General features: G+C 42.6%; 1 protein-coding gene across 7 annotated transcripts; it reads left to right on the top strand.

Annotated features, from left to right (window-relative positions):
• Nucleotides 1-46981: 46981 nt before the first annotated feature.
• Nucleotides 46982-112397, top strand: N4bp2 (NEDD4 binding protein 2). 7 transcript variants are annotated; one of them, XM_085836730.1, is made up of 21 exons: nucleotides 46982-47075; nucleotides 55230-55284; nucleotides 59392-59470; nucleotides 61748-62115; nucleotides 67895-67961; nucleotides 69586-69937; nucleotides 73563-74715; nucleotides 77025-77149; nucleotides 78337-78425; nucleotides 81951-82027; nucleotides 87328-87483; nucleotides 89830-92183; nucleotides 92813-92898; nucleotides 93428-93473; nucleotides 95671-95858; nucleotides 98618-98736; nucleotides 101041-101176; nucleotides 104129-104317; nucleotides 105678-105846; nucleotides 109111-109234; nucleotides 110214-112397. In XM_085836730.1, exons 6-21 carry the CDS (start codon nucleotides 69709-69711, stop codon nucleotides 110257-110259), a joined length of 5286 nt encoding a protein of 1761 aa, XP_085692856.1. In that variant the 5' UTR covers nucleotides 46982-47075; nucleotides 55230-55284; nucleotides 59392-59470; nucleotides 61748-62115; nucleotides 67895-67961; nucleotides 69586-69708; the 3' UTR covers nucleotides 110260-112397. The 7 variants fall into 7 exon arrangements, with proteins under 7 accessions (XP_085692856.1, XP_085692852.1, XP_085692854.1 ...); XM_085836726.1 differs by lacking the exon at nucleotides 46982-47075 and adding an exon at nucleotides 47611-47707; XM_085836728.1 differs by lacking the exon at nucleotides 46982-47075 and adding an exon at nucleotides 47611-47707 and having other exon boundaries at nucleotides 69682-69937.
• The last annotated feature ends 7303 nt before the right edge of the window (nucleotides 112398-119700 follow it).

The raw sequence follows: 119700 nt of genomic DNA on the forward strand, positions 1-119700 counted from the left end.
TCCCCCCACCCCCAACACACATCCGCACAGCCACCCTCGTGCTGTTAAGCCTGAATAGCCGGAGGAAATTGTTCTCTCTTTCCAATGCAGTAGGCAGGCAAGATCTCAAGACCGACCTCTACCAGTAACCGGTAGCCGCCCTTTGCTTCTAGATCTGTAACCAGATTCAAGTCCCAGCAGGCCTCTAAAAGTGAGGTACCAACTGAAACCTGTGAAGAGGTATACTGGGTTAGAAAGAATTGTTTGAATAGACACGTTTATACCATCAGAGATCCAGGGAACGTGTGTGAGAAAGGCTATTAGAGATGTTGGGTAACGGTGAAAAAACAAAACAAAACATAAACCCGAATCTGGCTAGTTTAAATACTAACCTACTAAGAGATTCTAAGGTTAATATTGTCACCATGGGAGTTCCAAAAGTCATTACTGGTGGGCCCAGAAGCTCATGCCTTTGATTCCTGTTCTCAGGAGAGAGTTTGAGGCCAGCCTGGGTATTGGGAGTCCGCTATGTTCCAACCATAGACTGCCATGTTTGTGTCTTTCCACAATGTCAGAATTTATTGACTAACAATACATTTACAAGCTACAGCGATTTTGTTGCCCGAAATTTTCCACGTTGTTCCTATTCCCCTTGATAAATGATTAACAAGCACAAGGGTTTTTTTTTTTTCCCCTAATCTATTTGTAGTTTTAATTTTGTGTGTGGTATTACATATGTATGTGTGTGGAGGCCTGAAGTTAGTTAATTACTTTCTACCTTTAAAATTTTGGGGGTGGGAGGATGGGGCTGGATGGATGGCCCAGTGATTAAGAGAACTTGTTACTCCTGCAGAGGATCTGTGTTCAATTAGAGCACCTACGTGTTGACTCACAACCATCTGTAACTTCAAATTCAGGACATCTAATGGGCCCGAGGAGCACCAGACACACACTTAGTATGTGTACATATGTGCAGGCAAAACACACATAAAATAAATCTTAAAGAATTAAAATATTTATTATTTTTAATTAGGTATATGTATATGTATCTATGCATAAGTATGTGCGTGAGTATGGGGTTCCACTGGGTATTAGATTTCATACAGATAGAATTACAGGTGATTGTGAGCTGTCTAATGGGGAGGCTGAGAAATGAGCAATATTCACTCTTATCTACTGAGCCATCTATTCAAACCCTCCTTATTAATTTATTTACTTATTTTTCAGATAGGATCTCAATACATACACATACACATATACATACACATATACATACACATATACATACATATATACATACACATATACATATACATCCCTGGCTGGTCTAGAACTTGCTATGTAGACCAAGCTGGCCTTGGACTTGCAGAGATCTGACTGCCTCTGTTTGTTCAGCGTTAGCATTAAAGGCATATTCTCTCCTGCTTGGGCAGTCACCTTTATTTTTTAAGATAAGGTCTTAGTTAGAGTTTCTATGTTGTGATAGAACACTATAGCCAAAATCAATGTGAGGAAATGATTTATACGGCTTATACTTCTATCACAGTCCATTGTCTAAGAAGGTCAGGACAGGATTAAATAGGGTGGGAACCTGGAGGCAGGAGCTGATGCAAAGGCTATGGAGGAGCGCTGCTTAATGACTTATTCTTTTTCTTTCTTTTTTTTTTTTGAGACAGGGTTTCTCTGTGTAGCCCTGGCTGTCCTGGAACTCACTTTGTAGACCAGGCTGGCCTTGAACTCAGAAATCCACCTGCCTCTGCCTCCCAAGTGCTGGGATTAAAGGTGTGTGCCACCACCACCACCACCCAGCTTAATGACTTACTCTTGTGGCTCATTTTGCCTGCTTTTTTTGTAGCACTGAAAACCACCAGCCCAGGGGTGGCACTATTTATGGTGAGCTAGGTCCTCCCACATCAATAATCAATTAAGAAAATGTACCACAAGCCCACATGCCAATCTGGTGGGTGGACTTTTTTTTTTTTCCTTTTCTTTCTTCCTTTCTGTTTTGAGGGTTTGAGGGAGTTGAGACAGGGTTTCTCTGTGTAGCCTTGGCTGTCCTGGAATTCACTCTGTAGACCAGGCTGGCCTCGAACTCAGAAATCTGCCTGCCTCTGCCTCCCAAGTGCTGGGACTAAAGGCGTGCGCCACCACACCCAACTGTATGTGTATTCTGGAGACCCACACTTAGGTTCTTTTGCTTATGAGGTAGGTACTTCTCCCACTGAGCCATCTCCCAATCCCTTTTCTTTCTCCCAATCCCTTTTCTTTCTCCCAATCTTTTCTTCTTCTTCTTCTTCTTCTTCTTCTTCTTCTTCTTCTTCTTCTTCTTCTTCTTCTTCTTCTTCTTCTTCTTCTTCTTCTTCTTCTGTTTCTTTTTCTTTTCTTCTTTTAAAGATTTATTTATTCATTATATATAAGTATACTGCAGCTGTCTTCCAACACACCAGAAGAGGGCATCAAATTTCTTTACAGATGGTTGTGAGCCACCATGTGCTTTCTGGGATTTGAACTCAGGACCCCTGGAAGAGCAGTCAACGCTCTCAACCGCTGAGCCATCTCTCCAGCCCCTTTTCTCCCAATCTTAGCCGCTAATATTAACTCTCATCCCACACATTACATACCACATGGTAACTATATTTGTATATATGTATGTCAGTTACAAGGGTTAAAGAGGCCACAGTAAAGTTCAAGGAGTTCAAAGAGGCTTTATTGTAGGCAAAAGCTGATAGAAATGAGAGGCATCTCAGGCATGGGAGGCTATCAGATAATAAAGACTATTGGGAAGCTGCTGGAGGTCTTGCCACAGAGTACAGGCAGTTATAGGCTGAAGCCAAGACTCAATTTTGAGCTGGGCAGGGTGATGCACACCTTTAATCCCAGCACTTAGGAGACAGAAGCAGGCACATCTCTAAGTTCCAGACCAACTACATAGTAAGTTCCAGGACAGCCAAGACAGCATCATGAGACCTTGTCTCAAAAAATAAACAAGATTCATGAGTGGGTGGAGCTGCTCAAGTGACATGCAGGACTGAGTTCAGGGCGACAAACAAGCAGATATGTGTATGGCTGTCTGAATAGGCCATGTTAGCAGTGGAGACCAAGCTGAGCTGACGATATTGGACAGTCAGATCTTGTTCATCAGTCTTCTGCCTATGGGTCCCTTGACAAGACACATACAGCTAAGTAGGAGCTGTTACCGTCACAGTGCTGGGTTTCCTCCCGTGTGTGTGTGTGTGTGTGTGTGTGTGTGTGTGTGTGTGTGTGTGTGTGTTCAGGCATGTGTGAGTGTGTAGGCTAGAAGTTGATGTCAGGCGCTTACCTCAGTTGTTTTCCTCCTCCTCTTTCTCCTCCTCTTCATCTTCCTCTTCTTTCTCTTCCTCCTCATCACTAGTTTTAGTATTAGTATTAGTATTAGTATTAGTATTAGTATTAGTATTAGTATTAGTATTAGTACTAGCATTATCTTGAAGCAGGGGCTCTCACTGAACCTGGAGCTGACCAGTTCAGCTAGCTGGCCAGCAAACTCCTGTCTTTGCTTCTCCAGCACTGGAACTGCAGCTGTGAAGCACTAGGTCTGGATTTTTGACGTGGGTGCTAGAAATTGAGTTCATGCTTGCACGGCAAACACTTTACCTACTAACCCATCTCCACAGCTCCCTGGCGCTTACTCTATGTGGAGTTTAGGTGTTTCTGTGTCTTCAGTCTGGTGTAGTGGGTCCAATAAGTTCCCTGGCCTTGTCTTCCTGATATTCTAATATGCCCATGTGATCACACAGGCTCAATGCATTCTGTTTGTTTGTTTGAGACAAGGTTTCACTATGTAGCTCTAACTATCCTGGATCTCACTATGTAGACCACTACTAGGATATTCTTTTCACCACTACTAGGATATTCTTTTCTCTCTCTCTCTCTCTCTCTCTCTCTCTCTCTCTCTCTCTCTCTCTCTCTAATTTGTTTTTTGTTTTTCAAGACTGGGTTTCTCTGTATAGTCCTGGCTGTCCTGGAACTCACTCTGTAGACCAGGCTGGCCTCGAACTCAGAAATCTGCCTGCCTCTGCCTCCCAAGTGCTGGGATTAAAGGTGTGTGCCATCACTGCCTGGCTCTTTTCTTTTCTCTTTTAGACTTACTTAATTTTATGTGGATCGGTGTTTTGCTTGTATGTATGTATGTGCATCACATGTGTACCTGGTGTCCAGAGAGTCCGGAAGAGAATCAGATCCCTTGGAACTGGAGTTACAGACAGTTGTGGGTGCCAGGAAACAAACTTGGGTCCTCTACAAGAGCGGCAAGACTTCTTAAACTCAGAGCCACCTCTAGAGAGGTCTAGAGTCCAAGGAATGAAGATATTCTAAAGAGACACTGTACCTTTCCTTTTGGCTAATAGACTGTTAAAAGAACACTCCCAATATAATTGGAATGTCTCCGGGAATCTCACGCTGGGAGAAGGGAAAGTCCCTGAAGCCTGGTGATAGCCATGGAGACACTTGTCGCCAGGAAGATCTCATTCAGCCTGATACCTTGTCAGGTCACTTTGCCGAAGAGACTGGAGCTGGCAGGCGATGATGATGATCAAGGCCACACCTTGAGGCCACTGCTAAATTATACTTCTTGCCCTCCATTTAAACCTAATCCTGGGCTAGAGAGAGAGCTCAGTGGGTAAGGCTACATGCCAAACCTGGCAACCTGGGTCAGTCACCAGGATGTAAATGGTAGAAGGGATGAACCAGCCCCTAACCAACCTTCAGGTGCACATGTGCTCCCTCCCTCTCACAGGTAACAAATGTAACAGCAGCGGTGGCCACAGCTGAGCCAGGCTGACTCCATGACAGGCTACAAATGAGCAGTTCAGGCCTGAGTTTCTGCTTCCCAGAACTGGGCAAGTCAGTTATGGAACAACTGAAGGCTTATGTAAAAGGGACCCCTCCTCTGCTTGTAAGAGGACAGTTAGCCAAGCTTGCTGCCAAGAGGTCATGTCTCATTGGCATAAAGCAAGAATAGTTAGTCTGAACCATAGTATCACCCAGACCCCCGGAGATAGAACTCACCAATCAAGATATAGATCATCGCCGGGCGTGGTGGCACACGCCTTTAATCCCAGGCCTTTAATCCCAGCACTCCGGAAGCAGAGGCAGGTGGATTTCTGAGTTCGAGGCCAGCCTGGTCTACAAAGTGAGTTCCAGGACAGCCAGGGCTACACAGAGAAACCCTGTCTCGACTCCCCACCCCCCAAAAAAAACCCAATATACATCATCTACCCCTCCCTAATGTTCCTCTCTTTGACTTTACAACTGAAACTGCAAATTCAATGGAGGTCCTTCACCCGACAGAATCGGGACCCTGCATGCAGGAATAAGTGCTCTTTGCTTTTGGATACTACCTGAATCTGGGGTATCATTCTTCATCGATTCATGGACCCTAACACAGCAACAACAAGAAGAAGCCTGTCACGGTTAGACAGCAACAATAACAACAAGAAGAAGCCTGTCATGATTGGACTAGGTACATGTACCTCAGTGGGTAGAGCATTTGCCTTGTAAGTGCACATCCCTGGGTTCTAGTCCTAGCACTACATAAGTAGGTGTGGTCGTGCATGTTTCTAATACCAACACCGGGAAAGTGGAGAATCAGGAGTTGAAGGTCATTTATGGCTACATATCCACTTGAGGCCAGCCCGTGCTTCATGAGACCATGCCTCCAAAATTATTTTATTTATTTAAAAAATATTTTTGTTTCTTTTGGATTGAGTATATTTCTTTTTTTTTTAACGATTTATTTATTTATTTTATGTATGTGAGTACACTGTAGCTGTACAGATGGTTGTAAGCCTTCATGTGGTTGTTGGGAATTGAATTTTTAGGACCTCTGCTTGCTCTGGCCAGCCCCACTTGCTCAGTTCAATTCTGCTCGCTCAGTCCCTGCTTGCTCAGGCCCCCAAATTTATTTATTTTTAAATTTTTTTTTTTTTTTTTTTTTTTTTTTGGTTTTTCGAGACAGGGTTTCTCTGTGTAGTCGTGGCTGTCCTGGAACTCACTCTGTAGACCAGGCTGGCCTCGAACTCAGAAATCCGCCTGCCTCTGCCTCCCGAGTGCTGGGATTAAAGGCGTGCGCCACCACGCCCGGCTCTAAATTTTTTTATTAGGTATTTTCCTCATTTACATTTCCAATGCTATCCCAAAAGTCCCCCATACCCTCCCCCCCCACTCCCCTACCCACCCACTCCCACTTTTTGGCCCTGGAGTTCCCTTGTACTGGAGCATATAAAGTTTGCAAGTCCAATGGGCCTCTCTTTCCAGTGATGGCCAACTAGGCCATCTTTTGATACATATGCAGCTAGAGTCAAGAGCTCCAGGGTACTGGTTAGTTCATAATGTTGTTCCAACCCCAAATTTATTATAATATGTAAGTACACTGCAGCTGACTTCAGGCGCACCAGAAAAGGTGGTTGTGAGCCACCATGTGGTTTCTGGGATTTGAACTCAGGACCGTTGTAAGAGCAGTTAGCTCTTACCCGCTGAGCCTTCTCACCAGCCCATTCAAAATTACTAATTAAATGCGGCAAACCCTCTGGGCCCCTTTGTCTATGTGGAATGGGTCTCTAGTCGGATGAATGACAAACAGATGCACACAGGAGAGGTCGTGTGGAATCTGAATGTAATGTCAAATCGAGCATCAGACTTTTTATGCAGAAGATAATAAGGAAGTTGGGTGACATACACGCAAGGTACAAATGAGGTAACCGGATGCTTAATGACTCTTACACAGAACAGAGGAATGCAAACACAAAGACTGGCAGGAACTGGGCAGTAAAATAACTGAGACAAAGTCAGCCCTATCCAAGGTCAGCTATAGTCTTAGAAGCCAGGTGTGAGATATTTTCACTCCTATGGCAAGGGCTTTCACACCCAAGTCATGGTTCTAACTAGGGAGTTCTGTTCTAGCTAACCATCTCATGAATAATGCAATACTCTAAAACCACAGCTCGATCTACTTCCTAAACCATTGTAAATTCCTGTATATGGGTGCGACTTGGCTTTTTTTTTATTTTTAATATTTTTATTACATATTTTCCTCAATTACATTTCCAATGCTATCCCAAAAGTCCCCCATAGCGCCCCCCACTTCCCTACCCACCCATTGCCATTCTTTTGGCCCTGGCATTCCCCTATATTGGGGCATATAAAGTTTGCAAGTCCAATGGGCCTCTCTTTCCAGTGATGGCCGACTAGGCCATCTTTCGATACATATGCAGCTAGAGACAAGAGCTCCGGGGTACTGGTTAGTTCATCATGTTGTTCCAACTATAGGGTTGCAGATCCCTTTAGCTCCTTGGGTACTTTCTCTAGCTTCTCCATTGGGAGCCCTGTGATACATCCAATAGCTGACTGTGAGCATCCACTCCTGTGTTTGCTAGGCCCCGGCATTGTCTCACAAGAGACAGCTATATTTGGGTCCTTTCAGCAAAATCTTGCTAGTGTATGCAATGGTGTCAGCGTTTAGAAGCTGATTATGGGATGGATCCCTGGATATGGCAGTCTCTAGATGGTCCATCCTTTCATCACAGCTCCAAACTTTGTCTCTGTAACTCCTTCCATGGGTGTTTTGTTCCCAATTCTAAGAAGGGGCACAGTGTCCACACTTTGGTCTTCATTCTTCTTGAGTTTCATGCGTTTAGCAAATTGTATCTTATATCTTGGGTATCCTAAGTTTTGGGCTAATATCCACTTATCAGTGAATACATATTGTGTGAGTTCCTTTGTGATTGTGTTACCTCACTCAAGATGATGCCCTCCAGGTCCATCCATTTGGCTAGGAATTTCATAAATTCATTCTTTTTAATAGCTGAGTAGTACTCCATTGTGTAAATGTACCATAATTTTTGTATCCATTCCTCTGTTGAGGGACATCTGGGTTCTTTCCAGCTTCTGGCTATTATAAATAGGGCTGCTATGAACATAGTGGAGCATGTGTCCTTCTTAATGGTTGGGACATCTTCTGGATATATGCCCAGGAGAGGTATTGCTGGATCCTCCGGTAGTACTATGTCCAATTTTCTGAGGAACCGCCAGACTGATTTCCAGAGTAGTTGTACAAGCTTTCAATCCCACCAACAATGGAGGAGTGTTCCTCTTTCTCCACATCCTCGCCAGCATCTGCTGTCACCTGAATTTTTGATCTTGGCCATTCTGACTGGTGTGAGGTGGAATCTCAGGGTTGTTTTGATTTGCATTTCCCTGATGATTAAGGATGTTGAACATTTTTTCAGGTGCTTCTCTGCCATTCGGTATTCCTCAGGTGAGAATTCTTTGTTCAGTTCTGAGCCCCATTTTTTAATGGGGTTATTTGACTTTCTGGAGTCCACCTTCTTGAGTTCTTTATATATATTGGATATTAGTCCCTTATCTGATTTAGGATAGGTAAAGATCCTTTCCCAATCTGTTGGTGGTTTTTTTGTCTTATTGATGGTGTATTTTGCCTTGCAGAAGCTTTGCAGTTTCATGAGGTCCCACTTGTCAATTCTCGATCTTACAGCACAAGCCATTGCTGTTCTATTCAAGAATTTTTCCCCTGTGCCTATATCTTCAAGGTTTTCCCCCACTTTCTCCTCTATAAGTTTCAGTGTCTCTGGTTTTATGTGAAGTTCCTTGATCCACTTAGACTTGACCTTAGTACAAGGAGATAGGAATGGATCGATTCGCATTCTTCTACATGTTAACAGCCAGTTGTGCCAGCACCATTTGTTGAAAATGCTGTCTTTCTTCCACTGGATGTTTTTAGCTCCCTTGTCGAGGATCAAGTGACCGTAGGTGTGTGGGTTCATTTCTGGGTCTTCAATTCTATTCCATTGGTCTATTTGTCTGTCACTATACCAGTACCACGCAGTTTTTAATCACAATTGCTCTGTAGTAAAGCTTTAGGTCCGGCATGGTGATTCCACCAGAGGTTCTTTTATCCTTGAGAAGAGTTTTTGCTATCCTAGGTTTTTTGTTATTCCAGATGAATTTGCAGATTGCACTTTCTAATTCATTGAAGAATTGAGTTGGAATTTTGATGGGGATTGCATTGAATCTGTAGATTGCTTTTGGCAAGATAGCCATTTTTACAATGTTGATCCTGCCAATCCATGAGCATGGGAGATCTTTCCATCTTCTGAGATCTTCTATAATTTCTTTCTTCAGATACTTGAAGTTTTTATTATACAAATCTTTCACTTCCTTAGTTAGAGTCACGCCAAGATATTTTATATTATTTTTGACTATTGAGAAGGGTGTTGTTTCCCTAATTTCTTTCTCAGCCTGTTTATTCTTTGTGTAGAGAAAGGCCATTGATTTGTTTGAGTTAATTTTATATCCAGCTACTTCACCGAAGCTGTTTATCAGGTTTAGGAGTTCTCTGGTGGAATTTTTAGGGTCACTTATATATACTATCATATCATCTGCAAAAAGTGATATTTTGACTTCATCTTTTCCAATTTGTATCCCTTTGATCTCCTTTTGTTGTCGAATTGCTCTGGCTAGGACTTCAAGTACAATGTTGAATAGATATGGAGAAAGTGGACAGCCTTGTCTAGTCCCTGATTTTAGAGGGATTGCTTCAAGCTTCTCACCATTTACTTTGATGTTGGCTACTGGTTTGCTGTAGATTGCTTTTATCATGTTTAGGTATGGGCCTTGAATTCCTGATCTTTCCAAGACTTTTATCATGAATGGGTGTTGGATCTTGTCAAATGCTTTTTCCCCATCTAACGAGATGACCATGTGGTTTTTGTCTTTGAGTTTGTTTATATACTCGATTACGTTGATGGATTTCCGTATATTGAACCATCCCTGCATCCCTGGGATGAAACCTACTTGGTCAGGATGGATGATTGTTTTGATGTGTTCTTGGATTCGATTAGCAAGAACTTTATTGAGGATTTTTGCATCAATATTCATAAGGGATATTGGAGCCGGGCGTGGTGGCGCACGCCTTTAATCCCAGCACTCGGGAGGCAGAGGCAGGCGGATTTCTGAGTTCGAGGCCAGCCTGGTCTACAAAGTGTGCCAGGACAGCCAGGGCTACACAGAGAAACCCTGTCTCGAAAAACCAAAAAAAAAAAAAAAAAAAAAAGAAACATAAGGGATATTGGTCTGAAGTTTTCTATCTTTGTTGGGTCTTTTTGTGGTTTAGGTATCAGAGTAATTGTGGCTTCATAGAATGAGTTGGGTAGAGTACCTTCTGTTTCTATTTTGTGGAATAGTTTGTGAAGAACTGGGATTAGATCTTCTTTGAAGGTCTGATAGAACTCTGCACTAAACCCATCTGGTCCTGGGCTTTTTTTGGTTGGGAGACTTTTAATGACTGCTTCTATTACTTTGGGGGATATAGGGCTGTTTAGATCATTAACCTGATCTTGATTCAACTTTGGTACCTGGTATCTGTCTAGGAACTTCTCCATTTCATCCAGGTTCTCCAGTTTTGTTGAGTATAGCCTTTGTAGAAGGATCTGATGGTGTTTTGGATGTCTTCAGGATCTGTTGTTATGTCTCCTTTTTCATTTCTTTTCATTTTGTTAATTAGGATGCTTTCCCTGTGCCCTCTAGTGAGTCTGGCTAAGGGTTTATCTATCTTGTTGATTTTCTCAAAGAACCAGCTCCTTGATTGGTTGATTCTTTGAATAGTTCTTCTTGTTTCCACTTGGTTGATTTCGCCCCTGAGTTTGATTATTTCCTGCCGTCTACTCCTCTTGAGTGAATTTGCTTCCTTTTGTTCTAGTGCTTTTAGGTATGTTGTCAAGCTGCTAATGTGTGCTCTCTCTAGTTTCTTTTTGGAGGCACTCAGAGCTATGAGTTTTCCTCTTAGAAATGCTTTCATTGTGTCCCATAAGTTTGGGTATGTTGTGACTTCATTTTCATTGAACTCTAAAAAGTCCTTAATTTCTTTCTTTATTCCTTCCTTGACCAAGGTATCATTGAGAAGAGTGTTGTTCAGTTTCCACGTGAATGTTGGCTTTCTATTATTTATTTTGTTATTGAAGATCAGCCTTAGTCCATGGTGATCTGATAGGATGCATGGGACAATTTCAATATTTTTGTATCTGTTGAGGCCTGTTTTGTGACCAATTATGTGGTCAATTTTGGAGAAGGTACCATGAGGTGCTGAGAAGAAGGTATATCCTTTTGTTTTAGGATAGAATGTTCTGTAGATATCTGCCAGATCCATTTGATTCATAACTTCTGTTAGTTTCACTGAGTCCCTGTTTAGTTTCTGTTTCCATGATCTGTCCATTGGTGAAAGTGGTGTGTTGAAGTCTCCCACTATTATTGTATGAGGTGCAATGTTTGCTTTGAGATTTCCTAAAGTTTCTTTAATGAATGTGGCTGCCTTTGTATTTGGAGCATAGATATTCAGGATTGATAGTTCCTCTTGGAGGATTTTACCTTTGATGAGTATGAAGTGCCCCTCCCTGTCTTTTTTGATGACTTTGGGTTGAAAGTCAATCTTATCAGATATTAGAATGGCTACTCCAGCTTGTTTCTTCATACCATTTGCTTGGAAAATTGTTTTCCAGCCTTTCATTCTGAGGTAGTGTCTATCTTTTTCTCTGAGATGAGTTTCCTGTAAGCAGCAAAATGTTGGGTCTTGTTTGTGTAGCCAGTTTGTTAGTCTATGTCTTTTTATCAGGGAGTTGAGTCCATTGATATTAAGAGATATTAAGGAAAAGTAATTGTTGTTTCCTGTTATTTTTGTTGTTAAAGTTGGCATTCTGTTCTTGTGGCTGTCTTCTTTTAGGTTTGTTGAGGGATTACCTTCTTGTTGTTTCTAGGGCGTGGTTCCTGTCCTTGTATTGGTTTTTTCCTGTTATTATCCTTTGAAGGGCTGGATTCGTGGAGAGATAATGTGTGAATTTGGTTTTGTCGTGGAATACTTTGGTTTCTCCATCTATGTTAATTGAGAGTTTGGCTGGGTATAATAGCCTGGGCTGGAATTTGTGTTCTTTTAGTGTCTGTATAACATTTGTCCAGGATCTTCTGACTTTCATAGTCTCTGGTGAAAAATCTGGTGTAATTCTGATAGGCTTGCCTTTATATGTTACTTGGCCTTTTTCTCTTACTGCTTTTAGTATTTTATCTTTATTTAGTGCATTTGTTGTTCTGATTATTATGTGTCGGGAGGTATTTCTTTTCTGGTCCAGTCTATTTGGAGTTCTGTAGGCTTCTTGTATGTTCATGGGCATCTCTTTCTTTAGATTTGGGAAGTTTTCTTCTATAATTTTGTTGAAGATGTTTGCTGGTCCTTTGAGTTGAAAATCTTCATTCTCATCCACTCCTATTATCCGTAGGTTTGGTCTTCTCATTGTGTCCTGTATTTCTTGGATGTTTTGAGTTAGGATCTTTTTGCGTTTTACATTTTCCTTGATTGTTGTTCCGATGTTCTCTATGGAATCTTCTGCACCTGAGATTCTTTCTTCCATCTCTTGTATTCTGTTGCTGATGCTCGTATCTATGGTTCCAGATTTCTTTCCTAGGGTTTCTATCTCCAGTGTTGCCTCATTTTTGGGTTTTCTTTATTGTGTCTACTTCCCTTTTTAGGTCTAGTATGGTTTTGTTCATTTCCATCATCTGTTTGGATGTGTTTTCCTGTTTTTCTTTAAGGACTTCTACCTGTTTGATTGTGTTATCCTGTTTTTCTTTAAGGACTTCTACCTGTTTGATTGTGTTATCCTGTTTTTCTTTAAGGACTTGTAACACTTTAGCCATGTTCTCCTGTAATTCTTTAAGTGAGTTATTAAAGTCCTTCTTGATGTCCTCTACGATCATCATGAGATATGCTTTTAGATCTGTGTCTAGCTTTTCCGGTGTGTTGGGGTGCCTTGGACTGGGCGAAGTGGGAGTGCTGGGTTCTGATGATGGTGAGTGGTCTTGGTTTCTGTTAGTAAGATTATTACATTTACCTTTCGCCATCTGGTAATCCCTGGGGTTAGTTGTTATCGTTGTCACTGTTTAAAGATTGGAGTAGACTCTGTGTTCCACTCACCCGAAGTCTCAAAATCCTGTGGAGGGTGTCGTGGGTAGCTGGCGGGTGTCAGCCGACCCTGCGCTCTAGCTACCCCGGTGCTGGTCAGGCCGGAAGAGGCCTGTGGCCCTACTCAGGCCGGTTTTCTGCCTCCCCGACCAAAGCAGTCTCAGTTCCTGCGCGATTGGACTGGAGCAGAAGCTGTGTTCCACTCACCAGAAGTCTTAAGATCCTGTGGAGGGTGTTATGGGTAGCTGGCGGGTGTCAGCCGACCCTGCGCCCTAGCTACCCCGGTGCTGTTCTGACTGGAAGAGGCTTGTGGCCCTACTCAGGCCGGATTTCTGCCTCCCCAACGAAAGCAGTCTCAGGTCCCGCGTGATTGGACTGGAGCAGAAGCTGTGTTCCACTCACCAGAAGTCTCAAAATCCTGTGGCGGGTGTCGTGGGTAGCTGGCGGGTGTCAGCCGACCCTGCGCTCTAGCTACCCTGGTGCTGGTCAGGCCGGAAGAGCGCGAAGTGGCTTTTATTCTAAGTGATAGTGTAATACCAGAGGCTATTCTGATTAGCAACATTCTTACTGAATTTCAAGTCCATGGTCTTGCTCAAGGATGTTCTAGGACTGTTGGAACACTGGCGGAAGGCTTTAGCTATGTCAGAATTCAATCTTAAAAGGCACTTATAATAGGATAATACTGAAAGAGAGCACGTGGATCCATACACTAGACTAACTCGGGAATGGAGAATTAATGAATGGGTTAGAGAGAATGCCAGACTCCAGGAGGAGAGCTTCCTTGAAACTCTTTTTGCCTCATGAGCAGCTTTTAGGCATCCCTGCCTGATAAGCTGACTCGACCGGAGTGCTGTGGCAATTAAAATAAAACAAAATAAACCTAAATCTCATGTCAGGGACCCAAAGATGGACTTATAGTGTTTGTGCATGCTTGCTTGTGTGTGTGTCGTGTGTCGTGTGTGTGTGTGTGTGTGTGTGTGTGTGTGTGTGTGAGAGAGAGAGAGAGAGAGAGAGAGAGAGAGAACCTCTTTGTTGTTTTTTTACAGTGTGTTCATGAAGCCAGGCTGACTGGCTCCATGAACCAGTCTGAAAGGAGATCTGAAAAGATCTCCTTTCTCTGTTTTTCACTAATTTTTTTTTATCCATTTAATTGGCCTATTCAGGATGAAGAGCCATCTTAGAATTTCTACTGCTATGATAACGCAGCATGACTAAAGCCAGGTGTGATGGTGTATACCTTTAATCCCAGCACCTGGGACGCAGAGACAGCTGAATCTCTGGGATCTCTGGAAGTTTGGGGTCAGATATTCTGGGTCTCCATCAATAGTTCCAGTATAGTCAAAACTGCATAGGGAGACGCGGTCTCAAAAAACAAACAAACAAACACAAACCAAACCAAACCAGCACAGCATGGCCACAATCTACTTGTAAGGAAAGGATTTCTTTCATCTCATGTCTTGTAATCTGTCATCCAGGAAATTTAAGGCAAAAACTCAAACCAGGCACTGAAACAGAAGCCATGGAGGAAGTTAGTTTATAGGCCTGTTCTCCGGGGAGGCTTAGTCCGCTTTCTTATACATCTGGGGACAACCTGCCTACGGGTGGCAGCACCCAGCATGGGTTGGGTCTGTCCACATCAATCATTTATTAGGAAAATGAACAGCAGGATAATTTGATGGGGACGTTTCCTTAACTGAGCTTCCCTCTTCCCAAATGAGCCTAGCTTGTGTCAAGTTGACATAAAAGTATCCAACACAGTGGCTAAGCCTAGCTAGGCTAACATTAACTCCAGTAACCTTCCTTTTTACTGGGAAAGCCATGAAGACATGCTGAAAAGACCAAACCTAATACGGATGTAAGTTCCAAAATGCCCCCCACCCCCAGTCCCGGCCTTTAAGCTGCCTTTCTCTTAGTCTTAGCTGAATGGAAAAGTACTGAGTTCACCCTGAGACGTCTGTCTGCTGAGCCAGATAAGAGACAAAGGAGGGAAATCCTATCACCCTACAGGCAGCTTCTTGGAACCAGCCCAGCGACTGCACTGCAGATGACTTCTAGGAAGCAGCTACTCGATTCATTCAGCTTTACCCAATGCAAACTCTGGCCCTTAGCAATTGAGGGCCAATGATTCTCCTTAGTGTCTTGGCCCTCTCTGTCAAGGAGAGTGAACACATGTCTTTGCTTAGGATATCTTGGTGCAAATCTTTGTTCCATGTAGTCCCAGCCTAGGGTTCCCCATAACACATACTTTCTCAAGAAACGAAATTCTTTGGAAATTACATTTGTGTGGGAGGAGCCCCAACGTCTCTGACGGGCTTTGCGATCACTCTTCAAGCAGGCCAGACCTTAGTTCGGGAACGGTGGTCACACAATTAAATTAGAAAAGCCAAAAACAGTGAGAGTGAGTAGATACTAGGATGCAGGGGCCAAAGGTGAGGTAGGTTGAGCTACATACATAAATAGAAGAGTCTAATCAGCAGTCAGAACAGTCCATGTCTCCCCACACCCCTCAGCAAGATGGCTAGTATCAAAATAACAACAACAAAACAAAAAACAAAACAAACCAGAAGACACTAAATTCTGGTGAGGATAAGGATATGTAAGAGCATCATTGGTGGGGATGCAAATTAACTCAGGATAACCATAACAGGGAGTTGTTCAGAACATTGAAAATAGAACGACTACTAAATCCAACAATCCCACTACGCGATGTATATGAAATCACTATATTGAGGCATCTACAGCCCCGTGTTCAATACAGCCCTGTTCAGGATAGCAGAGAGCTGCAAACTACTGAGCAGCCCGCCAGCTAGCTGATGAACGGAGAGGGGGGGAAAGCAGTGCACAGAATAGAGTACACTGCAGCTGTAGGAAAGATGCTGTCCAGGTATTTGTAACAACTTAGCTAATACTGTGGGGGTTCTGTTTGTTTTGATTTGATTTGTTGAGACAGGATTTCTCTGTGTAACTGTAATCCTGGATGTCCTGGATCTCACTTGTAGACCAGGCTGGCCCAATTTAGAGATTAGCCTGCCTCTGCTTCCTGAGCACTGGAATTGAAGGTGTGCATCATCACAGCTTGCTTGCTGCTTCTTCCTCCTCCTCCTTCTCCTCCTCTTCCTTCTCCTCTTTTTCCTCTTTCTCCTCCTTTATATAACGATTTTTAAAGTTTTTATTTATTTATTTTCTTGAACCAGAGTCTCACTGTATAGCTCAGGCTACCCCCAAATTGTGACCATCCTGCCTTAGTCTCCCATGTACTAGGATTACAGTCATGTGCCACCACTACTGATAACTTCATGTTTTTACTATGAAGAGAGGACAACTGGGCCCACTTAGAACACCTCCCCACCCCCTGCAAAGACTCTGCAACAGGAGTCTGTCTAGCCTTGCCCTCACGACAGACAGCACAGCAAAGCCCTTAGACATTGAGGATCCAGCTGTACATAAGTGGAGTTTAGGGTTTATGTATCTGCGATTTAATGGAGTTTACATTTACCTTTCTGCTTCCTTATGACATCATAATTTACCCCAGCACAGAAATGGCTTCCAGAAACTATACTGCAGCAACTCACTAATGAACATTAAGAGAACAGCGCTGGCTTAGCATACACAGGATCTTGGGTTTGGTCACTCCAGCATCACAAATACAAAACAAAACAGTACTTAGTATTTAAGCTTTGTTGCTATCCAAGAGATTTTGATCATCATCATAGTCTTCATCATCATCATCATCATCATCATTGTTTTGAGACAGGGTCTCTTGTAGCCCTGGCTGCCTTGGAACTCTCTATGTAGACCCGACTGACCTCAGCTCTACCTGCCTCCTGAGTGCTAGGATTAATGGTATGTACCACTATGTCTGTTTGTCTGGTTGTTTTGTTGTTTTTAAAAGATCTCTCTCTCTCTCTCTCTCTCTCTCTCTCTCTCTCTCTCTCTCTCTGTGTGTGTGTGTGTGTGTGTGTGTGTGCGCGCACAGGACCCTTGGTGACCCACAGGCATCAGATCATATAGAGCTGGAATTATAGTCATTTATGAGCAGCGCAGTGTGGGTGCTTAGATTGAAACACTGGTTTTGACAAGGTGGTATATGCTCCTAACTCTAGCCCCTGTGTAGGGCTTGTTTTCCTCAGTGTAACAATTTCTTGTTCCACTCATGCTGCTGTCAAATGCTAATCACTGAAATGCATAGCTTCTATATGAGGGCAACTTGATGGGAGGTGGGGGTGGGGTTCCAACTTTGACAACTATGCTAAAAGTTTATTTGATGTTACTAAAACAAATTAAACTGTCATAACATTTGAAAAGCTAGCAATAACAAACCTCACCAAAAATATAAAGATCAGAGACTGAGTTATCTTAAGTATTTCCAAGAAAAATGATATTATGAAACCATTGTCATATAAAAGGGTAATTAAAAAGCCAGGTAGTGGTGGTGCACACCTTTAATTCCAGTACTCAGGAGGTAGAGGCAGGTATATTTCTATGAGTTTAAAGCCAGCCTGGTCTACAGAATGAATTCTAGGACAACCAGAGCTATACAGAGAAACCCAGTCTCAAAACGCAACACCAAACCAAACCAAACCAAACCAAACCAAACCAACCAACCAAACAAACAAACAAAAAAGTAGTAGAAATATACAGTGGTCCATTTCAGTTATTCATTGATTGCACAGGTGTGTATCATTAGCCAACTAGACTTTGAATTAAAGGCTGGTAGCAGGACAGTAAGCAGGTGTAAGTCACCTGTGACAGCATGGTATGTGTAGTATAACATGGAGCAGACAGACCCCGAACACAAATTCTCTGTGTTAACAGCTACTTTTCTTAATGCTTTTTACAAAATATCAGTCAAAAGCAATTGGAAGAAGGAAGGGTTTCTGTTTGTTTGTTTGTTTGTTTGTTATGAAACAGGGTTTCTCTGTGTAGCCCTGGCTGTCTTGGAACTCACTTTGTAGACCAGACTGGCCTTGACCTCAGAGATCCACCTGCCTCTGCCTCCCAAGTGCTGAGATTAAAGGCGTGTACCACCGCTGCCTGGTTGGAAGGGTTTCTTATGGCTCTTGGTTCGCAGGTACAATCTACCATGCTGTGGAAATGCCGTAAGAGAGGTGTGAGGCAGCTGGCCACAGCTCTTCTATAGTCAGGAGTCAGAGGTGAATATTGTTGCTTGCCAAGGGCCGGCCTCAGCTTGGAGAGGTGTTCTGAGGAAGGGGTGTTCGTGATTGGCAAGAAGAATAACTTGAAGTCAAATTGTGGGTACAAGCTGACAGTCCATGTTCTGCTTGAGACAGCTTCCTGAAGATTGACAGCTCATCCTGACAGCTCAGCTCTCACAGACCAAAGCCCAGTCTTTTATTTACCTCTTAATTCAGTCATCCACCCCAGGGTCCCTTTTGATTATCCCACCAATCAGAATTTTTTGCCCTTATCCCTTGACTCCTAGGAAAAGACAGCAGCATATTGCAAATGAATTCAGAGATCTGCCAGCCTGACTTTGTAAGCACATACAATAAGCTAGTTGGGTCGGATCCAGCTCTGAGATCACATCTTCCACAACACCTGGGCCTAAATTCTCTGAGTTCCGAGCTGATCTTGAACTCAGGAATCTGCCTGCCGTTGTATCTGTCTGCCTTTGTATCTTTCTGACAAGCTGGCTCATAGTGCAGCTGCCTCTGTTCCTTTAGATCTGTGAAGATCCTTATACAATTCATATTGCATCCTTTTATTTTTGTATAGTTGAGAAGTTATATATTTTTGAACTTATGTTTTCAGAATTCTTTCCTACAGCCCTAAGAGCTGTCCTGGAGATCTCAGTGTTTTCTGTTTTGCTGAGACATAGACAGGCTCTCACTTCCCTGCTGTCTCTGACTAACATGGAGTCATTAACCTTGGCAGAGAGGGCTTTCCTGGAAGGAGGAACATGAGAATATGTACACCATTACACAAACACGCTTAACTCCCACACCAACCATAAACACTTGTGGAGGCCCACGCCCTGCTGGCTCTGTTCCAGGGGCAGGAAGCCATGTTATACTGTTCCTTACATGGACATGCCAGACATGGCATTGACTCCTGTTTTTTGTTATTGTTTCTTTCTTTGTTTGTTTTGTTTTGAGACAAGGTCTTGCTATATAGCTTTGGCTGGCCTCTAACTCAGTGGCCTCTAACTCACTCTAACCATGTGCTTCTGCCTCCTGTGTACTGGGGATTAAGGGCTTTGTGTCACCATGCCTGACAGTTGAATTGTAAGATCTTAAAGTGAAGTGGTTATCAGTGGAAATGGTAAGTAGACAGATTACAGATTTATTCAGAAAGCAGGCTTTCAGGTAGGTGAGTTGTCTCAGCAGTTAGTCAAGGGCATTTGCTTCACAATCCTAGTGGCCTGAGTTTGATTCCCAGAACCCACATAAAGATGGAAGGAGAGAACTGACACCATAAAGTTGTCTAGTAGAACACACATACATATGTACACACCTTACACACACACATACAATGCTAGTAAATGAAAATGATAGAAGTTGCGATTTAAGGGCTGATAATGTTCCTTAGTTTGTAGAGTGTTTACTTAGCCCATATGAAAGCCTAGGTTGGATCCTAGCACCATATCAAACAAGTATAATGACATAAACCTGTAATTCCAGCATTCAAGAGGATCAGAAGTCTGAGGTCATTATTGTTTGCCACATAGCCACTCTAAGGCCAGCTTGGGCTACAGAAGACTGCCCCATCTCATAAAGAAGTAAATAACTGGGGGCTGGAGAGATGGCTCAGCAGTTAAGAGCACTGACTGTTCTTCCAGCGGTCCTGAGTTCAATTCCCAGCAACCACATGGTGGCTCACAACCATCTGTAATGGGATCTGATGCCCTCTTGTGGTGTGTCTGAAGAAATAATAGTGTACTCATATGCATACAATTAATAAATAGGGGTTGGGGAGATGGCTCAATGGTTAAGAGCACGGACTGCTCTTCCGAAGGTCCTGAGTTCAAATCCCAGCAACCACATGGTGGTTCACAGCCATCCGTAATGAGATCTGACGCCCTCTGCAGAGGTGTCTGAAGACAGCTACAGTGTACTTACGTATAATAATAAATAAATCGGGCTGGCGAGATGGCTCAGCTGTTAAGAGCACTGGCTGCTCTTCCAGAGGTCCTGAGTTCAATTCCCAGCAACCACATGGTGGCTCACAACCATCTGTAATGGGATCCAGTGCCCTCTTCTGGCATGTCTGAAGAGAACAACAGCGTGTGTATAAATAAAATAAAAATAAATAAATAAATCTTAAAAACAAAAAAAAGAAATTATAAAAATTTTTTTTTAATAAATAAATCTTCGGGCAGAGAGAGAGGGGCCGAAGAGAGAAGAAAAAGTGTCTTAAGACAGCTACATGGACTTAAATATAATAAATAAATAAATCTTTTTTAAAAATTAATAAATAAATCTTTAAAAAAGTAAATAACTAACTAAAACCTAGCAAAACTTTCAAGATGGACATACAAGAAGGCATTATGAAATAGAATTCCACATCCTAGCATGAACAGTGAATTTGTGAGGTTGTTGGCCAAAGAACAGGACACAGGGGGCAACATAGGTTTGCAAGGCTCATCAGTAGTACATTTGATAATACTAAGTTTCTTTGAGATGTTCAAATGTGTGGCATTGGAGTGGAGGTATTGAGATTAGAGTTAGAGAAAGATCTGGAAAGCTGAAGATAAATCTTGTGTGTAGAGATACATTTGACATCTTGAAGCTGGGCAAGTGAAGAATAGAAAGCTTGGCGTACCTGCAATCCAAGCCCAGCACTTGGATGCAAAACCAGGAGGATTAGGAGTTAAAGTCCATCATCAGCTCTATAGCAAGTTCAAGGCCAGCCTGGGATGTGTGGGACCCTGTCATAGAAACTTAAAATAAATAAATCAAACGTGAATGGAGCAGGCTAGCTGCTGGGACCGGAATGTGACGATATTGAAAGGTTGGATAGAGAAGTGCAGGAGAGGAGTTCAAAAGAGTGACCAGAAGCGTGTATTATAATGAAAGTCCAAGAGGAAAAAAATGTCCCCCTGGAAATCTGTCCCTGAGTGATTAAGTCCTGGAAAAATGAAAAGCAATGATTCCGGTTGATAAGAGTAGGTCAGGGGATGCCTTGAGGAGAATGGTGTGCACAAAATGGCATCTCACTAAGTGAAATGAGCAGAACGGGCTATTAAAGCACTGTTTCTGGAAGCCATACAGCCATTTCTCTGAGGCAGCAAAAGATAAACACACTATGGCCAATCATAGAAGAGGGTGCTAGCAAGTACCCAGATACCAAAATGGATACATATAAGGATTGATTCAAAGTAGATTCTCTGCACCCCATGCCGCTTTGGGGGAGGAAGGATGTGGGAGCAGACCTTGTTATGTTACTGAAGTCTTTGAGCCCTAAGATATTATATTTAAACTGAGCACAGTGGATTTTATTTTATCTCATGTTTGAGACTAAGTCTCTCCTTGAGGTCTAAGCTGACCCGGAACTCACGATGTAAGCTGGCTTTGAATTCATGTCAGCTCTCCTGCCTTGGAGTGCTTGGGATTACAGGTATGATAGCTTGACATTACAAGTTTGACAGTTTCTTTTTTAAATCTAATTATCTAGCCAGTTGTGGTAGTATATACCTTTAATCCTGCACTTGGCAGGCAGAGGCGGGCAGATCCCTGAGTTGAAGGCCAGCCTGGTCTACAGAGGGAGTCCAGGATAGCCAGAGTTATACAGAGAAAACCTGTCTCAAAATAAAAAGCAATCTAAAGCAAAACAAACAAACAAATCCAAGCGTTTAGAAGTAGAGGCAGGAGGATTAGTTCAAGTCATCCTTGACTCCATAGAGAATTTAGAGTCAGTATGGGCTACATAAGACTCTATCTGGAAAAAAAAAAAAAAAAGGGAGAATGAAAATTTATATTCACGTATTAGCTGCATAGAAATGTTTGTAATGATTGTATTTGAAGTAGCTGTAATCATGTAACCACCAAAAATGAGCCTAATGGGTGACGTAGAAATCCATGGAATGCTGTGAACTGAAAGTTTAGCCTAGGCTAGCCTCAAACTGACATCTATCTTTCTGATTCAGGAGAGTGAGCCACCTCTCCTGGATGGGACAATTATTACTATTTATTGTGATTAGGATATATGATTATATAACACTGTGTATTAGGGTATACATATGTGTGTACACATATGCCACAATGCATGTGGAAGACAACAATGCGTGGTGGTTTCCTTCCATCCACATTTATGTAACTTTCGGGGACAAACTCAAGTCACCAGACTTGCTCAGCAAGCACATTGAGCCTGCAGAACTGTTTTGCCGGCCCTGGAAGAATTATGGATACACGCAATGACTTGGAAGACTCTCAAGACATTGTGTAGAACGAAAGCCAATTTCAAAAAGATACACACTGGATTCTTTGATTTATAAAACGTTCTCAAAAATGGCAGGTTTTCAATTACATTTTATTTATCTTGTGTGCTGCTGAGGGGATGCGAGCGGGTCAGAGAAACAGCGTGCAGAGTTTGCTGCTTTCCTTTCATGGCGTGAGTCCTGGAGACTGAACTCTCCTACTCAGAACTAGTGGCAAGCGCCTTTATCTGCTGAGTCACCTCTATGCCCCCTCAAATGACAAATTTTAGAGATGGAAAATGGATCTATTACTTAATGGTTATGTATATTTATGTTAAGTTGTACTAAGTGGGCTTGTTTTTAGTTCCAGATGATTAAATATTAAAACACTGTATAGTTAAATCTATTGGTAAGGCTGAAATCCATTTGAGGATGGGGTAACGGTTGCTTTTCTCCTCACTGTGACCTGATACCTGACCAAAAGCCACTTTAGGGAGACACAGCTTATTGAAACTCAGACATTAGGGTGGAACACAGTCAGTCCACCATGACAGGAACACAGTCAGTCCACCATGACAGGAAGGCATGGCGGCAGGCAGACATGAGACAGCTGCTCACATCATGTCTACAAACAGAAAACAGATATGAATGCTGGTACTCCATTTGCTTGGTTTTCATAAACTCAGGGTAGGACCTCAGCCCATGAGATGGTGCCAGGCACATGGAAAAAGATATGCATCAATTTTAAAATAGTGACTACCCCAGAGGAGTAAGAGGAAAGTAATTAGATTTCTGGTACATCTACAACTGAAAACATGTATAGACAAATTAAGATTTATGAGAAAGGCTATATCCTTTCTGCACACTGAAGAAATAAATCTAATAAAGATGAGGCCAGGTATAGAACGTCTAATGAGGAGAAGGTAAGGCTGGAAATGGAGAATAGAAAAATCATTAAAAGAGGTAGGAAATAGTCTATGGTAAGGAATCACTCGGTGGGAATAATTATACAAGCAAAGTGAAAAAACTCACATTCATGGCCAATAAGGAGTAAACATTGAATATGCATTGGCCAAAGCAAACACAATGATAGAAAGCTGAGCCACCTCTGTAGCAACACAATGATAGAAAGCTGAACCATTGGCCAAAGCAAACACAACGATAGAAAGCTGAGCCACCTCTGTAGCAATTTGGTCCGAGTGGGCCAGGGTTTCTGCCAGTAATTTCTAGTTTTCCTCTCTATATTCAAATTCAAGACAAGACCAAACTAAATAACCTCTCTGTGGTGGTTTGATAGGAATGGCTCCCATAGACTCACGTGTTTGAATGCTTGGCCATAGGGAGTGGCATTATTAGAAGGTGTGGCCTTGTTGGAGGAAGTGTGTTACTATGGAGGTGGGCTTTGAGGTCCTCCTTCAGATCAAAATATGCTCAAACTACATCCAGTGTGTCACACAGTTTCCTGTTGCCTGCAGATTAAGATGTTGAACTTACAGCTCCCTCTCCAGCACCATGCCCACCTGCATGTCGCCATGTTTTCCACCATGACAATAATGGATGAAACCTCTGAGCTATAAGTCAGCCCCAATTCAATGTTTTCTTTTATGATGGTAGTCACGGTCATGAAGTCTCTTCTTCATGGCAATAAAACCCTAACTAAGACACTCTCTATGCCAACCATGTAAGATGTCGCCCCAGCTCCAGCTTCTTCATGTGCCTCTGAATCTGATTATTTTTTAGACAGGGTTTCTCTGTATAGTCTCGGCTGTCCTGGAACTCACTCTGTAGACCAGGCTTGTCTCTGAATCTGATTTTTAAAAAAGATTTATTTATAATAATAATAATAATAATGCTCTTCTGAAGGTCCCGAGTTCAAATCCCAGCCACCACATGGTGGCTCACAGCCACTTGTAATGAGATCCGACACCCTCTTCTGGTGTGTCTGAAGTCAGCTACAGTGTACTTATGTATAATAATAAATCTTTGGGCTGGAGCAAGTAAGGACTGAGTGAGCAGGGTAGACCAGAGGGAGTGGAATTGACCGGAGCAAGTACAGGTCCTAAAAATTCAATTCCCAACAACCACATGAAGGCTCACAACCATCTGTACAGCTACCGTGTACTCACATATATAAAATAAATAAAATAAATCTTAAAAAAAAAGATTCAACATGCATTTATAATAAAAGCCCTAGAACAAGTAGGACTGAGGAAACATATTCCAACATACTAAAGGTTATGTATGACAAACTCATGGCCAATATCATCCTAAATGAATAAAACCATTAATAAACCCCATTAAAATCAGGGATGGGAGAGGACAGCTCACTATCCCTATTGCTCAACCATAATGTGATTGAAGCATTAGCTGGAGCAATAAAGCAAGAGAAGGGATACAAATGGGAAAATATTAAGTCAGATTATTTTCAATTGAAGATAATATTACCTTATACCCAATGTTCCCAAAATTTGACTAGAAAAATTATAGAAATTATCAATAATTTCAGCAGAGAGTTATGATTCATAGTTGACTTACAAAATTTACCAGTCTTAATACACACAAGTAACACGCCTGCTGAGAGAGAGATCATGGACACACTCCTCTGCCCAGTTTCTCAAATCAAATCAAATACTTAGAATATACATAACAAAACAGGTAAAAAAAAAAAAACCCTCTACAATGAAAACTTTAAATGTGTGAAGACAGAGGTTAAGAAACATACTAGAATTTGAAGACCTCCCAAGCGTACAGTTTGGTAGAATTAACATTGTGACCAAAGACATCCCTACCAAAACATTTTACTGATTCAATGAAATCACAATCAACATCCTCATCTCATTCTTCACATAAATAGAAAGAAAATCCTCAATTTGATATGGAACAACAAAAGACCCAGAGTAGCCAATTAGTCCTAGATAAGTGCTTGTTTCTATGCAGCCTGCTCGTTTTAAGTGCTAAGTGCACCTGTCTATGACCCCGACTTTTATACATCTGTTTCTGTTGAGTTGATTTTGTTCGATATAAGAATGGCTACTCCAGCTTGTTTCTTGGGATCATTTGCTTGGAAAATTGTTTTCCAGCCTTTTACTCTGTCTTTGTCACTGAGGTTGAGCTGAGCTTCTGATCTTCCTACTTCTACCTCTTCTGAACAGACATCTGGTTTTACAGGGTGCTGGGGATTAAACCCAAGGCTGAACCAACTAACACCACCACCTGCTCTTATTGTTTTATTTGATGTTGTATGTCATACAGCTCACTCTAGCCTCAGATTTGCCATGTAGCTGAGGCTGACCTTAAACTTCTGACCCTTTCTTTTACCTCCTAAATGCTAGGGTTACAGGTATGCACCAACATGCCTGGTGTTATGTTGTATTGGAGATCAAACTCAGGGTTTTGCTCATGACAGGCAATCATTTTATTGATTTATATCATCAGCTCCCTTATAATTTACTTTACAGCATCTTGATATGCAGCCCTTTCTGGTCTATAATTTCCTAAATGCTATAAAGTGGTCTCAAATTTGTGGTGATCCTCTGGCCTCTGACTCCTAAACCTTGGAGGCAATAGGTAGGTACTGTTATGCATGATTTCCTACCCAGTTTACTTTTCAAACCTTTCCCTTGGTGGCTGAGAAGAGACACATTGAATAAAGGTAGTGGGTCCTGACTCTACTGACCTGAGTCTGGTCCTTAGGACTCACAAGGTTGAAGGAGAAAACTTACTTCCAAAGTTGTCCTCTGACCTCAACACAGGTACATGTTAAACAAACAACAAACAAAACAAATGTAAGCTGTATGTGGTGGCACCAGGCAGAAGCAGGTGGATCTCAGTGAGTTTGAGGCCAGTCTGGTTTACATAGTGAGTTCTAGGCCATCGAGGGCCACTTAGTGAAATCCTGTCTCAAAAAAAGCAAAGAAAAACAAAAATAAACGTAAAACTATAAAAATTATATATATATATAAGCTGTTCCTACCTCGATCATTTTGAATATGTCTACAGTTTATTGTGACAGGTATTGTCATAGACATTGCAATGCTTTACTGTTCCAAACTCAGTGTAATATCTCTGGACACGTTCTCTTGGTTGACAGTTATTTTTTACTTTACTGTATGAGTAGGGGCTGGAGAGATGGCTCTGTAGTTAAGAGCACTGGCTGCTCTTCCAGAGGTCCTGAGTTCAGCAACCACATGGTGGCTCACAACCATTTGTAATGGGATCTGATGCCCTCTTCTGGTGTGTAGGAAGACAGCTGATATATATATTTATCATCCCAAACCTGTATGAGTATCTTGCCTACGTGTATGTATGTGCAGGTGTTGGAACCCTGGTCCTCTGGGTGCTCTTAACCACTGAGCCATCACTCCAGCCTCTGGCTGACAGTGCTGTCCAGGGAAGACAGTAAGAGTGCATGGAAGCCCTGTAGGAAGAAACTGAGCAAGATCCTGAGGAACTGGCTGGTATTTTCCTTCGACAGTAATATTCACGCTGTGTCTTGTGTGATGAGTAGGGAAGGCAAGTAAAGAAAGTAAAGTTTCCAACTGCTTTAGGTTGACGTCTGCACCCAAGAGCATTACCGGGTTTCGTGTTTGTCTGAGAGAAAGGGGGTGGGGATGAGTTTATCTTGGCTCATGGTCTGGGAGCTGCAAGGTTGAGCGTGTGCATTTGGTGATAATCTATTTACTTGCTGGCAGTCTTAAGCAGAGGATGTTCCATGAGCAGAGACAGGAGGTGAGCATGTGTATGTGTGATGAGCATATTAGCTAGTGCTGGGTGTACCTCCATAGGAGAGTGTGTGCCTAGGACACAGGAGGCCTGGGTTTAATTCTCAACAACAAAAATTTTACTATGGTTTTATAATAGGTCTTTTGTTTATTTGTTTTTTTGTTTTGTTTTTCACCTACACAGGGTTTCTCTGTGTCAGCCTGGCTGACCTGGTACTTACTCTGTAGACCAGGTTGGCCTTGATCTCAGAGATCTGCCTGCCTGCCGCCGCCACTGCCGCCATCACCACCACCAAGCACTAGATTTTTTTGGTTGTTGTTGTTGTTGTATTAAAGGCATGCACCACCACCGCCCGGCTTTTTTTTTTTTTAAGATTTATTTTATGTATATGAGTACACTGTAGCTGTTTCCAGATACACCAGAAGAGGGCATCAGATCCCTTTACAGATGGTTGTGAGCCACCATGTGATTGCTGGGAATTGAACTCAGGACCTCTGGAATAGCAGCCAGTGCTCTTAACTGCTGAGCCATCTCTCCAGCCCCAGGGTTTTTGTTTGTTTGTTTTGTCCTTTTTTATTAAAGTTCTTTTCTCCTGTCTTTCTCTGAAAGACATGGTCTCACTAAGTAGCTCTAGCCAGCTTGGACCTCACAGAAATCCAATTGGCTTTGCTTCATGTGTGTCTTATCAGCACTTCCAAGGCTGAGGCAGGAGGCTGAGGCCAACCTGGGTGTGATGGCTATTCCCAGTTGCCAACTTGACTCTATCTGGAATGAACTACAATCCAGAAATGGAGCACTCACCTGTGATTCAGATCTAGAGGCTGAAAGACACGGGCTTTTTTGATCTAGATCTTGACATGGGATGACATAAGCTTTTGATCTCGATCTTTAGGCATAGTGGCCATAAAAACTCAGGCCCAGGAAAGGTGGTACACATGTTTAATACCAGAAGATACAGGCAAGCTGACCTTTGAGTTCAAGGCCAGCCTAGGACAGAGCTAGTTTCAGGTAAAGTCCTGGCTAAGTCCAGCTAAGGTCCTGGCATCATGGTACAGTACAGACCTTTTATCGGGGCCAGGCCTTTTGCGTAAGGCCTACATCAGGACGATGGAAGAAGGAAGGTTAACTCTTCTTTACTTGCATGCACCTACCTGCCAGCACATCTGTTGGAACCTGCTTCTTCAGGATTCCAGCTTATGCAGAAGATCGGCTGAAACACCCAGCCTTGTGGGACTGAGCAATTTACAGACTCTTGGAGTTCCCATTCACAACTGGCATTGCTGGGTTAGTTGGACTGCAGACTATAAGTCATCCCTATAATTTCCCTTAATATTTAGGGACATTCCATAAACTCTGTGACTCTGGAGAACTCTGACTAAGATCCCTGGGCAACACAGTAAATTCCAGGTCAGCCTGAGCTACACAGAGAGACCTTGTCTCGATGCACTGTTGGTCAAAGGGGGCTAGTAGGGAAAACGACACAATTTTACTCAGCGGAGTTGGAGAAGGGGTTTGCTTTTAAAGAAAGGCCAACTGAATAGCAGACATATATTCTTAGGGTTTACTAATAGCTAAGAGAAGAAAAATGATGTCAAAAAAGTAAGGGAGGGCTGGGGACATGGTAGAGGGTTACCTCTGAAGGCAGTCATGAAGATGCAGACCCAAGGACAGCATAGAAAGGGGAGTCTGGGGCTGGTGAGATGGCTCAGTGGTTGAGAGCACCAACTGCTCTTCTGAAGGTCCTGAGTTCAGATCCCAGCCACCACATGGTGGCTCACAACCATCCGTAACGAGATCTGACTCTCTTTCCTGGAGTGTCTGAAGACAGCTACAGTGTACTTACATATAATAAATAAATAAATAAATAAATAAATAAATAAATAAATAAATAATTTTTAAAAAAAAGAAAGGGGAGTCTGTAGCCAGGCAGTGGTGGTGCACACCATTAATCCCCCTCCCCCCACTTGGGAGGCAGAGGCAGGGGGATTTCTGAGATTGAGGCCAGTCTGGTCTACAGAGTGGTTTCCAGGGCAGCCAGGGCTACACAGAGAAACCCTGTCTTGAAAAACCAAAATAAATAAATAAATAAATAAATAAATAAATAAATAAATAAATGAAAGAAAGGGGAGTCTGTGAGGAACAAGGCAGGAAGAAGGGAGAGCCATGGTGAAAGGCACTAGGGCTAGTGTGACAGCTGTTCTCTGCAGGCTTGGCCTCCTGGGGGAGGTGGGACATGGGAAGTTGACTGCACTTATCCCACACCATTGCTGTAGGTGTTGGGCCATAGGGAGGCTCCAGGACATAGCTACAGGGGTTGGGGAGCAGAGTCTGAGGCACAGGACAGCTGGAGCTGGCTTGAGGTTCCCTGGGCCTGGGAAGAGGCCAGGGTCACAGAGTTCCCAGGCTCTTTGACATGCAGGCACCACTGGAAGTTGCAGAAGAGCTGAGAACTGGAATCTGGGCCCTCAGGCTGGATCTAGCCTGGGGCGGGGGTGGGAAGGGCCGAAGGGGTTAGCTTCTTCAGCTGGTGGGGGGGGGGGAGACGAGTCCTTGGCTTGACTGTAGGTTGCAGGCTTGGCTTGGGCTTGTGGTGGTTGTGGCTGGGGGTACAATGAGGCCTTCTACGGGAGACTATAGGTGAAGGCCTTCTCCATGGCTTTCCATGGCTCCCCATGGCAGATTCCGATGAAAAGAGAGTCTATGGTTTTAAGACATTTATTATCATGGTGAAAAATGGATGTGTAAAACCATACCTCCCTTCTCAGGGTCGGCCTGAGATTAAACACCTTTTGCAGGGAAGAATATCTGAGAAGAAAATCATACACACACACACACACACACACACACACAGAGGAAAGAAGCCCCTCCAGGTCTCTATGTACCTCATTAGCATGGAGATCTGTCTTGAGCTTACGTGTCCATAGGTCACGTAGATCCTTTTCTACATGTGGGGGCCTTGGGGTGTTGTCCTTACATGACTGATGGTCACAAATCTATGGGGTCGCTGAGGCTAGTAACAGGGGCTTGGTGCCTGGGAGCAGACAAAGTGCTTACTGTCCCTTCAGGGCTTCTAGCCTTAGTTCAACCAGGAGCCAGGCTACCTTTCATGGTCCAACGGTCCTCTGCCGGTGTGGAGAATCCCCTTATCCTTACAGTGATTTCCTGCAGAGGCTGATGGGAATTGGAGCTGCTTGTGTTTCTAATAGTTATAACTAAGAAAAGAAGATTAGACATAGGGGCTGGGGTTATGGTTTGGTTCGTAGAGGACCTGGCTAGCACACACACACACACACACACACACACACACACACACACACACAAAACCCTGGTTTTAACTCCCAGCATAGTATAAAGCAGGTGAGATGATGCCCACCTGTAATCCCAGCACTCGGGAGGTACAGGCAGTAGGATCAGAAGTGAAAGTTGTTTTAATCTACAGAGCAAAGGCCAGCCTGGGCTTCAGGAGTTTTCTGTTTGTTTGTTTGTTTTTTAAAGCTGGCGCTGGTAACATACACCTTTAATCTCAGCTTTTTGCAGGCAAAAGCAAACCGAGGCAAGCAGAGGCAGGCAGATCTCTATGAGTTTGAGGCCAGTCTGATCTACATAGTGAGTTCCAGGACAGGCAGGGCAACATAGTAAGACCCTAAAACACACACACATACACACACACACACACACAGAGAGAGAGAGAGAGAGAGAGAGAGAGAGAGAGAGAGAGAGAGAGAGAGAGAGGAAAGAAGTGAGGATGTTGGTTTTTATGTTTGCTTTGTGTTTGGTTTGTCTTGGTTGGGATGGTGTAAGTTAGACCCAAAGTTGACTGTTCTTTGAGCACTCAGGCATAGTTTCGCAAGCATCTGACAGCCCTGTTGATCAGGTTTAACTTGCTGGTTTATGGCTTTAGACCCTCTGGGCTTAGTGCTGTTAACCGTTCTCCCCAGGGTTCCTGCCTCTTACCTCACTGACCCCCTTCGAAAGCCTTCAGGGCTTCAGGCTTGTAGCTGCTGGAAATAGCAAGGCGCTGGCCACTGATTGGCTGATGCTTTTGGCCTATGAAAGGTGTTACCTTGAGTACTGCCTACGTGACAGCAGAAGCATTACCCAACCCCACTGTTATCTTTGGGGTCAGGATGCCTGTAGGCCACAAGTTGCTGTTTTGATGAGTGAGTGAGCCAAAGAGGCTGGGAGCTAAGATGGCTGCCGGAGTATCTGCCAGACCATCTCAAGCCTCACCATTTCACCTACAGGCTAAATGACACATCCTCTAGTGCTAGGACAGTTGCCATGGTTACCACCAGGCTCCTAAAGACAGAGGAAGGATACAAAGTTCAAATTTCCAGAGAAATTTCCACTCTTTCCCACAGCAGACATGACTATTCCTTTCAGTAATTGGCACATCCCTCCCAAAATTACTGTACTCTGCATTTGTTACCTCAAAGCATTAATTGCTGAGAAGTTGATTTGTAAGTGAGGGGGGAAAAGGCCTCAGGTTGCTCTGGAGGCTTGTCACCATGGACTGTCCTAGTCACCCTGTTTTCAGGCTAGACCAGATACACTGTGAACTCACAGGCTCGTGGACGAAAACAATTTAGGCTATAGATCGTTCTCGACTTTCTTTGTCATTGTAGAATAAGGTGACCCGGGATGAGTGAGTGAGGTTTGCTGTTGTAGGCCTGTAACCCCAGCTTCTCCAGAAGCCAAGCTGGAAAGTTCAAGGGCTGCCCAGACTAGAGTGGTAAAAGGGAGGCTGAGGATACAGCTCAGTGATGGAGGACTTAGCATCCCCAAGGCCCTCCCTGTGCGAAACTTCAGTGCCAAATACAAAGGATGGGAAGAAAGAAGAGTCCCCATGATCTAACCAAGGGACACTGGTTTTGTAGTCAAAGATTTAAACAGAAACACCGTGTGGATTAATTATCATTTCAAAGTTCTCAATGGTTTGCCTCTCACCAGTGGAAATTGGCCTGTTTGGAAAATGTGACCATTACCTCTCCAATCTAGACTTCTCTGGGGTCTGATGAATGGCTGTTTCAATTAATCCAATTAAGGTTTATGGATTTCCTTTTCCCTCTTTTCTTTTCCTTGAAATAGGATCTTTTTTATATAGCTCAGGCTGCTATGAACTCTCTATGCAACTCAGGATGACCTAGACCTAAAGGCAGTTTTCCTGCCTTAGGCTCCCCAGAGATTGGCAAGGGAATTGGCATTTTGGTTTTGTTTGTCTGTTTTTGTCTGGTCTGTCAAGAAGCTTGCTCTAAAATAAAAGCTTTCCATGAGCCAGGTCTCAGTATCCAAGGCCAGCCTCCTGACCCTACTACCAGCACCTCCTTAGAGAGTGTTGTTAGCACCTTAACATTTCGGCTAGGCTCCGCCCAACAGTTACCTAGCAACAGCCAGGTACAGAGAGCTTGGCTTGCTATACAAGGACTGATTTGCCTCTCTCATGCTCTCTGACCTTTTCCTTTCTCTCTCTGACCCCTCTCCCTCTTTTAATCACCCCCACCATGTTCCTGGTCAGCCTCTTTCCCTCTTTTCTTTCTTCCCCCCCTCTGTCTCTCTCTCTGTCTCTCCCCTTCTCTTTCTCTGCCTCTACTTCCTTCTCAACCTCCTTTCCCATGCCCCCAGATAAACTTCATTTTATACTAGACCCATCATATGGCTGATATTTGAGGGTGTGGGTGCCTCAGCCTGGGCCCGCTAAGGTACCCCCTCCTACCACACCACACTGCATCTTACAACACACATCAGAGATGGCAGGCATGAGTCACCACATGTGGTGTCTGAATGAAATTGGCCCCCAAAGCCCATAGGAAATGGCACTATTAGGAGCTCGTTGGAGGAGGTGTGGTCTTGTTAGAGGAAGTCCCTGGGGGGTTTTGAGGTCTCAGAAGCTCCAGCCAGGACCAGTGTGCCACTTCACTTTCTCCTGTCATCACCATAATAGACCCAACCTCTGGAAAGCCTGCCCTAATTAAATGTCTCCCTTTATTAGAGTTGTGGTCATAGTGTCTCTTCACAGCAATAGAAACCCTAACAAAGATACTGCACTTGGCTCTTCTGACTTTAGTTTAAAAACATTATTTCTGAGCCGGGCGTGGTGGCGCACGCCTTTAATCCCAGCACTTGGGAGGCAGAGGCAGGCGGATTTCTGAGTTCGAGGCCAGCCTGGTCTACAAAGTGAGCTCCAGGACAGCCAGAGCTATAAAGAGAAACCCTGTCTCGAAAAACCAAAAAAAAAAAAAAAACATTATTTCTGGCCTTGAGTTGTTTTTCACAAAGTCATCAAGACAACTGACTTTCTAAACCACCAGCCTCTCAGGACACCACTCACTAAACCAATTGGATAGAACTCTGAGGCTGTCTGTTTTAGAGTCTCCTAATTGATATTTCTATAAAGCATCCAGTTTGGTCCCAAATCAGTAGGTAAGTGCAACTTCCGTTCTCCTTTCTAGGCCTCTCGTTGATTTGACAAATTGCTCCCAAGGTGGGGCCTAGAATGAGTCCTTGGTGTACAGATAAGACTGTAATATTATTCATTTAAATCCAGAGTCATAACTGCTGGGGATTCCAGCACTCTGGAGACCGAGGTAGAATAGTGTGAGCTAGAGGCCAGCCTGGGCTACCCAGTAAGAAGCTATCTCAAGGGGCTGGAGGGGGTTCAGCAGTTAAAGTGTTTTCTGTTCTTTTAGAGTTCGGATCCTAGCACCACTTCAGGAGACTCACGACCACCTGTAACTTCAGCTCTGCGACACGCTACACCCTCTGTTGCCCTTTGTAAACCACCTACGCATATGTATGCAAACACACAGACACAAATAAAAGTAAAATAAATACATTAAAAAAAAAAAAACTATTTCACAAAAGTGGAGAGAATGGAGTTACCTTTGACCTGCCCATTCCACCTCCAAGACTTCGACCTAAATAAATGCAGATGCTACACACCACATGTATACAAGTAAGAGAGAGAAACGGAGCCGGGCATGGTATGTATGTATCCCTAGCATTCAGAAAGTAGAGACAGGAGGATCAGGAGTGTAGCGTCATTCTCTGGTACACTGTGAGTTCTAGGACATTCAGGGCCACATGAGACCCTGATTTTATAATTCATTGCTGTATAAGGTATTTTAATCTGTAGATTTTTTTTTATCTCCCTAAATTTGAAAAATGGGCCACCTCCTTCAATTTCGGAAACATATTCCAATTCCAAAAAAAAAAAATCCCAACTATTGTCTGTTCCTGAGCCTTAAATTATGGAACAATAGCCACTGTCTCCCCCCACCCCCCTTGTTTGCACTGATCCGCTGACCACACTCAGAAGTCTTCTCCATCTTGCAACCCCTGAGAACTCCATCTTCATGCCGCTCTGCACACACAGCTCCGGCTCCTGGACGTTCCTGTCCCACTCAGCTTGCTGAAGATGTTGTATTACATTTATGTATCTACACTTACGTGTCTGGTTTTGTGTGTAAGCATGGAGGTTGGAGCCTGACAGAGTCGGGCCTCTTTTACCTCTCAAGCTGGCTTGCTGGCCCTTCCTTAGCTTCAGCCAGGGCTCCTGCACTGGCTCCTCCAGCACTCGGCCCTAGTTTGATGACTTCTCTTGCTTTTTGCTCTCTTACTTTGCTCAGTTGTATCCCTCAGCATCATCTTGAAACTGGGACACAGAAGTGAAACCTTGGGATGTTACATATCCTAAGTTTAAATTATTATTATTATTATTATTATTATTTTGGCATAATTTCTCTGTGTAGCCTTGGCTGTTCTGGAACTCATTCTGTAGACCAGGCTGGCCCCAGACTCAGATATCTGCCTGCCTCTGCCTCTCACATGCTGGAATTGACAGCATGCACCACCACCACTTAGCAATAAAATCATTCTTAATTCTGAAGTTTATGAGCAATAAACCATTCATTGTCTTTTTGTCATGGAGAAGTTCAGTTTTGTTCTGATTGAACACACATAGTCTTCTGTATGAGGCTTGCTCTCCTTTTTTTCCCTTTTGAAAGATTTAGAACGGTTTTTCTCTCCCTTCCTGGTCCTTTTACATCTCTCCTTTTACCCAGTCTTAGAAAGTTTGAACTGAGGTTGGAGAGATGGCTCAGCAGTTAAGAGCACTGACAGCTCTCCCAGAGGTCCTGTGTTCAACTCCCAGTAACCACATGGTGGTTCACAGCCATCTGTAATGGGATCCGATGCCCTTTTCTGGTGTGTCTGAAAACAACGAAGATGTACTCACTTACATAAAATAAATAAATAAATAAATAAATAAATAAATCTTTAAAAGAATGAAAGAAACAAAGTTTGAACTGGATACAATCAGAATGGGAGAATCAGGAGTATTGCCTAGTTTAAGACCACCTTGGCCTACATAGTGAGTGGTCAATCTTGGTCTATAGAGTGAGAGCCCGCTTAAAAATGAGATGAGGAAGAAGAGGAGAGGGAGGAGGGGGAGGAGGAAGAAGAAGAAATAACAACGTTTACTCTTCAAATAAAATTTCAAGGTATCTTTTTTCCCCTCTAAGACTATTTTCTTCCTGATACATGGTTTCATGTAGCCCAGGCTGGCCTCCAACTCTGCTTCCCTGAGGATGACCCGAGTCCTTCTGACCCTCCCCTCTCTATTCCCCTGATAGCAGAGACTGCCAGTGTGCACCTCCACACACAGTTTATGTTGCTGGGCTCCTCTCAGACCCACATCTACCTATTGAACTGCCGACACCAGCCCATCTCCTCCTTCTCCCCCTTCCTCATTTGCTCTCTCTTCGTCCCTATCCCCTGCTAGATTTTTACTCCTCCTTACAGATGTTGAGTTCTCTGGTATAAAATCCTACCTCCCGAGCTGGGCATGGTGGCGCACGCCTTTAATCCCAGCACTTGGGAGTCAGAGGCAGGCGGATTTCTGAGTTCGAGGCCAGCCTGGTCTACAGAGTGAGTTCCAGGACAGCCAGGGCTACACAGAGAAACCCTGTCTTGAAAACAACAACAACAACAATTTACCTCCCCGAGGATATTAATTTACTTTTCAAAAATTTCCTCCTCTGCCTGGATTGTCTTTGTTATCTCTATGATTTTTTTTCTCCTCCTTTTGGTGCCAGTCTTTACCGTTGCAAGCTTTCCTCTAAGCCCTAGAGCTCTGTTGATCTGAATGTTTGTTCTGGGTCTTAGTGAACTTTGCCAATCTGATTGGAAGCTGGGTGTGAATGGGCCGGTCCTGAGGCACTTGAGCATGTGATGAGCTTGGGTGGAGGTGTTTTTTTAAGGGCCTGTTTATAAAGGTATTTTCTCTGTAGCAATTTAGATTCTGGAGGGAGAAGAGTCTCTTAATTTCCTGCCACAAAGAATAAACCTGACTTCTGGTGCTGCAGTCCGGGAATGACTGGGGAGGATTTGGGGATCTGCCCACTCTGCCGCAGGCCACACCTTTGGTTCTCCATGGATTTGTGGGGGAGGGGAGATTGTTTAACCGCTGTAGGTCTCTGTCTCTCTCTCACCCTCTCTTATCTCTCTTTCTTCCTCCTTTCTCTCTGACTCCTCTCTCCTAGACTTCCTTTGTTCCTTTCCCTCCTTAATGGCCAGTACTCGAATTTACTATATAGCCCAGGCTATTCTTAATCTCGCAGTCCTTGTGCCTCAGTCTCCCCGTGTTGGTTTACCGATGTACCCACCATGCTCAGCCTACCCCTGCTGTTTGCAGCGTCCCAGTGTCTGTGCTTAGGAGGATGGGGAAGTACTTTGGACTCTCCCGCCTCTACTTCCCAGAGTGCCACAGCCATACTTTTTCTTTCCCTTCCTGAGACAGCAGGGTTTCTCTGTGTAGCTCTGGAACTCACTCTGTAGACCACGGTGGCCTCACTGAGACCACTCACTGGACCACTCACTGAGATCCACCTGCCTCTGCCTCCCAAATGCTGGGATTAAAAGCGTGCGCCCACCTCCCCTTCCCGCACCAGGCTAAAGACAAGTTTTTTAGGTAGCCTATAAATGAAGCGGGGTGTGGTAGCAAAGGCCTTTAATGGCAGTATTTCAAAGGCAGAGGTTGTAGGATCTCTGAGTGGAGGCCAGCCTGGTATACAGAGAATGTTCCAGTACAGCCAGGATTACACAGATAAACCCTGTCTTGAAACACACATGTACACACGCGGCGCGCACGCACACACAGACACAGACACACACACACACACACACACACACACACACACGCGAGAGTTTTCCTTTTGTTATTGTCATGTTGTTGCCTGGTTTTAGTACTGGGGTATTGCTGCCTTGATCGTCTTACTTCCCTTTCTGTTTTGTGGGACAGTTTGAGAAGCATTGGTATTTACTCTCCTTTAAAGTCCGCTAGGTTGGCCTGGAACTCACTGTAGAGCAAGCTGCTCTTGAGTTTGAGGCAGTGTTCTTGTCTCAGACCTCCTCAGTGCTGGTATTAAAAGTGTGAGCCATGACATCCAACATGACTGAAAGATGAATGTGAGTATGTGTGGAACATGCAGGCACGTAACTCATTATTTCTGTCCACTTGGAGGGCATGGGAACTCCGAGGCCGTGTAGTACTGAGCACACGTAGAGCCTGGATCTCGGTTCCTCAGCGCTATTCTTTGATCAAAGGGACCAGGAGTGCCTTAGAGAAGTACTTGATTCTAGAGCTGGGACATGTTGAACACCCTGAGGCACAGGAAAGGAAAGAGTGTTTAGAAAGAGAAGGAGAGTATCCAAAGGTCTCAGGAACTTGTGCCCTTGTATGTTCCCACTGCCAAATCTGGAACGATTTGAGAAATAGAATCAATAATTATAATGTGCAGAATAAAATCAATGTCCACGAACCCATACTGACGTCAATATAATTAAATGAATAAATGGGGGTAAGGAAAAACTATTTATCACTGAAGATTCCAGTTAACAGATGCAAAATGGATGAGGAGTTAGCAGTGTTCTTCCTTAGACAAGCAGAGCAGGAGTAACACTTGCAGGCAAGAGCCGGTGATGCATGGGAAGGAACATGGGGGCTGCAACACTGAAGAAAAGTAACATGTCTGCATACTAGCAAAGCATCGAATATGTATCAGCCTGTCACAATGAAAGGTTCTATTTTGCACAATTAATATATGCTAATAAAAGAAACAACATGTCTTACCCAAGATATCATGCAAAAGAAAGAACAGTAACTTTATTGTCTGGTATACACCAGTTTAATGCTTCTATTAAGGTCAAGGCCACCAAGAGGAAGATACTGACAGCATGCACTGAGAAGACAGGATCTCTTAAAGCGTGTTTTTGTCAAAGATCCATTACTCTAGTCAAATGATGAGAAAAATATAAGAGCAACTCAATTCAGAGACATTCTACAAAGTGACAAAAGATGACTCTCAACTTATAAGGGGGCTACATTTGAATTAAAGCCATCTGTGATGGTTCATTTCAGGTGTCATGTTTCCAGAGAACATTGGTACATGGGCTAGCCCTCTGGCCAGATTCTCAATGTGAGAGGCATGATCCATTTGGCGAGGGCCCACATAGAAGAGGAAGGTTCAAGAAATGGGTACCTGATCTCTGACTTTTCTTGGTGGAGTGGGCCAAGCCTTCTGGGCCATTGCTCCTAGACATCAGACTCCAGGCTCTTCAGCTTCAAGGCTTTCAAGGATTAGCTGTTCCCTTTGGTCCCTTTGGCCTTTGGTCTCGCACTCGGGGCTGCATGACCTGCCTTACTGGTTCGGAGACATCCTTCTCTGTATGAACTTCTCTGTATGAACCAGTCTCCCAATATTACACACACACACACACACACACACACACACACACACACACACACACCACTGGAGAACCTTAGAACCTTTTATGCATCATTCTAAGTTGAAGATATAATGATGTAAAATGCTTATTACTTTAGTGTGTGTGATGTGTAGTTGTTATATGGAGATAAGAATGCAACTTGTGGGAGTCGGTTCTCTCTCTTTCCTTTCACCTTGTCCAGCGACTCAGGTTATCAAGTGTGGTAACAGGCACCTTTACTGGCGGGCGGTCAGGCGTTGGTGGCACACACCTTTAATCCCAGCACTTGGGAGGCAGAGGCAGGTGGATTTCTGAGTTTGAGGCCAGCCTGGTCTACAGAGTGAGTTCCAGGACAGCCAGGGCTACACAGAGAAACCCTGTCTCGAAAAAAAAATTAAAAAACAAAACAAAACAAAAAATAAAACAAAGCCGGGCGTGGTGGCGCACGCCTTTAATCCCAGCACTCGGGAGGCAGAGGCAGGCGGATTTCTGAGTTCGAGGCCAGCCTGGTCTACAAAGTGAGTTCCAGGACAGCCAGGGCTATACAGAAAAACCCTGTCTCGAAAAACCAAAAAAACAAACAAACAAACAAACAAACAAACAAACAAAACCAGGCACCTTTACCTGCTGAGCCACCCTGCCTGCCCTGAAAAATACTGTATCTATGCTCACTGTAGAGCTTTGCCATCCCTTGGCTGACTGGGAGCTGTAGGTTTTGCTGCTGCCCAGCATCATGGAAGGGAATCTCACCCCCTACCACCAGCTCCAAGCTCAAAATTCCCAGTAAAATGTCTTCTGAATGTTTGTGGCTTTTACATCTTCTTTAATAATGATTTATTTTATGTAGATAAGTACATTGTAGCTGTATTCAGACACACCAGAAGAAGGCGTCTGATCACTTTATTACGGATGGTTGTGAGCCACCATGTGGTTGCTGAAAATTGGACTCAGGACCTCTCTGGAAGAGCAATCAGTGTTCCTAACCGCTGGACCATCTCTCCAGCCCCCCTTTTACATTCTTCTCAAACACTGGAAATTAAGCTCTTATAAGTTGGGGACCATTCAAGTTCTGATCAAATGTACCAAGGTCAAAGGATGGGAAGGAGACTGAGGGCACAGAGCCAGTCTTGATGTGGAATTCTGGGTTGGATCCTAGAACAGGAAAGAGTCCGTTAGGAGAAAAGGCGGTTGAGCCTGAGTAGAGTGTAGTTGTTTTGCCAAGTATGACATTTCTCCCTCAGGTTCACGTGCTGAAGATGGGGTCACCAGCTGGCGGTACTATTTTGGGAAGAGCAGTTGATACAGGGATGGGGTGGGGTGAGGTGAGGAGTAGGATCGGAGATTGGGATGTAAAGTGAATGAATTAATGAGAGGAAAAAAAAAAAACAACCAACCCTGTAGAAGGTAGGCCTAGTTGGAGCAAGTAGGTCACCTGAGACATGTCCTTGGAGGCTATTTCTCTTCCCAGACCCTTCTCTGCATCTCTTCTCAGCCTCTTGGCGGCCATGAAGTAAAGTCTCTTCCACACACTCCCGACGCCATGATGTCTTACCTCATGTGCCAAGCGAAGGACTGTGTACCTTGAACTGAAACTTGTGAAAGAAGGCTGGAGAGATGGCTTAGAGATTAAAAGCACGGGCTTCTCTCCCAGCGGACCTGGGTTCAATCCCCAGCATCCATGGTAGCAACTCACAACTTCTATATCTCTAGTCCCATGAGATCTGATTCCCTCTTCTGGTGTGCAGAAAATAAAGAAATAAATTAATTAAAAAAAAAAAAAGAAAGAAACTGAAAGAAAGAGACAAAAGTAAACCTTCAGATCTTTAAACAGCTTCCGGCTTCTGTCACGGTACTGCGATACACAGAACCATAGTTTCTGTACTGTTAACAAGCTGGTTCGGAAGACTAGTTATGCATGTTAAAACCATGAGAAGCTAGGGGGAGAGTGTATTCAAACTCTTGACTTTTTTTTTTTTTGTAAGTTTTCTGTTTGTGTGACATCATCTCAATAAAAGGTATAGGTCATGGATGTGACTCAGGCTCAGTTTGTAGACGCACAAAACCTTGGGCTTTGGATGGGCAGTGGTGGCGAATACCTTTAAATCTGGTACTTGGGAGGCAGAGGCAGGCTGATTTCTAAGTTCCCGGCCAGTTTGGTCTACAGAGCAAGTTCCAGGGCAGCCAGAAATGAAAATCCTGTCTAGAAAAACAAAAAACCCCAAACAGAAAAGAAATCTTTTTTTTTTTTTTGTTCCACCTATAGGGTTGCATATCCCTTTAGCTCCTTGGGTACTTTCTCTAGCTCCTCCATTGGGGGCCCTGTGATCCATCCAATAGCTGACTGTGAGCATCCACTTCTGTGTTTGCTAGACCCCGACAGAGAAGAAATCTTATTGAGCCATACAGGTGGCTAAGACCAAATGAAAAGTTCCCATCAGACAATTTGTCAGGGAGGATGGATTGAGAAGCAGACCTGTGAGGCTTGCCCTAATTTCTTCTGTTCTTTGGTCAAGAATAAAGGGCAGGACTTGTTTTACATAGAACTAACTGCTAATGACTAATCCTTTCCCAATTAGAAGCCATGGGGGCTGGGGGGAACCATGCATTTTTAATTCCATCTCATTGGATAAAACTGTAGGAAAATAATGGCTGTGGAGAAACTTGGCTGGCATGTTTCTCTCTCCACCCCTTGGCTAGTCTGAAGGCAGGAGATTATTAGAAGCAGCTTAGGGATAACGGGGTAAGTTGTGCTTAGAAAACAGGAAAATTGAACCTTAGGTAATAAAAACTTGCTACAAGATGGAACCCTGTAGGTCTGTAGGAACTTGGATCAACCCTTCAGGGCTCAGCTGCCAAACATGAACTTCTCTGACTCAGTAATGTAGAAAAAAATATCAGTTAAAAATTTTGTTGCACGAATCCATAGGTTTTCCTGATATTGTCTCATAGAGTGACGTGTAAACTAGACTGCTAATTTGCTATAATAAGAATACAACGCAGGTTGCTTATTTTACCACCATCTCGAGACACTCTTGTCTTGTAGAGAAAGCTTCAAGGAAGGCTTGGTCATAGACCATTGCCTGGTTAGCAGGAGCAGGATAGCAAGGCTAGAGTGAGCAAATTATGAAAACTGAGCACAGCAATCTCAGTAATGGGGATAGAATTTCTAAGAAGTGCCTTTTTTTTTTTTCCTTTCTTTCCTTTCTGAGACATACTCTTATAGCTTGCTCGTCTCACATTTGATGTGTAGGCTAGCCCTGAACTCTTGATCCTCCTGCCTCTGCCTCTCAAGTGCTAGGATTCCACACAATGAGCTGATTCTTTGTTGCTGAAGTGGCACATGTGCCCTGTTTTCCTACCTCTTCCCAGATTCCTGCTGAGGGGAAAGACAGAAGCTTACCAGGGCTGCTGGTCTGAGCTCTTCTTTCTCTTGAGTCAGTCAGCTCTGAGAGAGTATATATTTCCTCTAGGGTTCAGGACAACTTCTCTATCTTCCAAAGAGATCTTAGTATTTAGGGTTATCCTCATTCTGTGGTAATCTCTGTGGTGGCCATTCCTGGTTAACAAGCTGACTATATCTGGAAGAACTACAACCCAGAAATGGACACTCCTGTGATCCAGATTTTGGAGGCTGGAGGACACAGGCTTTTGATCTGGATCTTGAGGCACAGTGGCCATGAAAAGCTTAGGCGCAGGCCTTTAATCCCAGGAGACAGAGGCAAACAAATCTCTGAGTTCAAGGCCAGTCTGAGACAGAGTAAGTTCCAAGTCCAGGCATTGGTGGTCATACCTTTAATCTGGGCCATACCTTCTACTGGAGGCCTATGTCAAGACAATGGAAGAAGGAGAGTGTCTTTTTCTCTGCCTGCTGGCAGTTACTTGCCAGCACATCTGTTGGAGCCTACTTCTTCAGGATTCCAGCTTATACAGAAGACCAGCTCAAACACCCAGTCCTGAGGGACTGAGCAGCTACTCGATTCTTGAACTTCTCACTCAGCTTGCCCATTGTTGGGTTAGTTGGACTGCAGACCGTATGTCATTCCAATAAATTCCCTTACTATATAGAGATATTTCCAAAGTTCTATGACTCTCAAGAACCCTTCTAAGCTTATTTTATCCCCCTTTATTTTAGTTTCCTTATTATTTTTACTTCCATATTTTCTCACAACTTTGAGAAAAGCTGGTGCAGCAGTGAGAAGAGATGGACACTAAGTTTAGTTTTGTCCATGAAAACTTTGCTCATGTCACGATTCCTCCCTATTGGTAAGTTATCTCCTCTGGCTGGGTGGTGAGGTCTGTGCCTGGGATCCCAACCCTCAAGGGGCAGAAATACAGGAACATGAATTCCAGGCCTGCTTGGGGTAATTATTGAGAACCTATCTCAAAATGAAGACAAAAAAGGGGGGCTAGAGAGATGGCTCATTGTTTGAGGACTGCTTAGTGCTTTTCAGAGGACTCAAATTTGGTGACCTGGGTCCTGTCTGGTGGTTCACAGGACACTGACTCCAGTTCCTGAGAATCCAACACCAGCTTCTGTCCTGCAAGTACCTGACATAGATGAACACAAAAAATACATCTTAATAATAAAGGAGCCGGGCATGGTGGTGCACGCCTTTAATCCCAGCACTTGGGAGGCAGAGGCAGATACATACACATACACACACACACAGACACACACACAACACACAACTTCCATGTTGCTATTGCTTCCCCTTCAATACTCCTGATTACTTACTAAAATCTATATTCCATATTTGTTACCCCAGATCCAATTTAGGGGGGTGTCCTTGGGGAGGTTCTTACATGATTGGTATGCCTTTCTTCCTACAACTGGCAATTCTGCTTCTTCCTCTGTCCCTTTGCTCCGAAATCCTAAAGCCCCCCTCTGTCTCCCTGCCCAGCCATTGGCAATTTTACTCGCCAATCAGAACCAGCTCGGGACCGGGACCCTCAGTGTCTTACATTCGGGATTCTAGGGCAATTTTGGGAACCCATAATGCAAGCATTAAACCAAATCCACAACAGTTCCCTCCTACTCAGGAGATTGGTTTTGGAGTTCTTTTTTTACTTTGCTTTGTGTTTGTATGTGTAGTGTGTGTGTGTGCGCGCGCGTGTGCGTGCACATGTACATGTGTATATACAGAACCAACATTGACTTTAATCACAGTTGGGCTAGTCTGGACTTGCTGATGAGGAGTTTTGGAATCAGTCACAGAGGGATGCCCCATCTTCCCAGCTTTTTTACACAGATTTTGGGAACCTGAACTGTATTCTTCACACTGGCAACTCAGAGATGCCTCTCTTTACTGAGTTTTCAAAGTTAATTGGCTTCATCAGTCTTTTCTGATTCGGATGTGTGTGTATGCATGTTCGTTCACATCTGGGTGGGGGCATGCATGTCTGTGGCCAGAAGCTGACACAAAGCATCTCCATTCTTGCCACTTTACCTATCAAGTCAGGACACCTCACTTGAAAACACAGCTGGCCTAGCTAGCTGATTTTCAGGAGAGATCCTATCTCTATCTTCCATGTGTTCTGATTACAGGGAGGTACACACCACTTAGGGATCTGAAATCTAGCCCTCACACTTTCATGGCAAATGATGCATTGTGTTAATACCTGCTTTTTATAGATGAACAATTGTAGGAAATTACATTTTCTTCACTGATCGCGCCCACTCACATCTGTAATTTATTGAGTTACTAACATGTGTTCACAGCTTGTCACAGAATAGATACTATGAGTGTCACCTGAAAGACGTAATTGACTTTGGAGTACTGAAGCCACTCTGAGGGCACAGAACACCACTGTCTATGTGGTAAGGACACAATCCACTGAAACGTGTTTACTTTAGTTAGCAGCGGTAGCACCTACTACCCCATTTCCATGGGACTTGTTTGGCTTTTGTAGTCTGAGGCTTCACACACGAGACAAGAACAGTAAGTAGGGTGTTACCGAGCTACATTCCCAGACCGTATGAGAGGTGAGATCGTGAGATCCGAAGACAGGGGAACTAAAACAACTGATCTGCTATTATGTAACTAAGGAGAGAAGCAGATGGACTTTTTGATTTGCTATCCCTGTTTATTCCACCTTTAACACAGCACACTGCTTCTTTTGTACAAGTTTCTGGGTTTGGCAGTGAGGAATACAAGGCTGAGCAGGAAACAACCTATCTTCCAGGAGTTGGTAATCCAGTAAGAGATCAAACATCTGTAAAAACTAGGATTAAGCAGAATAAGGCAGAGGGAAATAAAGGTGCCATACATTACTTTTTGTGGCAATGAAATTATACTTAGGCTCCAAATGCAAATATAAACAAACAGCTTTATAACTTATACAATAAATATATTCCAAATGTTCTGAAAACGTTTACAAATCTCTAGTTCCTTAAGGGCCAGTTTTTTTTTTTTAACTAAGATTTGAGTAGTCACCTCATTATTAAAAGTATTAGCTGGTAGCATTTTGCCATTCTACATATTCATCTGATATTTTAAATACTACCTTCATACAATTAATTATAACCAATTATACTCTAGTCAACTGGAAGACTGCAGAGGTGGAGCTGCACCCATGAGAAGTAGCACCAGTGTCTGGAGACTCTGTAATTCAAATCTTACATGTCTCCTTTGAAACTACAGGACCTAAGCTCGAGAGAGAATGAATGTGATAAACAATCCATTTATTCCAATGCTGTCTCCTCCTTTGAAAGATGTGTTGTACTTTTCCTATTGGCTTAGAATGTGAGCCAATAAGGAAAGAGGAGTCCTTGGAAGTATTCATAAAGCAAGCCTGGCATTGTGCACACTGGTAAAGATGGCTTTGTTCTTTACATCTGTGAGAATTTTATGGGGTTGATACTTTTCTTTTGACATAGTAAGCAAAAGTAATTCAGACTGGGTGGTGCTGTCCCTTGAAATATATTCTCTAATGTTTAAGAATTCCCCCTTTTTATTATTTGAATGTGATAAATCCTTAACAGATGTTCAAAAGAAATTCAAGAACTTACAAGTTTTTATTATCACGTTGAACATATTTCAGGTGAACAAAATTAATATAAATTTGCTAGGTTTGTTTGAAGTCTATAATTACTAAGTTTCTTTCATTTCAAAAGTGGCATATATTACAGTTATTAGGCTCCTAATAGCTGCTTAGAAACAGATTAATGTTAGGTTCTCAGCAGTAGCTACTTACACGCTCAGGATTGTGGACTATTACATTTCTTTTGTTTACCATATTTAGAATAAGCCTTAATAAAGATGTTTGTATAGTATATATTTTTAAACACTGAAACTCAAGAGATCTCTAAAAAGACAAAGAAAATGAAAAACAAATCCATTAGTATTCTTTTCTGTGTGGGAGATTTCATTAGTAAATTTATTTGCTTAAGTACAATAGTTTCTTTGCTTAAATACACCAGTTTCTAGAAAAAAATCCACTAGACCATTTGCTCATTGAGTGTGAGAATGTTCGAACCAGATCTAAAGGGATTTTTTTTTCACTTGTATTCTTTTCAAATCTACATTCAGTTTAAATAATTGCCATAACAATTGACAGATAATCTGTCTCTCTGATGTGGATGAATACTTTATCAAGAGGTTATTTTACTACGGGGGCGGGGGGGGGGCAGTGAAAGAATACAAAGTAATTGCAAAGAGAGGAAACTCCAGGAGAAAACAGACACAAAAACAAAATGAACAAAACTAAAAACTCCGAAACGACCAGCAGCATCATTAATCAGAAGGCTAGAGAGAGACACACTTTTGTACTCTGATCGTTTCATGTCAGGACAGAACAAATTAAACGAGGAAGTCAGAGTCCAACAGGAAAAACATGGAGCGGGCTTAGGGGACGGGCTAATCATCCAGGATCGTTAAACAGGGAAAGGGAACACTGTTGCTTTTTCTTGGCACCTGAAAACTCCAGCTCCACACTGGCAAAGGCCGCAGCTCTTTTGGGCTCAGGCCAGCGGGTTCCGACCGCACGTTGGCGGCGCGGGCTGGGTCCCGGCAGCCTCCGTCCGGGTTGCTGGGGCCGCGGGGCCCTTTGTTCCCGCCGGGCGCCGCCGCCCGTCCGCCCCGAGTGAGCGGGCCCCCGTGGGGGACAGCGCGGGGCCCATCGCCTCGCCCCGCCGACCTCGCAGCTGCAGTCCCGCCCGCCCCAGCTCCTAGTTCCTCCCTCGCTGCCCCGGGCCAGAACGACCTTGTTTTGCTTTTCGGGCTCGGGAGAGAGGTGAGGGTTAGACCCGGCCGCGGCTCACCGGGGCGCTTACACGGGCAGCAGTAGGGGGGGGGGGGTCCCCGCGCCTGCTTTTTCCCGGAGCCCTCGGGGGACAGCGGCGGGCCGCAAGCTTCCGGGAGAGCCTCGGGGGCCCCGCGGGTCCCGGGCTGAGTCTCCCGCCAGGCCCGGGACTCACTTCTCGTAACGGAGCCGGCGAGGCGCCAGCACCGGTGGGCTCGGGTCTCCGGGCCGACGCATCCTGGAGAGCCCCGGGTGGGTGGGTGGGGGGTGTGCGGAGCGGCAGAGGTCGCGGCCCCGGGGCGGGGGCGGAGATCCACCTGGCTACGTGGCAGCCATTGCGGCGGCCGCGAGACCCCTCCCCACGCGGCCGCCCACCCGCCCTCTCGCGGCGGGCTCCTGCGCGGCTGCTCTTCCCCGGTCGGACGGAGAGCGGCAGTGTGTCCTCGCTCCGCACGCTCGCTGCGTCTCCCCCACCCCCGCCCCGCGGACACAGCTGCTCGCCAGCCCCGCGCCGCGCCGCGCCGGAGAGCGTAGTGGCTGGCGGCGGCGGGAAAGGGTTGCGGACCCGCGGCGCTCACTCGACGACACGGCCCGGGGGCTTCGACGCCCCGCTCCCGCGGCAGGTAAAGGCGGAGGTTGGCGAGGCGGGCGGCGGGACTCGGGGAGGAAAAGAGCGGGAGGGGATCCCGGGAGCGCGGAGTCCCAGAGGAGGAGGGCCCGAGGCGGGCGGCGAGCGAGAGACGCGGCAACCCCGGGCAGGCGCGGGCCGGGCGGGCGGGCGGAAGGGGAGTGAGGCGTCGCGGGAGGCGGGCCCTGGCGCGGGGCCCGAGGCCGAGCGAAGGCGGGCGCCGCGGCAGCTTCCCCGGCAGCTCCTCCAGCGCCTGGCGGGCCTCCAGGCCCCGACACACCCCTCCCGCCCCCGGACTCTCCGGGTGCCTTCCCGCCCCGACTTGACCTCGCGCCCCTGCGAGCGCCCCTCCGTTTTCCCAGGCCGAGCCTTGTGGGAACTTGGGCCGCCTGCCCGGGCTGATAGTGCCCGTAGAGCTGTTTATTTACTCACTTCCAAACCACACGCACGCACGCTCGCAAGCTCACTCCACACCGGCAGGCTGGCCTCCCTCCGGGCGGGTGCGCCCGCGACCCTCGCCCCTTCCCATCCGTAACTTTCCCTCTCGCTCTCCGAAAACCGGGCTTCGAGAGACGGAGTCAGACCGCGGGGCAGAGTTTATCCCGCTCGCGCTTTTGATTACAACACTTTCTTTATTCCTGCCCCCAAAAGAGAGCGGGAAGAATTTTTTTTTTTAACTCGATGCCAGCCAGATCGGAGGCAGGGCCCGCTGGCTTTAGGGAATCCTTCCGCACATGTCTTTAGGAGTGGGAGGTGGCCTCGCTGCACCGACAGGTTTGTACACACTCTTGCCATGCAGTGGTTGTAACGTCTCCATAGCACAGGTCTGGCTTGCCAAGGATTGGCTGCTTTTTCTACTCGGTGTCTCCGAGCCAATCAGGATGCGCGGCTTGCCTGGAGACTGGTTAACTCAGAAAAGGTGGGGATTGGTTGAGCCTCCGAGGTGGGGAAAAAAAAATCCCGGAGATAACCTGGCCTTTCAGAAAACAATGACTGATTTGCAGCTGCCTCTCCGATCCCAGTTAATTTATTTCTTTTTAATACAGTACCCTTCGATAGCACTATTCGCCTTTTCTTTCCTTAAAAAAAAAAAAATCACTTCTACGGTTGGCTTTCAAATTAGCTCTCAGATGCAACTCGTTCGAACTCCTGTGGTTCAGTTTTCACAAAAATAATTTTTACGAAACATAATGCGTTTTTGTGTGTTGATAAGTGTGGTTCAGTTTTCTTTCAGCCGATTTTTTTTTTTTTTTTTGTTAAAGGTCAGTCAATTTTCAGTTACTATGCCAACGTATTATTTAAATGTTCTGCGGAGATGGGGGTGTGTGTGTGCTACAGTGGTGGAGGTATTGGGAAGAATTAGAAAGAAATGGCTGCTGCTCTTCTGCAGAGAGACAGAGATTTAGTTAAGGAGGAAAACAAACCAAAACAGCAGCAGCAGCAGCAGCAACAACAACAAACTCAACCGGGAAAGCAGTAACAGACCCCTCTTTCCTGCAGATCAGTGTACTGTACTCAGAGCTTTCTGTTCACCTGTTGGCTTTAGTCGCTGTCAAGTGGCAGTACTGAACGTAATAGGAAAACCGGCTTAAGTCATGGTAAAGGCATTTATCTTATACACAATTAGAGGCTAACTCCTATCAACGTAGGTGTGTTTTAAAAAAGACATTTTTCTTTTAAAATGCCATGATTTAATCCTGTTTCTCTGAGTCTTTTGATATGCAGAGGAAACGTTTTTATTTTGATTTTTTACTTTTTTGAGGTATGTTCTCCATATATATTCCTGGTTGGCCTCAACTCAAATATCCACCTGCCCCTGCTTCTCAAGTGTTTCAAAGGTATGATTAACTATACCCAGCAGAACCGTTTATTTATTTATTTACTTTTGGATTTTCGAGACAGGGTTTCTCTATGTAGCCCTGGCTCTCCTAGAACTCACTCTGTAGACCATGCTGACCTCGAATTCAGAAATCCACCTGCCTCTGCCTCCCGAGTGCTGGGATTAAAGGGGTGCGCCACCCCCCACCCCCAACAGAACTGTTTATTAATCAGCTTGAATTTTAGAAAGTAAGTGCCCACCTATCTTCTCGGCCTTCCCTTTAGCTTTTCCTATGCGGAATGATGTAAGTTTGAGGCAGAGCCAACGGTCAGGCTGAGCAGTGAGTCTAAACATATTCTCTCACGTCCCCTTTAGAGTAGTTTATGTAGGAGTTGAGATTGAAGTTTTCTTATACTCCCCCTTGCAGACTAATACATTATTTTTATTCATCTTTATGGTAATCAAATCACACACTTACTGATGCCCAGCCTGTCTTTTTTTTTTTTTTTTTTAAAGATTTATTTATTTACTATATGTAAGTACACTGTAGCTGTCTTCAGACACTCCAGACAGGTGGTTGTGAGCCACCATGTGGTTGCTGGGATTTGAACTCTGGACCTTCGGAAGAGCAGTCGGGTGCTCTTACCCACTGAGCCATCTCACCAGCCCCTGCCCAGCCTGTCTTAAGGACTTAGCATTCCTTGTGTTTAATCTGCCTCACTCTGAAATTTGCACTCACTGTTTTTACCTTTGCTTTACAGATAAAAAATATTCAAATTGCTAAAAGTCACCCAAGCAAAGTATAGAGGAGGGTTCAGGGAAACCTTTATTTTTATGATACAAACTCCCCGCCCCCTCTCTTTATGTCTGTGAGCACACTGTTGTTGTCTTTAGACTCACCAGAAGAGGGCATCAGGTCCCATTACAGATGGTTGTGAGCCACCATGTGGTTGCTGGGAGTTGAACTCAGGACCTCTGGAAGAGCAGTCAGTGCTCTTAACCACTGAGCCATCTCTCCAGCCCCAAACCTCTCTCTCAATACATTTCCGTGGCCCTTTGAGGCTAGAACTTTTTTTTTTTTCTTTTTTGAGATAGGATCTTACTATGTAGGCTGCCCTGAACTCTATGTAGACCACGCTGGCCTCAAACTCATATAAAAGTCCACCTGCCTGTACCTCCCAAACTAGGATTAAAGGCACACCCCACCATGTCTGACCTAAATCTTTTGATACCAGATGACTACATTTTCAAAGATTTGTTCAATTATAAGATATTATTTTATGTGTCAGTATAAAAAATTACTCCAAGTGAAGTGCCCTGTCATTGATTGTAGGGTCATGCACCAGCATGTACAAATGGATGGATGTACGTGGATAAAATGAGATGCTCACCTGGACAGTGTTCCTTCTTACAATTTATTTTCCTTATATATAAGGATATATAATTTTTAAAATGATGAAGGGTTTTGGTTCCCGGGTTTGCTCGTGTCTTCTGGCCTTTTCTCACTGAGGTCTCCAGCCTAGCGCAGGTTTTGAGACTTGAGAAGGAAGGCCTGGAGAACGCTGGGAGCATTTTTCCTTCTTATCCCACATATCAGAGCTCATTGCCTTCCAGGGATTATTGGTGCTCCTAGACGGCAGTTAATTGGCACTCTGAACACACATAGCTCAACATCGTAAAAGAATGCTTCATTGATTGCTGTGGGTTGTGACACCGACAAGTCCGCTGGATTCTTAGGATTACTGATCAGTGGAGTTACCGGTCAGAAGTCTCACATTGTTCTTACTGAAGCTGGTTACTGTGGTCACTAAAGAGCCAGGTTCACTAAAAATCGCTAGACTGTCCACCGTCAGTCCTTGTTCTAAATATGGATTGTCGGCTCCTACTCTATTTTTTTCCCTTCGGACATGGTATCAAGGCCCAGATTGACTTTGAATTCATGATGTGGCAGAGGTTGGTTCTAGACCTTGCTCCTGATAAGAACTACAGGGTATTAAATGTATCTGCCAAAGTCCAATTGATGATAAACTGTAGTGAGAAGTCTGAAGCTTAGAAATAATTCTGTTTCAGAACCTAAATGGTGGCAGCTCTGGCTTGAAGTCTCAGGACTTGGGAAGCTGGGCAGGAAGACTCATAAATAAGCTCAGGGTGGTTCTGGGCTGTGGGCTACATAATTAGTTCCAAGCCAATCCGAGCTAGAAATCCTACCTCAAAAAGTTATAAAGGGGGCTAGAGAGATGCCTCAGCAGTTAGGAGTACTGGCTCTTTTTCCAGAGGACCTGGGTTTGATTTCCAACACCAACATGGTTACTAACATGCTGTCTGTTACTCTGGTCTCTAGAGATCTGACATCCTCTTCTCATCTCCATAGGTACCAAGTGTACTTGTGGTACACGCACATCCATGCAGGAAAAACATCCATACACATTTTTTAAAAATTGGGTAGAAGGATGGATGGATGGAGAAAAGTAATAAACCGATTATCAAAAAAAAAAAAAAATCGATACAGTTGCCCTCTACATTGCCCTGGCTGTCCTTGGCTTTAAGCTCAAAAATATCCCCCTGCCTCTGCCTCCCAAGTGCTGGCATTAAGGTTGTACTCTACCATCCTTAATCCATATATTTTAAGGAGGATATTTAAAAGGTGTTTCTGCTAATTAAATTTAAGAATTAGTTTGGGAGATAGTGAATAGAACTTAATTTTTTGTTTGTTTCCTTTTTTCTTTTTTTTTTTAAAGATTTATTTATTTATTATATGTAAGTACACTGTAGCTGTCTTCAGACACTCCAGAAGAGGGAGCCAGATCTCGTTAATGTGGTTGCTGGGATTTGAACTCTGGACCTTTGGAAGAGCAGTCGGGTGCTCTTACCCACTGAGCCATCTCACCAGCCCATGTTTCCTTTTTTCTAGATGGGCATGGTATCTCATTCTTGTAATTCTGGTACTGGGAAGATGGGGCGGTAGGGGTGGAGGTGGTGGTGGACACTGCAGATTCAAGGCTAGGCTAGTCTGTAGTGATTTCCAGGCCAGCTAGGGTTCTTTTTTTTTTTTTTTTTTAAAGATTTATTTATTATATGTAAGTACACTGTAGCTGTCTTCAGACACTCCAGAAGAGGGCGCCAGATATCATTACGGATGGTTGTGAGCCACCATGTGGTTGCTGGGATTTGAACTCTGGACCTTTGGAAGAGCAGTCGGGTGCCCTTACCCACTGAGCCATCTCACCAGCCCCCAGCTAGGGTTCTATAGTGAGATTTTGTCTCAAAACAAAAACAAATCACCACCCCCCCGCAAATCCCAAACCCAAAAAACAGTAAAAACCCCACCAAAAATCCCGTCTTGAATGTCTGAGTCTATGTGGAATCCTTTCACTTCTGGCCCTCTTTCCCCTGGACTTTGTGCTGACACAGCTTTGAGATGTCGGTAGTATTTGCGGTAAGGTAACGTCTTCATTCTTTTCTGTGCACTTATTGCTTACTGAGTAACAGTCTCCATAGACTTGGGGAGCTCTGCAAGGCTGGTATTGAGTCTTAGCATTTTGGCTTAATATCATTTCCAACACCCTAGGGCAGTGGTTCTCAACCTTCCTAATGCTGTGACCCTTTAATACAGTTCCTCATGTTGTAGTGACTCCAACCATAAAATCATTGTGTTGCTACTTCATAACTGTAATTTTGTTACTGTTATGAATCGTAATGTGAATATCTGATATTCATGCAGGATGTCTGATATGTGACTCCTGTGAAAGGGTCTTTCAACCCCAGAGAGACTGCCACCCACAGGTTGAGAATGGCTGTCCTAGAAGAATGGGAATATTAAATAACTTTTGGTGTTAATAACAGATACTTGTCATTAACAAAAAGTGTTTTGTGCTATCATCACATATGTTCTGATAATTTTGTAAATTGATAGCCCAAAGATCTTTTCTGGTAACTGGGCATCTGTCTTAATGACATGTCCAATTGGATATTTCTTTCTTTTTTTTCTTTTCTTTTTAAAAGATGTATTTATTTATTATATATAAGTACACTGTAGCTGTCTTCAGACACACCAGAAGAGGGCATCAGATCTCGTTATAGATGGTTGTGAGCCATCATGTGGTTCCTGGGATTTGAACTCAGAACCTCCAGGAGAGCAGTCAGTGCTCTTAACTGCTGATCCATCTCTCCAGCCCTGGATATTCTTTCTGACAATTCAAAGTCTGCATATTCTAAAACTAGTCGTCATCCACTGTGCTATCCTCAAACCAAAGAGTACAGAGGGCTCTCCCTTTTGCATCTCTTTTTCTCTGGAAAGATTAAACTAGGTAGTGCAAGTGCATCCCTGCTTGGCGGTACATAGGCCGTTCCTTGTGTTCCTTCTCATTTCACTTGTACTGGATCACTGGGCCTCATTGGGTTATTTCTGGAACAATCTCTTGGATGTATTTGTTATCCTAGTGTTGCCATTGTATTCCACTGTTTGGGATCGTGGTTGCTCTAATAGCTTCCTGACTTGTCATCCGTGAGCAAGTATGGTTGTGGGTTTTTTCCCCTTTTGTTGCTTTCATGTGCTAGATTTGGCTTTTGGGATCTGTATAATTTGACTTCAAATTTACTTCATCCTCTTGTGCCTTTCCCCTTCCCCTCAGTGAGCTAGTCTTAGTGATTTGTGTTTTTTTCTTTAACATGCCAAGTTCTTTTTTTTTTTTTAAGATTTATTTATTTATTATATGTAAGTACACTGTAGCTGTCTTCAGACACTCCAGAAGAGGGTGTCAGATCTCATTACGGATGGTTGTGAGCCACCATGTGGTTGCTGGGATTTGAACTCAGGACCTTTGGAAGAGCAGTCAGTGCTCTTAACTGCTGAGCCATCTCTCCAGCCCCAGCCAAGTTCTTTAAATCTAGGCAGTCTTAGGAAACCTTTGTCCTGAATGCCTCTTTACATCCATGGTTACCTGCACTTTGTTTGCTAAGTCATACTTGTTTGCCATGTCTCAAGTGTGGGCGATGCTCTACTAAAAATCTTTGACACAAAACTGGGTTACACAAGCCGTGTGTTTCCTTAGTACTCTGTGTTCTCATAATCACACTAATTGCTAGCTTATTCACCATTTTGCCATGTGCTGTTAAAGGTATAACAAAGTGTTTGAAAAATATGATCTGATTTGCATTGAATCATAGTAACAAAGCAATTAAACTGTAATTTGGGAGTTTACTTAGAAGAGAGAGAACAGAGATACTGGATCAGATAGATGAACATTTTCTAAGCCTGAATAAAGATATTCTTTGACATCTAATTTACAGCCTTTCAGTTTTCTTGTTATTGGGGGCACTTTGGAGTTGAAGTGTTGGAAGTGGCCTGTGGGGGTGGGTAGGTGGGTGGGGGTGTTGGCTCATATAACAATATAATAGAAACTATATGATGCAGGTAGTCATAAGGGTGGGAATTGGACCATAGCCGGGCTTTTCCTACATAACCAGCACATATGGGCCTCGTTCCTCTTTTTGCTAAGGATAGGACTTGGTTCCTAACTGCACAGGCTCATCTACTAGTTTCATGTGAGTGCCTCTCTGTGCTATTTGATGACACTTTAGCCTGGGCTCTCTTAATGGGAAAGTGACCCCTGATGGAGCAAGGGACGGGGAAGGAGTTCTGGGCAGACATCCATTGCTATTCATAAGCACTTGTCTGATTATACATTGGTTCTTGTAGGTACTTTATTTGTGGGAAAGAGATTACGGACCTGAATATTGCAGGTGCTGAGATGGTAAGTCTACTGTTTAAAAAAAACAGCTTATATTTTTGGCTTATACTACCATATAGGATATTCATTGAGTTTTTGTTTGCTAATAACATACATACTGGCTTTTATAATAGTAGTCTAAAGTGAATTCAAAGGTGCTAAGATAAAGGTATGCCCAGAATGCAATGAGAGTTGAATTGAAATCATACTTGGGGAGAGTGGGTGACATTTGTAAAAGTTAATGGAGCTAGGGAATATTGCTTTGATGTGATGTAGTGCATGAGACAGACACATTATACTGATTTACCTCCTGATAGAAGCACCTGATAGATGTAGATAGATGCAGATGGAGTAGAGAGAATGTGAAGTATAGGAAGAAGATGTTGTTAGGTTGAAGGACCAGATCATGAAAGTCCTTGAATGCCTTACCAAGGAAGTGGACCATGATTCTGAAAACCATAGAGATGAGGAAGACTTTATTTTTCTTTTTTTAACATTGAGGCACACTGGAATAGCCATGTGACAGTGTGTCTGTCAGGCACTTAACTATTGGATTTTGGAGAGACTTCCTAAATAGAATCAGTTATAGCTGTTGAAAGCATGAGCTTGGATGAACCAAGAAAAGGTGTGTAGAAGAAAGGCTTGTTATGTGACAGAGCCCAGGAAGAACAAGGACATGAAAGAAGTGCGCAGAAGAGCCGCCTGTGAATGAGGCTAAGAGTGCCGGCTAGAGAAACCCAGTGGGAATCCGTGGTATCCACTGGGGATGCATCCAAGATCCTGAACAGAAGCTGGAAACTGCAGATAGATAGTATCAAACCTTACATGGAGTATGTTTATCTTTTTTCTTCACTCCATATGTATTAAAAGACTCCATGTACAAAGCATTCTACTGATGCTTTGGTATATATAAAATATGCTTTGTTTTCATGATCTTTTAGTCTAATTAGGAAATAAATAATGGATGAATAAGAAGAAAGGGATCAGTAAGGTGGTTTAGAGGGTGAAGGTCTTCATGCCAAGTCTGGTGACCTGAGTGTAATACCAGATCTCATGTGATGGGAAGAAAGCATAGATTGCTGTTAGTTGTCTTCTGAGCCCACATGCACAGCATAGGATACACATGCTCACATACACGCATCACACATCACATGAAATAAACAAATAGAAAAGAAGTTGGAGATACAGTATGAAGGTGATGGTGGAGGAAATAAAGTTATGTTGGTATGAGAGAAGACAAGGTTAAATGATGGCGGCAGAGAGAATCACAGTAAGTGAAAGGAAGGAATCAGGATTGTTTGCTAAAGCCATGCTCAGGCTGTTGTTTGTGGGGTGGAGGTACTTTATGAGATTGAGAATATTATTGAGTGCAGAGCTGTGAAGTATGCATTGTGAAACAAACTTTGAGATGGTTTAGATATAGAGCATAATAGGAACCTAACTGGAGGCGGGTGCTGTGGCATGCATGTGGAATCCCTTCTGGCACCTGGGGAGGCAGGAAGATCATCTCCGCTACAAAGCACATTTTAGGCCAGCCTGAACGATGTAAAATGTTGTGATGGGGAGAGGAGAGGGAATGAGAGTAAATATCAGACTGGAAATACGGTGAATAGCACATAGAAAACTCTGGGTTCAGGCCTCAGTACCACTAAAAATAAAAACAGACAAAAACCTAAGTAGAAGTATAGATATAGATACCCAGGATGGAATAATACATACTGTTCTATTTAAGAAGGGTTCTGGCTCTAAGGTAGAATGCTTCCTATGTTTTCCCATGTATATATTAACACTTGTGATAAAGTGTAACTTACGGGGCTGGAGAGATGGCTCAGTGGTTAAGAGCACTGACTGCTCTTCCAGAGGCCCTGAGTTCAGTTCTCAGCAACCACATGGTGGCTCCCAACCATCTGATGCCCTCTTCTGGTGTGTCTGAAGACAGCTATAGTGTACTCATATAAATAAATAAATCTTAAAAAATAAGAAGTAGTATAACTTATGAATACAGTAGGAGATGAACAACAAGACTGAATAGTAAAATAGGAAATGGTGGACAACTCTAACAGTATACTGTAACAATAAGTTATATGGATGTGTTCTCTCAGGTTACACCGTTGGGGCTGGAGAGATGGCTCAGTGGTTCTGCCCCTCTGGAGAACCTGTGTTCAATTCCCAGCATGCACACGGCAGCTCCCAGCCATCTGTAACTCCAGTTCCAGGAGATTCAGTGTCCTCTGTGGGCACCAGACATGCATGTGGTACACAAACACAATATAGGCAAAGCATTCGTATTTATTAAAAACTATTGAAGGATCATGCTCATACTTGCTTTGTGATATGAGGTCACACAGTCACAGGGGCCTTATGAAGCGAGGAAGTCATCGCTTTGTTCACTGAATGCAAAAGAGCTGGTCATATGCACATATGAAAAAAAATATATATTTGAGACAGGGTCTTGCTAGGTAGCCCTGGCTTGTCTTGGATTTTATTTTTTTAAAGAATTATTTATTTTATGTATGTGAGTACACTGTAGCTGTCTTTAGACACACCAGAAGAGGGCATCAGGTTCCATTACAGATGGTTGTGAGCCACCATGTGGTTGCTGGAATTTGAACTCAGGACCGTCTCAAGAGCAGTCAGTGCTCTTAACCGGTGAACCATCTCTCTAGCTAGCCCCTTGTCTTGGATTCTTTTGAGCAGTTTGGATTTAACCTTGCAGTATTCTGCTGTGAACTGGGATTGCAGATGTAGTGTCATATCTGACTTCCCGGGAATGTTGTGAGTAGGGAGGAAGGATTTATTACATTTGCCCCCCTTGCTGTGGGTCTGTGGGGAGGCATGGCATCACGTTGACTGGAGGAAGGGGTAAACCATGGTTGCTCATTTCATCTCAGTAGGAGGCAGAAAGAGACAGAGAGAGGGGCTAGAGACAAGATGCCCTTCATATGACATGCTTCCGGTGAACTGCTTTCTAAGGTTTTTACCAGAACATCCCTGTTTTAGTGATTTTAGTTTTAGTTTTTTTTTTTTTTCCCCCGAGACAGGGTTTCTCTGTGTAGCCCTGGCTCTCCTGGAACTCACTCTGTAGACCAGGCTGGCCTTGAATTCAGAAATCCGCCTGCCTCTGCCTCCCGAGTGCTGGAATTAAAGGCGTGCGCCACCACCGCCTGACAGTTTTAGTTTTTTAATCATTTATTTGTGAAATAAAAAATGAGATTCAGAAGTGAAAATGGGCTGGCGAGGTGGACGGTTCCTAGGAGCACTACTGCTCTTGAGGAGGACCTGGGTTCTGTTGATAGCACTCGGGCGGCATCTCACAGCCATCCACAGCTTTAGTTTTAGGAGATCTGTTGCCCTCTTCTGGATCTGTGGGCACCAGGTGTGCATGTAGTGGGCAGACATACATGTAGGAAAAACACTCATACATGCTACATACACTCATAAAAAAACCTTAAAAGCAAATTTAATTTTTAAAGGTAAAAACTGGAACACATTAAAAAATGATTGTTCTCATTTTATTTTCAATCTCTTCACTAATTAATGTAAAGACAGTAGCTCGCTGCTAAGTCAGGAATAGGCTCAGGTTGGACTATGGCTGCGGGTAGAAGGGCGTCAGAGAAGGAAACTCAAGGTCATGGATCGAGCGTGGGGAAGGGTAGTCAGGCCCATTACCGGTCTAAGGAATAGCCCAAATCACACTCAAACAAGCAGAATGAAGTATTGCATTTTTGTTACTGGTTCTCTGTGATAGTATCCTACTTAGAATAAATGCTTAGCTTTTGTTCTTTATAAACATTTTTTTCAAACTGTAGTGGTCACTTCTAGTTGTGTCAAACTCTTTCTTCTTTTCAGTAGCTTTCAACTAACAATATCATATACTCCCAAATGTTTAATCTATTTTAGATTTTTGTTTAAAATTATAATTTGAATGCTGGGCATGGTGGTACACGAATGCCTTAAATTCCTGCACTTGGGAGGCAGAGGCAGGTGGATCTCTGTGAGTTCCAGGCTAGCCTAATCAACAGAGTAAGTCTCGGGGCTACATTTTGAGACCCCATCCCCCCAAAAGATTGTAAACTGATTTTATTGTGCCTTATAAGTATATTTTAAATTGAGTTTTATTATATTTTCTAGTAAGAAGACTGCTGTAGAGTCGCAGACGACAATCTTTGGCCTTCCTAATCACATGAGTATTGTCAATGCCAGCCAGACAGTGAGTACTACTAAGATTGGGGGTGGGGTGGGGGAATATTTTACACAGAGGTTTTCAAACTTCGATTTACATATTTGAGTACAAGATTCGATTTACAAGAAAAATCATGAGAAAGCAAATTTCACATTTTTGTTACTAGGTATTTGGAAGGGCTGTGGCAGCTTAACTATTGGTGCCCTAGTTTTTCCATTTAGTGACTGTTTTAGTCTCTCCTTAAGACACAGCCCCCCCCCCCATACCCCTTGGTTATTTGAGGCAGGGTTTCTCTGTCTAGCCCTGGCTGTCCTGGACCTCTCCTTGTACACCCAAGATCTGCCGGCCTGCCTCTGCTTCCTGAGTGCTGAGATTAAGAGTGTGCCACCATGTCCCTCCCGACATACCACTTCTTTATCTTTTTTTACATAATGTTAGCCATCTATACATTTTGCATGTGTCTTTTTTATGTGTGGAACCATGTTAACAGTTTCAGGTTATGATCCATGTTCTCAAAAAACACGTTGTTATTTTCAGTTCAGGTTTCATTGCTGTGATCAGACACCATGACCAAGGCAACTCTTATAAAGGCTAGTGTTTAATTACAGTTCCAGAGATTCAGTCCATTATGGTCATAGCCAGAAGCACAGTGGCCTATGGGATAGCATGGTGCTGGAGCCTGAGCTGAGAGTTCAACATCTTGAAGACAGCAGAGAGGCATTGAATTCCACACTGGGCGGAGCTTGAGCATAAGCGACCTCAGTGCTTGCCCCTATAGGGACACAGTTCTTCCAATAAGGCCACACCCCCTAATAATGCCACTCTTCATAGGCCAAACATTCAGACGCATGAGTTCACAGGGGCTATTCCTATTCAAACCACAAACATGTTGGTCAAGGAGATGAACATCTACAGGTGAAACTGAAAGTTACTTTTTGAGTGGATACGCGTAGGCCTATTTTTCCCCCTGTTATTTTATTTGGGGTCTTTTATTTATACCTCCCTTCCAACCCTTACCCACAGTAATCCTTTGCAACCTCTCTGCCCCCAACACCAGGTAGGAGAGAAAGAAGGTTAGAGAGGAAAGCAGGTGTAGGTCTCTTTAAATGACTTTCTGCTGACTAAGAGCATTGAGTTCCTTGGGTCAAGTCCAATCTTCATAGTCCGGATATCTTCAACTTCTTCTTGTGAAACTACAACAACAGGAACCAGCAGCAGCAGCAGCCATTTTCTTCTTCAGAGCTCCTCAGAATTCAACTGTCTGTAGCTGTAGAATCACACCCCTGCCTGAGCAGGAAAACAGTCAGCTATAGTGGATGAACTGATGAGGCAGCCCCATACCCCACACCTGGGAGTAAAACAAAGGCATGTTACGTCACACAACTGGGCTTTTAGAGAAACCAAAGTCCTCACTGCAGACACCCTGCTCAGTCACTTTCTCCAGGGTCTGCCCGAGTGCTGTAGGGAGCATGGTGCTCTGTGCCGCTCGGTACACAGTCTCCAGTGTTGAAGATGAGGAGCTGTGTCAGCACTGGGTATTGCTCTGGCTACTCTGGGCTCTATGGGTCAGTGACGGGGGAGACTAATCATGTATAAATCATGTCTAAATCTATTACAGAGAACACAGGTTAGTGAGCTAACAATAGAGGGGCCTAAAGCAAGCAAGATGAGTATTGCAGTAAGTAGGGAAGGACTGTAAAGATGGTGGAACTTGGAACAAGAGCTACATGCTGCTCAGCTACACGCTGGCTTTGCCTTGACAGGGTGACTCAGGTCTCTGGGGTCTCCAGAACACCTTCTTTTTTTCAATGGCTGCATAATACTTAAAGGGTGCTGTTGCCATCATATAAATGTTCTGTTTTCTACTGATACTCAGGGTGTCTTCACTTATTAATTATTGTAGTTTTTATGCTATATAAGTATATGTTAAAGATAATTGGTTTCTTTTCTATAAATCTGTTGTTCTTTTCTATAAATCTATAAATCTTGTCTGTTTTGGTGACTTAGTCTTGGTATCTCCATGAGACTTTAGTATGTGCCTTGTCTTTATCATCTGGTATGTGTGTATTTTTGGAAAGGATTTGCCAGGTAGCCCAGGTTGGATTTGAGTTCAAAACCCTGCCTTAGCTTCTTTGTGTCCTGGGATTCTGAGATTGCAGGTATATGACATAGAGTATGTTTGAAATTATCTTTTATTTGACTTAATCTTAAATATTAGGCTGAATATATGGCTCAACCATTAAAGGCTAGGCTCACACCAAAAAAAAAATATATAAAAACTTTTATTTATTTATTCTTTCCAAGACAGGATCTCCCTATGTAGCCCTGGCTGTCCTGGAACTTAACTATGTTCTCTGAAGCTGGCCTCAAATCCTCAGACCTACTTGCCTCTACCTCCTGAGTGCTGGGGTTACAGGCACGAGCCTCCACGCCAGTGAGCTTCAGATCCCCTCCTGAGTGCTGGAGTTACAGGCATGAGCCACCACGCCAGTGAGCTTCTGATCCTCCTCCTCCATTCCTGCGTGCTGGCATTAAAGGCCTGTGCCACAATGCCTGCTGGGTGACTGAGCCTCCGGCCTCTACCTTCCTAGAGCTGCGATTGCAGGCTTGTGTCACTACACCCAGCTCTATACAGTGCTAGGCATCAAGCACTCATGTATTGTGCATGTTAGGTGAGTACTCTATAAACTGAGCTACATCTGGAGCCCCAGTACTTTAGCTCTTTAAAACCATTAAAAAGGGGATCTTTGGGAGTATGATATAGGATGTTGCAAGTTTAAGACCAGCTTCATCTACATAGCAAGTTTGAGACTAACCAAAGTTGATTATTAAGGTAGAGGTTTTGGGGGTGTATATATGAAATTTATGTATAGTATTATTAATAATTAGTAGTATTATTAATAATTGTTTATTTGATCCAATCTTTTCACATTTTTTCATAGTACATCACACTTTATCTGTCCTTTCTGTATCTTTTTAGAATATATTCTCTTATTTAACATAGGTCTGTATGTGAAGAAACTACATCTTGCCTTATAACTCATGGATTTAAGAGGCTCTCATTATGGAGAAAGGATGATACAAGATTAGATGCTAAATGAGTTAAATATAAATCACTTACAGTACAGAGATGAGACTGATATAAATTAGATATATAAAGTAATTGAGATGTTTATCTGTGTTTTTTATGCATTGGAATTTCTCATCTGTATTAAATATTGCTTGGACACTTCTCACATTATGATGTATGATTGCTTTCTTTTTTTGTTTTGTTTTGTTTTTTGAGACAGGGTTTCTCTGTGTAGCCCTGGCTGTCCTGGAACTCACTCTGTAGACCAGGCTGGCCTCGAACTCAGAAATCCACCTGCCTCTGCCTCCCGAGTGCTGGGATTAAAGGCGTGCGTCACCACCGCCCAGCCCCAAGTTCACTTTTAATCACTCACATGATGGCTCACAACCATCTATAACTCCAGTTCCAGGGGATCCAATGTCCTCTTCTGGCCTTCTTGGGCATTGTGCACTTACATTCAAGCAGGCAAAATACTTATGCACATAAAATAAAATAAAAATTTAAAAAAGGATGATTAGAGTAAGATTTTTATGATAAACGTTAACATTAAAATTTCCATCATTCGGAAAGTTATACGATATATTTGTACCATAGCTTTATGCTCAGTAACAAGTGAATGAAGTGTTGTCACAGGCTACATCTTAGCTTGAAAATGCTTAGTGAAACAAAGCCAACACCAGTCATAAGAATCCTTACTGGCTGGTTCCATTTTATACCGTGGCCCTGAATAGGCAGTCTACAGAAACAGGAGCTTTGCGGTTGCCAGGGGTGAGAGGAGGGAATGGGGATTAAGTGCGTATTTTACATAAGAGGATATGTCAGGAACGTTTTGGAATTAGATTGTGGTGATGGTTGTACAGTGTAGCTGGTCTTTCTATTTCTACTCTTTGGGTTCTTTCTTTTTCCCATCATTTATCCCCCCAACCCCCATTTCATCCCCTATCTCCAGATTGGAGAGAAAGGATAGAGGGGGGAGAGAGAGGTCCTTGAATCTGATTTCTTTTTGTTTCTTCTTTGAGCATGACTCTTAATATACTACAACCAACCTCCCTGAACCCACCAACAATCACCAACCCGGCTTCTCAGGGCCCTAGCATATTTATACCCTCTGAAAATTTCCCAGAATTCCAAACATTACCCAATCACAGAAATGATCTGCAGCTGGCAAAACCACAAGTCTGCCAGAGCTAATCATAATTAACTGCTTTGGACAGTCCGAAGCAGCCCTACATATGTACCCGCACCTGGAGTTAAAACAAAAGCACATTCTTATAATATTTCTGTGTTTTTCTAAAGAAACTAAAATTCCAGAATTGCATTACAGTTCAGCTCTGTAAATAGACTGGAAACCCCTGCATTGTGTACTTCAAAATGGAGAATTTTGGACTTGGAGAGTGTCACACTTCTTAGCATATAAGAGGCCCCAGGCTTAATCCTTTGAGCCACAAAACCTAACAAACAAGCAAACAGCCAAGCAATAAGTAAAATTGAAAAAAGAGGAAAGGGGCCAGAGCGGTAGCTCAGAAGTTAGGAGCACTCGCTGCTCTTGCAGAGGATCTGGGTTTGGCTCCAGCCACCCACACAACCACCTGTAACTCTCCCACCCTCTTCTGGCTTTTGAGGGCACCCGAACATATGTCACCATATAGACAACCAAGTACATAGATACATAAATCAAGAGAAAGAAAAATACCCCCAAAATAAGTGGTTCTCATCATGTGGCTTGTGACCACTTTGGGGGTCAAATAACCCTTTCACAGGAGTCACCTAAGACCATTGGAAAACATAGATATTTACATTATGATTCATAACAGCAAATTTAGACTTAGGAGGTAGCAAAAATAATTTTTTCAGAGTGCTGGGATTGAAGGCGTGAGCCACTGTGCCCGGCTAACAAATGTATTTTGTAAAGTGCCTAAGAGGTGTATGTGTGTGTGTGTGTGTGTGTGTATGTGTGTGTGTATGTGTGTGTGTGTGTGGTGGGGAAGGAGTTAAGAGCCGCTGCTGAGGTAGCAGCTTCCAGTCCTAGCTTCTGCCAGTGAAGCTAACACAGGTGCTAAGTGACAGCCTAGGAAGGGAGGAGACATTGTCTCAAAAACAGTAACAACAAAGTGACGCTTGTGGTTTGGTTTCAGCAACTGGAAGTTGCCTATAGGTGAGATTATATACATGGCCATGTTTATTGACTACAGTGTGTCTGAACAAGCACTAGAGAAAGATTTATTCAGTTCCTCATTTCAGAGTTTTTTTTTTTTTTAATCTAGGCTCCTTTGCTTCTGGGCAGTTCTGTGATGAGGCAGAACATCATGGCAGGAGCTTGTGGGGAGCAGAGCAATTTCCTCCCTTGAGTATAGGAGTCAGACAGGGAGTCAGGAAGAACCAGGGGCAGGAGAGACTCTTCATGTTTCTCCTCTAGTGGCAGGGAGCTACTTCTGCCTCTTCTAACCCAGTTGGTTATGTGCCTTCAGAGTCTGGTCTCATCTCAGGATTGGATCTATTGGCTGGGCATGAAGCTCGGTGGGGAGTTTGCTGTCAGGCCGGGAAGAGTTGCTGTTGAGATACTAATTTCTTAGCATGGTGCTTGGCTTTTAAAGCTGTTAAGGCTGAAGAAACCACCAAAGAGTAGGTGAGGCACAAACAAAAAGAGGTCTTAAGACTAAATAAAATCTAGCGTACTCCATTGTTTCCTGGTGAGATGACACCCTGAGAGTGGAGTGTCCTCAGGAGACTGTGGTCTCGGGAGGACTGGGTCAGCTGTGAAAAGGTAAGCACGGAGATGAGGAATGCACGTGTTTAGATTTCCTGACCTTTCTCCTCTCCTTCCTCTCCCTTTGGTCACTGCCAGAGCAGCCTCATGCTGACTGGATAAGTGATATGCCACTGAGCTGGCTCCCTAGCTAGATTCATTTCTAATATAAAGAACTATAGATCGGGGCCAGGGGAGAGCACTTGTTATGTGAGCTGGAAGACCGAACTCAGTCTGTGGGACTCAGGTGAAGGTGGAGGGAGATAAGCAGGAAGTCCACCAAGTCATCTGACTTGCACACAAGTACTGTGGCCCATGACGTCAGCCTTGCTAAGTTACCTGACCAACTCAGTACTCAATAGATTGTTTTGGATTTTTGTCTGCACACAGAATATGTAAATGATAGTTCTGTATGTGTATTTCTTTTTTCTTAGACCCTACACCCCACTCCCCAACCCCCTTCAACTTTTGGAGATATCACCTGCCTGTCCAGAAACTCAAGAGAGATCTGTCTGTTACACCTGGCTTTTTCTCTTAGAACTTTAATTTCCTTTTTCAGCCTTACATGCTGCCTGCAATCTCTGGTACAGTGTAGTAGGGAAGTTTTGGTAGCAAAAATCAACTTTTCTGTTTGCTGAGAGAAAGCTTTCGGCACTTCATGGTGCCTCCATCACTTCCTGTCCATCTCCAGCTTGGGGGAGTCCCATGAGCACCTGTGGGTGCTTCTCAGCCCTGTGCTCAGTGGACACGGAGTGGATTATGTTATTTCTTTCCTTTGTTTTGTTAATACCTGGAGTTGTTTTGATTGACTTTTCAAATATTAAAAGACTTCATATTCTTTTTTTTTTTTTTTAAAGATTTATTTATTATATGTAAGTACACTGTAGCTGTCTTCAGACACTCCAGAAGAGGGCGCCAGATCTCGTTGCGGATGGTTGTGAGCCACCATGTGGTTGCTGGGATTTGAACTCTGGACCTTCGGAAGAGCAGTCGGGTGCTCTTACCCACTGAGCCATCTCACCAGCCCCGACTTCATATTCTTAATAAACTGATGCATTGGATTCTTTTATAGCACTTAAGTGGTTAAAGTGTCCAGAGGGCTCTAGTGTTAAAGGCTTGGTCTTTAGTTGGTGGACATGGACTTTGAGAGGTGATTGGATCACAATGGCTTTGGTGTAATCAATGGATTAATTCACTGATCAATTCACAATTTGGCATTAATTAAAAAAGGTTGGATACTAGGAAGTAGGGCCTGGTTGGGTAGAGTAGGCTCTGGCGTCAGCAGGCAGCGCTCTGTCAAGGCATCCCTTGTGCTCCTCCTCAACTCTTCCTTCCCAGATGCCAGCGGGCAGCAGCCTCTTCTGCCACTGTTGCTGTTGTTGGATGTACCTCATCTTAGCTCCATGGCAATGGAGCCATGTGACCAAATTAAGACTGGAGCCATGACCAAACAATTACTCTTCAATAGTTTATTGCAATGACTTTGCCACCGTGATGAGAAGTGTAACAGGGCTGTGCAGAGCATACCTTAACCTCGAACCCAACCCTTGGGAGGCAGAGGCAGCCTGGTCTACAGAGGTTACACAGAGAAACCCACCCTGTCTTGAAAAACCAGAAAGAAGGAAGGGCTGGTGAGATGGCTCTGCAGTTAAGAGACCCGGCTGCTCTTCTGGAGGTCATGAGTTCAAAGCCCAGCAACCATGTGGTGGCTCACAATCACCTTTAATGAGAAACAAACAAACACCTTTAGGCTGGAGCAAGCTGGAGAAGGGAAGGGGGGAAAAAAGAAAGAAAAACCAGAAAGAAAAAAGACAGAAAAGTATAGCATGTGTTATTGTTTGAATATGTTCCCATTAGTGAGATTTTTCTATAATTTAAAAATGTAAAGATTTAGTGACTTGGCAGGTTTCATGGCTTGGATGGCTGGCCAGTGACCTCAGGCTTCTCCTGTCTCTTTCCTTCCCTGCTGTGGGATTATAGGCAACTATGCTCTGCTTAGCTCTTTATGTGTTCTCAGGCCCAGAGACAGGTCTTGATGCTAGGCTAGTGCTGTCTGCATTACAGACTGATGGGTCTCCCTAGCCCCAGACTTGCTCTTTTTGACTTAGGGATCAGTCATTGCCCAGATTCCAAGTGTTTGAAGATTTCCTCTTGTCTTTCTGTTACTGATTTCTAGTTGTCTCTCTGTGGCTGTAGAGCATACTTGATATGCTTTTGGAGTTCTTTGAAGCTTCTTAAGATTTGTTCTGCCATGTGGGTTATGGTTTATATGTGTGGCAAGCTTGTGTGTGGCCGCTCAGGAGAGGAATGGTCCATACATGTTGACTAGCTCCTTAGTGTGTAGTATTGAGTTCTGTAGTCTTGGGATTTGCTATAGTTGTTCTCCAAGTTGCTGATGGTATAGTATTGAGATTTTGACTATAGCGAATTTTTTTTACTTTTTTTGTTTTTTCCTGTTTGTACTTATGTTTTAGATGCATAGACATTTAGTTTTTTTTTTTTTTTTCTGGTGAATTAGTCCTTATTATGACCTCTTCCCCCATGCCCCCGATAATTTTTGCTCTAAATTCTACTTATATCTGATATAATATATATAAAAAATAATTTTCTTTAATTTTAATTAATTTAAATTTAGGCACATGTGGCTGATGGCTGTCATTACTGGAAGGTGAAGGGATCTATGACCCAAATGTAATTGAAAGGTAAATTTTATAGTATGTTAAGAGATGTTAAGGACAATCAGTGAATAGCTTGAAAGTGGAGATTGGGGCAGAGGGAGTGGGACTTGACTTTGAATTGGGTAGTCAGGGAAGCAATTCTTGAATGCCACACTTGAAAAGAGGACAACATTGTAGAGTGAGAATTATCCGTGCCAGACCCTGATCCAGTCAGATTTGAGCTTTAGACTAGATGATAGGGACTCTGGTGCAGTGGAAACAAGTCAGGGGTAGGAAGGTAGGTATGTGATTCATGGTCATCAGGCCCAGTAGTTAAGGTAGATTTAGGGAGAAAATGTAAAGATGTTTTCAGAAATTTTTAATAAATGATTAATTTTAAAGATGTTAAATTGAGGATATTTATTAGGTGTATCTAAATGGAGAAAGCAAGCAGACTGTGATCTTCTCCAGATCCATGAGTCTCTGCCCTGTGGAGCATATGAGTAGGAGACACATAGCTAAATATGCATGAATAACATACTAGAAGGTAACAAACACGAAGAGAATCCAGGCAGGACATGATGTGTGTTTTTTGAGGAGTGTGAGGATCCAGCTCAGTTAGTAGAGCTTGCCTAGCAGACATGAAGCCTGGGCTTGATCCCAGCACCACACAAAGCTGGAGGTGGACGCGGGAGGATTGAAGTTCAAAGTCATTCTTGGATACCTAGGGAGTTCAAGATCAATTGGGCTGCATGAGACCCTGTCTATGGGGGAAAAAAGAAAAGAAAGATTTTGTTGTACTGGATGAACAGTGTGGTCATATTTGAGTAATAATGAGGTGGTGAGAAAATCCATCTTCTAGATTCCGGGTAGAAAAGTAGGTAGAGGGAGCCAAAGTGTAAGGGTCCCAGTGGGAGCTAAAGAGCCAGGAGGCTAAGTGTGCGCCAAGTGGCAGGAGCAAGGGAACGAACGGTTAGGGGACGCAGTGTCAAGACGGCAGTGATCTGGATGGCAGCTGTTTCAAAGGCTCTATCCCGAGTGAGAAGGGAAGGTTAGGGACACTTTAGCAGAAGGGAGGTATCAGCCGGCCTATGGCTTGTTTGCTAAGCACACTGCAGGAGCAAGAGTACCCGGGTGCGGGGTGATTGGTTGGTTAGTGCCACCTAGTACAAAGGCCGTGATAGTTAAGCCTGGCGATAAGGAGCCATCACATTCTGTCTACACTTGAGGAATCACATCACCAAATTGTCCTACCACTTGGATGAGAGGAGGCAAGGCAGGGCTATTATGTTAGCTGAGATGGAGATACCCAGGAGAGTGGGTTTGGAGGGAGTGGTCAGGAGCTCAGTCTTGGACATGTTAAGTTCTTGATGCTTATTAGATAGCTGAACATTGGTGTGTTTAATAGGCATTCTGATAATGTTTATGGGCCCTTTATGTTAAAAGAACGAGTAATGGTATTAAAACAGTATATTAGCTATTTTGAAATATGTTATGTTGTATTATCTTAAATTTTAACATGTTCAATCCTAACAAAACTGGAGATAAATTGTTTTTGGCTCTGCTGCTAGAATTGGGTACTTTCTTAGAGTTATGCAGATACCGTTCCACCTTAGGAGTGGAAGTGAACATGTGTAGTCTGAGCGTTTTTACTTGCTTTCTATTTTAGGTTCAATTACTACTGGATTTTCAAGAATTTTTAATACAATTTTTCCTTTGAATTATGATTTAAATATCAAAAAAATCTTTAAATTTTTTTAAAAAGGGAAATATTTTAGTTTTGGAAGTCAGAATGCCAAGGAAAAGGAAAAATCTTGGGGGAAATCCTTTGCGGAAGACTGCAAACTCTAAGAAAATTGTCGTATCCCGTGTTGCTAGTCGTGAGGAGTCGACTACCACTCTCCCTTCCGTGTGTGAGACAAAAGTTGATCAGGAAGAACTCTTCACCAGTATCTCAGAGATGTTTTCTGCTCTGGATCCTGATGTAGTTTATTTGATGCTTTCTGAATGTGATTTTAAAGGTGAGAAAAGTTTAGTTTGACTCTTTGAGTCTTGTAAGAAGACCTCGTATTCTGTGCCTCAGTGAATGCCAATGTAGAAAAATGATATTATTCTTGTGTTTATCACAGGTTAAGTATCTCCCAGGAACAAAGGTGCTGTTTCTATTACTAGGGATATGAAACATAAAGATGGTTTCTACTATAAAGAAATGTACACTTGTAGGTATAAGATTCATGAATATAAATATAGTCCACATTTTATCCTCCTATAGACAGGTTGGTGCTATTTTCATCTTTGAGTTGTTTTTCTTTTTTTTTTTTTTGGTTTTTCGAGACAGGGTTTCTCTGTGTAGCCCTGGCTGTCCTGGCACTCACTTTGTAGACCAGGCTGGCCTCGAACTCAGAAATCCGCCTGCCTCTGCCTCCCGAGTGCTGGGATTAAAGGCGTGCGCCACCACGCCCGGCTGAGTTGTTTTTCTAACTTGTTAATGAAAACTAATAAAATGTATCTTACAGGTAGGATTTTTTGGGGGAGGATTGGAAGTTTATTTTGTTGTTTGATGTTGGTACAGACTTCAGTGTCGTCTGCTATAAAGACCCTGTAATTGTTTAAAAGGATGTTTGCAGGATTACCACCTGGGTAATAGAGCTTTTGGTTATGGTTATTATAAGATAAAGTCATTCTAGATTTGAGTGTCATGATAATGCTGGATAAGCTTATGATCTCAGTCATTGTGTGAGCTGTGCAGTGAGCATTTCTGTCCTGTCAAGGACATATTCTGATCTATATACCCAGGTTTCAGTAGTGCATTTGATGCTCAGAAAGGATAGTCGTGATGTGTTGAACATATGCGCGTAAAGCAGTGGTGGAGTTACAACCGTATCATCTCATGTCCTAACACACTTACTTCTGTTTTTCAGGATCTTCTGTGCACCTTCTCTGTAAATACTTGGTGTAATGAGTAGTTTGAGTGGTAGCATTGATGGCACTAAAGCAAACAGTCTGCTCTTTAAACGTAATGCAGTGGCGCTGTTGTCAGTGCTCTCACATAACCAGTGCTTGTCTTTATAACCAGCTGTTATCTCTCTCTGGTGCTTCTCTAGTGTTCAGTGAGTTGTATTTAATTTATTCAGAGCATTTCAGTGAAAGTAGCCATTTTCTTCTGGCCTTTCCTCTTGGTCCCAAAGCTTTCCTGTCTGCAGCACAGGCTAAGAATAGTTTTCCAGCTGGGCGTGGTGGCGCACGCCTTTAATCCCAGCACTTGGGAGGCTGAGGCAGGAGGATTTCTGAGTTCAAGGCCAGTCTGGTCTACAGAGTGAGTTCCAGGACAGCCAGGGCTACACAGAGAAGCCCTGTCTCAAAACAAACAAACAAACAAACAGACAGACAGACAGACAGACAGACAGACTAGTGTTCCAGCCTTGACAAGACAGTGTAGTTCACCTTCCAGGGAGGGGTTCTGGGCTGCAATACCCACAGCCTCTCAGTGCTGTGAATCATTAAGATTTTAATAGAATAAATTGTGCCTTTTTAAAATAGAGAATAATGTTGAATATTTTTATATTTGAGTTTTTCTTATATTTTATAAATTATTCATTTAGTTTTTAAGGTCGTTTTTATGTCATAGTTTTCATTTTTCCCTGCAATCTGTTTAAGACTTCCCTTTTATGATAATTACCTTTGTATTTTGGTATTTTTACTTATGCGGCTTTTCATTATAAGTATGCTAGTCCTTTAGTTGGTCACTTTAGGGTTTTCTGCTATGTAGTTTTTTTCCTTCTTGTGTTTGCGTTTTCCCTTCACCTTGTCTCAGTGTTCTGCAGGGCTTCTTGCCTCTGCAGTTTGCTCTGTTCTCCTGACTGACCTCTTTGCCAGGCGTGCCCCTCCAACCCCTCTTTGTTTTTCTCTTAAGGGAAGGTTAACTGGGTCTTACTAGGTACCAGTCCTTGTGCACGGCACTTCTCAGGGATTTTCTCATTTAACCCCACAAGAGCCTCCGAGGTAGGTACTTTGAGTATTGCCATATCACAAACAAGGAGATGTGCTGAGGGAAGTTGGCTCATTTGTTTGAATCCTGTCAAGCAAGTAGATATTTAAATGAGGGTGCTTTGACTCCAGAACAGAGCTGTGCCCTACAGTGCTCTGCTTCTTTCCATGTCTATCTTCCTTAAAACAAAAACAGTACATAGCAGAAACAAAATAAAAAAAGGCATTCAGATTTCAAATGCTTAAAAATTACTTTCTTTTCTTGTGATGCCTGTTATCAAATGCAGGGCCTCAAGCATGCTGGCCAAGGCCCCATGACCCCGAGCAGCACCCCTAGCTTCATGCTTGAAGACCTGACGGCTCTCTGTCTGTGTTGCAGCCAGAGCTCAGCATTGGAGTCAGACACACCGGCCCTGTTACTGTGTGACTTGGGTCCAGTTCCTATCCTTTTTTTGAGCTTCATTTTCTTTTATGTTTTCTAGGATGATTGTTCTCATAGTATTACTTGGGGATTCAATGAGGTTATCTATGTAATAATGCTCCTAGCCCAAATGCTGTGGGTGGCAGTTCTCCTCCTGTTACATTCCCTTAGAAAACAGTGTGGCTGACTGTCAGAACCTCTCAGTTATTTGCAGCCTCCTCCAGTTCTTTTCTTCCTTCTATCCATCACACAGAACCCTGTGAACTAACTCTCCAACCAGCTTCTCTGAATACTTTAAACAGGTCTTTTCTTGTCTTGTTTCTCTTCTCTTCTTCTCTTCTCTTCTCTTCTCTTCTCTTCTCTTCTCTTCTCTTCTCTTCTCTTCTCTTCTCTTCTCTTCTCTTCTTCTCTTTTCTTCCTGAGACAGGTCTCACTGTGTAGCTCTGGTTGGCCTGGATCTCACTATGTAGACCAAGCTGGCTTTGAATTGAACTCACAGAGATCCACCTGCTTCTGCCTCCCATGTGCTGGGATTAAAGGCAGTTTTGTATTTTCAAGCTTGGCTTTAACTTTTGTCCTGTTGGCAACTTGATTAGTCTTTTTAGTGCTAGATCATATATATTACATTATGTGAAATCTTGTTTTATTCTCCTTTCCATCACTGTAGCATTTGCACATTGTTAAAAAGTACACATTGTTTAATTTATATTATGATATAATTATATTTTAATATATACATCTTTATGTTCGATTTATACTTTACAAAATCCTTCATATCAAAAATTCATCTTCATTTTTGTATGAAGTATTTCTGATGCATATATTTTTTATACTGTGAAATATGTAGTATAGACTGTGTAAATGAGTAAATGTTTACTAAGAGAATACCTACTTAAAATACTTAGTCCTTGAATGGACATCCAATAGATAAATAACTGTTGAATGTATCAACTGACTTTAGGATCTTTATACATGACCCTATCATATACAGTCTATGTATATACTCATTAAACTGTTCAATTTGTACTTGACAGTAGCTTATTACAATTGAAAGGATACCATTCCATGGCTCTATCATTAATGCTTCTCTAGTGTAGACTCTGATGTATTAGAGTAGTGTCAGTTTTTAAAAGATGACCTGGCTATTGAGACATTTTCAATGTGTGTGTATGTGTGTGTGTGTGTGTGTGTGTGTGTATACATTTGTTGTTCTTGTTGCTGTTCTTGTTCTCATGCAGTTGAAAATGCCATGGATTGTCTGTTAGAATTATCTGCCACTGATGCCAAGGGGGCAGAGTCATCTGCACAGACTTCTGGTGATTGTGACAGCAAGCCCGGCGCAGCAGGAAACGCAGTCATGGAGACGTGCCGTCCCGAAGGCGAGAGTGAAGATTCCAAGCTGGATTCATTTTTGGATATGCAGCTAACTGAGGACTTGGATTCCTTAATACAGAACGCTTTTGAGAAATTAAACTCTCCTCCTGATGACCAAGTATACCCATTCTCACCTCTGCAAGATGCTAATAGTTTTAATGACCCTTCCACCTTTATGAATTCAGATTCAAGTGGTATGACTTCTCTTCTTTCTGTACAAAGCATGAGCTCAAATAGCGAAATGCTCAAGAGTTCTGCTTCTTTACCAGGTTCAAACCCACCAACTTCACATTCAGTTTCGAATGCGCTTGAGAGTTGTTCAAAATTGGCATTGGAAGGGGGCTACCCAGAAGACTCTCCTCTCAGTAGCTCTGGAAATCCAACAAATGGCTCTGCTAGGGGTTGTGGCAATTTTAGCCAAAGACAAAAAGACCATTCCGAATCTGAGTGTCCTAGTGCGCAGCTTTCTCAAGCCCTTGCAGATTTGGGCAACAGTGAACCTCAGGTTCCTTCAACTCGCCCTCTGCACAATTCAGGGTCTGACCTACCAGGTACAGATGGGGATCAGAAGTCGGCTTCTGCGACTGATGTTTTTGTGCCCTCTGAAGGGTTCAATTTCAAGCCGCACAAACATCCTGAACTGCCACCAAAGGGGAAGGATATGAATTACTGCCCGGTGCTCACCCCTCTTCCCTTACTCCTTCCGCCCCCGCCCCCACCACCGATCTGGAACCCGATGATCCCTGCTTTTGATCTCTTTCAAGGCAACCATGGCTTTGTAGCCCCTGTGGTGACCACAGCTGCTCACTGGAGACCTGTCAACTACACGTTCCCACCCCCCATCATCTCCCACAACTCTCCAACCAAAGTGTGGAGAGGCAGTGAGGGAGCAAGTGCTTACCAGGTGCAGGAGGCCCCAGCGGCACAGCCTGTGAGGAAGAAGACTACCTCCTTCGTCGGCTTAGTTCTCGTGCTGCTCAGAGGGCTGCCGGGCTCAGGCAAATCCTTTCTGGCAAGGTAGGACGGTTTATTGACATTTGTTAGTATAGTGCACGGATTGGATAGCTAATGTGAATTTCCAGAACACATCGTTTGCTCAACATCATTAATAACTCAAATATTTTTTGTGATCTTTTAAAAGATAATAATCTTCACTGAAAGTTTTTATTGTATTCTTTTTTCTCATACAGTTTTGATAGAAGTAAAACTAAAAAAAAAAAGTTTCAAGTTAAAGATAGTTTCACGGCCGGGCGTGGTGGCGCACGCCTTTAATCCCAGCACTCGGGAGGCAGAGGCAGGCGGATTTCTGAGTTCGAGGCCAGCCTGGTCTACAGAGTGAGCTCCAGGACAGCCAGAGCTATAAAGAGAAACCCTGTCTCGAAAAACCAAAAAAAAAAAAAAAAAAAAAAGATAGTTTCAAGATACTAAAACTATGAAATACTTTCTTTCTGAGGATGAAAGCTAATTTGACTAGGAGGAAGATGAGGTTAGCTTTGTTTATGGAGTATAAAAACCAGACTTGAAAATAAGAACAGAAGATCCACAGTTGATTCTGAATATAGGAACAAAAAAAGGTGAATAAATGAATTCTACTGATGACTAGAAGTTGAAAATTATAGTGTGTTAAATAGTGCTTTAGAAACTCCATTTTAAACTGGGCATGGTGGTACATGCCTTTAATACCAGTACTGGGAAGACAGAGACAGGCTGATCCTTGGGTTCTAGAACAGCCAGGACTACACAGGGAAACCGTGTCTCAAACCACAGAAAACAAGTGAACAAAAGAAACATAATTATAAGGAAGAGAAATGAATAGTAGTAATTATAGAACTAACGATTTCAAACTATTTATTTATTTTTGATGTTTTGAGACAGGGTCTCACTGCATAGCCTGGACCTTAATATATAGACCAGGCTGTTGTTCTCTTGGTCTGCATAGTGCTGGGGTTAGCGGTGTTAATCATGTGTTTGTTACCACTCATGGCCCAGAACTTCATTTTGTGGAAAACACACTTCCTTTTGTTTATGTTTTTATGGCAAGTCAGTTGTTAGTGCTTTGATGTGGGAAGCAGAGTCAGGGTTAGACTGCCCCGCAGAGATGGCTTCAAGGGTGTCCTTCAAGGGCGTTTGCTTCCTTAGTTTCTCTCTCGAGCCCTTGGCCGTTACATTTTAAGATGTATTTGCTTTTTTTCCTCCTGAATTTGAATTTTTTTTTTTTTTGTAGCCATAGACTCTGTGTGTGTGTTTTGAGATAGGAGATCTTGTATCCCAGTCTGTTCTTGTTCTTACACTCACTGAGTAGCCGGATTCATGCATTTTCTGTACCTCCTGCCTCTAAACCCCCAAGTGCTGGGATTACAAGTGTGTGCCATCATAGCTGATTTATGTGGCAATAGTGATCACGCCCTGGTCCCTGTGCATGGTAGAAACATATTCTACCAATTGAACTATATCCCTAGCCCCAGTAATAGCAATATAGTCATTTAAGTTACGTAGTTGTGTTTGTAAAATTAGTGGGAATGCCAGGAGTACTTCCAAGGTAGTAGATGTGTTGGACTTGATTTCCGGGCCTCGGAGTCAAAGGCAAATGCAGTTTTGCCACAAAATAAGAGCTATGTTTTTGATAGAATATGAGATGAGATAGACATGAGATGAGTATGGTCCATAACATTAAATTAGCATGTGACATGAGGAAATCTGATGTGAAAGCAAGGCTTTTGGACTTATTGGAAAGGTCATTTTTTAAAAAAAATGTACGTTTGTAATCTCCTGCTTCACCTTCCACTGGGATCTCTGGTGGGCTGCTGTACCCACACAGCGTCTTTCCATAAGTCCTGGAGATCTGAGACTCTTCATGCCTATGTGACAAGTGATTTAGCTATACTCGTGCATTAACCATGCCCCTGGCCTTGACCATAGTCTTATTTAATGATAGCTCAGATATATGCATGTTTAAAAGGAAACGAGCACTAGGTATGGCAGTCAGGCCTTAGTCTCAGCCCTGGAGATGTGAAGGCTGAAAGATCAAGAGTTCAAGGCCATCCTGGGCTAGATAGTAAGTTTGAAGCCAGCTCGGGCTGTATGAGACTGTTTCATAAAACAAAGCAAAACTATTTCTGAATAATTTGTATAAAGCAAAATAAGCCTATCTTGGATTAGTTCTTTTGAAGAGTTGAACTTTTTGCTTAGAGAATTTCCAGTGTAATTTATTTGAATTTTATTGCTCTTTTAAATACTATACTTGAATTTTTATTTGAATTGTGACTACAAAAGGAAAGAATTGTGGAAAGAAAATGAATGAAAATAGTTCCGTTTGTCGTTGACAGGACTTTGCAAGAGGATAACCCAGGTGGCGTCATTCTCAGCACTGATGACTACTTCTATATAAATGGACAGTACCAGTTTGATGTGAAGTACTTAGGGGAAGCCCATGAGTGGAACCAGAACCGAGGTGAGAGCGGCTTCGCAGGTCTGTGTGTTGCTGTCAGTGCTCGGAAGGGAAAAGTTTTCTTCAGTATTCATGGCTTTTGGGAGACAGAGAGCTTTGTTTACTTATGTTTTGTGGTACTTAAACATGCCACACAGATGTGCTGCCGCTGAGCTATGACTGGCCCCAGCCCTAAAGAAGTATTCTAAATAATCCCAGCAAGCCAGGAGGCAGAGGCAGGTGGACTGAACCTGGCCAACCTGATCTACATAGTGAGTGCCAGGACAGCTGGTGCTACACAGAGAAACTGCAATCCTTATGTTACTCAATAAGCAGTGAGAATGAAGTTAAGTCTGAGGAGCAAGGACATGTGTCCAGTTCCCAGCACCCACATAAAAATCAGACATGGCAACAGCGTGTGCTTGTAATCTTACTGCTGGGCAGGCAGAGACAAGTGGATCTCTGTGAGTCTCAGGCCATCTCGATCTACATAGAGCTCCAGGATGGATGGCTCTACATAGTGAGGTCCTAACTCAAAAAAAAGATAAAAACCTGATTTTGACCTCATACTCCCTGGTAGTATGCACGCACATGCAGAGAGAGACAGAGAGAAAGAGAGAGAGAGACAGAGAGAGACAGATAGACAGACACAGACACAGAGTCAGAGAAACAGACACACTTCCATTAAGTAATAAAACATTTTTTCAAGTTAATTTTTGTAAGAGGATTAGAATATATGACAGTGTTTGGGTTTTATTTAATCAGCAGGGATTCTCTAAGAATTAAGTCTTTCCTACTAGTGTCTCAATAGCTAAAGAAAGTGACAGTTGTCTGCTGGGCTCTAGTTGTTTTCTTTCTTTCCCCTCCCCTCCCCTCCCCTCCCCTCCCCTCCCCTCCCCTCCCCTCCCCTCCCCTCCCCTCCCCTCCCCTCCCCTCCCCTCCCCTCCCCTCCCCTCCCCTCCCCTCCCCTCCCCTCCCTCCCCTCCCCTCCCCTCCCCTCCCCTCCCCTCCCCTCCTACAAGGCCTTTGTTTTAAGCTGCCAGGCTTTTGTCTGAAGGCTGGAGGGTAAAGAAGAAGCCGGCCATCTTGGAAATTTGCTACCTCTCTGTCTTATCAGCCTTCCAGGAAGTCTGACTCCTAATGTTTCACCACCGTGCCTGGACGATAGTTAATGTTATTAAAATTATGTCCTTTTGTATTGTGTCTTTCAGCAAAAGAAGCATTTGAGAAGAAGGTTTCTCCAGTAATCATAGATAATACAAACCTCCAAGCGTGGGAAATGAAGCCATATGTTGCTTTGGTTCGTACCTTAAGTTTATAATAACTGAGTTTGGAATCATTGAGAGGACGTCTATTTCACAAGTGAATCTCAAGCACTTGAGAATATCTTGGTTTGCCTTGATCTGCATTTCTCTGTCTTCAGAGAAATGAGAGGAGTAAGACCACAGCAGGGCTGAGCTCTCCCTTAAAGCTGAGTCTACTCGGCTATAAAATGAGGGTGCTCAACTGTCACCTTCCTTTCCCCTCCCCTCCCCTCCCCCCTCCCCCCCCCCCCCCCCCGTCCTCTCCCCTCCAGTACTCTTCTGTCCCTTCCTCTTTTTTTTCCTATTTATATAAAAACAAGTTCTAGTTCCCAGGTTGTATCAGTAATGGCTGTTGGGCTGTATTTGGCCTTAAGCCAAATATCTACTCTTGAGTGCAGGACTCTCATTGTATTTACCATTGAATCTGGGTGTATCCCTGTGCTTGGTATATAATAACTTTGTGTGTGTGTATGTTTCCGTCTTCCATTACTAGTACGTGCTGTGGTCACCATATATGCTTCCTTAGTTAAATACATACTGGATTCTTTATGTCTTCAGCACGTCCAGGCTGTTGCTTATCTCATTTGTGTTACTAATGTTATGTATGGGTCTGGGGTCACTCAGATTGACCAGCCTCACAATAAGTTTTACAAATAGAGGGTTTATTAAATATTGTCCAGGACCATAGACACTGGCCAGATCCATACCTGAGACTCATGCTCAGAGCATGGCTCCAAATTACATTAGATGGGCTTATAAAGGCAAAACTCAAAAGGCTGTGTACTTCTTGCCTTCATGCGGTCAGAGGTAAGTACACATCCTGGCACGTAGCCTGCCTCCATGTGACCAAGCACAGATCCTGTGCAGTGGGGAGACCAAGCTTGTTTAGAGGAGCAAACACAGGTGGTTTGTTATCTTACATGAACAACAGCCCCAGCACCCCACGAAGTGACCCGTCCTTAGCAAATAGGGCAGACAGGTTAGAGGTGTTTTGTTTTATAGGTCTCTCAAGCACAGTAAACTTAAAGCATAACATTAGCCATCGCATTTACTGCACTTGAACTATTTTTTAAGTATAATTCTTACCTTTCTGGGAAAAAAAAATCCCCTTTGAAAGCTGTGCATGGGCTGCACACTGTTAACTCCAGAGCTAGCGAGACAGAAGAGGCAGGTTGATCTCTCTGAGTTTAGGGCCATAAGTTGTTCCAGGAGAGCCAGGGCTACACAGAGAGATCCATCTCCCCCCTCCCCCGAAATGTATCTTCCTACAGAAGCGATAGATTTTATCTTATCACTGGAACCTGCAGTATGCTTCGCTTTCCAGCCATCAGCTAAAATCCTCAGTATTGGGGAAGGCAAGACTGCTCTGTACGACTTCACATATTTTTCTTGTTCTCTTAGAGAGTTTTGTGATGTTGTCTTTTCTTATTTTCATGTGCGCTTGTGTGTGTGTGCTTGCATATTATATTCATGTGCATTATCTGCATGCAGCAGTCCACAGAGGCCAGATGTAGGCGTTGAATCATGGCACTGGAGTTGGAAGTGGTTGTGAGCTGCCTGTAGGTATTGAACTGAACCAGCTGTCCTCTGTGAGACAGCCAGTCTCTTACCTGCTGAGCCATCTCCCCAGCCCCAACACTTTCCTAGGGAGAAAATAAAGAGTTCCAATTGTTTTGTTTCTGATGATAAGCTCTTTCTTTTGTAGTCTGTAATTCTGTAATTTCTCCTTTTTTCTTTCTTCCCCCCTCCCTCCCCCTCCCCCTCCCCCTACACCCTTCCCTTCCCCCTACACCCTTCCCTTCCCTTCCCTTCCCTTCCCTTCCCTTCCCTTCCCTTCCCTTCCCTTCCCTTCCCTTCCCTTCCCTTCCCTTCCCTTCCCTTCCCTTCCCTTCCCTTCCCTTCCCTTCCCTTCCCTTCCCTTCCCTTCCCTTCCCTTCCCTTCCCCCTTCCTTTCCCTTCCCTTCCCCCTTCCCTTCTCCCTTCCCTTCCCCCTTCCCTTGCCCCTTCCCTTCCCCCTTCCCTTCCCCCTTCCCTTCCCCCTTCCCCCTTCCCCTCCCTTCCCCCTTCCCCTCCCTTCCCCCTTCCCCTCCCTTCCCCCTTCCCCCTTCCCCCTTCCCCCTTCCCTCCCTTCCCCCTTCCCCCTTCCCTTCCCCTCCCTTCCCTCTTCCCCCTTCCCTTCCCCCTTCCCTTCCCCCTTCCCTTCCCCCTTCCCTTCTCCCTTCCCTTTTCCCTTCCCTTCCCTTCCCTTCCCTTCCCCAAAGCTAGGATATCACTTCAGAACCCAGGCTGGTCTTGAACTCACGATCTGATTTGTATGTTTTAGCCTCTTGAGTGCTGGAAGAATGTTCTGCTATATCCAATTTTAGATTTTTTTTTATGTGATTGAAAATATGAAACTATTTCCACAGTGTTGATTTCTTGCCTCTTCCTAACTTTACTCAGAAATGTATAGGAGACTCCTGCTTCTCACAGTGTGTCAGACTCACTATTTCTTCATACAGACTTGGATAAAGAGAGATGAAGCTAGGTCAAAAATGTTAAATTAGACCAAAGTCCAGGTCTCAGGCACTGTGTTTTGTAGACGTGTGGATGAAAAGGAAAGTCTAGCTAGCCTTGGAAAACAACCCTGGAGACTGCCTGCCTGCTTGGTGGGAACAAAGGCCAGCATGCAGAGTGGAGAAAGCAGGGAAAGGGAGTCAGGGCTGTGTCAGGTGCTCTGAGGAGCCAGGAGAGACGGTGCCTCTGCCTCCTGAGGGCTGGTACCCCACCACCTCCTCGGAGAGCTGCTAAATAGCTGGTATGTGGAAAGTAGAATACAGTGGGACTAGTGAGTGTACAGTATTTATATATTATGGAGTTACTGGAAGAGAAAGACCATGATGCCGGAGACAGGATTCCTGAGGAAAAAGATGTGTAAAAGATGGCTGGAGTCATCACACTCCGGCTACACATGGACTAAACTGTTGTTGGCAACAGGTTTTAAATTCTAACTATTGAATGAAAAGGAGGACTTGACTGCTCCTAGGTGTGGCTGAGGAGATGGTTTTGTTAGAGATATGAGGGAGAGAGCAGCCAGAGGCATGGAGTTTAGCTGTGACCCGTTCTAGGTTGAGTTTTCTGGTTTTGTTCCTTGGTTTTGTGTTTGTGTTCTCCATGCTCAGACCCCAGTGTGCCCAGCCTCCTGCTCTTTCTTTGACTAGAACCTCCTACCTTAGGAAATGAATGTGTCCCCTTCCTCAGCTTGGGTGTTTCTCACAGGAGACAGAGCTTCTCACTAAGACCCAGGTGTGGTTGTGTGTGCTTGTAATTCCAGCTTTTCTACAAAGCAACTTCAAGGCCAGTCCCTCGCAGTAACACTTGCTGTTTCTTTAAAAGAGAGCTGAGAGCAGAAGCTTGCTCAGTTGCTGACCGGATCACCAGGGGGGTGGCGGTGGGGCTGTTTCATTTTTAAAGTGATAGTCTGTAAAATTGCATTTAATTTCATGAAAGATCATTTACATTCTTTTTTGTCTTTTCCACAGTCTCAAAAGCATAAATATAAGGTCCTTTTCCGGGAGCCAGACACGTGGTGGAAGTTCAAGCCGAAGGAGCTTGCGAGGTAAAGCCTGGGGGTTTCTGAGCTGGCTTCTCTACAGCAGCCAGCCCACATTGCCAGACCTTTCCTTTATACATGATGAGTGAAACAAAACTGATTAGATTTTGGCTTGTCCACTTAAAAATTGATAATGTTCTGTACTGTGAATGTTTTCAGCAGTTTTACATAATTATTTTTAAGATGCTTACTTATTATGTGTGTGTGCTTATGTGCATGTGAGTGTGTGCACCCACCCCTACGTCACGGCACTGTGTGAAGGTCAGAGATGATCTGTCTGGGATAAGTTCTCTGCTGCTCCAGGGATTAAACTCATATCATCAGGTCTTCCAGCAAGCACCTACACCCAGTCAACCACCTTGAAGGCCCTTCCTTATCCTTAGTTTTATGAAGAGTTTATTTATAATATATTTATTTTATAATAAATAGCCATGGAGTTTCCAGTTGTCTTATGTTGTCAGTTGTATACTTCCTTGTAATATGTGTTAATATTTAAAACTAGGAAAGACCCTGGGAGTTGGTACTCTTGAGCCATGTGTCTACTGAAGGCAGGACTTGTGCCTTCTAGAGCACTAGAGAGTGTTGGTTGCTTTTAAAAATGTACTTATTTATTTATTCATTTAATGTATATGAGTACACTGTAGCTGTACAAATGGTTGTGAGCCTTCATGTCGTTGTTGGGAATTGAATTTTTAGGACCTCTGCTTGCTCCCTGTCAACACCACTGGCTCTGGTCGGCTCTGCTTCACTCAGTCCCTGCTCCTCTGGCCCAAAGCTTTATTTATTATTATACATAAGTACACTGTAGCTGTCTTCAGACGCACTAGAAAAGGGTGTCAGATCTCATTATGGGTGGTTGTGAGCCACCATGTGGTTGCTGGGACTTGAACTCAGGACCTTCGGAAGAGCAGCCAGTGCTCTTACCCACTGAGCCATCTCAGCAGCCCAAAAATGTTATTTTTAAGAGATGAACATACATTGTTTTTTCCTTAGTGCTCTGAAGATTTAATTTTAGAATAGTTGCTTTGTAGTAATTTGAACTAATTCAATACAAACTAAAGGGCAGTCTGACTTTAATATAGTCACAGTGTTGTATGACTATCACCACTGTCTAATTTCTGAAACATTTTTATCTTTTCACAAAGAAGTCATACCTCAGCAGTTCCTCCCTCTTTGGCAATCTCTGCTGTGTTTCTTCTCTAGGGCTTTTTCTATTCTGGACAGTATATATACAGTGAATATTTGGAGTCTTTTTCTCTGGCGTCTTGCACTGAAAATGTTTTCAAGGTTTATTTTCTGTGTTGCAGCATGTCATATCCAGTATCTCTTAATTGTCTTTTCATGTTACTGGGTTGGTTTCCTTCCTATTTTGTGTTTGGAATTTTTGCATTTGTATAGATGAGTAGGGTTCCCCTCCCTGACCTACCTCGCCTGCTTTTGGTATCGTAAACTAACTGAGAAGTATTTCCTCTCAATTGGAATTTCCCCATCACACCAAAGTTAAGACTTTAAACGTTATATCCCTCTGGCGTCTGCGTGTCCGTGGTGTAGGCAGTCAAGGTCTCTCTTCAGTGTGTTCACAGTGTGTGTTCCTCCTCATTACCCTCACTAGTCATATGGTTTGGTTTTGCTTGTATTTTTTTCAACAATGTGGCCCTCATAAATAAACAGCTCTTTGCTTGATTGGTCTTCTTTTCTGTTGTATTCTATTTTGCTTAATTCATTTATGGTTTTCTTTATTCTACTTTCTTTGTTTTAAAATATATATCTTGCTTATTTCTATTGTTTTTAAAATCTTTACTTGAAGGTGTAGATCATTTTTATAATATGAGCATTTGATGCTCAAACTCTCCTTGCTATTTTATTTTCCTCGTGGTTTAGTGTACAGTGCTTCATTTTGCATGTTTATTTGTAAAGTTGCATTATAATTGAATATTCTTTTTTAGCTTTGGATTATTGAGAATTATGTTTTACAATTTCCAAGCCAGTGGATGTTTCCCTTGTGGATTTTTAGTTCACCTGCAGTAGGCTACATTGTGTGACCGGTGTGATAGTTTTCATTCTTTTCTTCTCTTGTCTCACTGTGCTGTCCTGGAGGCCCTGGAACTATAGTGATTGATCTGCCTCCCACTGCCTCCTGAGTGCTGTGGTTTAAGGCCTGTGTCACTGCAGCCAGCCTCAATAGTTCCTTCTTAAATGATCCATCCTTGCCTACTGAGCATGTGTACTGTGGGCTGTGAGAGTCCAGGAGGCAGAGTCACCTGTTGCTTTGAGGACTTGAGTTGGATCCCTAGGGTTCCCACGGTGGGAGGGAAGAGAGAAGCAGCGCCTGTAAATTGTCCTCTGACCTCCAGTGCATGCCGTGGCGTAGACACATTCATACAGCACAACATGCATATGAACCCCAGCCCCAAGTGCGTACATATGCTGTGTTCAGATGCTCTCTAGTAACGCTTAGACGTGCTGCAGCTTTCTGTGCTTGCTTTTCTTTTGGTTGGTCTTGTGGGTTAAATTTTGGACATGGTGGTGAACTCTTCCAATGTGAGACAGTGTGAGTCCCTTTGCTATAATGCCCGTCAGTCTCTGTCATCCCACCCATGTCCACTTTATATATTTGGAGGGTAGTTATTGAAATTCCTACAGGTGTATCATTTGTTTGACGTTACCCTAATTAACTGGATTTTATCCCTCCCCAGTGATTTTTTTTCTTTTGTCTTTAAGAATAGCTTTTGCTAGAAAGTCTGGTTTAATTAATAGAACTGTACCAGCATACTTTTAGTTAGTGTTGGAGAATTTTCTTCTTTTCATATTTTTGCTGTCAATCTTTTAATATCCTTAATGTTTATGTATTTATTGTGCCTAGTATGGCTTGTTTTTCTGTTCACCTTGGTTCTCTCTCTCTCTCTCTCTCTCTCTCTCTCTGTCTTTCTCTGTCTCTCTCTCTCTCTGTGTGTGTGTGTGTGTGTGTGTGTGTGTGTGTGTGTGTGTTAGGGGACAGAAGTTTGGAGGAGGTCTCCTGTAGTGCAGGCTAGCCTTGAACTCCTGATTCTCCTGCCTCCCCTCTCAGGGTTAGGATATCCGGCAGATACCATAGTTCTCAGCCCTGCCTTGGCTTCAGATGCTGAGTCGGCCCTCCTGGGTGTTCTGCTGGCCACCTTCTCAGTGCCCCCTGTGCTTGGTGCTTATTTTCCCTCTTTACGATTAGTGCTTTGTTTGTTTTTGTTTTTTTTTGAGACGAGGTCTCACTGTGTAGCCTTGGCTGACCTGGAACTCAACTATATAGACCAGGCTGTCCTCAAACTCACAGAGATCCACCTGCCTCTGCCTACCAAGTGATGGGATTAAAGTCATGTGCCACCAGGCCTGACTTCTATGATTGTTATGAGAAAAAAAAATCTATGTGAAGTTTTTCTCTCATCATATTTTAGAAAATTTAGGTAAAATTTAAATCTGTTTCCTTCTATAATAATTTCTAAGTTATATATGTTTTGTTTATATTTTTTAGTGCCCACTTCCCATGTTTCACTATGCAAAGCTTAACTCTAAAGTAAAACCATTTTCTTTGCCTTCCTACTCACAAACACAAGAACTTTATAACACCCACTTGTGATTGTTCCTCATGAGTGTACATGATATCATTATGTGATTTATATACAATTGTTTGTTCTGCTCAACTATTTCCTTTGTGCTTCATTTTCCCATTGCAGCAGAAACCTTTCTTTAATGTGAGAGTTTGTCTGCCTGGTATTTACCTTTAAACTTTACAGTAAGAGTCTGCTTTTACGTTTTCCTTTGCAAATATTTTTAACATCTTCATTCTTATAAGACACTTACTTTATATATTCTGGACTGTCCGCTAGTTTCTGTTGCTGAAAGTAACATTTATGTTTTATTTCTATTACTGTTGCTAAGTCTCCTCATTCTAATCATTGTTTCTATCTATATGGCTAGCCATATTTTTTAATTTCTAGCTTAATGTCATCTCCTTTTTCTTTGAGTGACACTTTTAGCATATGTTTCTAGTTACGGATTTCTTATTCTGTTATCTTGTTTGACTCCTGAAATCAGGACATGGGTGTCATTCATCAGTTCTAGAAAATTCTCAGTATTTATCTTTAAACTGCTTTTGTCCCATCTCTCTCTTCTCTTCTTCAGACTGGAGTCAGTGGTATACTAGACCTTTTTTTGCTTTGGCCTCTATGTCTATGTTTCTTAACCTCTCTCATATTTTCTATCTCTTTGCTTCTCTGTGATATGAAACCAGACAAGATCGAGGTAGGTAAATATGAAAGCCATATTTACCCAAGAGGCAAACACTAATATTAGCCCTGGAGTTCAGATATAAAGCCTTGGATCCAGACTAAGTTAAGAGAGTCACATCTGAGATGCTTTCCTTAAGGAACAAACCCAAGGGGAATTAAAGCATATTATCCTACTTCCTGTCAGTGCAAATCCAGAAAACACCCTCAGCCTGAGACCTAAAGATGTCCATGTTTGGGTTAACTAACTGTAAATTCATTAGCAAAAACACTGATGAACGAGCAAGACTGGAAATACAAATAATAAACTTCATATTTGGACATCCAGAGACTTAATATGCTAGGAATTAAAAAATATTGTTTGAACCTAAAATGTAATAAAATGTGTTTGTTTTAATTTAGTTGGGATCTGGTTTTATTATAGCAGGAAGGCACTTGGGGGCGTTACTCAGAGTCTCTATAGTGGAATACTTACTGCTCAGAGGTAATCCTTAATCAAAACCTTTAAATGACAGTCATTGTTTTATGAATTTTTTCCAGAGTTTTAGAACAAGTTCTTCTAAGGTCATTGAATCCTTTCTCCTGAATTAATAAAAGATATCTGGAAAAAATATATAGTATAATTAATAGAATGCAATTTAAAAGAGCCCGACTAGATTGGGTGTGGTGGTGTAATCCCAGCACTCAGAAATCTGAGGCAGGAGGATCACAAGTTTCAGGTCATCACAGCCTAGGCTTCATAGCAAGACCACATCTTCAAACAAATGAAAACAAACCTTCCAAACCAAATGAGATGGGAATGAGCTTAGGACTAGACAGCCCACGTTATGTAAAGGCGAGGTCTTGTCCTCTCCTGTCTCATGAGAAGTGCCAGTGATGGTGTTAGGGACAAGCTCAGTGGGACTGTGTTTACCTTCCACGCACGTGGCTCGGAGTTCAGTCCCAAGCACAGCAGAAAAGGACTTCTGGACTTTGTGTGTTCTTTTGTTTTCTTTTCTTTTTGGTTGTCAACCTTCTTCCCACCTGTCTCTCCCCTGGACTTTTCAGACGTAATATTCACGGAGTGAGCAAAGAGAAAATATCGAGAATGCTAGAGCACTATCAGCGCTTTGTCTCCGTGCCGATAATCATGAGCTCTTCCGATCCAGAGAGAATGGAGCGCATTGAGTTGTGTGCATACGCTTCTGACGACAGGAATTCTAGGTGGGTTAAAGTCTATTACATGCAAAAAAAAAAAAAATGCAGTGTGAAGCTATGGTTTCTTTTTTTTTTTTTTTCGAGACAGGGTTTCTCTGTATAGCCCTGGCTGTCCTGGAACTCACTTTGTAGACCAGGCTGGCCCTGAACTCAGAAATCCGCCTGCCTCTGCCTCCTGAGTGCTGGGATTAAAGGTGTGCGCCACCACGCCTAGCTCCTATGGTTTCGTTTTTAATGATAGCTTTGAAGACTTAAAAATCACCACGGATAAACTAAAAATACAGAGGTTTTCTGTTCTGTTTGATCAGTTTTCCCTGAAGCCAGCTGAGGGCGCTAGAAAGAGAGGGAAGAACTCATGTGAAAGATGGGTTTCCCCTTGAGCTGAGGGTTTGTGATCTGCTGTTATACAGTGAATACACTTGTCTTTTTTGAGGATTTTCCTTTTTTCTTCATTGTTTTTGTTGTGTACATCTATGTTACCTTTATTTCTTATTTTTAGTTTTTTTTTTTTTTTTTTTTTTGTTTTGTTTTTTTTTTTTTTGAGACAGGGTTTCTCTGTGTAGCCCTGGCTGTCCTGGAACTCACTCTGTAGACCAAGCTGGCCTTGAACTCAGAAATCCACCTGCCTCTGCCTCCCAAGTGCTGGGATTAAAGGCATGTGCCACCACGCCTGGCAGTTTTTTTAAAAAAATGTTTTAGTGAATGTACTCTTTAATTTTCACATAGAGAATAGAATTCAGTTAGTGTTAGATATGATTTAACTTAGGAAAACTTAATGGAAGAGTTGGGTCTTTGAGAATTCCTAAGATAAAGGAAGGTGCCTTGACAAACTTAATAAGGCAAAATTGTTGAAGTTGAAAGGATAATACTATGAGTTGGAAACTAGCATTCAGGATGATTTTAAAACATTTTTAATAAATGACATCTTAAATGAGAGCTTCCTACCCTCAAAGAAAAAATTTCTTTCCCTCCCTTTCTTCCTTCCTTCCTTCCTTCCTTCCTTCCTTCCTTCCTTCCTTCTTCTCTCCCTCCCTCCCTCCCTCCCTCCCTTTTTTTCCTCCAAGACAAGGTTTCACTGTGTCTCTCTTGCTGTTCTAGAACTTGCTTTTGTAGACCAGGTGGCCTTGAACTCACAGAGACCTGCCTGCCTCTGCCTCCAAGTTTTGAGATTAAAGGCCTGTACCACCACTGCTTGGCTTCTTTAGTTTTTTTTCTCTTCTCTTCTCCTTTCCTTTCCTTTCCTTTCCTTTCCTTTCCTTTCCTTTCCTTTCCTTTCCTTTCTTTCTCTCTCTCTCTCTCTTCTCTTTCTCTCTCTCTCTCTCTTTCTTTCTTTCTTTCTTTCTTTCTTTCTTTCTTTCTTTCTTTCTTTCAAGATTTATTTAATATTATATCTAAGTACACTGTAGCTGTCTTCAGATGCACCAGAAGAGGACATCAGATCTTATTACGGATGGTTGTGAGCCACCATGTCGTTGCTGGGATTTGAACTCAGGACCTTCAGAAGAACAGTCAGAGTGCTCTTAACCACTTAGCCACTGAGCCATCTCTCTCGCCCTCTTTAGTTTTTCTTAATCATGAAAATTATGTTACTTCTCTAGTTAGTAACTTGATCCTGGGAGTGCAGAGCTTAAAAATGAGGCAGACTGGAGTCTCATGTAGTAGCCAGCTTATATTCAGGGTATCAGGTAATTTATATTCTGAGGGCATTCTGGGGGCAAGTTGTATAGAGTAAACCTGTTCTTGAATAATAATTATAGAAACATGATGGGTAAGCCCACTCCCATTTTTGTGGGAGGGGCACAACAGCACATTCCATATGTAGTCCATGTGTTGGAGGAAGAGAGGTCACAAGACTGTTTATTCTCACAAGCTCTTAGAGATCTCACATAGCTTGATTCACAGACTATGTTCTGACAGTATTGGCTTTGAGATCCTGTAAATAGGTGATTCTCAACCTACCTAGTGCTTCTACCTTTTAGTACATCTCATATGGTTACCCCCAACCATAAAATTATTTTTGTTGCTACTTCATAACAGTAATTTTGCTTCTGTTATGAATTGTAATGTAAATATATGTTTCCCAATGGTCTTAGGTAACCCTGTGAAAGGGTCGATAGAGGTCGAGACCTACAGGTTGAGAAATAAAACTTTCTTTGTAGGAAATGTAGACCCACAGTAACATATAAGCTATGGATGTGAAGGAAGCCAGCAAGGTATTGTCCCCTGTGAGCACATTAGAACCTTCATTGAATAAATGTTAAGTGCTGTCTGGCTGCATGATTCTTTAATTTAAATCATAGTATTAATCACATTGTGAGCAAACTTTCTTACCACACTTGAAATGTCTTGTAGCCCAAGAGACAGTGAAGCTATTAGCTCTGCAAAAGAAGACAGTGTCTCATCTGTGTCTCCGAAGCACTCAGAGTTAACGGAAGAGAAGACCCTTGAGGTGGCCACACAAGCAGTGTTACCTGTGCGTGATCCCCAACTCCCTTGTCCTGGTTTAAACAGAGGAAGAAAGGAGTTGGGTGACGTGAGTCATGGTGGTCATAACCCCTTCTTTCAGGAAGCCCCGAGCACCTATTTTCCTAACCCTGAAAGCAAAGGTCAAGCCACAGATAGAAGTGAGAAAGAACAAGAGATGGTGTCTGAAAAAGAGCATTCTGAAGCAGATGCATGGAGTCCTGCGGAGGGAGCATCATCAAATGGGTACTGTGCTGACGATAATCAAGAAGCCTGTGGGTCTGCAAGTGCAGCCACACTTCCAGGTGAAACCCCCTCACCTCCTGAAGTACTGGAAGAAAGAACGGCAGGAAAGAAAAAGACCATTGGAAAACAAAAAGGCAAATCATCTTTGGAAAAAATCCCCAAACAAGAGCTATCAAATTTTGTTGGTGACTGGCCAGTTGATAAGACAATTAGCCAGAGATCTAAAAGGAACCGGAAAACTGAAAAAGGTTTATCTGTACAAAGTGACAAAAAATGTAACCTCCCGCAGTCCCACAAAGTATTAGATACTAGGATATCTGTGAGTACAGATCCTGTCCAGCCCCAAGGATCTTCACATGGGAACGATGATCTTTCAGAAGTGCCCAGTAGCTATCACTATGATCCTTACAGAAGTACTGAGCAAACCTCACTTAGTGCTGTGAGCGACTGGCCTTCCTCTGCTTCATTAGCTCCGAGAGAGCACAGACCGAGAATGCCAAAAGCTGACCTAAGTGAACCCAGCGTGGAATTTGGAACTAATGACAACCTGGGTGAAATACCCTTATATCCAGCACATGAGGCCTACTGGGGGACAAGCCCTGAAGAACTGAAGACGCTGAGTTCCAACCTTCGAAGTTCTGAAATGCTGCCCAGTCAAACAGCTCCTGAGCATCATCCGACCTCCCTGAGTCCAGTGACTCACAGCCAGCACGCACTGCCCCTTACCTTCCCCAGCAGTGCAGCAGCTCTTCCTGGAGCAGTGGGGCCCCGGTCTCTAACAGAATTTCCAATGGGGGTGTCTGGAATTGTCTCTGGAGTAGATATAGGCACTTGTACCCAGACCGAGCCCCAAGATTTTGCTCTCTTGTGGAAAATAGAAAAGAATAAAATCAATGTTTCAGATTCTGTCAGAGTGTTGACAGGAAGATTAGATGGGTTTAAGCCCAAAGATTTCACTCTTAATAGAAAATTAAATGTTCAAGAAACAATTCCGTACAGAGTAATGCATGATAAAAGTACATTCGTTGAAGAAAGTGAGCTTACCAGTGCTGATGAGTCTGAAAATCTTAACATCCTTTGCAAACTCTTCGGATCCTTTTCCTTAGAAGCCCTGAAAGATTTATATGAGAGATGTAATAAAGACATTATTTGGGCCACAAGTCTCTTGCTGGATTCTGAGACTAAACTGTGCGAGGACACTGCAGTTGAGAGCTCCCCCAAGTCATACAGTGAGTCACAGGTTGGGCCGTTTTCTATGGGCTTGGACCTGAAGGAAATTATTAGCCACAGAGGAACCTCAGAAGGTTCTAATTCTTCTGTATCAGAATTTAGTCCTGGAATTGGTATCCGGAACACCAGTGCACAGTCTGCTGGTAACCCAGGAAAGGGGACCTCCGAGCAGGAAGGGATAAGAGCTATGAATCCTGAAAACCCTGAATTAATAACTAGAGTATTCCCCAATGCTGCTGTAAAGGTCAAGAGTAACAATGAGACACTGCCTGACCGTCAGGCTGAACTGCCAGGCGCGTACACCTTTAAGCAGCCTCTTTCACTTACTCCACAGTCTTATATCCCTAAAGATGTTAGTGAGATAGAAAAAAATCTAGTAGTGACAGAGACTAGAGACAATATGCATTCATTTCTAAATTTATCTGATATTATAAACTCTGCAACAAGCACTTCAAATTCTGAATTAAATGAAGATGTGTATCTTACTGGCTCTTTGGAAGTAAAGAAAAATGAAAATCTTCCTAAGGATTATGTGAAATTTGCAAACATGGAAGAATTTATCAATGAAGATAAACAGGAAATGGCGAAAAATCTAATGCCAGGAAGTGGTTGGTCAGCAGGAGTTAGTGAAGAGGGTAAAACTGAGGTATTGACTCCCACACCAGTGACAGCCACATCTCTGACCATAGACTGTCTGGAGCTGGCATTACCCCCTGAGCTGGCTTTCCAACTTAATGAGCTATTTGGCCCAGTTGGTATTGATTCAGGTAAGGAAAAAGTAAATTCTCTCTCTCTGTCTCTCTCTCCCTCTGTGTGTGTGTGTGTGTGTGTGTGTGTGTGTGAATAGCATATAGTTTCTATTTCAGTTGCAGTTTTTGTTGGCTGAATGTATCTGTTTATGTCACACAATTTTAAATAGTGCCTTATTTTTGACATAACATGTTTTTAAAGGATTTAAAACAATTAATTTGAAGTAGAGGATATTTACATAGAATTTTAAATTTCAATATATCCATGAACATGTTGCAAGTTTTCCTGGTACTTATCTTACATGTATTTGCAAAAGTGAACTTTTGGAAAAAAGAGTCCCTGAGTGCTGTTTCTGATAGATTGAGTCAGGGATTAATTTCCTAGCATACTGTTCCAGGAAGTCTCAGCTAGAGGAATGTATTAAGTTACCGGGGCATGTGATAACTTAAATAGATTCATTATGAAGTTTTGCATCTTCTATCAATTAAGTATGAAAACAATGGCATAGAACATAAAAATATCCCCAGTAAATAGAAATGTGTTAGTAATTAGTGACAAATTTACTCTGCATGTGGTAGGTGAGTGTGCTCTCTGCAAATGTGCAATGAGTAATGGTTATACTCTCTCTTCTTGCTCCTTTCACAAGGATCTCTAACAGTCGAGGACTGTGTGGTTCATATAGATCTGAATCTGGCTAAAGTGATTCATGAGAAATGGAGAGAATCTGTAATGGTTGGTACCTTCCTCATATGAAGACCCCATCCCCCATGACATTCTACTCATACATGCAGACAGATTTATACACATGCACAGAATTTTTAAAAATACTGAAAATCTTAAAAAACAGAGCTCTAAGTAGGGTATATATATATATATACACGCACACATATACACATACATATACACATTTATGTGTGTATAGATATCCCTTTTATTTTTTACTCTTTATTTTTATGTATAATAATGTTTTGCCTACATATATATCTATATGAGAGTGTCAGATCCCCTGGAATTACAGACAGTTTGCCGTTTGGGTGCTGGGAGTTGAACCAGGGTCCTCTGGAAGAGCCGCTCATGCTTTTAACCACTGAGCCATCTCTCTAGCCAACATAGCTGTTTTTAGTAATTGTATTTATATAGTTTGACTATTTTACTTAATTTTAGTAGTGGTTCATAGTTGACAAGAAGAACTGATACAGCCTCTAGCCTTGTGCCACTGCATCCTCCCTGGCTAATCCTTGCTCCCTGCCTTTGTGTTCAGGAGCGACAGAGACAAGAGGAGGTTTCTCGAGGCAAGCGCACACAAGGTAAAGAGCATCTTTGACTTACATTTGCCTTGATATTGAAATGTTGACTGCTGGTTTTTAATTTATTCTAAGTGTACTTCCATAAAATATGTTACCCAAAGATTTAAAAACAGTGTGCGTATGAGTGTGCATGTGTGTATGGAGAGTGTGTATGTCATGGTGTATGTATAGAGGTCAAAGGGAAGTTTGCAGGTGTCTCCTACCATGTGGATTCTGGGGATTGAACTCAGTAGGCAGGGTTGGCAGCAGGTGTTTTTGCTCACTATGTCCCCAAGAATTTTGATTTACAAATGAAAAAATAATCTTGTGTGTGTGTGTGTGTCTGTGTGTGTGTATATGTATGTGTGTGTGTGTGTAGTGTTGGCTATCTTAGAACTTGCTTTACACCAGGCTGACCTTGAACTTACAGAGATTATTACCCTGCTCCTGCCTTCATAGGGCTAGAATTAAAGGTGTGTGTTGCCACCTCCCAGCAAGAAATCCTTTTTTTTTTTTTTTAAAGATTTATTTATTTTAGGTGAGTACACTGTGATTGTCTTCAGACACCAGAAGAGGGCATTGGATCCCATGACAGATGGGTGTGAGCCACCATGTGGTTGCTGGGAATTGAACTCAGGACTTCTTGAAGAACAGTCAGTGCTCTTAACCACTGAGCCATCTCTCCAGCCCAAGAAATCCTTTTTTAAAAACTTGCCTTTTCGTGTTGGCACACGCCTTTAATCCCAGCACTTGGGAGGCAGAGGAGGCGGATTTCTGAGTTCGAGGCCAGCCTGGTCTACAAAGTGAGCTCCAGGACAGCCTGGGCTACCCAGAGAAACCCTGTCTCTAAAAACCAAAAAAAAACAACAACAACAAAAACAAACTTGCCTTTTTGTGTGTAAGACAGTTTGTAGCCAAGGCTGATCTTAAATTTGCAATACTTTTTAAACAAGCTTTTTGAGTGCTGGGATCACACCAAGCCCAGCTACACATAAATTTTCTCTGTCTGTGTCTGTCTGTCTGTCTGTCTGTCTGTCTCACTCTCAAAAAGAAAAAAAAAAAAAGATTAACTCTGCATCTAGCTGCAGAATAGAATCCTAGAGGTAAATAAGGCTGTGCACTGTATGTTTATCGTGACTGCTGCAGTATCTCAAGTGTGCTCTGACATGTTGTCAAAGTGCTTCTTTGTAAGGTTTTTAAAAACTTTGGGTTTATTTTCTTGATACCATTACAGAGTTATTACTCAATTATTCACATCTTTATTGATATCAGTGTCTTAGATTACTGAGGTAAACCTGCTTTTATGATAAATCCTGTCAACGTGAAGGTCCTTGAGTGCAGTATTGTCCCCAGTTGTTTCTGTCGTGGCAGGCCTGGTAAGAAGGCCTCCTTTTGTGAAGGAGCACCTTGAGCCCCTCTGTGCTCTCCACACTGCAGCTAAGGGAAGGCTGTAGGCTGAAGATTCAGACTTGTGCTCGGTATAGCTTCAGGAGAGAAGCAGTCAAACACCTACGGGTATAAGCAGCACCAATAGGGACCCCGGGCTGAGAACGAAAGACATAAATCCATCAGTCTGGGAGGAGAAGGGGAGGGAAGGATGGATATGATCAAAACTCAAGGTGTGAAATTTTTAAGAATTAATAAAAAAGAGAGAGTGAGTGCTGCCTAAGGGTGGAAGTGACTGGGCTGTTGTGGTCTTGTGGCTGCCTGGGCTGCTGTCTCTTCCCTCCTCACAGACAGGAATCTATCAGATGTGCCTGTCTCCCCCTTAGAGATGCTATGTTACATGTTAACTCCTGTTATTGTGAACCTCATGCTTTGTTGTTTATTTTGAATGTAACTTGCTATTTATAGTATCCTCTGGTCTGTCAGTATTTGTCAGCATGTTGCTCTCCTCAGTTCTCGGAGTAGGAGAGTGGGGCTGAGCACAGCTCTCCCTGTTGCTCACTGCCCAGCATTAACTGTTTTGTTGGGGAGGGAGTCACAGTGATGTGGAAGACAATGGGAAGCATTGAGCTGATTTATAGTCATCCCTAGGTCGTTGCTCACATGAAATATTTGCTTGTAGTTATGTGAAGGTTCATTTTGAAATTTCAGAGTCATATTATAAGCTGAAAAGGGCTTTAAAATCCCATGTTTCTTTTGTCTTGTGACTAATGCTTAATTCTTTGTCCATTAATTGCTGACTCCGTGATACTATTTTATATTACTCTTGTAGATCCTTTGCTGGCTGGACATACTGGTCTTGATAATTTTGAACAAAAATCATCTCAGAAAACAGGCAAAAGGTTATTGAAGACTTTAGCAGCACCTGAGACCCTGGATCACTGGAACACTCAAACAAAAAAAGTTTCACTTCGAGAAATAATGTCAGAAGAAATTGCCTTACAGGAGAAACATGACTTGGTATGGGTTGGCACAGATACAATGTTACGTACATGTGATTTTCATTTAATTCTGTGTCTCTCATATTTAGCTTGGATGAAGGAACTATTATAACTGAAGATAGGTAGAATTGAAGTCAAGGCTTTGCTTCCAGTTGACACTGATAGGTGTTAAGTTGTCGTGCTAAGTATGTGTGATTTAGGTTCAATTATTTCAGGCCATCAAGTTGTGTCATTGGTAGTTTTGTTTGTTTGGTTTTATTGTGTTTACTTTTTGAGACAGGGTTAGTCTGTGTAGCCTTGGCTTTCCTGGAACTCACTTTATAGAGCAGGCTGGCCTTGAACCGTGTGTGCTGGGATTGAAGGTTTGAGCCACCATTGACTGGCTTCATTGGTCATTTTTAACATTTACTTCAGTAATTTTTTAACTTATAGAAAAATATGAAATCTTTAAAGATACTATCATACATTATTTAGTTATAATATCTGCATTGTATTTTTAAGTTCTGTCATCCTTACAGGATGATAAGATCCTAAGTTTGTAGTTTAGTCATGTTAGAATTTGTAGTTTAGAAACATGACCTGTTAGATCTCCAGGACTCTTAGTATTGAGGATTATTTGTGGGGGAGTTAATTCAGGTTATAAAGCATATGGGAAATATTTTGTTTCTTTTGAGGCAGGTCCTCATGCAACTGAGGTGTTCCTGCTCTGTTTCTGTTACTCTGTGGCGTGTTCACTTCATTAGTCATTTCCTGGGCAGAGTTGTACAGCTTCCCTTCTTACTGCTGTTTGTGCTACAAATGGGTTCAATATAACTAAACTTTAAACAGATAGTTCTAGGATTGTTATTAAAATTTCTAATTTAGAAGGTTCCAGGGTTATTTTAATTGCCTTTGAAGTTTTATAGAAGGTTATTTTCAGAGATTAATGTCTTAATCACAAGCAAAAATTATTTAACTATTCTGTCAACACTAGAAAGTATTAAAGTTACTTTAAGAAGTAACCCCTCCCTCTTCCCCTTTCTTCCTCTCTCTCCCTTTCTCCCCTTCTCTCCTCCCCCCACCCCTCCTCCCCTTTCCCCCCTCTTCTCCACTTGTTTGTTTGTTGAGACAGGGTTTCTTTGTGTAGTCCCGGCTATCCTGAAATTCACCCTGTAGACCAGGCTGGCAGGCTGATTTATCTGCCTCTACCTTTCAAGTGGTGGGATTAAAAGGATGTGTCACCACTACCCAGCTACTTTAACAGACTTTTTCCTGATTTAGTTTAGAATTTAAAAGAAGATACTCTAAGAACTCCAGGGAGATGGCTCAGTGAGTAAGACTACTTTCTGTCAAGCATGAGGGAGGCCTTGAGTTCAAGCCCCTCAACGTCACCATAAAAGGTTTTTTAAAAAGTGGGTGTGCTAGCAGCTGAGCTGTTGGGCATATAGCAGGAAGAGCACCGGGGAGACACCATTTAAAGGGAAGAAGGTAGACTGTGATGGAGCCAGCACAGGGAGCATGCAGGACACACCCCTCTGCCACACAGGCAGGGACAGAGAACTGTTGTAGGAAACTATTTAGGGAAGTCTGACAGCTTTACTTTATTTTCTTACTTAGAGTTTTACCATTCTGTGTTGGATTTCAATACATATCCCGACTGGCCTTGAACTCTCCACCTTTCTGTCTTCTATGTCAAGCATCATAAACATTTGGAACTCTGCTCTGCTGGAGTAGTAGTTCTAGATAGGCAGCTTTATGGAGTGTGAATAAGAGTTATTTTTTTAGTAAATATATATATATTTTTAAAATATTTTATTTATTTATTTATTTTATATATGTGATGAGTACATTGTAACTGTCTTCAGACACACCAGAAGAGGGCATCGGATCTCATTACAGATGGTTGTGAGCCACCATATGGTTGCTGGGAATTGAACTCAAGAGCTCTGGAAGAGCAGTCAGTGCTCTTAACCTCTGAGCCATATCTCCAGCCCCCTAGTAAATATATTTGTGAAAAAAATTTAAACAATTAAGAGTGCTAAGGATTTCTGTCAACCTGAATTTGTAACATTTACACATTGTAGCTTCTGCCCATTGAGGAAAATACAGTTTTGAGTATGGGAGTATGACTCATGGGAGACATTTCTTTTGGGTTTCAGTGCCAGAAAAGCCCTACTCTCCTGAGCAGTTGGTTTATTTTTATTTCATGGGCACTGAGATGTTTCTGTCCCTGTTGCTTTTGCTACTCAGGGCGCTCAGAACTAAATTTGTAGCAATTTAATTTTACTTGCTAGCTAATTTTTGACTTTGTTTATTTGTATCCTATCTTTTTAATAGTTACATTGATTAATGATTGATAATGTCCCAAGTAAAGCATCATTATGTCATTTGTTGTATGAATATCATAGCATTTATACCTGCCTGGTATGGTCTACTCCACACTTAGGCTATAGCGTACACCAGTATTGATGTGGTCCATGTTTACGGAAGCATTGGTTGACTGTATATGGAGCTTCATCCTAGCTGGACTGTTTAATAGACTGTTGGGTGTATGTATGTATGTGTATGTGATTATATGTGTTTATCAGCATCTTCAAATTATTGTCAAAAGTGGGATAGAAATAAATAATGTAAGAATACTTATATTGCTGACTTTATCCTATGATCAGTGAAGAAAGTTTGTGATTTCTTATAAATCATTGGTCTTTTTGCAACAAAATAAGTAGGGTTTAGGTTCAGTATTGTCTGGCTTATAAATTTCATCTTACAAATTTTCATCTTATTTCTGTTTTGTTTTAGAAAAGGGAGACACTTATGTTTGAAAAAGATTGTGCCACAAAACTAAAGGAAAAGCAACTCTTTAAAATATTTCCAGCCATTAATCAAAATTTCCTGGTGGACATTTTCAAAGATCACAAGTAAGTGAGTGTTAAAAGGACTGGCTAGTGTCCCTGGAAACACTTGCCAAATGATCTATAGTGTTCATTTAACAAATTGATACATTTGATATATAATTCAGAAAGTGAAAATATCTAGCAACTGTCTTATATTCCTTGTTAATTTTTAAAAAAAATTTTTTTTGTTACTTTCTCACCATGGGAAACACATCCAGATAACAGGTAGCTGAGAGGTAGACAGTGTTTTACTTATATTTTTAAATTAGAATCTCATGGTGTTAAGTGGAGTTTGTTACAGTATGACTATCAGAATGGAATTGGATTATCTATGTTTGATTTTGGAAGGAAACTGGAACTATGTATAGATCCCCAAAAGATTGATGGAGTATAGATGTTGCAATTAAAAGAAACATTCAGTTAATGTTCCTGAACTAGGCAGAAACTCAGCTTGGTATGCCCTAAGTTCTAGACAAGCAAGAGCTATGTAGCCTATCTCTAGAATAAATAATTTTTAAAAATTAGAAATCCAGTTATCAGTATTGCCTCTTACTATAATTTGGTACTAGGAATTTAGCTGGGGCTGTCCCAAAACTTGCTGTGTATATAATGATGACCTTGAACTTCTGACCTTGCTGCTTCCACCTCTCAAATTCTAGGCTTACAGGTATCTGCCATCATGGCCAATTTTATGTAGTTATAGGGATCAAACCCAGGATTTCCTGAATGTTAGCCAGGTATTCTACCATCTAGGACTAGTTAAGTTAATTTTGACTGTATATAAAACACAAAATTGAGTACATTAATGAGTGATAAAATGTTTTGACCTATGTGAACATTGTGTAGTGTTTAATTAGGTTAATATGTTTTTTTCCAAAGTGCTGGCTATCCTGAACTCAAGACCAGGTTGGCCTTGAACTCACAGAGATCCTCCTGCCTCTGCCCCCTGAGTGTTGGGATTAAAGGCATGCATCACCATGCATGACATCATGTTTTTTTTAAACACCTGAGTTTTTTACTCATTCATTCATTCATTGTGTGTGCAAGCAGTAAGGTGTGAGTGTGGAGGTCAGAGAACAGCTCTTGAGACTTGGCTCTCTCCTTTCAGTATGTGGGTTCTGGGGATCAAACTCAGGTCATCAGGTGTGGGAGCAAGGCTACCTGTTGGGCTGTTGCACCTGCCCATTTACTGCTGCTGCTGCTGCTGCTACCTCTACTACCTTTCCAAGTGTTTAAGAGCAGTTGCTGCACTTCACAGGACCAGAGTTTGATTACTAATACGATGGTGGCTTACAACTGTCAGTAACTCCAGTTCCAGGGAAACTGATGGCCTCTTCTGGACTCCATGGGTACCAGGCATACATGGTACACAGACATACATGGAGGTGAAATATCCATATATGTACAATAAAATAATAAAAATGCTTCCATGATTCTTTCCCTTCCTCCTCTTCCTCTTCTTCTTCCTCTTCCTCCTATTCTTCCTCTTCCTCCTATTCTTCCTCTTCTTCCTTCTCCTCTTCTTCTTCTTCCTCCTCCTCCTCCCCCCTCCTCCTCCTCCTCTTCCTCCTCCCAGTGTTTTTCATTATGGACAATTAAGCCAAAACCCAATAAATGCTAGGCAGGTGCTCTATCACTGAGCTGTTATTTTTATTTTAAGACAGGATTTTGCTCTGTAGCCCATGATGGCCTTAAACTTGTGATCCTCCTGCCCCAGCTACCTGAGTAGCTAGAATTGTGGTGTGTGCCATTATGCCTAGCTTGGTACCACTTTTGACAGTTAGATTTTTGAGCCTGGGCATAAAGTGCTTGGCAGGAATGAACAGGCCTTAGGGTTGATCCTCATCATTAGACATCATTAAGGAGGCAGGGGCAGGCAGATCTCGGAGTTTAGACCAACTTGATCTCTGTAGCAAGTTCCTGAGCATCCAGGGCTGCACTGAGACCTATCTTTAAAAAAGTTGAGACCTGGTAACTTTGAGTGTGTTATGTTTCAGTATTAAAAACTAAAGACTAAGCCAATTTCCGATACTTTTTAAAACTAAAAATACTTATTATTTTATGGATATGAGTGTTTGCCCACATGTGTATGTATGTGTGCCCCATGTGTGCCTAATGCTTCCAGAACTGGAACTGGAGTCCACACACTTGGGAGCAGTCACGTAGGTGCCGGGAACCAAGCCTGTGTTCTCTGCAAAAGCAGCTAGTGCTCTTAGGAAGTACTAAAGATGCTTCATGGTGACCGTGTCACAGAACTCTCATTTCCCTCTACTTCTTTAAATATATTTATTTAAACATTATCTACTTTAAATATATTTATTTAAACAGCTACTCACTGGAAAACACTGTACAGTTTCTAAACTGTGTGCTTGAAGGAGACCCTGTGAAAACAGTTGTAGCTCAAGAGTGTGTTCATCAAAATGAGAATAACACTTATACTGCACAGAAATCAAAAGAGAAAAAGGTATGGAGTGATTCGATCTTTTACTCTGTTGCCAAATAAATGTATATAAAAATATGGATTGTTTATTGAGTATAATAATTTAATGGTTATTGTTTTACTAGTTTGAGTAGATTGAAAGTTTACTGACCAGTAACATACTTTTAAAAAATATCTGTGTACTCAGAATGAATTTATACCTAAATATGTTCTTATTTGATATTGGTATACAGTGATAAGCATCTAAATTTAAATTCTTGTAGATTCTGTGTAGACTTTTCTTTCTTTCTGTTTTTCCTTAGGCAGGGTTTCTCTGTGTATCCCTGGCTGTCCTGGAACTTGCTGTGTGTAGACCAGGCTGGGCTCTCAGAGATGCATCTGCCTCTGCCTCAATGTAGTTGTTTCTATGTAGTCGCAGCAGCTATGAGACATAATTGATCAGCAGAGGTTTTTAGTATGTCATAGATCTTAGACTCTAAAACTTCTTTCCTAAGTGGTTACTCTGTTTTACCTTGAAAATGCCTTGTTCTGTGTTTGGATAACTCGTTATAACTTGTAATCTTGTATCAGCATCAGAGCGTCTTATTTTTGCCTTATTTTATGTATTTGGGTGTTCTACCTACATTCATGTATGTGTCTCTGTGTGCAGGGCTGATGGAGGCCAGAGACAGGTATCAAATCCCTTCAAATCCCTTCCAGTTACAGGAAGTTGTGAGATTCCACGTGGTGCTGGGAACCAGACCCCCAAGTCCTCTGCAGGAGCAGCAAATGCCCTTAACCCGTCTCCTTAACTGTCTCCACAGCCCCCTTTGTTGTTCTGTTTGGTTTTGAGACAGGGCTTTTCTATGTAGCCCTGGCTGGCCTAGAATTGTGTGGACCAGAGTGGCTTTGAACTCAGAGATCCTCTTGCCTTGATCTCTCAAGTACTGAGATTGAAGTTGTGGGTCACCATGCCTAACTCATAATTTTTGTAGAGTATGGTGATGTCTGTTATTTTAAACTTTTGCAGTTCCAGGGTCTAAGCAAAATATTAATGAGGAGATTGTATAACTATTATTATATATAAGGTTAGTTTTTCTTAATATTTTTACCAGTTGGAAATATATATAACATAATACATACAGTGTTTTTATAGTACCTACATATATACAGTATTACATATAATACTGCTAAGGTTTCCATAAATCAATTAAAATCATACTTCTCTTAAGATAAGACATAGATTGCTGTTTGTAAGTAGTTCTCTGCAAAAAAATAACTTTGAAGAGAAGAATTAATAAAAAGACAGCTTGACTTAGGAATAACTATATTTCAGTTTTTAAACATTAGTTTTTTAATATTCTAAAGCAGTGGTTCTTAGCCTTCCCAATGCTGTGACCCTTTAAAAGGCTGTCATGTTGTGGTCACCCCAAGTAATATCATTTTGTTGTTACTTAATAACTGCAGTCATCCTAATGCTATCAGTCACAATGTAAATATCTGTATGTGGCTCTCAAGGGTTGCGACCCCCAGGCTGAGAGCCACTGTTTGAAAAGTATTTGGCTGTACTGTCTGAAACAGTACTCAGATGGGAAGCATATGGACGTTTGTATAATTATTATCTTCACTCTCGTACGTTTTGCATAAGAGTGGCTTGTTTAAGGATCTGTTTTGGATAACGGTGACATCACATGCATATGTGGGTGCACACACATACAAAAGCACACTTTGTTGCTGTATTCTGAGAGAGGATCTTGATGTGTAGCTTACAGTGTTCTCAGTCCAGCTGCTTGGCCTCCATGATCCTAGGATTGTGAAGGTCCAGGTTTTATTGTAAGCAGCTGCTGACCGCAGTGACTAATGGGACACAGGAGGCTGAAAGCTCCCCAGAAAGGTGTTGGTGATCTCTTATCATCAGCCGAGCTAACTACAAGAGTTATTCGGATTTTTTAGAGTTATTTGTTTTTAATTGGCTTTTAAGAACCATAAGTTGAAATTTCTCATTGCTACCTTGAAACTATTTGTTTGTTTAAAGCAAGACATTGTATACCTCAAGCCGGCTTCATACTCCTGGGTAGTATGAATGCTTGAAGCCCTGCCTCTCTGAGAAGATAGGCAAGTGCAGCACTAGCCAAGGCTTGAAACTGCATAGGTTTAAACACAAACCAGAGCGCGGATTTCTGTGCTGAGTACATTTGGATTGCTGTCTAGTCTACCTTCTATCTTTTGGCTTGATATTATGACCTAATTATATTTTAGTAATTTTGAAGAACAGCTGGTGGTGGCTTCTGTGGCACACTTCTTTAATCCCAGTACTCAGGGAGGAAACAGAGGCAGGTGAATCTCTGAGTTCGAGGCCAGCCTGGTCTACAGAGTGAGTTCCAGGACAGCCAGGGCTACACAGAGAAACCCTGTTTCATCCTTCTTCCTCCACCAAAAAGGAAATAATCATTGTAAAGAGCATTTCTATGTCTCCTAAAAGTGGTGATGTTAACAATCTGAAAGCTGATGGTAGGAAGTCCCTGGCTTACAGTGAAGACATTGAGGAAAAAGATGAGCCTAGCTGTCCATTTGCTTTTCCTCCTTGCTTGCTTCCTCCCAACCCCCAAGATAGGGTTTCTCTGTAGCCCTGGCTTCCCAAAACTCCCTCTGTAGATCAGGCTAGATCAGACAGGCTTTGAACTCAGAGATCCACCTATCTCTGCCTCCCAGTGACTGGGATTAAACAGTCTCATGGAGGCCAGAGTAACCTCCAATTTCTGTGTAGCCAGGCTGCTGTGATCCTCCTGTCTGTTTATGACCATATTACACTGAACACATCCAGTTGCCTCACCTTCCTGCTTTTGTGTGATAGCTAAATACTAGGATTACAGACATGTACCACCATGCCTGGCTCAGGCCTAGTTTATGCATACATTTTCTGACAGGAAGACATTCGTTGAGAATAAGACATCTATCCCAGACTTTCTTTGTGTATTATGCATCATGCTCTTCTAGGCAAAGAAACTGAAAGAGGCTGAGGACAGCCCAGGGGACCCATCTTTCCAGGATTTTGAGTACCCTGAGTATGATGACTACAGGGCAGAAGCTTTCCTGCACCAGCAGAAGAGGATGGAGTGCTACAGCAAGGCCAAGGAAGCCTACCGCATGGGGAAGAAGAACGTGGCCACCTTCTATGCTCAGCAGGTGAAGCGAAAAACCCGTTACAGTTCGTTCATCAATTGTGGTATTTAAGTATTCTTAAATGCATGAAGTTTTATTTGGAGATTATATAAGTGACATATAAAGTGGCCTAATATAAAAGACTGCACATTTGTGAAACTTTTATCTACTTTGTTGAGTTTCTGTCATTGCTTTTGTTTGTGTAGCGTCATGAATACAGTTGTTCTTCAGGCCTCAGTGTGATCTTGCTCTCACACATGCTCCAACAAGTGCTCTACCACTGAGCTGCTTTTCTGCCTCCCCTCCCCTCCCCTCCCCTCCCTTCCCTTCCCCTCCCCTCCCCTCCCCTCCCCTCCCCTCCCCTCCCCTCCCCTCCCCTCCCTTTCTCAGTTATCTTTTATATTGAGACTGAGTCTCACTAAATTATCCAGGCTGCCCTTGAACTTGTGATTCTGTTTTGTAGCTTTCCAAGTTACTGGGAATATGACTGTATACCACTAGGCCTGGGGTATTGTGTTTTTTTTTAACCTGGATTTTCCTTTAGGCTAAATTGAATAATATGATGGTCTTTTGAGCAGTTTATCATTCACTAGTATGTTTGAACAGATAGAAGTTTCATGGAGGAAAGAAAGCAGAAAAGGCTGTGTTAGACTGGAGTCACATGGGTCTTACAGTTTTTAGTAAAACATTTATTTATTTGTGTGTGTATGTATTTGGTACATGCGCATTAGTGTGTGAGTGCATGTTCCTGTAGATCCAGAGGCCAGAGGAGGATACCAAGTATCTTCCACTTCACATTCCCATTTATTGCCTTAAGACAGGCAGTAAGGGAGTATGGAGCTGGAAGCTCAACCTTTTAGCTAGGCTGGCTTGCCAGTGAGCTTCCGGGATCTACCTGTCTCTTCCCCTGATTCTGGGTTAGGGCATATACAGATATGCCCAGCTTTTTACATTGACTTGAACTCAGTTGTCATGAACAGGTGGTGTCAAACTAGAATAGCCCTTTGAGCCCTAATAACAGTCCTTGGACAGTGGGTAACTAGAAACTGTTTTAAAGGGACCATCAAACTGAGAGACCCACGGTTATCAAAGAATACACTTTATTAATCAAATCAAACATTAAATATGTTGGTTCTTTCTTGAGCTAAATATTGTCTTTTATGAATTTTGCTTGAGGATTTTTTTTTAATTGTACTACTATGGGTAGTTTAAATGCCATATTCTTCACTTACTAAATTTCTCCAACGTTTGTTCATCTTTTAGCCTATTATATCAAGGAACTAAATTTAGTGTTCTGAATTTTGTTTAGGGCACGTGTACTTCTTTGCCTGTCTTAAGTGGTGATTATCAAACGTGTCTGTTGGTGCTGTGTTTATGATTAAAGGGCAGTCTTCATGAGCAGAAGATGAAAGAAGCCAATCACCTCGCTGCTGTGGAGATCTTTGAGAAAGTCAACGCCTCTCTGCTACCGCAGAACGTCTTAGACCTCCATGGGCTGCATGTGGATGAAGCTATAGAACATTTGACAGCAGTTCTACAGCAGAAAACAGAAGGTAGGAATGTGCGGATGACATTGGCATTGACAGACCTTGCCGAACACAGTGAATCTGCCTGTGCAGACCGGGACTCTCTGCTGTCCGGGAACTCTGAGATCTGCCTGCCTCTGCTTCCAAAAGGCCACCATACCTGTCATACACACACACACACACACACACACACACACACACACACACACAGTTTTTTTTAAATTCTGTATTAGCTGAAATTGTTTTCTGTGTCTTCCTAGCTCACTACTTAAATTTTATTTTAGATTTATTTTATTTTATGTGTGTGAATATTTTGCCTGTATGAATATCTGCATTATTTGTATGCCTGGTTAGAAGAGGACATTGGGTCATCTTGAATTGGAGGTATGGGTCTCTGTATGTGCGGAGCTGAACCTAGGACATATGTAAGAGCAGCAAGTTCTCTTATGATGAACCATCACTCCAGTTCAGTTCCCCAGTGCTTCTAAAAACTAGAATTTTGGTGTGGGAAAATGGTGTTGTGTGACACTGGGGAGATAGAAACCTGTCTGCTCAGCCCAGAAAGAGAGTCCATGGCAGAGAGGCTAAGCATGCCATTGACGTCTGACCTGAGATGGCTGAGTTTATTGCCCTTCCTCACAGGGGTGTGCATGTGATGGTTTGGGTGAGAATGGCTCCCTATGAGCTCAGATGTTCGAGTCTCCAGTTGTTAGGACTGCTTGGAAAGGATTAGGAGGTGGGCCTTTATTGGAGGAGGTGTGTCACTGGGGATGGGCTTTGAGGCTTCAAAAGCCCAGTACCTTCTGAGTTAGCTCTCTGCCTCATACTATTGGGTGATGCTGTATTCTCTCAGCTACTGAGTACCATGTGTCTGTTGCTGTGCTCCTTGTCACAATGGTCATGGGCTGTAAGCTCCCAGTAAACTTTCTTTCAGCAATGGAAAAGTGACTAAGACAATGGATGAACATAGCAGACTGTAGTGTAGGATGACTTAGCAATCACACAGTGTTGCACTACTGATGGGCGCCGTGCTATACTCACCCCTACAGTAGAAATGCTTGCCTTTGACCCTCAGTGTCCAGTGTTGATCCTCTCTTTTGTCCTGAGCTACTCTACTGTCTTTCTGAGTTTCCTCTTTGAGATTCCATAAGTAAGTGACATTGTACAGTCTTTTCTTTCAGTCTGGCTAATTTCACTTAGCATAACGCCTCCTTGCTCAACCATGTTTCTCTCCTTCCTTCCTTCCTTCCTTCCTTCCTTCCTTCCTTCCTTCCTTCCTTCCTTCCTTCCTTCCTTCGTGTGTGTGTGAACAATGTAGTAGATCTATTTAATGGAGTTGTCCATGAAGATGAAATTCTCATACATGGATGAATTTATAAGAGTGCTACTTAAAAGAAGGCCAATAAAAAAGGTGTCCTTTATCTGAAATGTCCTTAGCAGATTAGTGATTGCTTGGGCTGGAAGGAACTGCTGAACTGCTGACTGCCACATGGCTTCTTTTTGATTGGAGAGAGTATTGGAAGCAAGTGTTGATTGCTAGCTGAAGCAGTTGATATGCTAAACAATAACCCAAACAACAAGCCCTACTGAATCATAAAGGAGTTGTTTTGGTTTTAGAGACAATATATCACTAAGTTGCCCAGGCTGCTGTAGCCCAGGTTGGCATTGAACCTAACTCTGTAACACAGGTTGACCTTGAACTTATGATTCTGCCTCAGCCTCCAAAGTGGCTGTGATTAAGGCTTTTTCGCACGTGGCCCAGCAGTAGCTTGCCCAGAGTAGCATTTAGTCAGACCCAAGGTGTAAAAAGCCATCTTGTTCTTGCTTGTGGTACCTGTCTACTACTTACCACCAGATGGCAGAATTGCTGAATAGAAGTGTTTGGGTAGGGGGAATCTGTGGGGTATCCTGTATTATGTTTTAGTCATGGTATAAAAGAATTTTCAAAATTGAGGCTAGAGACATCTGGGCCCTGTGCCTTGTGAGTGAAGTACACACACACCTGTGAAGTACTTTCGAGTTCAGATAAACCAGAAACTTGTTAACAGTTTGGATGTGATTGGTTAGAAGGATTCATGGGAGACCGAGGAACAAGTTAAACATCACCATGAGGATGCAGTCAGAAAATAAAGGCGGGAAAGAGAGGAGAAATAACTCTACTTTAAAAAAGTAAACAAAGAAAAGTAAAGGGAAGGAAAAACCTTTGATTTATAGCTCCGTAAACAATGCATCCGTTTGGGCGCAGTGGCACACCTTTAGTCCCAACACTAGTTGGAAGTCAGAGGCAGGTGGGTCTCGGGGTTTGAGGAGAATCAGGTCTACAGAGTGAGTTCCAGGTCAGCCAGAGCTGTATACTGAAATGTTTAATATATGTATATGTTTATGTAGTATAAAGATAAAACCTTAGGCTATTTATGAATGAGAACATAAATTTTTTACATTAAGTACTTTATTATTAATAGGACTTCTTTGTTTTTATTGTTGTTGTTACTCTATTAGAGCTAGTATTGATCTCAGAATTTATATATCTATCTTCCCAAGGTCAAATATGAAGTAGCAACAGCATATTATCAAGAGATGAGTGTCATTCAGTATTTTAAAAAATTCTCTCCTGGGAAGAATTTAACAATGAATTATCTTTGATAGACCATGTTAAAAGTATATTTGTTAATAGCTAGCTGTTCCTGGAAATGATCTATAAGATAGTAGCTTTTATTATCTCCTTTCTTAATGTGAAGAAACAGGCGCCAAGAAGCCAGTGAATTTGCCCATAGACACACACAGTTGATTTGTGGTAGCACTGAGATTCATACTAAAATTTTAGTGTGTTTCATTAATAGGGTTGATTCTAATTCACAAAAATATGTCATGTAAAGCAATGTCTGAGTAAGATGCGCAGCAGCTTTAGATATAACTAATATTGCTGTCATTATTCAGAAAGGCTGTGGAAATTGGACATCTCTCTCCTCGGTTAAGCCTTATTTTTCTCTCCTGGTACAGAGTCTCACCATGTCCCTCAGACTGACTTCAACGTCGCCTTGTAACCCTGGCTGCCTTATTCCACATCCTCTGTCTCAGCCCCCTGCTACCAAGTGTGTGCTCAAAGTCTAGTTCCACTCATGTCTTTAGATGGATAAACTGCTTCAAGGCTCTATGTACTTTAAAACATCCCCCCCTCCGAGTTTTAAATCTCTAGAACATCATGAAAATAATTTCATATGCTTTTGATAGTTAGATTTTCTGTTAAGAATGTAAAAACTGATTTTATTGTTCTATTTCCCATTTTAACAGAATTTAAACAGAGTGGTGGCAAGCCCTATCTGTCGGTGATTACTGGGAGAGGAAATCACAGCCAGGGAGGAGTTGCTCGGATCAAACCAGCTGTCATTAAATACCTCACAAGCCACAGCTTCAGGTGAGTGTAGACTTCTGCTCCAGTATGGTCAGAACTGTTCAGATAGTCACTTCGGTTCCGCTCTCAGATTTCAGTCACAAATTGGTGGTTAAAGGATAGCTTTTCTTGCTAGGTTTATATTGTCTGGTAATGAGAATCTAGAGGAAAAGATGGCTTTCTCAGGGATAATCTGCTAAGACTTTCTATTGTAAATTAAAAAAAAAAAAAGATATTTTTGAATCCTTTGTTACTGCACTCCTGAGCAGAACTAGGCCTTGCTGGTTTTGAAAGACAAAAGTGCATTTGTGGGACTTTGGCTGAAATAGGTAGAATTTGGATGTAGCTGAAGTTCTAATGGAATCTCTAATGTGTCCTCTAAGTTAAGTGCACAATTGATTTTTATTGATAAGTACGGAGTGTCCTTTTCCAATGTAGTCATTAGCCAGCAATAGAAATGGACAAGGAAAACCCCAAGGGTGAGGCTTTGCTGCTCAAGAGATTCTCTGAGAACACCAGTCGTTAAATCTCCCCTAACCTTGGAACCTTCCAGTTGCAGTTAGTGTAAGACTTCTTCATGCCACACAGTGAGCTATCACTTGTTTGCCTTTAGAGAACAGTAGTGTTAGTTTTGTACATAAACGTTAGAAGCCTTTGGGGCTAGTTTTATAGTTGGGTTGGTTAGATTAGAACTTTGTCGAGGTGAGGCAATGCAGCATCTTCTCTCTGGCACAGCAGAGTCTTCTTCATGAAGGTCAAGTTCAGGCCTGAGAGGTTCTGGACAATCATGTTATGATGTAGAATAATCAACCTGCAGCTTTTGGGTTGTACTGTCTTAGATGGTAAATCGGGGATTGCCACAGAGATAGGGTTCTGGATGTTAATGAAGGAGCCAGTAGTGGTAGCAAATATTAAGTATAGACAATTCAAATTGGTTACAGATAGGTTTTTTAAAGTAGCTTAAAATTTTTATATTTAAATAACTCATTTCTCATTTCTACAGGTTCTCTGAAATTAAACCAGGGTGCTTGAAAGTCATGCTAAAGTGAAACTTAGAGCCCTGGACTTTGCAGCGTGAGGTTTGTGGGCTGACGTTGGTTTTTACTTGTAGTAATGCAGTCAGTTCTATTTTCCAATGTATTTTATTAGGAATGTAAAACAAGAGAAGTGTTTTACAGAGTCCAAGGAAGGTTGTTTGTTTTTTACTTGATCAAATGCCAGTCCGTTACTTGTTGAAACATTAAAGGGAATTTTTATTAATTACAAAATGTCTAAAAAAATTAAAAAAGTATCACCTGCAGTTTAAAATCTTTTTTTTTTTTTTTTTGGTTCTCTGTACAGCCCTGGTTGTCCTGGAACTCACTTTGTAGACCAGGCTGGCCTCGAACTCAGAAATCCGCCTGCCTCTGCCTCCCCAGTGCAGTTGAAAATCTTAAGTGCTGTATCGTAGTTAGGAAACAACCAACCAACCAACAAACACTGCCTTTGTGTTATGGTTCACATTTCGAAAGTCCTAAGGGTGGCTGTGAGGGCAGTGGGCCTAGAGCCTCTCAAAGAATTCGTTAAACAGTGGAGGAAGAGGGCGAGCAGCAAAAACGAGTTCTTCCTGCTTTCAGAGCTTAGCACAAAATCACTTGATTTTGCTGTTAGACAGGAGGACACTTGATTGTATTTCCTCTGTATTGCTCATCCCTTCCCTTCCGAGCTGGTCTGTATGTTTTTCTGGGAGGAAGGTTGGGTCTGAGAGTAACTTGTAGTCTCATAGGTACAATAGGTAGCGTTCAGAGAAGGAGAGCCAGCTCTGGGTGTCTCCTGTGAGTCCTGGACTGTCTGTGCAGTGACACAGAGCCTCAATGGCTGGTTTAGACTCAGACATCATTTCTAAGCTGCAGGGAGTCAGTTCTACTGACTTAAGTGCAAAACCATTTTTGCTATAACTGTAAAAGAAACCCTTGTAATTAGAAAGAATTTTTTACCTTTATTTTGTAAAGGAGCCAACTTTCTGAAAGAAAAGTCTCTCTCATTGGTGTTTTTGAGCTGATGTCCTATTTGTGTGTAAATTCTGGTTTCCTTTCTACAGACTTAGTGTGGCAAAGTATAGTTTTTCTAGAATGACTCAGTAGTTAAAATAAATCTAACTTTGGACATACAGAGTATTTTCAACATACACGGTGTTCACAAGCAATTGTGTTGCATTTATAACCTTCATCAGGAATGCGGCAGTGCCCTCCTCTGAAAGATTCCGACAGACAGAATGAGCTCCCAGAGAGCATTTTAATGGGAATAAAAGTTAGAACCACATTTTTACGTCTTGTGAATTATGCTTTTAAAAAAGAGCCTTACCATTGAATTTTATTTCCATAAAAACAAAAATCTATGTTTGTTACCTACAAATAGTTAGTGATTACTGATACTCAAGTATTTATATTTTTAGACTTGTAATAATTTGTTTTAAAAATTGCGGTAGTGTAGCATACCATTTTTGGTAATGCTTAGAAGTGTTTTATATACATATATATATTACAAATAAAGCAGTTCCCTTTTACAACTTAGTACAAAAACCATAATCAGTAGTTAATAAAGTAAGCATATTCCTGTGTTCAAGTTAATATGATACAAAAACCGAGACAATTTACAACCCGGAATTATTGGAGTGTGTGCAGCTGCATACTCATTTTCTGTGTTTTATATTTTTTCATGTTTTAAAAACACATTTGAATATTTCAGACAGATTTATATTATTACTGTGATTCTAATTAATGAGAGAGCAGTGAGACGAAGTCCTAGTATGCCTGCAGCTGGAGGCTGTGGCTAGAAGTCCCAGAAAGCGGAAGTCTGGCAGTGGTTCTTCATGATGGAGTAAAGCCAGCTCAGGCCTCACCTTCCTAAATACTGAGACTATAGGTATGTTTTGCCATGCTTGGCTTCATGTCCTTTAATTATTAACTATAAATACACAAAGTTTGAACATCATATATATTTATAGTCCCAAATTTCCTTCCCCGCCCTCCTATCTGGTATCATCGGAGCAGTTATAATTATAAAAGATCATTTCCTGAACTTTCACTCACTGACCTCTAGATCTTGTGTCCTAGCCAGAGGTAGAGATACTTTGTCAATCAAAGATTTTTCTTTTGATCACTTCTGAATTTTGTATGTCTATTTTGTATGTCAGAAGTAAAGATGGTTTAGAGATGACCCAGGTTAGAAGAGCTCTTTGTAAACCTAGTATTTTAAAACATTTTAAAAGTATAGCATTTCTTCCCCAAAACTTGGAAGAGCTTAGTAGCAGTTATATACATTTAAAATCTGTTACTGGAGACAGAAAACAGAAAATTGATAGGAATCACATGACAGTCAGTGTGAGGGCCAGGCCTCACAGCCATTTTCAGTCTTTTTGCTTATCCTGTGAGACAATTGGAGCATGTTTTCTGACATTTATTAGCTGTTGATATATTGGTGTTATTTTTGAGTTGAAGTTTTCTTCTGGTTATTAGTATTTCCATACTGCTTGTATACTGTGACATTTTAAGGATCATCCATATTATGTAGTGGGAACTGTGACGGAAATGCTATGCATTAGAACAGATTTGAGAAGAAACAGCTTCCAGTTCTTTGCCGTGGTTTCCTGTCCTTTGTTTTGGTCTTTTTCTTTATAAATTCAAGTTCTGTTTGCTTTAGAAGGACATGTGTAAGGACATGTTAGTTAGTTCTGAGCTGGCAGTTGGAAACTTTTGAAACTCAAGAAATTGCTCTGACAATGTTTTAACTGCTCTCAATTAAGAAAATGTAAGAAATGGACAAAAATAATGTGTGCTGTTTTTTCTGAGTGCTTTCCCATTGTGCAATGAGGTGACACTGATGATGTCCTGTGCCGTGCTTAAGTGTCGCTTATTTTTAAATACTTGTAAAGAAAACAGACTTAAATGTCTGCGTGGCCAAAACCAAGTGCCATTTAAAAGCAAAAGTAAGTTGATGTAGAATGTATGTTAATGGTGCTTATTTTTAAAGTGTGATTTAAGTTTACAGTATTACTTGATGCCTCCTTACAGAAGCGAATAGAGAAACGAGGCTCGAACACACCTGTGTCCTGAAGCCTTCGTAACCTCAGTTAGATGATGCCGGAGTTCATTCACTGTCCTCACATTTGAGCTTGACTTCCGTGGTCAGGTGATGAACCTGCTTTATTGAATTCCCCCTCTGTCTCATTAAAGTGCCACATTGCAGCTAGCAGTTGAAGAATAGACTATAAGATTTTCAGATGGTATATCAGAAACAAAATGTTTTTATTTGTACTATAAAAATGTGATTTTTGCTGTCAACTCTGTACTTTTTTTATTGAAAATGTTTATAACGTTGCTTTTAAAATTTCTTATGAAACCATTTACAAATTACACAATTAATTTAATAAAATGCTTTCATCACAGTCCAGTGTGAAGAAATCCTTTGTTTGATGTGGTTGGTTTAGTGGCTTAAATATTTAAAGATGTGTCTTTGTGATTCTCTGGGAACAGTGTCATAAAATCTACACTTCTGGACAACTGTGCCAGCTTGTGTTGCTTATGCAAATGGGTTCACTTTTGGACAAGAAAGGTGGGCTAGCTTCTCTCTTCACACCCTTGCATCTTTTGACTGACAATCAAAATTTGGAGTTGTTATTTGTTCTCGTTAGGAACACAAATAATACTCTAACATCAACTTCATTCAGCTCAAAAAAAAAAAAAAAGAATAAGTTATCAAAGATGTTAGCATTCTTATTCAACAAATATTTACTGAGCACTTGTTACTGAAAATACAGTGTAATATAGTTTCTACTCACAGTTGTCTTATAGTCTCAGCAATTAATATGTGTATAGTGATTCATATTGCCTAATACTTTCATATATGCTTACATGTGGGTCTCTAGGGGATCTTCTTACATAGATGGTGCTTCCCCAGTTCAATGGATAGAGACATAAGGACTACAGAAGTTTACTGGCTTGCCAGTTAGTGGCAGAGGCACAACACCAACTGAGACTGTCTGATTCCTAGTGTGTAACAGCTGCATATGTCCTTAAAGAGAGACATGAGCTTGATGTGCTGGTGCAGAGACAGGAGGATCTCTTGAGTTTGAGGCTAGCCTGGTCTATATAGTAAGTTCCAGAACAGCTAGACCTGTGTAGTCAGACCCTATCTCAAATAAGAATATAAAAAGTAAAAGAAAAAAAAAAGAAAAGAGGGGAGGGGTGGCTGATTAACATGTCTGAAAATCTCTTATTTATGGAGTTGCCTTTGTCCTGTATCCAGAGAAAGCCCAGTATTTTGGAGAGATGGGTAACCAAGTATTTTGGATAAGACATAATAATGGCTTTTTTCTTCTCTCTTGATACTAAATGCCAGAGGTAAAGATCTAGGACTGGTGTGAGCTCTCTGATCCATGACTGTTTTGAAGAATTTAAGGTCCTTTTAATTTTTTGTCATTTTATTGAAAAGATGGGAGGGTGGCAGCGGGCAGGTGCCAGCGCTTTGAAAGGTGCTTTTTGGAAGCTCTGTAGTACATTTCAATTTTCATTTTATTAGCCAGAATGTAGTCATGTGGTCACGTGCACCTACAAGCAAGTCTGGGAAGTTATCTGGTTCAGACTGCCTATATTTAGCTAAGTTTTGAGTATCCTTTTGAAAGAAAGAGAATAGATATCACTCTCTGCCTTGTCATTTTTACCATGATATATATACAAATAAGTAGAAATTAGTTCTTGATGCATTCCTTTATCAGGTTATTGATAACTTCCAAATACTAAAGAGTAATAAGGAAAACCCACAATGTTCTGCATTTTGATTTTAAGCATTCAAGTAATCTTAGCAATGGCTGAGGAAATTGATTCTGCGTTCATCATTTGACTGCTAACAGGATCACTTTTGAGTTGACAACTTAGTGGTAGCAACTGGGTGTAACCTGTAGACTGTTCCTGGTGATACTGCTTAGTTAACCCATTGGCACATTACTTTATGCCTCCTCTTTTAACTATATCATATCAAAAAGCTCAATATTTGGTGCGTGTGATTTGCAACAAGTAAAACAAACTAAGAGCTAGGTTTCCATCTGCATCTGAGGACTCCGAGCCTGCTTATGAAGAAGGAACTGGGGAGAGGAGGTCACGGTTTTACAGATGGTGGGGGAGCTTAACCACAGCTCTCCTGCTACAGATGTGTAACTGAATATCCTTCAGTGAGGGAAAGATTGAAGCATTTAGAAGTCTTTGTCTTTATGTGCGTTAACTTGCCTTTGCTGGGATCTGGTGCTGTCCCTGGGGCCACACTTTCTTTCACAATTTCTTTCATTAGTTTTAATAGCTGAAGAGATATTAGCTCTTTAATATCACTGAAGTTTCACAGTATAAGCATATTCGTTACGTAAGGGTGGAGAAATGACAGTGCGTGTAACCCATCAGTGGCCTGTCTCTGTCAGAGGCAGGAAGCTGCAGGCTGTAAAGTGCGATGGAGCGGGGTGGTAGTGAGGCCCCTTATCTAAAGAGTACTGGGAAGTGGTGCTGAGGGTCCTTTCTTTCCCATGACATCAGATAAACACTCTTAAACAAGAAGCTGTGAGACATGTCTAAGACAGCCACGCTTGTTCTCAACACCCTGCCTTGAGGCCTGTAGCTTGCATTCTCATTGTATCAGTGGTATAACAAGGGAAGTTGTGTCAGGAGTGATGTGTTCTGCAGTGGACACAATTTTCCGAGAGTTGAGAAATTTAGGGTATCCTCTAAAGAAAATGAAAGTATTACTGTGGGAGCCAGTCCTGCTTCCAGCACAAGGGGAAGCCTGTGGCCTTCATTAGGGAAGGAGCTCGGTCAGAGCTCCTTGGAGGATGCTAATCTATCTAGTCACGCTTCTGGTATTGTTACATCTGCCTTTTCTATTTAATATGAGATATGAGCGTGTTTTGTACATACTTGGACTGACCCACTGTGGGAATTGGGAAAGCAACAAATTCTGACTGAAAGCATTAACATTCTAAAAACTTGGCATAATTGGCAAGCAGGTAGAAGGCGCTGCCAAGGCCAGGTGGAAATGCCCTTTGCCAAAGGTACCTCAGAAAACAACTCAAAGCCCAGAAAACTTGGTACTGATAAGAGACTAATAAGAGACCTCTAAGTTAGCACCCTGAAGGACACTTTGTCCTTGAAGGGATGAGAATGGGTCAGATAACGAGCTTCCCCACCCCGAGAGCTGGCAAGGACCATTGCCACTGGTTAATCTTTGGTTTTCACAGATGAACAGCTGAAAGTCACGTACCCACCCCACAGTGGTCAAAAAGCAGCAACCCCCCCTCAGCCCGCCTCACATCTTTCAAGATAGGAACTGCATTTAAGTGTTCCCAAACTAGTCACGCCATTGTTAGCTGCCTGGCTGAGGCTAACGCAGAGCTCAGAAAACTCACTTGCATCTTGGAGAATGAAGCCTTTATACCCAGCGATGTATAGGAATTATGGAAGACTGAAGTATGAACTATGTCAAGCAGACTATTGGGCACAGTCGCCAAAATAGAGTGGGAAGTGAACAAGATAGTTTTTTTTGTTTTTTAAAATACACACACACACACACACACACACACATTATAGCTGTGTTCAGACACTCCAGAAGAGGGCATCTGATCACTTTATAGATGGTTTGTGAGTCATCTATGAAAGTGATGGGAATTGAACTCAGGACCTCTGGAAGAATAGTCAGTGTTCCTAACCGCTGAGCCATCTCTCCAGCCCAGATGGTTTCTTCAAAACCAGTTGCAGAGAAGAACACCGATGAAGGGAGGACTTAGACATAAAGGCTTGAAATATGTTAGCCAGTTGCCTCTGGGAACAACTTTCTGTGGGTTCTGGCTCAGCAAAGCAAAGTGTACTACAATAAACGGTGCTTAGCAGTGTGAGCACTGAGTGGGTAGTGGCCATGCTGAACTCTTAAGGTTTGCTGCTTTACAAAGTGCATGCTAGAAATGACGAGGTAGGGATTTACTTGAAAATAGGTGGTGGGGGATGAGCTAATACAGCTCGGGGTTTACGTGGATTCAAGCATGGATTGGCAGAGTCAGGAAGGTCAATAATTTGGAGTTACTCTGGATGGTATGGGGAGATCTTGCCTCAAAACCAAAATCAGTTTGGATGTAAGTTAGTAACTGTTGAAGATGTGCTGAATATTGAATACCTACTTTTGAATACACTTAAAACTGTACAGACAGTTTTTGGTTGTGGTAGGATTTTTGGTTTGTTCTCTCTTAGGAGACATGATCATGTGAGGAGGCCTAGACTCAAGTTCCTCTCATTTCTGCCTTCCATATGTAGGAACTGCAGATGTGCCACTGTGTCCAACTGAAAATCTTTTTCTTTTTCTTTTCCTCCTCCTCCTCTTCCTCCTCCTCCTCCTCTTCTTCCTCTTCCTCTTCCTCTCTCTCTCTCTCTCTCTCTCTCTCTCTTTCTCTTTCTCTTTCTCTTTCTCTTCTTTTTCAAGTCAGTGGGTTATTTAAAGAAGTGGACGGTAGGTAGGCTTGTGTCTGGAATGAGTTCTTGCAGAATTAACCTGCCTAGTAGCTACCACCTCGGCTAGATTTAAAGGTGAGGCACCAGGAAGGAAGCCACCACCACAGATGTTTCTAGCCTACCCTGAGTACATATCAGAAAAGCTTTGCAGAAAACGGAGACATCTCTGCTACGTGATTTCTCAGCGGAGTAAGCAATAGCAACAGAGAGGTGCCCTGGACCTTACTACTTCCAGACCTCAGCGAGGCCTGTTTTCCGCAGAGAACCGCATCTGCAGGCATGGTCTGGGAAGCACGTTTTGCAGCCCTGCAGCACAGCAAGCTCATTAGAAGTGGAGCAGGAGAAGGGGACGTCCATATCTGCTACACTGGGGAGAAGAGACAGATACACTGGGGGCAGTGGTGTGTCTCGTCCCAGCTACTTAGGGATCTTGGAGAAACACTTGTCCGCTAGTTTAAGCATAGTCTCTGCAGCATGAAAAGACCCTGACAAACCCGATGTTTGGCATGTAGCCGTTACTTTTCCTGCTGCTGTGATAAAGCAAGCTAGGGAAGAAGGGACTTATTTTGGCTCACAGTCTGAAGGTGCAGCTCATCACAGCGGTGTGTGTGTGTGTGTGTGTGTGTGTGTGTGTGTGTGTGTGTGTGTGTGTGTGGCATTGGGGTTGGTTACTGTATCCACAGGGAAGAAGCCAAGGGAGGGAGGTGAGTACTGGAGCTCTGAAGCCTTTGATTTAGCCATGGGGAGGGGCTGTCCACAGCTAAGGGGAAATCTTTAGTCCTCAGTTGAACCTCAGCACCCTCACCGACATTCCCAGGACAGTGTTTCCATGGCCACCACAATCACATTGACAATGAAGAGTAATTATGGCACCTGGGCTGTATAGGAAGGAGTCTGCCAGGGAATTGAGTGACGGAGTGCACACTGGCAATTCCAGCATTCATTCAGGGGAGGGGAATTAGGAACTCAGCTCATCTTGGCTTTCATTGAGTCCCTGGTCTCAAGGGAAAACATTCGAGGAAGTGGTCCAGGATCTATTTCAAGTTCCTCCTCCCATCATTTAATCCAACAGCAAGTGATACACATATCATCTGATGGAGCCTTTTCTTTTTGTACATGATATATATATGTCATAGTAGTGGTTTCAAGCTGAATGCACAAGAAGTATCCATAAACTATGTAGTTACAAATGCAGATTTCTACCCTCAAGATTGGACCCTGAATTGTAAGTGAACTTGCTGTGTAAGTTGAACGGTCCCCACCAAAGACTTCCTCCCACTGCACTTCTGATCCATCCGTGGCTCCCACTGCACTCCTCATCTCTGTACCTTGAGTGTTTATGTGCACTAGCTCGCTTAGGCCCCAGAACACTTAGGTGCGGGAAGGGGGAGATGCTGAGGCGCCTTGTCCAAGACAGCACGTGAGGTGTGAGAGCCAGGATTCAGACTAATCAGCCAGGCTCACAGCCTGTGCCCTGGACCTGCATGGTGCATTCCCTTCAGCGTGGGGCTTAAGTTGTTCAGACTTGCAATCAATTAAGGGGAAACCGAGACTCATCTTCACTGCATGCTGTTAACAAGGCTTACCGGCCTCGTGGATTTCCCTAACTAGTCTCAGGGCTGTTAAGTGTACACTAATTTTTTAACACTTTCCAGCTCTGTCCACTTCCAACTTCCATGCTCCCATCCTTGCATACACACTTGCGCACTTGCGCATGTATGCATACATGCATGCACACACACACACACACACACACACACATCTAAAGTCCAGACGACATTGTCTTCCTTTGTTACTGTCCACCTTGTCCAGACAGGGTCTCACTGACTATGGAGCAGTCTTAGGCTGGCTGGCCAGTGAACTTTGTCTTTGCCCTTCAGTGCTTGGGTGATAGCCATTGTTAGACCAGGATTGATAGTGACATGGAAATAAAAGGAGACTGACCTCTTTAGAAGCAGATTGTTCCAACAA

The sequence above is a fragment of the Mus caroli genome, unplaced genomic scaffold, assembly GCF_978045245.1.
Source record: "Mus caroli unplaced genomic scaffold, Mus_caroli_1 scaffold_4, whole genome shotgun sequence".
In the NCBI taxonomy this organism is placed as follows: domain Eukaryota; kingdom Metazoa; phylum Chordata; class Mammalia; order Rodentia; family Muridae; genus Mus; species Mus caroli.

Coding starts and splice junctions, on each gene's coding strand:
- N4bp2 (XM_085836730.1), top strand. CDS start 69,709: ATGCCAAGGAAAAGGAAAAATCTTGGGGGAAATCCTTTGCGGAAGACT. Junction 93,474..95,670: donor TCGAGGCAAGCGCACACAAG/GTAAAGAGCATC, acceptor TTACTCTTGTAG/ATCCTTTGCTGGCTGGACAT. Junction 95,859..98,617: donor TACAGGAGAAACATGACTTG/GTATGGGTTGGC, acceptor GTTTTGTTTTAG/AAAAGGGAGACACTTATGTT.